The sequence below is a fragment of the Arachis hypogaea genome, chromosome 19, assembly GCF_003086295.3.
Source record: "Arachis hypogaea cultivar Tifrunner chromosome 19, arahy.Tifrunner.gnm2.J5K5, whole genome shotgun sequence".
Classification (NCBI taxonomy): Eukaryota; Viridiplantae; Streptophyta; class Magnoliopsida; order Fabales; family Fabaceae; genus Arachis; species Arachis hypogaea.
In genome coordinates, this window is record NC_092054.1 from 4,876,300 (window position 1) to 5,000,306 (window position 124,007).

The following is a 124,007-nucleotide window of genomic DNA, read 5'->3' on the forward strand; positions in this document are numbered from 1 at the left end:
CATGTGTTCATAACACGCAGAGGAAGAAAAGAAAGTAATCCTTAAAGACCTATTTTGTGCTTAAACTTTATTCCAATAATATACAATATATAGATAAGATCTAAATACCTGTGTACGCTAGTAAAAATCACTTTCTCCTTCGATGGTACGAAGGCGCTATGCGTATCCACACCAAGACCAACCTTTACTGTCAACTCCTTGACCAATGGACATCTGATCTAAATTGAGAAACCTCTTGCAATTCTTTGTACGCCATAAAATTTTTCTCCAATAATCAGGCTCACATACGTTTATGTGTGTAGAGGTAACGGAGTAAAACTCTTGTTATTCTCGTCTGTATTGCATTCCTCTACTCTTGGCATACATATATATAGTATGAGATTTGTTACTGATTTTAAATTTGATTCTCAATTCAAATTTAAATCATATATTGAAATTCCAAATCTGAATCTTTCAAATTTTATGAATCATATCATAACTCAATTTGAAACAGAATCAGTTAGGATCTCATCCAAATTTAGAATTCAAATTTAGAAATGGAATAACTAATTATTCTCAAATCTCATTTAATATTCTCAATTATCATACTATTATTATATTTTTTGTTCAAGAATATAATAATATTTCATTTGAATTAATATAATTATTTATTCGATCAAATAAAAAAAATAATTAAATAATTATATATCAAAGATTAGAACACTCGTCAGTGTGTGACCCCATAGGTTCAATATTAAGCAGGTAGTAAATTAGTCATACTAAATTTACTAATCAAGGTTGGCGTCTAGCAACACTCCTCAATGACCCGGTAGTATGAAGTAATATATTTTTACTAAGAACCTCAGAAGAACAAAGTATAATTCCTTCCATCTTTTCAGCTCTTGGTTAACCTTTAGAGTATGGTTTAATTGTCAAACTCTAACTTGTTACCATTATTATAATGAACTGTGAATGACCTAAGAAACTTATTTCTTCATTCATTCAATCCCCTTGGCCAAGGTTTTATTCATCTCAGTCATTATAATCATAGAGCTCAAACTCTTTACCGAGAGTTGACGGATTCCTTATTAACTAATTATTAATTCTACAAGTATTTAAATCATACCCAATATCCATTCAACTAGCACTCTAAGGTATTAGGTGTCCGGAATCAAAGTATAATAAATACATTGTTAATTACTATGACAGTCACAGGTCAAAGGAAACTCTATTACTATGTTCATCTTGAGAATATCCTATTGACAAATATACGGTAATTATAACCATTAGGAATTCCCAAAGTGAGTCAATTCAATGGTCATATCTCTATATGCACCATCTATATATATAATTTAATAAATGAGATATATTAATCTTCATCCAATGAAGATCATTATATATATATATATCTTTTCAGATTATTAATATCTTTTTTAATAATTCTATGACCAAGAACAATTTAAATTAAATTATAAAAAATTTATCTCTCAATATTATGATCACTATCACAATGATAAATCTCTAAATTTAATCAAGGACGTTATTATATTAACATTTTAATATAATAACAATAACAAATTATTTGACACGTGATTGATTGGATTGTGGTCATACTACTTATTTCCAACAATCTCTCACTTGCACGAGAGCCAATAATGATAGATTGGATCTTGGGCATACTATTATCACAATAATCTCCCACTTGCACTAGAGCCAATCAATCATGTGTATAATTTTTTAATGCACATTTGTATTTATCAAAACTCTTTTGACCTTAAACACTTTTACTCTTGAGCATGTTTGTTTAACCTTTTGTAAAATACACCTAGTACATAATAAATATGACGTTTTCTCAAAATATGAAATCTTCCACTACAATAGTGCATAATTTTATTCTAAGGACAATCCTTATTGAACATGATTATAAAGAATCTAAGTAACCATTAGATCTATCTTTATAGAATTGTATCATTTATACAAATAGGCTACTTTTTCAAAAAGTTAGTTTGACGATCAAACATTTTATCCTTTCAGGAGAAAGTATATCCTCTATTGAGTGGTATACAATTCTAATAAAAGTAATTGTACCCCCACTCTTTCTTTAAGATGGAATCCTTTTTCTAAAAAGGAGTTTAACATCTTATCACAGACACTTTGTCATAAGAAGAGTGATAAAAATAATCTCATTATTTTTTAGGGCAACCAATAAATCTCATTTATTGGACTTAATATCAATTCTATTATTGTGCAATCTCTTAACACATATAAGACATCTCCAAACTCTAATGTTCTTGAGTTTCAGCTTATGCCTTATCCATATCTCATATGGGTAAAAAATTGATTTAGTGAGAAATTTGTTAATTTAGCAATATTTCTAAAACGTAGCCCAAATATTTAACAAACAGTGATTTTTAACTAAATCAAATTCCATGTTTCTTTAAACATGATGGAGTACATAAAGTACTAGTATTTGTGCGTTGAGAGAATCTCATTCTCTATTCATCCGCATATTAACAGTTTTTTTTTTCTAATAGTAATGTTTTAATTTTTTGTTTTTCTTTTTTTTTTCACGTATCTTTCTTTTTTTTTTTTTAAATAGTGATATTTTAATATTTTTTTTCTTTTTTTAAATATATTTTTCTTAATAATTACGTTACTAATCTGAAATATAAAATGAGAAAAAAAGGTGATACATATATCCAAGAAAGAAAATAAACATAAAAATAAGAAAAAAAATTTATATTAAAAAATGTAACAATAGTATATTAAAAAAGAATAGTCGTAATATATAAATTGAGTCAACAATTTAAACTTATCTAAAACTAATTTAATCAAATACCAATATTAGAAATGAATTACTTAAATAATATTTAATCTATTCTAGTCCTTAGACACGTATAGATTAGAGTCATTCTCGTAACGACAACGAACTGAAACAACATCGTAAGTTCGAACATTTAGAATTTGTGCAAGTTCAGATCATTCCTTTGTTCTTTGAAAACCTTCCGTGATAGAGTTGAATCGAAATTTCTTTTATGGAAAAAGAGTTATGGAGATGACTTTGATGTGTTGGAGACTAAAATCCGGAATTCACTATTTATATTTGAGTGTGACATTCATTAAATCCAAAAGACCAAATAAAATAGTATCTTTGATTTTATTCTCATTTAATTCTAAATCAAAAGTAATAATAACTTATTTAATTCAGCATTTATAATAATAAATGAGATGAAATAGCTTAATTTACTATTATAATTAATATATGTATTGTCCATAAATAGATTAGAAAATAATAATTTTGTAACAAAATAATCATTCAATTTGAATTACAATTAATTAATTGATAGAAGTTATAATTAATTTATTATAATAAAATGAATTTAATGAGTTAAAAGAAATAAATCGAAAAATACCATCATAAACATGTTACGACAGTTTTATCATTAAGTGCAAAAATTTAATTTTTACATAATAGAATAGATATTTATAGATTATTATATTAAACACAGACTAAAAAAATACACTAAATAAAATAAAAGTATCAATAGTAAAATATAACCTAAAAAATCACTTAAATTAAAAAAGAATCTGTGATGAATTATAATAAATCTATATATGAGAAGTAAAAGTAAAATAAACAATTAAAATTAACTAAAAAGAGCAATTAAAAAAGTAAAAGAAGATAGAAAAGATAATGTGTGGCCGTGTGGGGTAGATAAAAAATGTATTGCAATAGAAGATTAATATAATTAATTAATACAAAGGATGAAAGAGAAAAATCAAAATACGATCTTATTAAAAAAATTTCAAAAAAATATTTTAAAAAAGAACCTATTAATCAACTTTTATATAAATATTATAAAAAATTTAAATTATCTTTAAATAAAATAATAATACCCTTAAGAATTATTAATCAAAATAAATAAAAAAATTAATATAAAACAAAATCATAAAAAAATATTAACAAAATTAAGATAAAAAACAAAAATAAAAAATTACAAATATTTTACCTGAAGTAGAAAATAGAGAGAGAAAAAGGATATATAAAATAATAAGATAATAATTTGAATTAATTGAGTTCATTTATTTCATTGCTTTATATATTATTTATTAAATAATTTAATATTTATCTCGATCATATTAAATAATAAATTAGTTATAATTAATTTGGTTTAATGAATCAAACAAAATTTAAAATAATTTGATATTTACTCTAATTAAATTAAATATTTGAAGTTATGATTAATGTAATTTAATGAATCAAATAAAATATTAAATGATGAAATATTTATCCTAATCAAATAAAATTACATAATTGATTAGTTATAATTAATGCAATTGAATAAATCAAACACATTAAATTGAAAAATAATTTAGTTAATTTGTGTCTTAAGGACACATTTTAAAAATATTTATTTTTTAATAACTTTTATAAAAGATTTTTTATAATATTTTTAACCTATGGTCTAAAGGCACAGTTATAATAACCCATTAAAAAGTACTTAATTAGTTAATATAAATAATTAATATAATTGATTTAGTTCAATAAATTAAAAGAAATAAATGTGAAAAGAAGAAATAAAGAGAAAGTAAAATTATAAAAATGTATATCCATTAAAAGGTAATAAAAAAAAGTCCCGTTTAGTTTTTATTTATTAATTATTAATTTATTATAATTAATTTCACAATATTTATTACACATTATTCATTTTATAAATTAATACAATCAATTTATTGATATTAATTATCGATAATTAATTATAATTGATATAACTCATTTTGCTATACTTTCTAAATAAATAATTAAAAATGCACGTCTCAATTTTTTGTTAATGTAAAATAAAATAAAATATATAAATTGAGTAGATATAAATCTAAAAATTATAAATTTTATTAATAACTCAAATAAATTAGTACCATAAAATTAAATTTGATGTCTATTTTAAAAATAATTATTGACTTTTTATTCTTTTAATTATTAATAATTTAAATAAAATAATATCCTATAACTTATTTTGTTATTTATTTTAAGTAATTACTAATATAGTTGTTAGTAATACCCAAGTGTATATTATCAACATAATTTTATCACGGGTATTTCAATCTTATCGTCATTGCAATTTTGTACCGTCTTACTTTTTTTAATTGTTATTATGTTATTAGAATTGTTAAATAATATTAAACAAATTCTTTAAAAATAGAAATAGCGATGGAACCTTGCATAATTAATTCAATAAAATTAAATTTAAACAAATAAGATGATTTAATTAATTATATAAATAATATCATATTTATAAATATTAATATTGAAAATAGTCTCACTAATGTAAATGATCAATACAATAATTATATGAAAAAATAATTAATTACATAATTGCATAATTTTCAAGATCATATATAGTTGAATCTAACGGACAAATAAAAAAATATCTATATGATAATGTCCTAATATTTTAGCATACTATAAATCATATTATAAATTCATATATCATATTATAATTTTAAGTCAACTCCTTAAACACATTATAACATAAACCATCTAAAAAGATACACCAAATTAACGAATATAACATGAGTCACAACATACACTGTAAATTGTCACGATATTTGAAATAAAAAGAGCATCAATACAGAGAAATCAATGAATATATATAACTAAAATAAAGAGCAACAAAGAGACACAAAAAAAATAAAATAAAAAGAATCAATAAAAACATTAACATATAAACCACATACTCGAACAATGTATATATTAATTGTGAATCACAAAAAAAAAAAGACAATATATATATATATATATGAATTGAAGTACACATGACAAAATAGAATATTACAAAACAAAATTATAATAAGATTATTTAAAAACAACATAAAAATGACAAATTTAAGAAGTTAAAAGAAAAAAAAAGTGTGCGCCTAATAATAAGCAATTAAAATAAACAAAAATTTAAAAAAATATATAAAAAAATAAAATATATAAATAAAGATAAAAGAAACAAAAATTCAATAAATTACAAAAATTGTACCTAAACACGAGAGAGAGAGAAAAAGGGAGAGAGAGGGAGGGAGAGAGAGAAAAGAAAACAAATGAGTAAAAAATATTTGATCCAGTATAAATAGATGGTATTGAAAAAAATAAACTAATTAAATTAATTCATATATTTCGTTATCATATTTATTATTTATTAAATAATTCGATATTTACTCCAATCAAATCAAATAATTAATATAATTAACTAAATTAATTAATTGATATAATTAATTATAATTAATCAATTCATATAAATTATAATAAATAGTGAGATTTAAATGTCTAATCAAATTAATTAATTGATATAAAATTATAATTGATTTGGTTTAACGAATTAAATGAAATAAATTAGGAAACACCTTAAGAGCATGCCACATCAGTTCTATTATTAAGTGTAAAAGTCTGATTTTTATATAATAGAATAGATAGATAGATAATAAAGATATTTTGTTAAATTAGTATAATTGTGCATTATTCATTAAATATTAATTGTAATATTGTAATATAATTATAATAAATATATTTTTCTAAAATAAATTTATTTAGAGAAATATAAATTGGTTATTAATAACCGGTGCTATTATCATATAATTATCATATATTATTATTATTATTATTATTATTATTATTATTATTATTATTATTATTAAAAATATTTTCGATTGATAATTGATAACTAGTTTAATAATGCATTAAATATTGATTTTATATAACTATAATAAAGATATTTTTTTAAATTAGTATAATTATGTATTATTACTTAAATGCTAATTATAGTATAAGTATAATAAAGATATTTTTATAAAATAAACTTAGAAGCGAAATAGTGCATTCATTTTGGCGGAAAAATAGATTCATGTGAAATCGACACCTCACTTCCATTAGTTGGGGGAAAAACCCAATTTTAATATATTAAGTAGATAAGTAGATTATTGGTTAAATATATTTTTGTATATTACACACTAAAAAAAATTTACATATTAGTAATTCAATATGTATAAATTATAATATATATTATAATATATTAGTAGCAATTAATAAATAAGTTCAAAAAATAATAAAAACGTATAAATATATAAATAATTGAAAAGTTATTAAAAATTATAGGTTTTGATTAATTTAAAAAATAATAATTATAAAAAAAATTCTTGTTTTGACTCTTTTTATAATAACAATAACAATTGAATAGATTTTTTAAATAATAAAAATTATTAAAATAATATGAAAGACGAATTTTTAGTATATTACTAGTGTATGAATCTGTGCTGAGTACGAAAAAATTTATAAAAATAAAAAAATTATATGATTAGATATTTTAAAAAAATACAATAATTATTATTTTAAAAAATTTATAAAATTATGATCAAAATTAAAGTTTAACTTAAAAATAATGAGTAATAATCATTTTACACTTTTTTTTAAGTAAAATAATTATATATTGATACAGAATTTAAAATAAAATTAAAATATTTACATTAGAATTCTATTTTTTCAAAGACTTCTCTATAAACAACATTAATGGTTGAATTTGCAGACATTCCTACGTGATTCATAAGTAAAACTTTTAAACTTCTCTTACTCTTAACTCTTGAAAGTGTCACATATAGTTGGTCATGTGTAAAAACTTATTTGGACAAGTACAATCCAACATGAGATAAAGTTTGTCCCTGAAATTTATTAATTGTCATGGCAAACGATACGATTATGGAAATTGTCTTCGTTGGAATCTAACTGGGACGGTTTCATTTGTTGGTACTATATTCATTCTTGGAATCAAAGCAATATGACCAACATTGTTACCCATGAAGACTTCACATTCTATGACATGATTTCCAAACTTCCTAACTTGTAGCCTTGTACCATTACAAAGACCACTGGATTGGTCAATATTCCTCAGTAATATCACCGGAACACCAACTTTGAATATTAATTTATGTGGAGGCAAACCAGAGCAATTTATGCTATTCAGTAATTCAGGACCATAGAGATCTAGTTGACTCTCCATATTCCCTTCATCCATACAAATCGAATCTGAACTGAGATATAATTTTTTTCCTCCAGGAATGATAGCCATAAGATGGTTGTTGACCTCTTCAACAATGTTCCAGCATGGGAGTCAGTATAGTTCTTGCTTTGAAAAAATCATTTGAGGACATGTTATCCAAAATATTTGGATAAAAAAATGAACCAACTCATCAAATGCCTGGTCCGAAGAAAGAATAACAATATCTCCTGGAAGACATATCTTAGATTCACCATCCATATTGTTACCTATTAGACCATCACCAACTTTCAATAACCACTCACCAAATTGCTCTGTCTCCTCTTGATCTGAAGCAGTCGTCCCTACAGAGAGTCTCATGTTTTTTGTTAGTTTGAGCACCTGACAAAACTTTTAAAGGCAAGACGAATTCACGGTTAAATGAACGATATCTTGTCTCGATCCTCGTAGAATAACAGGAAGAAATTGTCTAAAGTCTCCACCTAGTACAACCACTTTTTCTCCAAATGGCAAATCTTTGTTATATGTTAGAGAAAATCTCATGATATCACCCAAGCATTTATCAAGCGCTTCATAGCAATACCTACTAACCATTGGAGCCTCATCCCAAATTATAAGTTTGGCTTTCAATAGCAGCATTGTTTGAGGGGAACCAGGTTTGATGTTACATACAGAATACTCAGTTATATTCAGCGGTATTTTGAACCTTGAGTGTGCCGTTCTTCCATTGGAAAGAAGTAAAGATGCAATACCACTTGAAGCAATGTTTAACACAATATCACCCCTTGAGACAGACATAAGGTTCTAGAGAAATATTTTTTCAGTACTTCCATGACCAAATACAAAGAAAAAATCCCTTAATCACAATACATAGTTGTAACAATTTTATCGAATGCATATTTCTGCTCAGGTGTTGCGATGGCTAACATATCTAAGGCATTTTTCTTTAAATCATCCCTGTTAAAGTTTAGCTCTTCCCTAATAACCCTTTCGGTTAACAAAGAACTATCAACTTCAGTTGCTAAAGGCATAGGAGGATAGTCTTTCAAGATTTTATCATAGGAATGTAAGATCTTGTCTATATCTATTAAGCACAACTGCTTAATCTCATCATCTGACATGGTTAACTCTGCATATTATACGATACTATAAAAATTCAATCAAACTAAAAATGATCAATAATGAAGAACTTTTATAATTGCAATTAATAAAAACTCACCCCTCATGTTCATCACGGTTCTCTGTCGATACAAAATATCATCTGAGAGTTCATACTAACATCTATTCCAAACATGTTCTGGTCTTGAGATATTGTTGAATGTTAATAGAACGACAAATAACCTCCTAACATATGATCCTGAGGCCCATGAGCTTGCTTCCTTAATTGCATCCATGAATTCTCTGTCATCTTGCAAAGAGTCCAAGGGTAAAGCATGCATCTCTATACGTAGCATAAATTGTTCCTCCTACTGTTCTTATATCTCGAAGATTCATACATCCTCTTTGAGTATTCAAGAGAAGTCGTTGGTAATATTCTTCATTTTTGCTGCAAAAAACTTGGTTAAAACCCCATTTTTAAGTTGCTAAATAGATTAGGCTACGCGATTTCAATTATTATGATGGCAATCATGCATGAGAATTAAGTGTTATTTAGAAAAGGGTTAAGATTAACAACAAACATGCATATGTGTTAGTCATGCTCTTATTATGTTTCTCTCTTTTTTCCCCTCTATATGCATCTTTATTTAATGTGATTGATTTAGTCTAAAATTTTGAATGTTAAATCAGTGGAGGCTATACTGCTTGGCTCCCAACAGTCAACACTACCTGGGGATGCTTGGCACAAACTTTTCTAATACAAACTTCTCTTGTTAGTTGTCACCCATACGCGAGGAGGAAATTTAAGTCTTCAAGATGAGAATAATAAACAAAGAAGTAAGAAATAATCTTATTCATATGCAAAATCTTTTATATTTTTCATGATATATTACTACTTATTTCTCTTAATTCCTGCTTTTGTTTAGAAATGAGGAAAAAATAAGGTGCACACTGTGGTTTCAATTGGGGTCTAACTGCTACCTGTTACAACCAAGCCCACAAACAACCCTAAACCCAAATAAGTAAACAAACCTAACGACCACTCAACGACATAAAGAACAAAACCGTCGCGCCGTCACGTGCTCGCCAGTCGCCATCGCCACCAACCCGTCGCGCCGTCACATGCTCACCATTAGAGTAGATTAGTAAAAACGATTAATAACTATATTAGAGTTGATACAGTTAATGTTGGGAATAATACACCATTCCCCCTTGAGAAAACACCTTTGACAGAGAAATAAAATAGACACAATCACAACACAAGAATTTAACATGGAAACTCCAATTACCGGAGAAAAAACCACGGTCGTTGTCAAATGACAACCAGAGAATATCACTATGTGAAAATTGTTACAACACATAGACTTCTTTCTCTCACCGGCACCCCAATACACCCACACTCTCTCAAAGCAAATATCTAACTACACCTCACAACACTCTCTAATAAAGAGTACAGAGGAAAAGAAAAATCAGATACAAGCTTAAAGTGTTTCTGACTGGTGCAAAAACAAATGGAGAACTTAGCCTCATATTTATAGCCTAGGCCACCCACTCCATTTGCTATCCTGAGCAATGTGGGACTAATTCAACCAAATCCTAACAGTTAACACCGGTGTAAGAAAAAACGAACAACACATGACATGCTACTTTTTTAATTAATCAAATGATTATAATTCAAAATAAATTTTAACAAAACAACTTAAAATTATAATTTCAATTTTATCACGTGTATGGCATGGGTTATTATACTTGTATATTTGTAAAAAAAGAGTGCTAGGAGGCAGCAGAATTTGTGATGTTTAGCCATCAATTAGTCATCATCAATATTTTTAATGGTGTGAGATGACATCTAATGGTGTAGGATTAATCATTTTCCTTTTGATGATTAAGGTTTGGTTTGGTAAAGTTTTTTGAAAAGGTGCTTATACTTTTTAAAAGCTCAAGTTCCTCATTTTGTGTTTGGTAAATCAAAATGATCATGTGCTTGTTCTTGTAGCTTTTAAAAGATCGGGTACTTTTGAAAGCACCTAAGATAGAGTTTTCCAAAGTTGGCTTGTACTTTTCAAAATTTAAAAGTCTAATATAACCTCATATGGTTAACTAATTTTCAAATTTAATGCTTACATTTATGTCTATTATAGTATTTTTAAATTTTCAAAAGTTATTTTACTAAACGCAATTAATGTTGCTTGTTTTTATTAAAAACTATTTTTTATTTGATTTACCAAACATAAATGCTACAACTTTTAAAAAGTCATCTTTTAAAAGTTAACTTTTATAAGCTACCTTTAAAAAGTAAAAGTTTTATCAAACTAAGTCTAAGTACTGACCAGATTTCAACAAAAGTGCTGGCGTTAGACTTTCTCTTTGTAAAGACATATATTTAAGTTGATAATTATAATCTAATAACTATGCACCTCACTTCTGGCACCGGATTCGATGGTCCCAAAATGTTTGGACCATTAAATGGTTCCATAACAAAACATGTTTTTTAAGTTTTTTTAATAACTGCTAAATAATCATTTTTTAATTTTAATTACAAATTAACTCCATATATTTTATTTAATTATAAAAATTATTTTTTATTTTATAAATTATTATTTTATCATTCATCTATTATGTTTATTAACAATAAAAAATAAAAATTATAACTAATTAGATCTTCTATTAATCATAATAATTTTTTGGCAATCCCAATCGATTAAAAGTTTATCTTTGATCTGTTACATTCGTTGAGGGTTGTGAAATCGTGTTTCTTAGAAAATCAATCGATTGGATTAACAAAACAATCGATTGAATTTCAGGTTTCCCAAAACTCAATCGATTGGACTTCAGGTTATCACAAAACAATCGATTAAAACAGCGTCTGAAGCTGAGCTTGTGAATGGGAAGAACAGGATGATAGATCGGAGGATTCAAGATGCTTATATTCAAGCTATTCGGCGAGCAAAGAATTTTATCTATATTGAGAGTCAATATTTCATAGGAAGTGAATTTGATTGGAGTCGTGTTGTGAATGGCATGGAATAAAAGGACACTATTTATGAGGCATTGAATCTGATCCCAATTAAGGTTTCACTTAAAATTGTTAGCAAGATTAAAAAGGGGGACAAATTTGTTGTGTATGTTGTGATTCCGATGTGGTCGGAGGGTCAAGAAGAGGAACCGTTCAGCACATATTATATTATCAGGCGAGGACCATAGAGATGATGTACAGACGCATTGTTCAAGCACTTATGGAAAAGGGGAATGCAGCGGATAATAAGAAAATTAAAGAAGAAGCCTGGAAATATTTGTCATTCTTTTGCCTCGGCAATTGATTGATTTTTGGGCAAACCATACTGCCTTGCAACTTTTAATCGATTATTTTTTGTGATAACCTAAAGTCCAATTGATTGAGTTATGGAAACCTGAAATTTAATCGATTGTTTTGTTAATCCAATCGATTGATTTTTTAAGAAACACGATTTCACAACCCTCAATGGATGTAACGGATCAAAGATAAACTTTTAATCGATTGAAATTGCCAAAAAATTATTACGATTAATAGAAGATCTAATTCGTTATTGTTTTTGTTTTTAATTATTAATAAACATAATAAATGAATAATAAAATAATAATTTATAAAATAAAAAATAATTTTTATAATTAAATAAAATATATGAGATTAATTTATAATTAAAATTAAAAAAAAAAACTATTTAACAATTATTAAAAAATTTTAAAAATATATTTTTATTATGGAACCATTCAACGTTTGGACCATCGAATCTGGTGCCCTAACTTTCAACCCGAACAAGCTCTAAATTGTTGTGTCAGCATTTTAATGCTGATGAAAAATTGAAGCGCGGAAGTAATCCAGCGCGGAAGCAGGAAGGGGTGAGCGGCGATGGGGAAAGAAGGTATCACGGCACCATTGGACTCACCTTCTTCAACTGGCAACCCTACCCTTACCCGTCCTTCTCTCAAATCTCACTCCCAATTCAACTGGAAGCTCAAGGTTCCTTCCTTCTTCTTGTTTTTTTTTTTTCCCCTCTTCCACCTCATCAATCATCATCTCTCTACTATTGTAATTGTTAATCAACCCTGAAAGAAATTCTCAAGTATTCATTTCTTAAACTCTTTGAAGTATGTATGTATCCTCTTTGGACGCGATTGATTGAATTCCCATCCTAAAAGATAAAACTGAAGCAGAAATCCTAGTATCAGTGTGAATTTGAATATGAATATGAATGACATGTACAATTGCCAATTTCAGCTTCGGGAGAACTGCTACAATAGAGTGAGAGAGGACAGAAGTCGGTTACTGTGGAGACTGAGAACAAGCACGCTCAAAACCTCTCATTCTCAACAATGCAGTCCACAGCAGCAAGAGGTTGATATCGTGAGATCCGCATTCGAGGATATTGTCTCCGATGAATTCCAGAAAATGAAAGGCAACTCCACCGACACTCGTCTTTTTGATTCTGAGATGGATGATATATGGGAGTACGATGGTGTTCATTCCTCTTGCCAGGGTCAATGTGAAGACATTCTCTTAGAAATGCAAAGGATATTTTATGAAGATCTCGATTCCTACCCACCCATGCAGCAAGGTAACGAACAATGATGCCATAGTAGCTCTCGCTTTCTCTCATGTATTCGGTTATTCACCTTCGTTGTATATTTGTAATTCAAATCTAGGCTATTTGTTTTATATTGATGGTATATACCACCCTCCTTGTTTCGTTATGTGAATGTTGCTGCATTGCTTGTGTTTATGTTTGATTCCATTAACTGTCAGTTGTTTATGTCCTTTTTTCCTGCAGGTTTGGAAAATGAACTTGATACTTGGGAAGATGAAGTGGATGAGTATTTGGCAAGTGCAGTTTTTGAGCATATGCAGCTAAATGAAGATAAGGTTTGAATGCCACATGACAATTTCATCCATAATTATCAGCATTGGTAACTGACATTAATGGATAAATGCACACCCCAACACAGTGGTACTATACTTTCATGTCTGGATGCTATTTCTGTGCTATGTTGGAAATAACAAAATAGTAACATCATTGATCTATTTTATGAAGATGTGGCAGTCTTAGTTGTCAACTACCTAAATATTTCCAGCAAAGCACAACAAATGGAGTGTTTGTGTATCAATGATGTGTATTTATTTGCATTGTCATCATACTAGATTTAACGTAACAAATGCGAAGAACCTAAAAGTTAGTCTCCTTTTTCGTATAGTTTGAGTAAAGTCCCTGATTTGGTTGATATTAGGCCCACAAAGAGGAGATTTGGTGTCCTATTTGTAAGCGAGGAGAACTTAAAGAGGATCACAAACTTATATACTGTACTCACTGTGAACTTCGACTAAACAAAGCCAGTGAGGTACTTATATGGTTATATTTCCCTTCTTTGTTGTGACCTTTATTTTTGCTCCTCTCTCAAATGATTTCTTTTATTTCACTTTTAGACAAGATACTCCCAGACTTAACATTGGATGCCAGACTTAGCATTGCAAATTTATTTATCTTATCTCTGGAGATTTCTATTTGTTTCATTGCTGAATGCCAGACTTAACATTATGCTTCAGGATCCAAATGTGGGAGAGAAATTTCCTGGGAGAGATAGGGAATTGACCATCTTTTGCTTAGAAATTACATTTGGGATTTGTTTGTTTGGAGTGAAATAGGAGGGAAATAGATGGTGGGAGGGAAGAGAATTAGAAAATTTTCTTCTTAATTTTACTTCAAAATTTGAAATTCCTCTTCCCCCTTCTCTATTTCCCTCCTACTTCACTCCAAGCAAACAAAGCCTTAGAGTATATGATAGAGTTGCGGCCAGTAACAGGTTTGGGCTATTTTTACAAGAGAAGAGATAAGTAGCACTACTCTATTAGCTGATAGTTAGCAATTCTAGCTTGGTTTAGCTGGCTGTTGGTTAGTTGGCTCTACTTCTAAGTTCTAACTACCTATGAATAGCTGTATTGTAGTTAGTTTTGGTTTTATGCTTTTCTGTTTTGTCCATTCAGTTAGAGCTGGAGAGAATCTCTCTCTCTCTCTTTCCAAGTTGGTAGTTCCAACTGTCTAAGAACACCTTCTAGGGACTGCAATTTGCAATCCCTGTTCAGCAATAAAGTCCTAAACGTTCTGCTAGCTCCTGCTTCTATGAACTGGTATCAGTAGCTTGAGGATCCTGGTGCTGAATAGTTGTATTGTTGTTAGTTTGGGTTTCATGCTTTCTGTTTGTCAATTCTGTTAGAACTGGAGAGAAACTCTCTCTCTGTGTTGAGTTGGTAGTTCCATCTGTGTAAGAATTCCTAGGGAGTGCGATTTGCAGTCCCTGTTCATCAATAAAGCCCCAACGTTTCTGCTAGTTCCTGAAGCTATATATAAAAAATATCCGGTAAATAGGCCACAGTTTTTAAACCAAACGAGCCCATCTTTTTGCGGACAGCAGAGGGATCCCTGTAGAAAAATCTATGGGGATTGATTTGTACTTCGAAGGGAGGGTTCAGACTTTGGGATTCCATCAGCTATATTGATAATTCGATTGCCTCAAATAGTTCATTGGATTGCTGTGCATTGTTATGTATTTTTGGATCCATTTTTCTTTCGAATTTTCTATTGCTTTTACAAATGTAAATAGGAGACGGACCAGCCAGATGAACTACTGCTTGATGCTATTATTTTAAAGGTTTCTGACTGCCAGTGGTCAACTCTGTGATTTCAGCTTACTTTGGGATTCTTACGAGAGCGGCTAGCTGAAGCCCACACAGAGCATCTGGACAGGGGCTGTAGGTTGAAGCCCAAATTTTGTGTAAAAACACAGTTTAGTTTAACTGCATTATACATTTCATGTGAAGGTTGTGAAACATTTGAGGTTGTAATTTGACAGTTTCGTTATTTATGGTTTGGACTGTTGTATCAGAGGTTCAACACGCATCAAGATTTTTCTGCCTTTTTTTGGTTTTTCCTTTTTCTTTTTTCATTGCTTTTGGTGGGAAGGACAATGATTGTGCAGTAGACTAGAGTAGAAGCTAAGAACCAATATGGGCAGAGCAAAAAAGGACGGAATAGGGTAGGCGAACTAATTCACATCTGAATATTCAAACTGATCCCAAAGACCTTTACCGTTTACGGTTTACCCACTCTCTTTTTACTTGAAAGAATTAACTCGTTACTAATAAACTAAGTTTAAAATATATAATATTTAAACATGCTATATGCACACAAAAAATCGAGTACAAAATATATATTGAAATTTAAAATATATTAGTAATAAATTAAATAATATATATTTATACACAAATACATAGTAACTTATTTAGTAGCTGATTTTTAGTGTGTTCAGTATTCTTTATTAACATTATTGTTCCAAAAAATTGCGTGAAACAATGTGATTTGGGTCTAAACGTGAGGTTCAGACTACTTTGGATGAGGGTTTCGACGTCTTTCCCAATGTGGTAGTGTCGTTCAAGGTCTTTGAATGAGGATGGTGGGTAATACTTACAAAGAATTCTAATACTTAAGTTAGCAAGTATTTTAGACAGGTTTAAGTGAATTGAGATTAATAAATATCTACATTTGATGGGATATTTATATAGTTGGCCGATGACTTGACCATCAGTCTGGAACTCTTCCACTTATAGTGGTGCGTAGTTACTTTCCAATGTTTATAGACTTATGCCACGTTTCAAGTAGTGGACGAGCTTATAGACATGCATCTCTTAGTGTAGTTGAGAGGCCTTTCTTACTGTTCAAGTCAGGGCGGGCTTGGACCAAAAGATCCGCACTCCAGGTGAATTAGGTAGTTTTGTAGAATGGATCTTCTGGTCTCTTGTTGGATTTTGTAGAAGTGAGCTTATTCACTTTGGTCTTGGATCTGATCGTAGGTTAGGATATGAACAGTGCACCTGTTCGAAGTCGAGTTTATGCAAGTCGGGCCTCGAGCAAGCAGGTAATTAAGTCGTGTATTTAAAACTTAAATCTCAAAAAAGTGGCACTTATTATGTCTTATGCTATTTTTACAACTTGTTTTTCTCAATATGATTAGGTTGAAGAAGTCAGCTGACTCGACGTAATTTAATTGACATGACATTTCGTTTTTTTGTAACTGTTCGCGTACCTTTTCAGTTCCTTTGATAACTGTGTAGTATTTAGATCATGATAAAATTATTTTTTTCCTCCTCTTAGGTAGCGTTTGTTTTTGGGGGCAGGACACGGAGACATGGACAACACTTATTTAAAAAGTGTTTGGAAGGAGAGACATGGACAGTGGATATATTGTCTCCGAGACAGTTTTTTATACTTTTGTGTCTACTCTTTCACGAAGGACAATGATGGACACGAGATTTGGAAAAGTGGACACAGACAATTTTATAAATTTTGTTTTCTTTTTTTTTTCACTATTACCCCTTCTTATTTTTCATATTGTCTTGTTCAGAGATACTTTTTTCTTATTGTTCTTCCTCTATCTCTTTCTTTTCCAGGTACTCTCTCCTTTCTGTAGAATTTTTTATTGGGGGTAGATAATTCTTTTCTTTTTATCGTTTTACTTCAATAACATTTTAACCTTATATTATATTATTTGATTTGTAATAAAAATAATAACAAAAATAATTAATCTTAAAACTTTTGAAAGATAAATATTAGAAAAAGTAAAATTAATCTTTTAAAATGCTAAAAAGTAATTTATAAATTGTAATTGATTTTATATAATTTAAAGAAAAATAAATTTTTTATAAAGAAAAATCAGTTTTTAGATAAAAAATTAGTTTTTTTAAAATAAAAATAGATTTTTATATGCAAAAACTAATTGTTTTTTCATGTAAAAATGGATTTTTTTAAAATTAATTTTTTATTTAAAATTAATTTGGCTTATTAACTTAAACAAAAATTTTTATTAATCAAACTCAAATTTATTTTTTTTGTTAATCTTAACCATATGTATTTTTACATATTAATAATAAATTTTAAAATAAAATAATTATATTTATAAATTTTATTTTAATATAAATACTAATATATTTTTTTATTAAATTTTTTGCCTCTTCAAATATTTTTTTCAAATTCCGTTTGTACTCCTACGTACTTTCATTTTTTATTAAATTAATTTGTATTGATGTAGAAAATTTAGAATCACAGGGCTATTTTAATTATTTCATATAATATTTTAGTCTTGTTCATGTGTATCCAAACATAATACTAGACATTACATTAGTGTCTTGTCCATCGTATCCAAACACAATACACAAAAGATAATTTTTAGTGTCTTCGTCCTATTGTCTCCGTTTCAGTGTCATGTTCTGTCCTGTCTCTACAAACAAACGCAGCCTTATAGCTATATAAATTTGGTTCCTTTTCCTATTTTTCTTTTTCCTTCATCTTCTTTGCACAAACTTTTCTTCTTCTCTAACACACGGAAAACTCTTCTTTTTCACTAAAGCTATTCTTCTCTTCCCAACTTTCTTTCTTTCATGCAAACTTTGGTGTTGCCAAATTTCAGGATCACACTTATAGTATTTCTCTGATTCTTCTTCACTTCAAGGTTAGTGCTTTTCCCTCCTTTATGTATACATTCGCATAATCATAGAAAAATTAATTTTAGCGAGATAACAATATGGTATTTAGTTACCACATGAGTATTTTTATATATAAAATTATTAATCAATTATGTATAGTTTCTGATGAAAATAATATATTCAACATGAATATTATTTATTAGGTAAAAGATAACAAATTGACAAAGAAAATTAATTACAATGAGTATATTTATTTTAAAAAATATTTTTTTATATAATACTATAAAAAATATCATGGTCATCCTGAATTACTACATATTCAACTTCCATCAACAGTGATAGAATGCCTAAATTGAGACATTTTTATACTATAATATTTGTCAAACAAACAATTAATGAAACACTCATCCATACATTCTTATTTTGAGTATATTTATACATAAAAAAATGTTGAAATAGCAAAAGTGATAAAAATGATGTTTTTTATAATTTTGTGTGGCTATCTATATATAGAAGACCATAAGACTATGATTATCTAACAAAATTAATTTTATTTATTGCATTCAATTAAGTAAAAAACTATCTTATTTTATTTTAGTCCTTAATTCACATGATTTAAATTTAGCTCAATATATATGATTTGATTTGATTTAATTATTAGTGAAAAATATATTGAGAATCTATTTTATGCATAGATTTGTTATTTTAATGATTAATTAATTAATCTAATTAATTAATTAATATATATAATTAGTATAATTAATTTGATTTAATAAATTAAAAAAATAAATTAAAAAATACTAACAAAACATTAAAAGAAATAAATTAAAAATACTACCAAATCAATTTGATATAAATTATAATAAATTATGTGATATTTAAATATCTAATCAAATCAATTAGTTGATATAGTTGATTTATCATAATAAATTGTATTTAATGAGTTAAAAAAACAAATCGTTAAACACTCTCGTAAGCATGCATGTCACGTCAACTCCATCATTAAGTGCAGAAACCTGATTTTTATATAATAGAATAGATAATAAATAGAATATATGAAAATATGATACGAGCCATATTTTAATTATGAAATATTGAAATTGATATTATATAATAGATTTTTTCTAAATTCTTATTGTTTGTTTGTTGCTAATTTTTACGTAATTACTTAATAATTTCCACCTATGAAACTATCAACTACCTAATATTATGATTTAATTAATAAAAATGATGACATTAATATTTTTTCATAAATCTTGTTATTATTTATAATTAGGAAATAGCCATAAATAAATTTATTTTCTTAATGAGTGTTAAATTTGTTATCAAATTCTATATTACCTTTAGAATTTTAGCGTAATTGAGTATAATTTTTATATTTTGAAATGAATTTACTCAAAAAAATTAATATGTAAATCACATTATTATTACAAATTACTTTTTTAACATAATTAGTGGTGTTTATTTGAACCATTAAATTTAGCTTCTAATGATATTAAAGTCAACCTATTTTATTATCTTGTGCCTTCAAATAATTTACACGACTAACATAAAAATATAACAATTGAAAAAAAAATCATTACAATAATGGGTATATTCATTTTAACAAATATTCTTCTATCTAATATATACTATAAAAAAATACATTGGCCACTTTGAATTGCTACAGGTCAACTTCCATCCACATTAGTAGAATGCTTAAATTGAAATATATTCATAACACTCATTCGTACTTTCTCATTTTAGGTACATTTATATATAAAAGAAATTATACATAAAGAAAAAAAAAGAAGAAAAAAAGAAGAGTTGAAATAGCAAGAGTAATAAAAATTATGATTCTTATAATTTTGTGTGGCCATCTATATATAGTAAATCAGATAACTATGATTATCTAACAAAATTAATTTGTATTTATTGCACTCAACTTGAATAATTAAGAAATAATCTTATTTTAATTTAGTTTTTAATTCACATGATTTGAATTTAGCTTAATATATATTATTTAATTTGATTTGATTTAATTATTAGTTGAAAATATCTCAGTTGTCTGTTTTATTCATAAATTTATTATTTAATGACTAATAAATTAATCAAATTAATTAATTAGTACACACAATAAATTTGGTTTAATAAATTAAAAGAATTAAATTAAAAAATACTAACAGAATATTAAAATAAATGAATTAAAAAATATTACCAAATCAAATTGGTATAAATTATAATAAATTATATGATATTTAAATATTTAATCAAATCAAATAGTTGATATAATTAGTTTATCGTAATAACTTGTATTTAATGAGATAAAAGAAATAAACCGGAAAACACTTTCAGAAGCAAGTCACATAAGCTCCATCGTTAAGTGCAGAAATTCGATTTTTATATAATAGAATAGATAGATTTTTATATTTCAAATAAGGTTTAATTATTCTATTGGTCCCTATACTTTCATCAAATTTTTAATTAGGTCCCTATACTTTTTTTTTCCTTTCAATTGGGTCCCTACACTGCTTTAGTTTTGTAATTAAGTCCTTCCTAGTGTAAAAAATATTAGAGTTAACTGAACATTTCTTCACAAATTAAAGGTATTTATAATTAAAAACTTAATTAAATATTTGACCGCATGTATTTTGGTAAAAATATTATGTTAATTTTAATATTTTTAATATGAAAAGGATGTAATTACAAAATTAAAAGCAGTGTAGGAACCCAATTGAAAGGAAAAAAAGTATAGGGACCTAATTAAAAATTTGGTGAAATTATAGGGACCAACAGAATAATTAAACCTTCAAATAATATCTATATAAATTCTAACTTAAAAATTTTAAAATTAAAAAAATCTAAATTGTTTATTGATTTTTCAAAATTAAATAAATCAACTCAAAATAAATGATAATAATTTAAATTTAATAAAATTAAAAGATAAATTCAAATCATATATCATATAATACCATTTATAATAATCTTAGTCAAATCTATATAATCAAAATCAATGAAACAAACACCCTTGATTTTTCTTTAAAACCTAAACCCTGGAGTTGAGTCTAACCCTCTCCGGAGACAAACTTGAGAAAGCGAAACCATCAACCATGAAGATGGATAGGATAAGTTTCTTACCGGACTCTATCCTTTGCGACATTCTCTCATACCTCCCAACAAAAGAAGCTGTATCCACCGGTATCCTCTCTCGCAGGTGGCGCCATGTTTGGAAGGATCTCCAAGTCCTTGACATAGAGGATAGAGCCCCTTGGTGGACTCCGGAATGGGAAGATCGATTTTATTCGTATGTGAAAGCTATTTTAGCTCAGCGCAATACAGATTACTCAATTCAAAAGTTCCGCCTCACTTGCAATATAGTTTCAGAGAGTCTCATATTAACATTGCTTGATGCCATCATTGGGCCCCATCTTCAAGAACTGTATCTCAGCATTGATCCGGTGTTTGGAATCAACTTGCCTAAAGCCATACTCACTTGTCCATCGCTCAAGTCCCTTGTTTTGAAGCATGATAGTTATTTGGATTATTATCCAGAGTTTCCAAATGTTTATCTGCCATCCCTCAAGAACCTACACTTGGATACCATCTATGCCGACCCCAGCAAGCTTTTATCCGGCTGCCCTGTTCTTGAAAATCTTAAACTCATTGTATCGAGCATATCCCCAGATAATAGTAAAGTTTATATACCTACAATCCAGATGCCTTGCAAATTGAAAAGTTTAATCTTTGAAGATAACATGTTTTTTTATGGGATTGGCCATCGTGTGATAGACACGCCATCTCTTGAATACCTCCACATGAAAATAACGACCCTCATGAACTCTGAGCTAAAGTTTTCTTTTAGCAATTTCACTAACATGGTGGAGGCACATCTTGATATTCTTCATGTCTCTATTAAGCATGTCGGTTGGGTGCCCCGCCTTTTCAATGCACTCCGCGAAACAAAATTCTTGGCATTGAAAGGTTACACAGCACTGGTAACATGCTTGATGTAACTCCATTATTTGAATTTGTAAATTCTAACTATAATTATGAATTATGACTTATAATTGTTATGTACTTATCTTCTATGCAGTGCTTATTTAGTGCCCCAGCTTTCAAATTTCACCGTTTGCTCAATCTAGAGCTTGATGTTACATGTTTCAACACAAACTTCCTGCTAAACTTTCTTCATAATTCTCATGTACTTGAAACTCTTGTGATTCATGATATTTCCAGGGTATGAATACATTTCAATTTAAAACTAGTGTCTCTGTTTCTTTTTTGTTGTTTGCCTGAGTCTATTGAAAAGTTTTATTTTTTGTTATCAGGACAAATATTTTCATCCGGTGGAGTATGATGGGCCAGCACCACCAACCTTGGTTCCCAATTGTGTGACGTCACATCTCAAGAGTTTTGAATTTAGAGGATATGAAGACTCTGCAGGTGAGCGTGAATTTATTGCATATCTTTTACAAAGAGGACTTGCTTTGAAGACAGTCACAATTCATCTTAAATATGTTTTCAACCAAGAGACAAAGTACGATATTGTCAGGGAATTATCTGCTATACCAAAGGGCTCTGCAACATGTCAGCTAAATTTCATTGACCAAAATGCTGTTGAACATGGTATGAATTCTCACTAACTCTATTCTATAGTTGTTCATTGATCAAAGGTGTTATCATGTTACAGCCTTAAAAAGTTCTAAAAATTATTCAAGTTGAATAACTGTTGGGACAATTTTAGGCCAGTGTGCTACCTAAATTATTAAAATATTTGTTGATGCTTATGAATAAATTTGTTTGATGCCCTGAAAACATGCACTTGAACATAGTAGGAAATTTATATATGCCGTTTAATGCTTTGAGTTGCATACATCAATTTGTGATGCAGGTTGATGGCAAGTTGGCAACTCTACACTTTGGTCAACTGCAAAACGATTTTTGATGCATCATGACTAGGATATGAACCATGTTTTTATTTTTTCTTTTCTGTGAATCTTTTATTTGCTTAATATATTTTTTCCAATAACATGTTTTTTTGATGCACTTTTTTGCAAAAAGAGGCAGAGGTAATTTTTCATTTAGTTGGTATTTTTGGTATTCATTCGTTTACTTGTGGGTCATCTTTAAAAGAAACTTTTTATTATTTTAAATCAAATTATGTTTGGAAACAGAAAATTATCCCTTACTTCTTTTTGTTTTAAATATATATCAGAAAATGTCCAAACACATATGGCGAAGATTTTTATCGTTGTTATATTTGGAGGATTGTAATCATGCTGATTATTTGTGTGACTTTAGAGTTGTTTAAGTTGCTTAACACTGAATCAATGTTAGGCCAGTCTCCCACATTAATTCTTAATTTTTTCTGTTGATGTCTATGAATACTTCTTACAAAAAAATATGTAATTTGGTTTGATGCCCTGTTTTTTTTTTTTCTTTTTTTCTTTTTTTCTGCATGACTTGTAACTAATTGTGCACATATAGACTGAATAGTGAGTTAGTTAATTGAGTTAGATTTAGACTAGTTGTATTTATCTCTAGCTAGCAGGTCCACTTAGATAGAGTATATACATAAAACGTGTAATGTGTAAGATTGCTGACCAATCTTTTGTTCATATCCTCTGTAATTTTTCTCTCTAACACTAATGAGGATCAGAATACAGAACTTCCTCTCTTCCATATTCCACTCTTGAGTAACACACGGTTAAAGTACTCGAGCTAATCAAGGTCACCTGGTCTTAATGTTTCTGATTGTTCCTTAGTATGCTTGTCCTAGCTTGAACAACTAGCTGAAGTAGGATTTTTTATTGGAGAGATACATTCTTGTTCTATTTAATTTTTTGGTGGATTTTGAGGAATAGAAATGATATCTACAATTCTGATGATGGATGAGGTGCTAACAAAGTAGTAAGTATGATCCGGAGTTCAGCTTGAGAAATACTTGTCATCTTTAATATGCACATTTTTTATCTCTTTTTTTGCTCTGAGTTAGAACTGGAAGACTTGCATCACCTTGATTCAAAGGACATCTAATCACTTAACTGATCTTATAGATAAAAATGCTGCTTCAAATTTGGAAGAATATGTGGAATGAATTTAGCCTTGAAATGAGCTCCATCATTTCATTCGCTTAGATAGGCACTAAGGCAATTAATTTGGCTTAATTTTCTCATTTTTTCTGTTTTCTTTTTCCTTTTTTGGCGGAAAATTGATGGATATGGTTGTCCTATAGAACCCTCTTTTTGAAAAGTCTTCAGTTTTAGCCAACACTGCAATGAAGATGAATTTCATGCATGAAAGAACAATAAACAAAAACAAGCATATAGAAGATGGAACCTCTAAAGTGCGGTCCCTTTGGTGAGTGAAGTTTGGTTATAACTTATATAAGAAAAGGCCTTTTAAAAAAAAGTCATGTCCATTGTAGTTCAATGCAGGTATAACATGATTTGATGATGACATAGAAGCTCTTTTGGAATCAATTGGGCTTGACATAGGTATTGTCCTCTCTAAATTTGGCAACTTGACATCTTATCATTTGCTCCACATGGGGTTGAACAAACATGTGGCTGCTTTCCAAAATATGTATGATGAACTTGCAGGAAGTGAAGCATTCATATTGATGATATATTGGGCCATAGGTGTGTCACTGTTTAAGTCAAATGGTCAATAATGTTAATTTTTCAGCAGAAAACAGAACATAGACATGAAAGAAAATCAATTTAAAGACAATAACAAAAGCACAAAATCTCCAAAGGTATATGTTCCTCCACAAAATGAAGCTTCATTTCTCCTTTACCATAAACTTGCTCTGTTTTCAATCTAAGATATCTACTTCTTTAGCAATAGAAAACAATAACAATAATAAAGCATTTTATCTAGCATGACATTCTCCATGGCTTGTAGAGAGCAAGAGGCAAAATCATAGTTCCAATCTCAAAATAAAATCCCAATTCATTGTATGTATCAATGGAACAATTTGCATTAGCATGGGAAATTTCAGTACAAGTACAATAAAAACTGATTCATGTGGTATTTTCCGATCATGCACTAACACAATAAGCAGATGGCAATTAATACAAGTAGTAATTTCAAAATGTTTATTTTATCTCTACAATATAAAAGGATATTTTACATCTCACAATATTATATTATTATTATTCTTGGGCACAACATTTCTCCTTTCTAAAGCCACACAACCTATAATATTACTACTCAAATGAAACATAAATTGCATTTCCATTTGTCCTAATCAACTTCTTCAATCTTAGGACCAGCACCATTGTTGCCACCAGATGAAGCATTTCCATAAGATGCACCATCTGCACCACCTCCCATAGGCACATCACCAGCACCACCACCACCTTGGTACATCTTGGAAATTATTGGATTACACAAACCTTCCAACTTCTTCAACCTATCTTCAAATTCATCCACCTCAGCCATTAATAAGGAGAGAGATCACACTTTACTAAATAATTGAAGAAAAAAATTGAGAAAATCTATTCTCTATATATAAATCTCTAAAATTTTGTTGTGATGAATTCATAAATTCTTTTAGAAAATAAAATATTAAACAAGTTTAAGAAAAAATTGGGAAGGACAAGGACTAAATAAGTAAAAAAAAAAAGTATCAAATAAGTTGTGGAGGAATTAAAAATGCTAGAATTATTCATAAAGATTTGTAGCTTATGATATTATCATTCATCTTTTACCATTGCAATTCTTGAAAGACTTATTTAACATATTTTTTTAAGTTTATTTTAAAATTTTTAAGGATTTTATTTTAAATAAATAAATTAAATTCTATATCTATTGTTCATACCCTGGCCCAATAAATAGGGCCCAGGATCCAAGCAAAGAAGCCCAACCCAAAGGGGTTGGCCCTCCCCCAGTACCAGCCTTCATCCCCAGAAGTCGGTACTGAACACGACCTGCTCCAAAGAAGTCGGATACGAGGGTTAGCTGGCAGATAACACTCATTCGAATGAGTAACTGCCCCTAGAAACTCTCTAACCACCTTATAGAGCCATATCTTAACCTCCCTAAGATATGGGAACGGTTATCCACCTAAAAAGGTGGCACTACTTCAGCGGTGGTTATTGGTTCACCACTATAAATACCCTGACATCCCTCAGGTATCACTAAGTCCAATACATTCTCAACTTGCTCACACTCTTGCTAACTTAGGCATTGGAGTGTCTTTGCAGGTACCACCCCCCATTCTTCCACACGCACAAGTCGGACGGAGGAACACCGAGTTTCAGGTTCACTCGATAGTCACCTCCCTCACGCGTTTGGGCCAACCAACGTCATCCGGCCCACTAATCTCTGGTTACCCACCGTAACATTGGCGCCGTTGCCAGGGACCCGAGAGATTAACCAGCGATGGCGGAAAGATCCCCTGAAGAAGGTCATGTGGAGACAGATTCTGATAAAGAGAATTTGAACACTGGAAACAATGAAGCAGATCAGAACCTCCACCAGGAAGCCAATGATCAAAATAAGGAAGGCACCTCCGGGATCAAAAATCCGAAGGTGAACTCCTCGGAGGGGCGCGAGTCAGAAAAAGAAGGACCCCCTCTCGCTAGCGAGCTTATGGGACTAATCCATAGCCGCCTCGAGCAGCTAGAACAGGAGCGGGAACGACAAAGGGAAGCTGAAAGGAACCTAAAAGAGGAGATGGAGCGACGAAAAGAGTTAGAAAGAAAACTCTTAAAGTTAGAATCATCCCTCAAAGGTCGGAATTCCCACGACGATAGAGAAGATTCTCCCTTAGGAGAGAAAGATCCGTTTAGCGAGGACATAATGAGGGCAAAAGTTCCGAGAAACTTTAGAAGCCCCGATATGGACCTCTACGATGGAACCACCGATCCAAAGCATCATCTGAGCAACTTTAAAAGTCGGATGTATCTGACCGACGCTTCTGACGCTACGCGATGCAAAGCTTTCCCGACAACCTTGTCAAAAGCAGCGATGAAGTGGTTCGACAGTCTCCCTCCGAGGTCAATTACTAGTTTTGAAGACCTCTCAAGAAAATTCTTGATGAGGTTCTCCATCCAGAAGGACAAAGTAAAACATGCACCAAGCCTCCTGGGAATAAAACAGGAGGTCGGGGAATCCTTACGGGCCTATATGGAAAGATTCAACAAAGCATGTTTGGAGATTCAGGACCTGCCCACCGAGGCAGTCATCATGGGGCTAGTCAATGGTCTTCGAGAAGGACCCTTCTCACAGTCCATATAAAAAAGACACCCCGCCTCTTTAAATGATGTACAGGAAAGAGCTGAAAAGTACATCAATATGGAAGAAAACGCCAGACTAAGAGACCTGAGTTTGCGACTCGGACACCCTCCCTCAACGAAAGAGAGGGAGAGAGAAGCTAAGAAGAAGGAAGAACTCGGCCTCGATAGGCCAAGAAAATATCACTCTTATACTCCACTGAAAATTCCTGTAGTGGATGTATACAGAGAAATTTGCAATACCGAAAGGCTGCCTCCCCCCAGACCCATTAAAAATAAAAAAGGGGGAGCCGCGGTGATTACTGTGAGTACCATAAGATATATGGGCACTCCACAAACGACTGTTACGACCTTAAAAATGTGATAGAAAAGTTGGCCAGAGAAGGTCGGCTTGACAGATATCTCATAGAAAGGTCGGACGGTCATGGAAAAAGAAAGCGAGAAGATACGGATAGAAGAGACCCACCACCACAAACTCCGGAGAGACATATCCATATGATCTCAGGAGGATTTGCGGGAGGAGGACTCACAAAATCCTCTCGTAAAAGACATCTCAAGAGAGTCTACCAGGTCGAAGAGGGGTCCTCCGATCTTCCGACCATTTCATTCACAAAAGAAGACGGGCGAGGAGTAATCCCTGGGCACGACGACCCAGTGGTAATTACCATGATCCTAGCAAATGTCCATCTACACAGAACACTAGTAGACCAAGGAAGCTCAGCAGACATCCTCTTTAAGCCCGCTTTCGACAAACTAGGTTTAGATGAGAAAGAGTTAAGAGCCTACCCCGACACCTTGTACGGATTAGGTGACACGCCAATAAAGCCACTAGGATTTTTACCCCTCCACACCACCTTTGGAAAGGGGGAAAAATCAAAGACTCTGAGTATAGACTTCATAGTCATCGACGTGGGGTCGGCCTATAATGCTTTAATCGGCAGAGCTACCCTTAATCGACTCGGAGCGGTGGTATCGACGCCCCACCTCTGCATGAAGTTCCCGACCTTGTCGGGGATAGCAACGGTGAGGGGAGATCAGAAGCTGGCAAGGAAGTGCTACAATGAAAGCGTAAACCTGAGAGGAAAAGGCAAAGAAGTCCACACAATAGAACTCGGGGGAGCAAGGGTTAAAGAAGAGCTGCGACCACAGCCCGGGGGAAAAACTGAGGAGATTCAGGTCGGCGAAGAGGAAGGGAAAAACACTCACATAGGAGCCAACCTAGGGGAAACCCTAAGACAAGGGTTGACTAAGCTCCTAAGAGATAACTCCGATCTCTTCGCCTGGAAGGCCTCCGACATGCCTGGGATAGATCCCGAGCTCATGTCTCACAAGCTCTCGGTCTACTCAGGGTCCCGACCTGTACAACAAAGAAGACGCAAGCTCGGCCCAGAGCGAGCCCTAGTAGTAGAAGAGCAAGTGCAGGCGCTCCTAGAAGCCGGTTTCATCAGAGAAGTCAAATATCCAACATGGCTAGCCAATGTAGTGCTAGTCAAAAAACAAAACGGTAAATGGAGAATGTGCGTCGACTACACCGACTTAAATAAGGCATGTCCCAAGGACCCTTATCCACTACCAAGTATTGACGCCCTAGTGGACTCTAGCTCGGGGTATCAATACCTGTCATTCATGGACGCTTACTCAGGATATAACCAAATCCCGATGTATGAACCAGACCAGGAAAAAACATCATTCATCACGCCCAGAGCCAACTATTGCTACGTGGTCATGCCATTTGGATTGAAAAATGCAGGAGCCACATATCAGAGGCTGATGAATAAGGTGTTTGCCCCACACTTAGGGAGCTTAATGGAAGCATATGTCGACGATATGTTGGTAAAAACCAAGGAGGAAGTTGACCTCCTATCGGACCTCTCACAAGTCTTTGACACCCTAAGGTCGCACGGGATGAGACTAAATCCTGCAAAGTGCGCCTTCGCAGTAGAGGCAGGAAAATTTCTAGGATTCATGCTAACACAAAGAGGGATCGAAGCCAATCCCGACAAGTGTAGAGCTATCCTAGAGATGAAAAGCCCGACTTGTTTGAGAGAGGTCCAACAGCTGAATGGCCGACTAGCAGCTCTCTCCAGATTTTTGGCAGGATCAGCATTAAGATCCCTTCCACTGTTCTCCCTACTGAAAAAGGGGCACCAGTTTGAGTGGACTCCCGAATGCGAGGAGGCGTTCCAGGAGTTCAAAAAGTTTTTGAGCCAACCTCCTATCTTGACCCGACCTATAGCCGGAAAAGACCTCGTCCTATACCTATCCGTGGCAGACAAGGCTGTCTCAGCAGCCTTGATAAGAGAAGACGAGGTCAGTCAACACCCAATCTATTTCATCAGTAAAGTACTACAGGGCCCTGAGCTAAGGTATCACAAATTAGAAAAGTTTGCCTACTCCTTAGTAATAGCCTCTCGAAGGCTACGGCCTTACTTTCAGGCTCACACAATAAGAGTCCGCACGAACCAACCCATGAAGCAAATCCTCCAAAAGACGGATATTGCGGGAAGAATGGTCCAATGGGCAATAGAGCTCTCCGAGTTCGACTTGAAATACGAAACTCGGACGGCGATTAAAGCCCAGTGCCTCGCCGACTTCATTGCAGAATACGCAGGGGATCAAGAGGACAAACCAACTACCTGGGAACTCTACGTGGATGGATCCTCCAATAAAACAGGAAGCGGCGCAGGCATAATACTGGTAGATGAAAGGGGAACCCAGATAGAGGTTTCCCTCAAGTTTGAATTCCCAGCTTCAAATAATCAGGCAGAATACGAAGCCTTGATCGCAGGATTGAAGCTGGCAGAAGAAGTCGGTGCTACGAAGGTGAAGGTATACAACGACTCCCAAGTGGTGACCTCCCAAATAAGTGGGGAATATCAGGCAAAAGACCCAACTATGAAAAGGTACTTGGAGAAAGCCTCGGAGCTCCTGGGGCGCTTTGCAGAAACCGAGGTAAAACACATAACTCGGGATCTAAACAGCAGAGCAGACGCTCTATCCAAGCTAGCAAGTACCAAGCCAGGAGGAAATAACAGAAGCTTGATCCAAGAGACTCTCCAGGAACCTTCAGTGGTAAAAACGGAAGACACACTAGAAGTCTTTGAAGTGGTCGGATTAAACCTCGGATGGATGAACCCCTTAGTCGAATACCTAAAATTCGACATCCTCCCTAAGGAGGAAAAAGAAGCCCAGAAAATCCGAAGGGAAGCACAACACTATACCTTGGTGAAAAATGTTCTCTACAGAAGGGGGATATCAACACCATTGTTAAAGTGTGTACCAACCTCAAAAACCACCGAGGTGTTGGAGGAGGTACATAGCGGAATCTGCGGGAACCATCTCGGAGCCAGGTCATTGGCCAGGAAAGTGATCCGAGCTGGATTCTACTGGCCAACCCTACAGAAAGATGCCACAGAATTTGTGAAAAAGTGCCAGCCGTGTCAGATGCATGCAAATTTCCACGTGGCTCCCCCAGAAGAGCTCATTAGTATCACTTCTCCATGGCCCTTTGCAAAATGGGGAATGGACTTGTTAGGCCCTTTTCCCCAAGCGCCAGGACAAGTTAAATACCTAATAGTGGGAATAGATTATTTCACAAAGTGGATAGAAGCAGAACCACTGGCCACCATCACTGCACAAAGAAGTTGGAGGTTCCTCTACAAAAATATAATCACAAGGTATGGGATACCTTATTCCATTACCACAGATAACGGAACCCAGTTCACCGACTCCACCTTTAGAAGCCTGGTAGCCAGTATGAAAATTAAACACCAGTTCACCTCGGTGGAACACCCACAAGCCAATGGGCAAGCCGAAGCAGCCAACAAAGTCATTCTGGCAGGGCTGAAGAAAAGGTTACAAGAGGCGAAAGGAGCTTGGGCTGAAGAGCTCCAACAAGTACTATGGGCTTACAGAACAACCCCCCAATCCGCCACTGGAGAAACACCCTTCCGACTAGTCTATGGCGTAGAAGCCATGATCCCAATAGAGGTCAATGAGCAAAGCCCAAGAGTGATCTTCCACGACGAGATCAGGAATATACAGGGGCACAAAGAAGAGCTCGACTTGCTCCCTGAAGTCCGAGAAGAAGCTCAGATAAGAGAAGCAGCGTTGAAACAAAGGATGACTACAAGGTACAACAAAAAAGTCATTCGAAGGAGTTTCACCCCTGACGACTTAGTCTTAATCAGAAACGACATTGGAATCAACAAATCGGGGGAGGGAAAACTCGCTGCTAATTGGAAAGGACCATACAAAGTCAAGGAGGTCTTAGGAAAAGGCTATTATAAGGTGACCGACTTAGGCGGCACCGAGTTACCAAGGTCATGGCATGCTTGTAATATGAAAAGGTACTACAGTTAAAAGCGAACTCTACTCCCTGATGTACTCTTTTCCCAGCTTCATGATTTTTTCCCAGAATCAAAGGGTTTTTTCTGAAGAAGGGTTTTTAACGAGGCATCATAGTAGGGACTAAGGGAAATAAATTATCAAAAGCCCTTAGTAGCAACAAGGTACCTCCTCGATTAATAAAGATCTTTTTTTCATCTTAAATATCTCTTTTAAATTCCCTTTTTTATTTTCTTTCTACGAAACGCGCCGATTTAAGCTCGACAAAACGTGAAAATCCCATGAACCGACCTAGATGGTCGTCAGGATAAAACGACGAGGTACAAGTCGGCGTAAAGAGGCTATAGAAGTCGATCATGATAAACTCGGGAGCAGTCCGACTCATAAGTCAGAATGCGAAACCGAGTAAAATTAAAATGAATCGCAAAAGTAGCCTAAGTCACGAAAAGCTCGATAAAACGAAATTGAGTACTAGGAATAACAAAAAGAGATAGGAGAAACTAAGAAAAATTGTAAGGCTGCCTTGAAGATCAAGGAGATTCAGAAAGGCAGGCAAGCCCCAAAGAAAGGTTTTTCTAGAAAAGATCAAAGAGTCAAAGGAACCACGAAAAGCATGCGCGCATAAGGTAACTCAAAACCCTTATCCAAAAGGGCATTTATTTAACGCTAAATTAAACCCTTATTAAAAAAGGGCATTACTGTTTTGTTTACGGCCTTAAAAGGCCAACAAATCGTTCAAAACACCAACAAATAAATATAAAGAGTTTAAAAAGAGGGGCCCACAGGCCGGGCCCCAATAGCCAAAATCACTTTTTTAGAAGATCACCACCAGCAGAGTCAGGGGGAACGCCAGGAGCAGGAGTTGAAGAGGAAGTCGGGAGGATGGTAGAAGAACTCGGAGCGTCCTTAGAGCGAGGAGGGGACTCTACGATCCTCTGCCCCCGAGTCTTTAAATCAGACTCAGACTCCACTATGGGGACAGGAGGATCCACGATGGCACCATCAATAACAATCTTATCAGGGTCCAATGGAGAAAGGTCCAAGTCAGGAGCAATAACTCCGACCTGTTCCTTGAAAATCCTCCAGGCCTCGTCAGCACCATCCGCAATAGAGTCCTCCAACTCGGTATAGGCCTTCCGAGCGTTCAGCAAGTCATTCTTTACAGACACAAGATCAGCAAACAAACTGTTGTAGCTGGCTTGCGCTGCTTTCCTCAAATCCATCTCCATATTGCATTGGGCTTGCAACTTCTTCCCCTTCTCTCTGAGGCTGTCCCTTTCCTCCGTCAGTTTGGCGACTTTCCCCTCCAACTCCTTCTCATGCTCCTGATATATACGAAGCCTACCCTCCAGCTCCTCGACCCTCGAGGTCGTCCCTAAAGAGCTGATGGGAGTCTTCTCAAATATATCCAAGAGTTTGCCACAAACCCCCGCCGTCTTGAGACTCTCCTCAACCACAGTAGTGAGGTAGTGCCGAACAGAAACATCATCCATACTCATACGAGCATGAGAATAGATGTTCTTTCGGACGAACGCAAGAGCGTCCGCCTCACCAGAAGCGCCAGACTCTAAGGTCTTGCGCTTCTTTGGCTCTGGTTCGGGAGTAGGTCGGACGGGAGGAGGTGGCAGAGAGGAAGCAGAGGAAGAAATTACAATAGGTTGAGAGGGAGTCCCAACGTTCCGAGGAGGAGGAGGGGGAGAGACAACCGTCCTAACACCTCCAAACCTGGCTCGAGACTTTGCCTTGGCTTCCTGAACCCTCTGGTAAGACTCTTGAGCGTTTTTCTTTGCCATCTCTGCAAAAACAAATTGGTAGCTAAAATCAGACAAAGTCGGTAAAAGAAATTGCAAGTCGGAAATAAGCGAGAAACGCAAAAAGCTACCTAATTGTGACTGGACAAAGGTCGGCGACCCCTGGAGAAATTTTTTAGTATCCAAGTATGGGGCCCTCCCCCACGCTTCTCGGAGGAACCCCACAATGGCTGCTTCTACCTCATTTAAGTCATCTAGACCATATTTCTCGCAAGGGGAGGCCTCCAGCCAATATAAAGGAAATCGGGGAGAAGAATGATCATCCAGGAAAAAGGGGTGGTGACCCTCTACAGCTTGCACTTTGAAAAAGTAGTTCTTGAAGTCATGAAAGGACTCGTCAAAAAGGGTAAAAAGTCTCCGACCTTGTATGGCTCGGAACGACACCCACTGTTGTTTATTGTTTAGCCCACTGAAGGGTTTTGTCATATGAAAAAGATGGAAAAAAATCTTTAAAGAAGTCGGGAACTCTAAAGCCTGGCTGATAAATTGATAAATTTTCAAAAAACCCCAAGAGTTGGGGTGAAGCTGGGTGGGAGCGACTCGACAGTGACGCAAAACAGATATCTCAAAATTTGAAAAAGGAAGAAAAACACCCAAACGGGTGATCATGCATTCATACATAAAGAAAAAATGAGGGGCCGCCTCATCGACTCTTCCAAAACAAACCCGGTCTTCAGGACCCGGGACTACCAATTCGTATTTTGGTTCGTCATCCTCAGAAGTACAAATTCTGTGATGAGTGCGAAGGTTGGTAATGAACTCAGAATCGACTGAGGGCTCCTCCCCTAAGACCGTGACATCAACCCAGTGAGAGAGAGCATCTACAGAAGCCATTTCTTTTTATAAAAAAGGGGGTAACAAAATCTACAAGGGGAAAAGAAAAATCACCAACACGGTCTCTAAAGGGAGGAGGATGCGAAACTAAAGTCTACAAATCAAATTTATCTACAAAGGCATATTAAAGAACTAACCTTTATCCGGAAATAAGGGTTGGAAGCAAAAGCCTTCGAAAACGCAAGAACGCAGCACGAACGAATGCAAGGAAAATTTGAAAGATCGCAGAAACGAAACAACGAAAGAGAGGGAAAATATTTATAAGAACGTTAGGGGCATAATGGTAAAATCGGGGCAATCATTAATGAAGATGCACCGTTACCAAGGCTATTAAATCCCTACGCACACCCCTAACAGACACGACGCTTGATTGGACGTAACTGTCAGAACCAAAAGGTCACGAAAAATCACGTCGGTTTTCAAACCATCACGTCGGTCCTCTTACAAATTGGCTATGACCCCGAGTTGAATACTCGAACCCAACTCTTAAAAATAAATTGGGCTCGAGTAGGGGCACTGTTCATACCCTGGCCCAATAAATAGGGCCCAGGATCCAAGCAAAGAAGCCCAACCCAAAGGGGTTGGCCCTCCCCCAGTACCAGCCTTCATCCCCAGAAGTCGGTACTGAACACGACCTGCTCCAAAGAAGTCGGATACGAGGGTTAGCTGGCAGATAACACTCATTCGAATGAGTAACTGCCCCTAGAAACTCTCTAACCACCTCATAGAGCCATATCTTAACCTCCCTAAGATATGTGAACGGTTATCCACCTAAAAAGGTGGCACTACTTCAGCGGTGGTTATTGGTTCACCACTATAAATACCCTGACATCCCTCAGGTATCACTAAGTCCAATACATTCTCAACTTGCTCACACTCTTGCTAACTTAGGCATTGGAGTGTCTTTGCAGGTACCACCCCCCATTCTTCCACACGCACAAGTCGGACGGAGGAACACCGAGTTTCAGGTTCACTCGATAGTCACCTCCCTCACGCGTTTGGGCCAACCAACGTCATCCGGCCCACTAATCTCTGGTTACCCACCGTAACATCTATAATTATATTTATATTTTAAAATTATTTATACGTATAATTTAATTTTTAATTTTCTAAAGGTAAACAATTTTATTCAATTTAACATGAAAAGGAATAAGATGTTCTAAATGTGACAATAGTAATTCAGGAGAGAAAGAGGAATGCCAAGACTCAAACAGTGAAAAACAAAACATTATACCAACTATGTAAGAAAGAAATCCCTAATTCATTGGGGAGATGGTGAAGACGAGCTGAGAAAAGAGACCGTAAGAGTCTTCTCGGATCTCCCAGGCAGTCGCCGGTGAAGAAGATCCATCACCGAAAGGCATTCATGCAAGGCTCGCCAAAGGAAGATGCCAATTTTGGGGGGAGCTTCATTTTCCACAAGTTCACCCAAATGTTTCTTCTCTGTTGGAGGTTGGGATGAGTTCCAGAGGGGGATGACTGAACTGATAAGCTACTCGGTATCCGGAAGAGACTTCATAATTACCAGATTTATGGAACATCCATGTAAGTTTATCATTACCTTCAACAATTTTTGTTAGTAGAATCTGATTGCTGATTTGGACTGGAAACATGCATTGAATGATCTGTTGATTCCATTGTTTGCTGAGAGTTAACATGTCACTGATTCTATTTGTATCTCATTTACTGTTACAAGATCATGCTATTTGACAATTAAAATGGATATAATTTATTTTCAGTTCAATCTAATTCAAATTATTATGATTTGATTGGATTATTTTATATCCTTTCAAATTTTATAATTTTTTATTATTAAGTTTTCTAGAATTGAATTACATCCAATCCAAATTTTAACTTTTAAAAATTTTAAATCCTTGATTGGTTTTTCAAATCTAAATAAATCGAGTCAAAATAAAAGATAATAATTTAAATTAAATCAAATAAAAAAATAAATTCAAATCATATGATACCTTTTATAATAATCTTAATCAAATCTATATAATCAAAAAATCAAACAAACAAACAACCTTGGTTCTCCTTTAAATCCTAAACCCTAGAGTTGAGTCTAACCCTCTCCGGAGACAAACTTGAGAAAGTGAAACCATCAACCATGAACATGGATAGGATCAGTTTATTACCAAACTCTATCCTTTGCGACATTCTCTCATACCTCCCAACAAAAGAAGCTGTATCCACCAGCATTCTCTCTCGCAGGTGGCGCCATGTTTGGAAGGAACTCCAAGTCCTTGACATAGATGATACAACCTCTCGGCCCGGTCCGGGATGGGAAGCTCGATTTGTTTCATACGTGAATGCTATTCTAGCTCGGCGCAATGCAGATTTCCCCATCCAAAAGTTTCGCCTCAGTTGTTATGAATATTCAGAAAGTAGTCTAACCATCTTAACATGGCTTGATGCCGTTATTGGGCCCTATCTCCAAGAACTGTATCTCTGCCTTGATCTAGTGTGTGAAATCGACTTGCCTGAAGCCATGCTCACTTCTCCATCACTCAAGTCCCTTGCTTTGAAACATGGTGATTATATCGATTGTTATCGAAGGTTTCCAAATGTTTATCTGCCATCTCTCAAGAACTTAGAGTTAGATACCCTCTGTGTGGACCCCAGCAAACTTTTATCTGGCTGCCCTGTTCTTGAAAATCTTATGCTCATTGTACTGAACGATCCCTGTGGTAGTTATGTTTATATACCTACAATCCAGATGCCTCGCACATTGAAAAGTTTAATCTTTGAAGATAACAGTACCGTGGATAATGGCATTAGCCATCGTGTGATAGATACGCCATCTCTTGAATACCTCTATATGAAAATAATCGCGAAATCTAAGCTACAGGTTTCGTTTAGCGATTTCCCTAACATGGTAGAGGCACATCTTCATATTCATCATGGTCGTGTTGAGCATGTCCTTTGGGTGCCCGAGCTTCTCCTGGCACTCCGCGAAACAAAATTGTTGGCATTGAAACATTGCGCAACAGAGGTAACATGCTTATGATACGATTTATTCGGGTGAATTTTTAGAAAAAATCTTATTTTTATGTAAGTTTTTTTAAAAAGTGAAGTAATTTTATTTTTCGATATCTTAGGTAGTTTTTGAAAAATGAGATATATTTTGAATTCATCCCTAAAAAAAAAATAATCATATTTGTCGTTTAATGACTCTATTCATTGATAACATAATACGTTATATGTTTAATTGGACATTGATTGAATATATATATATATATATATTCATAAAAATTTATTTAGTATCTTTTTTTCAATTAAATAAATTGATAGATTTTCATGAACATATTTAGTTAATGTCCAATTGAATATATTAGTTGTCATGTGCTTCATCAATTGTTGATAAAAATTGTTATTATTATGACTGACGAACAAATACAGTTTAATTTATAATCTTTGAAATACTAATTTGATTTATAAAATCTTTTAAGGACGAATTTAAAAAATACATCATTTTTTAAGGACTAATTTGACTATTAATCATTTTTTTATTTTATAATTATAGTTATACAATAATATATAATATTTTTTTAACAACTTAATAGCACTCAAACTCATAATTCATTATTTCTCAAGCTAATTTGAATTAATAACTGTAAGTATGAATTGTGAAATATAATTAATGTGTACTTATCTATTATACAGTGCTTATTTAATGGTGTAACTTCCGAGTTTCCGGAATTTCCCCGTTTGCTCAATCTAGAGCTTGATGTTCCATGTTTCAACACAGACTTCCTGCTAAACTTCCTTCATAATTGTCATGTACTTGAAGGTCTCGTGGTTCATGTTTTGAAGGTATGAATACATTTCAGTTTAAAACTAATGTCTCTATTTCTGTTTTTGTTGTTTTCTTGAGTTTATTGAGACGTGTTATTATTATTTTTTGGGGGTCAGAGTGTTGTGCATTGTGAATATTTTCATCGGATAGAGTTTTTTGTGCCAGCACCACCAACCATGGTTTCGAATTGTGTGACATCACATCTCAAGAGTTTTGAGTTTAGAGAATATGAGAACTCCGCAGATGAGCGTGAATTTATTGAATATCTTTTACAAAGAGGACTTGTTTTGAAGAGAGTCACAATTCATCTTAATTCTTATTTAGACCAAGAGACAAAGTACGATATTGTCAAAGAATTATCTGCTATACCAAGGGGCTCTACAACATGTCAGCTAAATTTCATTGACCAAAATCCTGTTGAACATGGTATGAACTCTCACTCCCTCTATTTTCTCTATTGTTCATTGCTTAAAGGTGTTGACAAAAAAATGATCATATTAGAGCCTTAATGTTGAGTCAATTTTAGACCAGTTTTCCACCTGAATTATGAAAAATTATGCACTTGAACATAGTTTCGGTGGTTTGAATTCGCAAACTTTGATATTGGCAAGTATTTTCATTTATCGAATTCATCCTTAAAAACTCCGTTTTTTGTATAAACTGTTTAATGCTTTGAGTTGCATATATCGATTTGTGATGCAGGTTGATGGCAAGTTAAAAGCTCTACGATATGCATGTGTGTGTTTGGATTAGAGTTTGCAAACGAGATTTTGTATAAAATTGATTTTACAAATTTGATTTTGATAAAAAGTGAGTTGGTGTTAACGTGATTTATGCTTGGTAATTTTGTATCAAAATGGATTATAATAAAATGAATGTTCTTTAGATTACATTATTCAAAATTACGTTTAGACAAAAATTACTAAAAAGTACATGAATTTATATCATTCAAATTTATATTATTTTAATATTTTTTTACTATAATTACTTTTGAAAAGAATTTAAATTTATGTATTGAAAATTAGTACTCTTTTATTATAATTTGTTAATACTCTTCTTTTGTACTCTTTTTGTATTTAATTATATCTTTTTAATAAAATTTATATTATAAAAATTAATAATAAATAAAACATATACTAATTTAAGAATGTACAGTTAAAAAAATATACAAAGTCAAATAAAAAAATAAAATTTTATAAAAAAAAAATACGTATTAATAAAAATAATTAAAAAAAATATATGAATAATGAATATTAAAAATTCTATTAAAAAAATACAATGATATACATAAGTGAAACATAAAAAAATTCTAAACAAAAATATTCATATTATTAATAAAAAAAATAAATAATTGATAAAAATTAAAACTTAACAAAAAGTATTAATAATAATATTAAAAAAATATTTGTTTATGAAGCATAACTATGAAAAAAATTCAAGAATTCTAATGATTATTTTTGGTATTTTTTATTGTAGATGAGATCGGATGGCAAATTTGGTGGAATGCCAATTAATTTTTTAATTTATGAAGTGAACGTAGAAACTAAACGCAAAAGCTACAATTTGTTTGTTTCTGGTGAACGGAAGAATCATGTTCGCGTTCAGAAGAAAAAAATTAGCCAAACAAAAATTACAGCATTAAAAAAGATTGAATGCGTTCTTGTGCTTCCAACGTTTTTACCAAACACACCCCATGGTCAACTGCAAAACCATTTTGGATGCATGACTCGGATATGAATCATGTTTTTATTTTTTACTTTTCTATGAGTCTCTTTTTTTGCTTAATTTATTGAGAAATTCATAATTGTTTTTATCTTTTCATTTGTTCTTATACTATGTTTTTGAGAATTGAAGATCATTTATTTTCTCCAACGAAATGCTTTTTCGATGCACTTATTTTGCAAGATGATGTAGAGGTAATTTTTCAATTTTTTTTTAAATTTAGTTTGTTGCTTTGGTATTGGTTTACTTGTTGGTCATATTAATTAAAAGAAACTTTTTATTTTCTACTATAACTGGTTTTTAGAAGCACAATTAAAACAATTCAAAGAATAAAAGTTTTTTTTTTCAACTAATCACCTAAATTCAAAGGACAGCTAATCAAATCAATTGGTTTACTTGTTATCTATAAGTATAATAACCCGTATCATGCACATGATAAGATTGAAATTATAATATTAAGTTGTTTTATTAAAATTAATTTGAATTATAATAATTTGACTAATAAAAAAGTATCATGTTATGCATTGTTCGTTTTTTCTTAATTTAGTGTTAAGTATATCAACTCTAAAATAATTATTAATCAATTTTAGTAATTTATTTTTTTTAATAAATTAGACATATATACTTAATGTGACCATAAATAACCTAGTAATACTTTTTACCAACAAATTTTTATATGTTGTTTTACCGTAAGGTAAGAACATATCAAAATCAGCTTAAAATGAACAACAAATTATTAGAGAATGCACAACGTTCTCTAATAAATAATAAATAATTTAAAATTACTAATATTTATTTAATACACCATATGCTAATACTAAGAGTATTTTTTAAAAAGATATATTCGTAAAAATAGATATAATATGATTACAAATATAAAATAAACAAATATGTTAAATAAAAAGTTAAACCAATATGCCTACCAATATCTTTATTAAATTTTGCAAATTAGAGAATAAGTATGTATTCGGTTGTTTGGTGATCACATAGATAATTGAATAATTGAGTTGTAAATTGATTTCACAGTGTGCACTTTTTTTTTTTTATTTCTAAATAAAAGCAAGAATTAAGTGAAATAAGTAGTAATATATAATGAAAAAGATAAAATATTTTGCATATGTATAGATAATTGTTACAAAACAAAACCTTATTGTGAAATATTAAAATTTCACATACTCCAAATCATGAAGATCAACCACAATGTAATGGTCACTTCTTCTTATTTTTTATCATGATATAAGCTCTTCTTTTTCGGTCAATAGTCCAATAACATCTAATTAAAAAAAAATAAAAATATTAAATTAAGGACAAATAAATGAATAACATAATAAATCACTTATAAATTAAAGAAATTTTACCAATTTATTTTATATTAAACGATAAAACTAACAATATATTAATAAAAAGATATACCTTTAAAAAGTTGCAATACAATTTTAAACATTTGCATAAATAAACTATTAAAATTTATGTTATTGATAAAATGATGCTATTATATAATTTCTTTTCAAAAATTAAAAAAAAAAAGTTTTGTGTAGATTAATACAAATTAATTACGTACCAAATAAGTTGGATTGTTCATTTGTTTGTTTCAATATATCAGCATAAGCAAGAAAATTGGCATCAACCGTATCTATTATACGTGACTCCTTCTTAAAAGTTATTCTACATACGTGTGTAGTCGGAATATAAATTTCACTTGATTCCTCAATTACAAAATCTGAGAAGATATAGACCTTTTCCTCAATCAGTTCATTCTCAAACATCTTTGCCAAATAATTCTTGATTGAAGAATGAATTTTATCACAATGTAAAACAAATTAAATATAAAAACTATTAGTAATTACAAAGTTATTAAATGGCATTGTCTTTGATTGCAATGGTTTACTTATTAAATAAATTTAAAATACGAACAAAAAATATTTATAAATTGGACCTAACATCAGTTGAAAGAATCATGAAAAATAATCAACTAACTTTAACATCCATTAGAACCATTTCTATGTAAGTCGTCTTGCTCTTATCAAATTTGGATGAGACTTTCCATAACCTTATAATTATTGTTTTTATTTTCTAAACTTTTTCATCACATAATCTACCATAAATAATACTATTGATAGAATCGTAGCTAGCCGCTATTAGGTATGAAAAATAAAATTTAGAAAAAGAACAATGTCTAAATTATGAATTCTCTAAATGATAAATAATTGTAAAAATTTACTATTACTATAATATATATATATATATATATATATATATATATATATATATATATATATATATATATATTAAGCTTTATGATTAATTCAATGGAAATACTTACTCAATATATATTTATCTACATTAATTATATGCCAATATTTTTAAGAAAGAACTAAATGAGGAGATATATAAATATATATATATATTAATATTAAGCTTTATGATTAATTCAATAGAAATACTTACTCAATATATATTTATCTACATTAATTATATGCCAATATTTTTAGGAAAGAGCTAAATGAGGAGATATATAAATATATATAATATTATTGCTATATAGGAAGCAGATATAAATTGCTACGTTTTTTTTTATTATATTATACAACTTAAAATTATAGTATCATGTTATTATTAATTATAGATACTTGCTATAATTATATCAAATTTAATTATGACTCTAAATAAATAAAATATATAACAATCAATATTATTTTTTTTACATTCAATATTTACTGTAAATATAAAAAATAAAATAATTAATGAATAAAAATAGGAGTAAAAAATAAAACATATTAATTAAAATTTAATTTGTTAAATAATTGATTTTGTGTTCATGCAATATAATTTCACAAAAATGTTATGAATCACAACTTTTTTATACCACAAAAAAATATTATATGTAGTTTTTAGTAGATAAAAATAATTATAAAAATTAATTATTAATATTGATATCAATCACAATTTATTATTGACACTTTAATCCTTTTTAAAATATGTTTTACTTTTTAAAATATAATGCATGTACAGTCTATAATACCTTTTCTATTATTATTATTATTATTATTATTATTATTATTATTATTATTATTATTATTATTATTATTATCTAATTGATATAAAAATAAATGAGTCATTATTAATGTGTGCACCAACTATTTACTAATAAAATTATTGCACATAAATGAGAATTAGAACTATATCAATTAATACAATTAGAATGATTAAAAATATTGATGATTGATAATTAGTTTAATAATGCATTGATACCTCACTTTCATTAGTTGATAATGTATTAAATATTGATTTTATATAATTATAATAAAATATTTTCCTAAATTAGTATAATCATGCATTATTCATTAAATATTAATTATAATATAATTATAATAAAGATATTTTTATAAAATAAATTTAGAAGAGAGAATAATATTTTCATTTTGGAGGAAAAATAAATTCATGAGGAATTGACACTTCACTTTTATTGGTTGGAAAAAAAACTCAATTTTAATATATTAAGTAGATTTTTTTTATGTATTAATTTTATATTTAATATTAAAACATGACAATTTACTATGTTATTTTTCTATTACTGTATGTAGTATTACATTATAAAATATAAAAATTGAAGTGATTATTATATAACTTAGATGGATTGGACTAAATATAAAAATATAAAACAGAATTGTATTATTAAATTTTAATAATTTTAATTAGTTAGTGATTTAAAATAAGATAGAAGTGACTATTCATAATTGAATAGTTTTGGCTTATTAGACTAAAAAAATTGAAAAACGCTCTAAATAAAAAGCCAAATTAACTTTAATCCTTGCCTTTTTTTTCAAACATTTTCATTACATAATCTACTATAAGTAATACTATTGATAGAATCATAGCTTGTAGCCATTAGGTATAGAAAATAGTAAAGAAAAAAAGAAATATGAATGAGATACGAATTTTATAGATGATAAATAATTAAAACAATTGACTAATACGACTTATATATATACTAATTGCAAAGGATATGGATTTTTAATGGGATACTTGCTACTATTGAAAAAAAATTATATAAATAGAGACACCTGCTAAATATATACAGTATATTATATTGCCCACATTAATTATATGACAAAATTTTGAGAAAAGAGATAAAACAGGAGATATATAAATATGTATAATATTATTGCTATATATGAAGCAGGTTTATATTGTTATAATTATAGAGACTTACTATAATTATATCAATTTTAATTATAACTGTAAATAAATAAAATAGCAAACAATCAAAACTATTTTTTTTTTCTTTTTATAGTCAAAATTTACTGTAAATGTAAAAAATAAAATCACTAATAATTCAAAAATTTGATTGAGAAATAAAACTTTATAATCTAAATTTAATTGGTTAACTAATTAATCTTATGTCCATATAATAATATTATTATTATTATATGTTGATTAGAACTATATCAATTATATCAATTATATAAAGTCAAAACTATTATTATTATTATTATTATTATTATTATTATTATTATTATTATTATTATTGCATAATAGGTAATTAATCATGTGAATTATTATTATGAAGTCACGTTTATTATGCTTGAAATTGATATAATTGTCATATACTCTCAATCATATTGATTATATCAATTTAATTATATTAATTATATTCAAATTATTAGTCAATTATTTTAATGAAAATTCTTGCTATAATTAAGTTATTCCTATGTTATTATCTTGTATCAGTTCTTATAATTAATTCAATAAAGATATTTATTCAATATATATGTTATCTATATTAATTATATGTCAATATTTATAAGAATGAGTTAAAAAAAAGTAATATATAAATATATATAATATTATTTTTATATAAAAATAAAAATAAATGGATATAAACTGTATTATAAAAAAAATAAAGCCTATTTATAGAAATAACGAAAAACTCAAGTAATTATTTATTGGTTTTTATGGTTTCTATTACATTTAATAAAAATTGAGTAATCTAAAAAATAATTATGGAGGTGACATGTACATATATATTAATACAGAAAGAATATATATTCAAAACACAAATTTATCCTTTATCTTCATTAAATATTTAAATTAATTCAATTAAATGAGTGTTTTAATAAAAGGATATACTATTATTATTATTATTATTATTATTATTATTAAAATAAAAATATCATTAATTGATAATTAGTTTAATAATATATTAAATATTAATTTAATATAATTATAATAAAAATATTTTTCCAAAATAATATAATCATACATTATTCATGAGTTAATTATAATGCAATTAAAGATATTATTATGACATAATATTTACTTTATTTCTATTACACTTTGTATATATCATCAAAAGATACACGTTTTATTATTTTTTTTAGATAAAATTTGTTTTTATCGGTAAAAAAATTGTGTTTAGGTCAACGATTTACTATATGTTTAGGTAGAGATTTTTTCGAATATAATGAAATTACAATTAAAGAAATAAAGGATAAAAATAAACTTAAATATATCGGACAGTACTTTATTTTATTAAAGTATTTAAAAATAGCACATCCACAAAAAATACTCATAATATATAAATTGAGACAATAATTTAAAATTCTCTAATACTAATTTAATCAAATACTAATATTAAAACCAAATTACTTAAACAATATTGATTCCATTCTAGTCCTTAGTCACGTATAGAATAGAGTCATTCTCGTAACGACAACCAACTGAAACAATATCGTAAGTTTGAACATTTAAAATTCGTACAAATTCAGACCATCCTCATGTTAAATAAGCTTCATCATCCGCTATCCACGCATTGTGGCAAGGTATATAATTGCCACACCGAGAAACCAAACTAATCCTTATTCCCCGCAATGGCTTTGCATGCATGCAAAAGAAAGCCGATAATTTCTGAAAAAAATCACAATATGTTATAAAATTATTCTAATAACGAAAAGTTTAAAATAAGAAAATTTAAATATATTACCAACGTTGAAATTGTATATCCGAGTTTGTCACGAATTTAGCAAAATTGAACTTAAACTGAGGGAATTCAATCTCATTATGTGCTCCACTTTAAAGATTTTCGGGCAGACGTAAAAAGCATGGAGGGGATGGAACTTGAACTTGCCCTATAAAGTTCCGTGGAAACAATTACTCAATCAAAAATCGAGTTCCTCCCAATAAAGCTAATTTTAACCACATTCCATTAGGTTGGTCATAATAGGTGAGTAGATCAAACCATCCTTCGGAAAAGTAGAGATTATTGCCCTTCTTTGGACGCTTACATCCATATAGTTGGAACCCGAATCAGCGAAAATAACTCGATGAGGTATTTCATGGATGTGATGCATTGTAAACGATTGTGGCAAAATACAATCGAACTGGAATATTAGACGATAAGAATAACTTAGAGTAATAACAATTAATAAATTATCAAAAGAATAATATAATAGAATGAGTATATGAAAAACATTATAAAAAATTATGAATTGTACCTTAAAAGGATCAATTTCAATAAAAAACGAAGAATACATTCTTATTATATGAAGTAGTTAAAAAATATATATATAATTATGAGTTGACTCTCAAATTTAGAGTCATGTACCACAGAAAAACACTATATATAGACTTTAGTAAAACAAAAATAAATATGTAAATTATTTATTATTAAGGTAATTTTTTATTATATACAGTAATTATGCATCATATATTAATTTTGTTAAAACTATATATTTTTATCATATCATAATTAGAATCATTATCTTCTATCATGATCAGAGAAATCTTGGACAACAAATAAGAATATTATACCCAAAAGAATAGATGGTTGAAAATTTGATTTTAATATAGTACAATAATAGATAGATATATTTTAAAACTCCTAAGTCCTAATAACAAAACCAAACAAAAATGTCAACAAAAACATCAATTGATAAATTGTAGGATTAGAAGTTAGAATCTTATTTGACCATATTTTTTTATAAAATTATTTTTGTAAAGATTTGATTTTCTTAAAAATTAAAAGCAAGGTTATTAACATTTTCATAAATTCCCATTATTATGAAGAATATTTGTTTTAGTGAAGAGCGAAGTTAAATGGCTAATTTCATTTAATAACGTTCGTGTATATGTGTTTTTTTTTTTTAAGGTGATAATTATATTTGTTTATTTCTGAAATTTGGCAAAAAATTTTAAAATATTTATAAATTTTATTTTAAAAAATTTTAATTTGTATTAAATATATTTTTGATAATTAAATTTTTAAAAAATTTAGAATCAATTCAGCATTAATATTTGACAGTGATAAAATTTTATATTTTGACTTATTTATATTTTAAATTTTTTTATAAAATTATTACTGAATTAATTTTAATTCTTTAAAAAATATAGCTATTAAATTTATATTTGATGGAAACAAAATTTTTTTAAAATAAAATAAAAATAAACCAAATTTAAGATATTTTAAAACTTTTGATAAAGAGACAAACAAAGATATTCTTTAACTTAAAAAAAAATAAAATAAAATCTTTACTTCTTACCCGACTTCACTCGTCAGTCGTCGCTTATCATAGCAAATCGCAAGCCAGTTGCGCGGTTCCTGTCTCTAGTTTTCGCCCTCTTTTATTTATACTTCTCATTTTAAATTTTAAATACAGCTGCTACTGCTGCCGTCAAAACTCAGCACCACGGCCCCACCGCTCTCCACTCGCCGGCAGCTTCCTCTGTTGGTACACCTCTTGTTTCTCGTAGTTGATTTTGTTCATATTTGATTCATATGTAAGTTTATCTGATCATTGTTAGAATCTTAGTCCTTTAAGCGTAACCAACCAAGAGTTAAATTGATTCAAAAGATTGATTCCTTCATTTCTCCTAAATTGTAACCCTAACCCTAGCTCAAACTCTAACCCTCTCTCCAGATACAAAATTGACAGAAGGCAAAAGAATCAACATGGATAGGATCAGTTGCTTACCGAACTATATCCTTTGCGAAATTCTCTCATACCTCCCAACAAAACAAGCTGGATCCACCAGCGTCCTCTCTCGCAGATGGCGCCACGTTTGGAAGGATCTCCAAGTCATTGACATAGATGATAGACACTTTCGGGATGAAGATCCATTTGATTCTTACGTCAATGCTATTCTAACTCAGCGCAATGCAGATTACTCCATCGAAAAGTTCCGCCTTAATTGCGAAACGAATTCAACGGATCTCATCTTAACATGGCTTGATGCCGTCATTTGGCCCCCATCTCCAGGAACTATATCTCAACCTTCATGTAAATGGAAGGTTTGGACTCAAGTTGCCTGAAGCCATATTCACTTGTCCATTACTCAAGTCCCTTGTTTTGAAACGTGAAATTTCTTTGAATTGTGGTCGAGAGTTTCCAAATGTTTATCTTCCATCCCTCAAGAACCTAAAGCTAAAGTTGTTTATCCCCTATGTGCACCCCAACAAGCTTTTATCTGGCTGCCCTGTTCTTGAAAATCTTACGCTCTTTCTCGCGAACAATACCCCAGATGCTCGTAATGTTTATGTACCTACAATCCAGATGCCTCGGACATTGAAAAGTTTAACCTTTGAAGATGACACTATCGTGCTTGATGAGATTTACCATCGTGTGATAGACACGCCTTCTCTTGAATACCTCAATATCAAAATAACCATCCCAAAGAACTCAGAGCTACAGGTTTCGTTTAGCAGTTTCCCTAACATGGTGGAGGCACATCTTGATATTGATAATGCACGTGTTGAGCATGGCGCTTGGGTGCCCGACCTTCTCCGGGCACTCCGCGAAACAAAATTGTTGGCATTGAGATATTACACAACACGGGTAACATGCTTATCATAGTCCTATGATTCCTCAAGCTAAATGTTTGATGTAAATCGATAATTTGAATTTATAACTATAATTGCGAATTAGGAATTATATTTGATATCTAGTTATCTTTTATACAGTGCTTATTTAGTGCTCCAGCTTTCGAGTTTCCAGAATTTCACCGCTTGGTCAATCTAGAGGTTGATGTTCCATGTTTCAACACAAACTTCATGCTAAACTTCCTTCATAATTGTCATGTACTTGAAGGTCTTGTAGTTGGTATTTGGCCGGTATGAGTACATTTCAATTTAAAACTTAAAACTAGTGTCTCTATTTCTTTTTGTTGTTTGCCTGCATATATTGATAAGTGTTGTTTCCTGTGATCAGGGATTTGATTCTTACACGATGGAGTATCATGGGCCAACACCACCAACCATGGTTCCCAATTGTGTGACATCACATCTCAAGAGTGTTGAGTTTAGAGCATATGAGGACACTGCAGATGAGCGTGAATTTATTGTATATCTTTTACAAAAAGGACTTGTTTTGAAGACAGTGACAATTTCTATTGAACCTGATTTCGATCAAGAGACAAAGTACGAATTTGTCAGGGAATTATATGCTGAATTATATGCTATACCAAGGGGCTCTACAACATGTCAGCTAAATATTTGGCCATAATTCCATTTAACATGGTATGAACTCCCACTATCTCTATTCTCTGTTATTCGTTGATCAAAGCTGTTGACAAAATATCATGTTAGATAGAGGCTTAAAAGTTTCAAAATTATTTAAGTTGTGTATTTGTTGAGTCAATTTTAGGGTTTAGGCCAGTGTTCCACCTAAATTATTAAAATATTTGTTGATGCTTATGAATAAATTTGTTTGATGCCCTGTTCCTTCAGAAATAATGAACATAGTATCTGTGGTTTGGATTTGCTAACTTTGATATTGGAAAGTATTTTCATTTCTCGAATTCATCCTTAAAAAGTCTTTTTTTTTAGTCTCTTCTTATCCTTGGAAATTTATATATGCTCTTTAATGCTTTGAGAGTTGCATATATGGATTTGTGATGCAGGTTATGGCAAGTTAAAAACTCTACACTCTGATCAACTGCAGAACGATTTTGGATGCATGGATCATGTTTTTATTTTTCACTTTTTTGTAGTCTTTTTTTTTTTGCTTAATTTATTGGGCAATTCATAATTATTTTTATCTTTTTATTTGTTCTTATACTATGTTTTCGAGAATTGGTGAGATCATTTATTTTCTCCAACGAAATTGTTGTGATAAGAATGGGACGTGGATGCCCATTCCCATGTGAAGCTCACATTCTCAAGAGAGAATATATTTAATAAGGTTGAAAAAGTTACCTTCCTGTATGCATATAAATAGAAATAGGACTCAGCCTCAGGCAAATACACACATCAATAAAAGCACACACATCAATAAAAGTATTTTTCCTCTCTCTCTACGAAGCTTTTCTTTCTCTTCATATTACAAATATAGTATTAATATATAAATCATAGTTATTACGGTAGGATGATATTAATATTAGTGAATATTAATACTAGCGTCTTTCATTTATATTTCTTTATTTTATCTTTCTTATTTAGTTATTTTATAACACGTTATCAGCACGAAACTCTAACAAAATTTTAAGAAGATTCCAGGTAACAAATTTTTATTATATCGAAACTCTTTCATCTTGAATATAATGCTTTTGATATATCTGGATACTATATGCTAAAATCCATCTTGATTCAATGGATCTTGAAGATACCATTAAGGCTAAAAATAATACATCCCAAAAGGATAAAGTCAAATCCATGATTTTTCTTCGTCATCATCTTGAAGTATGATTGAAAAATGAATATCCCACATTAAAAGATCCTGCAGATCTGTGGAAAGACCTTGAAGAAAGGTACAATCATGTGATACTTCCTCAAGCCCGATATGTTAGAGAAAATTTTTTTGACCTTCCATGCCTCGAATGTGTTCCTGCAGCAGCAGTATCAAGAAAAAGAATTTAAAATTTTTTTTGAGCTCTTGCTTTCTTGTTGCTGAACACAACAATGAGATGCTCTTAAGAAATCATGAAGTGCGCCCAGCTGGCGCCGCCCCATTTCCTGAAGCAAATGCGGCAAATTATAACCCCAGAAGAGGTAAATGGCAAGATTTTGATAACAAGAAAAATTATGGAAAGAAAAGAAATTATGTTCACAAGAAAGATCTCACGTGAAGTGGGATAAAGAAAGAAATAATGGGCAAAGTATATCAATTGAGGATAAATGCTTCCGTTGTGGTGGAAAGGGCCATTGGTCACGTACCTGTCGTACCCCAAGGCACCTAGTTGATCTTTATCAAGCATCCTTGAAAAGAGATGACAAAAAAAGGAAACAAATTTTGTTTCAAATGATGAAAATTCCACCACTCCTTATGATGTATCTAATTTCTTTAAGGATTCTAAAGGAAATATTAGCTATTTGATCAATGATGGAATAGTTTGATATATGTATGTGTTTGTTAAGTATTCATGTGAATAATTTTACTGTGCATGTACTTTTACTCATTTTTTTATTTGTCTTTGAAGAAAAATGGTAAGGACATATTCTGAAGATATTTGCCTTGTGGATAGTGCAAGTTCGCACACTATTCTTAAAAGTAATATATATTTTACCCATCTTGTGCCAAAAGATGAATATGTTAATACTATTATTGGCTCGGGCAATGTGATAGAAGGCTCCGGAAGAGCTATAATTTTATTTCCTGAATGAACAAAATTTGTAATAAATAATGCACTATTATCTACCAAGTCCCTGAGGAACTTGTTGAGTTTAAAAGATATTCGCCGAAATGGATATCATGTTGAGACTATGAATGAGGGAAATCATGAGTACTTATGTATCACAACTCATGATTCAAATGAGAAAGTTATATTAGAAAAGTTGCCCTCACTTTCATCTGGGTTATATTATACAAAGATTAGTGCAATTGACTCACATGCCATTGTAAACCAGAAGTTTACTAGCCCAAATGAATTCATAACTTGGCATGATAGATTGGGTCTCGGGAACAACCATGATGAGGAGAATTATTGAAAACTCTCATGGACATTCACTAAAGAACTAGAAGATTCTTAAATCTAGTGAATTTTGTTGTGCTGCATGTTCTCAAGGGAAGTTAATTTTAAGGTCATCACCAGTAAAGATTGGATTTGAGTCCCATGAATTCCTAGAAAGGATTCAAGGTGATATATGTGGACCTATTCATCCACCATGTGGATCTTTTAGATATTTTATGGTCCTGATAGACGCATCTTTGAGATGGTCTCATGTGTGCTTATTATCTTCTTGCAACCTGGTGTTTGCGATATTACTGGCTCAAATTATTCTATTAAAAGTACAATTTCCAGAAAATTCAATTAAAGCAATTCGTCTTGATAATGCTGGTGAATTTACTTCCCAAGCTTTTGATGCTTATTGAATGGCTAATGGAATAAGTGTTGAACATCCAGTAGCTTATGTTCACACACAAAATGGGTTAGCAAAATCACTTATTAAGCGCCTCCAATTAATTGCTAGACCCTTGCTTATGAGAACAAATCTCCCAACCTCGGTTTGGGGCATGCTATTTTACATGCCGCAGCACTTATTCATTTGAGGCCAACGAGTTACCATCAGTTCTCTCCTATGCAATTAGCTTTTGGCCAGCAGCCAAATGTCTCCCATTTAAGAATATTTGGGTGTGCGATATATGTTCCCATTGCACCACCTAATCGCACCAAAATGGAACCCCAAAGAAAATTGGGGATATATGTTGGATATGATTCTCCCTCTATAGTGAGGTGTCTTGAGATACAAACGGGAGATGTATTTAAAGCCCAGTTTGCGGATTGTCATTTTGATGAATCAAAATTTCCAACATTAGGGGGAGAGAATAAGCTTCCTGAAAAGGAACTTAATTGGAATGCATCATCGTTGATACATTTAGATCCTCGATCAGGGCAATATGAACTAGAAGTTCAAAAGATTATACATTTGCAAAGAATAGCAAATGAATTGCCTGATGCATTTTCCGATACAAATAGGATAAACAAGTCGTATATACTAGCGAAAAATGTCCCAATTCGAATTGATGTCCCAGTTGGACAAATTACCACCGAAGCAAATACACGCCAGAAGCGTGGCAGGCCTGTCGGTTCCAAAGATAAAAATCCTCGAAAGAGAAAAGAGGTAAATACTATTCCTGTTGAAAAAGACATTGTAAAGACACCTGCAGTTGTCCAAAATTCTGATATAACGCTAGAAGACGTTCAGGTACCTGAAAATTATGAAAATGATGAGATCTCGATAAATTATGTCTTTACAGGAGAGAAATGGGACCGAAATAAGACAACTGTCAATGAAATATTTGCATATAATGTGGCATTAAATATCATGCATGAAAGTAAGGATCTTGAGCCAAGATCAGTCGAAGAATGTCGACAAAGGAATGATTGGCCAAAATGGAAAGAAGCCATGAAGGCTGAATTAGACTCACTTGCAAAATGTGAAGTCTTCGGACCTGTAGTCCGTACACCTGAAGATGTAAAACCTGTTGAATATCGATGGGTATTTGTGAGAAAACAAAATGAGAAAAATGAAGTTGTGCGCTACAAAGCCCGACTTGTGGCACAAGGTTTTTCACAAAGGCCCGATATAGATTATGAAGAAACATATTCCCCAGTAGTGGATGCGATAATATTGCGTTATTTGGCCAGTTTATCTGCATATCATAAACTGCATATGCATTTAATGGATGTGGTAACAGCCTATTTATACGGCTCATTAGATCGGGATATCTATATGAAAGTTCTTGAAGGACTAAAGATATCTAAACGATCCAGTGAATATTCGTAAGGGTTATACTCAGTTAAATTGTAAAGATATTTATATGGTCTAAAGCAATCTGGACGAATGTGGTATAATCGTCTTACTGAGTATCTGGCCAAAAATGAATTCAAGAATGATGATATCTATCCATGTGTTTTCATAAAGAAAACCGCATCTAGATTCATTATAATTGCTGTGTATGTTGATAATTTAAATATCATTGGGACTCCTGAAGAGATTCCAACAATTATAAAAACTCTAAAAGAAGAGTTTGAGATGAAAGATCTTGGAAAGACTAAGTTTTGTCTTGGCCTGCAGATCGAGCATATAAAAGGTGGGATCTTTATTCATCAAACAACATACACAGAAAAGATCTTGAAGAGATTTTATATAGATAAGTCACATCCATTAAGTACCCCAATGATCGTAAGATCTTTGGATGTGGAAAATGATCAATTCTGTCCTAAAGAAGAGAATGAAGATATCCTTGGTCCTGAAGTACCATATCTTAGTGCCATTGGAGCGCTAATGTACCTTGCTAATAATACGCGACCTGACATATCATTCGCAGTGAATTTACTAGCAAGATATAGTTCTTCTCCAACCAGAAGACATTGGAGTGGAATCAAACAAAATTTTCGATATCTTCTTGTAACGGTTGATATGGGATTGTTTTATCCCTATGGATCCTAGACACAACTAATTGGCTATGCAGATGCCGGATACTTGTCCGATCCACATAAAGGGAGATCTCAAACAGGATACCTGTTCACATATGGTGGTACAGCTATATCATGGAGGTCCACGAAACAGACGATAGCAGCAACCTCCTCTGATCATGCTGAAATACTGGCGATTCATGAAGCTAGTCGCGAGTGTTTTTGGCTGAAGAGTCTGATTCAATCTATTCTGTCATCATGTGGACTGATTGATCATAAGATAGCTCCAACTGTCCTGTTTGAAGATAATACAGCATGCATTGCTCAACTTAAAGGCGGATACATCAAAGGTGATAGAACAAAGCATATTTCTCTCAAATTCTTCTTCGCTCATTATCTTCAAAATCAAGGGACAATTGATATCCAACAGATCCGCTCAAGTGATAATCTGGCAGATTTATTTACAAAGTCACTCTCAAAATCCTCCTTTGAAAGATTGGTACATGAGATTGGGATGCGCCGATTTCGAGACATTAAATGATGTCGGCATGAGGGGGAGACTGTACTCTTTTTCCCTTGGTCAGGTTTTTTCCCATTGGGTTTTTCTTGACAAGGTTTTTAATGAGGCAGTCCCCGTCACAAAGGATATTATTGTACTCTTTTTCCTTCACTAAGGTTTTTTTTTTTCCCACTGGGTTTTTCTTTAGTAAAGTTTTAACGAGGCAATTATCCTAAATGAGCATCTAAGGGGGAGTGTTGTGATAAGAATGGGACGTGGATGCCCATTCCCATGTGAAGCTCACATTCTCAAGAGAGAATATATTTAATAAGGTTGAAAAAGTTACCTTCCTGTATGCATATAAATAGGACTCTAAGCCTCAGGCAAATACACACATCAATAAAAGCATTTTTCCTCTCTCTCTACGAAGCTTTTCTTTCTCTTCATATTACAAATATAGTATTAATATATAAATCATAGTTATTACGGTAGGATGATATTAATATTAGTGAATATTAATACTAGCGTCTTTCATTTATATTTCTTTATTTTATCTTTCTTATTTAGTTATTTTATAACAGAAATGTTTTTTTGATGCACTTGTTTTGAAAAAAGAGTTAGAGGTCATTTTTCATTTTTTTATTTAGTTTGTTTGCTTGTTGCTCATATTAATTAAAAGAAACCTTTTATTTTCTATTCTGCTCTAACTGGTTTTTAGAAGCACAACTAAACAATTCAAAGATTAACAGAAGTTTTCTTTTCCCAGAACATATTTTATAAATATTATAAATTAGATACTAAGTTAGTTGTTACAAATTACATATATTTATATATGTTTTATAACTGTTACATATTCACAAAAAATTAGCTATGTTAAAAATGAGTTAATAAACTATATATATATATATATGTATAGTGATTAATTTTTTATATGTACATAATATTTTTGATATTGTATATATTTTGTATGCTTTTAAAATAGAAAAATTATTCGTCGGTTGCAATACATAAAGTTTAAGATTAAATTGAAATATTTATATTAAGATTTTATCTCATCAAATATTTATATTTGAACAATATTGATAGGTGAATTTGTAGATATTTATTTGTTTTTCGAGAGTAAAATTTTTAAGTTCATTTATACTATGTTTGATTTAAGGAAAAATAAGAGGAAAGAAAAATGATGGAAGGAAAATGAGTGAAAAATTTTATTTTCCTTTGTTTGGTTGATAAAGAAAATAGAAAGGAAGGAAATTTTTGGTGTGGGTCTCATCAAAAAAATTTTTCATCCATTACAAGCAAGAAAACAAGGAAAATGTTATTTTTTTTGTATATTTACAATATTACTAATAGTTCTATTATTATTAATAATTATCAATATCAATTTAATTTTAGGACAATTTACATAAATAAATTGTTTGTCCTTCAAATTTACGCAATTGTATTCTTTCAAACATGAAGACGCAATTTCATATATTTATAGAAACTGCTAATGGCAGTAGCGGTTTACAGAAAACACATAATCCGCTATAGCCAACCGCGGATTACATGTAAATGGGAAAACACAGAAACTGCTAGAGGCTGTTGCGGTTTCTGTTTATTGATGCTTGGTCATAAACCGCTACTGGCAGTAGCGGTTTATGTGTATTGGGACACGTGCGTAAACCGCTAGAAACAACAACAGTTTATGTGTAGAGTGCATGCCTATATAAACCGTGGAAGGCAGCCGCAGATTACTCATCATTTCGAGTCATTTTGAGGTTGTTTAGAGAGGAAATTCTAGAGGTCAGAGCAACTTGAGAGCGGGTCCGAGGTATCCGAGTGCCGACCTCCAGTTGGATATCACGACAAACGAATAGATCTTATACCGACTGAACGGTGTTGCCCATATTATCGGTGCCATTGGTGACGAGGTCAGTTATATTTTTTCTTTAGCATTAGCATTTGTTAATTGGAAAAATGGTATGTAAGGTAGAGGAACTAGAATTTATAGTTTAATCCTTATAGTTTGAAATTAGGCTTTGCATGTTAGGATGTAGAATGTAGTAGAGTTGTACATACGAATCGATTTGGGTAGCGATTTTTGTTTCCTTAATTTTCAAATATGATTAATTAACTGAATTTATTTCTCTTTTTATCAATCTTATTCTTTGTGTTATTGATTTTTTTTTTTTTGGAATTCTTATTGTTTATGCTCATATGAGTCCCTTTTTTATTATTTATCCTTTTTTATTTTTTACAATTATTTTCTTTTTAATTTTTTTGTTTTAACTTGACAAAATTTTATAATTGTGCTTATTATTTATTTTATTTACTATTATTATATTTTTATGATATGAAGTATTATATTCACTAGTATTATATTTTTATAATTGTGGTTGTTATTTATTATATTTATTATTATATTATATTTTTTATAATATGAAGTTTTAATTTGATTTGACGATTGACTAATAGGTTAATAATTTAATTGTTTTATTGTTTTCTTGTTCGTCGATGGTTTAAGCGATTTGTTATTATTAGATAGGGAGATTCGTTGTGGATAGTATAATTTAATTGTTTCGTGTATATCTTTCATGTTGTGTGCAGCCAACTAGGTATATCTACAGTGTGAGATGGCAACAAAATATGCCCATGCATGAATGGATCATCCCGTATTTAGAGAGGGCTGGATTGTACCACTTGGCCAGGTTAAACAGCCACTGGTTCTGGTTGGACGAGCCCTTGGTCAGTGCGTTCGTTGAGAGGTAGTGTCCTGAGACGCACACCTTTCATATGCCTTTCGGAGAGTGCACAATGACATTGCAAGATGTGGCGTTTCAGTTAGGGTTGCCTATCGATGGAGAGGCCGTGAGTGATTGCCTTGGTGAGTTTGAGAAATTCATGGAGGGTGGCCGACTAGCTTGGGAGTAGTTTCAGGATCTATTCGTTGAGCTGCCACCACCGAATAAGGTCAAGCAGATGACAGTCCACTTTACATGGTTCCACAAGAGGTTTAGGGTGTTACCAGCAGATGCGACCGAGGACACTGTTGGCATTTACACACGTGCCTACATCATGATGTTGTTATCCACTCAGTTATTTGGAGCCAAGAGTGTGAACCGGGTACATATACGGTGGTTGCCATTTGTGGTGAATCTTGATGACATGGGGAGGTATAGCTGGGGGTCGGCCGCTTTGGCGTGGTTGTATCGATGCATGTGTCGAGTTGCGAACAAAAATGTGACCAACCTGGCGGATGCCGGATATGCAGTTGGATACCCCAGCTTACCACCCACATATGACAGAGATGCAGGCCCAGACACCGGAGTTCCAGCCACCGGACTACCAGAGATAGTATGTGGTGGACCTTAATGAGCCTGCAGGTAGCCCGTTGGATACTTGGTTCACCATGGAAGGGACGCCCCAGTCTGCATTTGGATTAGATCGTCCAGTTGATGACACTGCACAGGAGGCGGCCCGACCGACTAGAGTGAGGCATCCTCCTCGATGTGGGACGGGATCTCATCTGCTTGGTCCTTTTGATGCCTCCGCCCAGGATGATGGTGATGATTAGTCTGTTGTGTTGTATTTTTATTTTGCATATGTGATTTAGCTACTTGTTAGTGATTTTATGTTTACATATTATGGATGACTGTATGATGGGATCTTCATTTACTTCTATATGGCTAATGTTATATTTATATTGATGACTATATGAAAATTTGTATAATGGAAGTCGATTTTCTTTGATTCGTCGAATTGATTTAGACCCGAGTACATTAATACAAAATAGCAAAGTGATAATGAACTACTTGAATTAAAGGTAACTATTACATGATAATAAGGACCAACACTAAACTGATAACAATTAAACTGGCACATAACCTAATACAAAGTCACTAAACCATCTAAACCTATATCTCGCTGGTTGAACCTCGCTGAGGGCAACCCCTTCGGGTGTGACGGGCTGCCTGCACAGGCCACACTGCTTCGGTCGACTAGTGTCAGCTTCGTCCATGTTGTTGCGGATGCGGGTGGACCGTGGTCGTCCTTCTCTTGCCCGTCTCATGTTGGGGTCGGGGATGACAGTTGGACCGTCATATGGGGGCCAAAGCCCCTCTGGAATACAAGGTGCAAAGGACATCTGGTAGACCTTGAATACCTCAGACATGCTGTAGACTTCATCGACGTAAGTGGTCCAATCTAGTCGTGACTGCGCACAGCATGCGATGGCATGGCAACAGGGGTAGTGCAGTGCCTGGAAGTATTCACAGTCGCATGTGCGATCCCTTAGGGAAAGTCGGTAGCTACCCAACGAGAATTTGCCTGTGGGGGTAGTCTCTGCCACGGTATACTCAGCTTGATGCCTGTCGAACAGGGTCACCGTGAAGCACCTCGAATCCCTCAAGTTCCGCTCAATGGCCTTAACAAGTGCCTGGAAAAACTGGTGCCCATACCCTAACTGTGCCTCTGCCGTCTGCCCCCAGATAACAAACAACTCAGCTAGCCGTAGATAGGTTGACTTCACCAAGGACGTCATCGGTAGATTTCTTGTGCCCGTCAAAACAGAGTTCACGCACTCATATATGTTGGTCGTCATGTGACCATATCGTCTCCCCCATCCTTGTTCTGTGTCCACCTCTCATACTCCATCCTGTTTGCCCAATCACACATGGCCAGGTTCTCTGTCCTCATTATATCAAACCAATAGTCAAATTCTGCTTCCATCTTCGCATAAGCGGCATTTACCAGCCACCACCTTGCATCTTGCCCCTTGAAGGTAAGGGCGAAATTTGCAGCAACATGCCGAATACAGAATGCCCGATAAGCACGGGGAGGTCGCCAACGACTATTTAGTGCCTCCAGTGCAGCCTTGATGCCGTTATGTCTATCAGAAATCACGAGAATACCTTCCTGTGGAGTAACATGTCTTCTAAGGTTGGATAGAAAGTATGCCCAAGACTCTGCATTTTCCCCCTCCACAAGTGCAAACGCAACAGACAATATATTCGAGTTTCTATCTTGAGCAATCGCCAACAACAACGTCCCTCCATACTTGCCATACAGGTGTGTTCTGTCGATACTGACAAGCGGCTTACATTGTTGGAATGCCTCAATACATGGAGGGAATGTCCAGAACATGTGATGAAAGTAGACTCTAGATTCATCAACCCGATCACCCACTCTAACCGGGGAGGTCTTCAGCAGAGCAACGGAACCGTCCATGGTAGATGTGACCCCAAGGATCTAGCGGGCAGATCACCACAGGACTCCTCCCAGTCGCCATAGATCTGTGCTACAGCCTTCTGCTTCGCCAACCACACCTTCCTATAACTAGGCCTGAAACCACATGTTGCCTCTTGCAGCACCTTAATCGTAACCGACGCATCAACTCTAACCAATGGAAAGATCCTCACACATATGACATGATAATCAAACTGTTTGTGGTCGCTCGATATTGATGTGGCCATACACGTGTGTGGTCCATTGCACCTCCTAACCTCCCATGTGCTCTTCCGTTTTTGCAGTGTGATACGAATCAACCACGCGCACCCGTTACCAAACTCCTTGCATATTCCTTGGTATTTCAGATGGTATGATTGCATAACTTTGTACTCAACTCCACGCCGAACGCTGTAATCTTTTACACTCAGCACAACTTCCTCCTTACTCTGGAACGATTGACCAATCTGAAATTCCATTAAAGGATTCGCATCATGCATACCCTGGACCACAAAGGTTGCCTCTACATTCTGGTGTTGGCCGATAGCTTCCAAGTTCAACGATGACAGGTGCGGAGGATACTGTTGTGTGCCATAACCGGAACCTCCATGAGGTGTAGGTGTACCGCTCGGAATATCATCATCACTGTCCCCACCAATTGCGACCGGCTTGTCATCCGAATCATCGTCCCGCATCGCATTCTCAACTCGATCCGGTCCGGCCTCAAATTCAAAATCAGGCACAACAGGAGGCACACCAGCATGAACAGCCGCAACACGTTGAGGATCAGGATTCAGAACTACCGCTGCTACCACATGCATCGATGTCGAGGCACCACCCACCGTCGTTGACTGAGGATTCGGTGTCGATGCCCCGGGGCTGTCGACACCATATTCCAACTTCGCAAGCAGCTCCGGTATTCTCATCACCTCCGAAAAACTATGCCTGCAGTGAAACAAGACCTGTAGGTCTTCATCGGGCCCTATCACAAAGGTCTCATATCTCACACCAGCTGACACAACGGCAATGAGAATCTTGTAAAACAACTTTTTTACCCACTTCGTCCCACAAGCACCGAGCTTCTGTAATATGCTGAGCTTAATCTCTGCCAACGTACTCGAAGACCGGATAAAAATACTAAACGATTCTCTATCCGTAAATTTTACACCATGCCTTTTGCTCTTTTGAATTTTTCCTGAGCAGTGGACTAGAGCCACAAAACTTTCCTCACCATCCATTTGTGAGAAATAACACTCTTCCTCCACCTTTAGCCTTTGAGGAGTTTATATAGGCAGCCACGCTCACACATACTCAACGTAAACCACTGCTGCCTCCAGCGGTTTACGCACATGTCCCAATACACATAAACCGCTACTGCCAGTAGCGGTTTATGCACAACCCAATTTGAACAGAAACCGCGGCAGCCTCTAGCGGTTTTTGTGTTCCCCCATTTACATGTAATCCGCGACTAGCTATAGCGGATTATGTGTTTCCCGTAAACTGCTACTGCTAGTAGCAGTTTCTATAGATATATGAAACAATGTATTTGCGTCTTCTTATTTGAAAGAATGCAATTGCGTAAATTTAAAGGGCAAAAAATTTATTTATGTAAATTGCCCTTAATTTTAATAGTTTTAATACATTATTATAATAGAAATTCATATTTAAATATTATATATGTATTAGATAAATAATTTAAATTAAATATATAAAATTTATAATATTTATAAAATACAATAAAATATAAATAAATAAAAATATTTATATTTTATTTTATTATAAGCGTATGAATGTAATTTTATACCATTAGATTTTCTTTCTTCTCACTTTTCTTTTCATCCAAACAAAAGAAAAATTTCTCTCTATTTTCTTTCCATCAATTTTCTCTTCATCTAAACAACACACAAATAACTCTACTTTTCCTTCTATTTTCTCTCCTCTCATTTTCTTTCCTCTTATTTTCTTTCCTTTCATTTTCTCTCCTATATCCAAAGTTTTGTATTAAAAGTGAATTGGACCAAAGCAATTTAACATGAGAGAAACTTTGTTGTTGGGTGATAATGATATAAGTAAGAAAAAAAAAACATTATAATTAAGGTTTTTGCTGTACAATTTGGATTATAGAGTCAAAAATACGTAAGATACGAATATTAATTTTGCTTTTGGTACATTTTGGATTAAAATATTGGATTATTTTTGTTTTGCATTTTGATCAAATTTGATCTATTTCAAGTGGTTTGAATTGGATTAAATTTGTAGTTTTATAAATTAAAAAATGATAAATATACATAATAATTAATCTCAATATCAAATCTTAAATAACTAATAATGTCATAACAAATTTTAAAAATATCTTAAAATAAAATGTTACAAAATTATTAGATTGTTATTTTTGGTCATTATTTTTAGTCATCAACTTAATTTTTTTTAGTTTAGTAATTTAACAATATATTTTAACATACACTTTTAAATATTGATAGTTGATTGATGGTAAAAAATAATAAACCTAGTTAATTTTTTTTAGCATTCTTTTTTTTTTTTTATCAAAGATAAGAGACTCGAACACACAACCTCTTAATTAAGTATGGGAAAACTATGCCATTTGAGCTATTACTCATTGGCAGCATTCTTCTATCTTGAAAAATCAATAATAGAATAATAATAAAAATAAAATTATAATTTGATTAAAATAAATAAATAAGTAAATCTTTTTAAAATTCATAAAATAGTAGTAATATATAAACAAGAAAAATGCATAACAAATTGAACATATTATAATTAAAATTTTAAATATAATAATAAAATAATAATGTTATATTATATTTTGCAATTTGAATTAGTTTTAAGAAGTAAATTCAAAAGTTAATCTAATTTATGTATTTGTCAAAAATAAATTCAATCAAATCTAAATTATACAATTTTACTCGATTTTTTTATTTAAATTAGATTAGATGGACGAATTAATTTTAAATCGGCTGAATCTGAGGGATTGAACACCTAATTATATGAGGGATTGAACCCTAAAATTAACTAACACATACTTAAATATTATTAAGTTTATTCAAAAATATTCGCTAGAGATGAGGTTCAAAGTCATTTTGTTCATTAAAAAATCCAGAACAAAGTCTAATAAAAGGAAATAAAATGGATAAAAAATTAGTGATTCATATATAATAGTATTTGAGAGACAATTATTAAAAAAAAAAAATTTACTCCGTTCAAAATTTAATTCAAAAGATAAGAAAGGATTACCAACGAACGGAAAAAAAAAAGACGATGCTATAAAGAAATTTTTTTTATTTTTGATATTAGATTATTAATGATATTTTTTTGAATTGTAGATTGTTGTGGTGTTTTTTTTTTTTAAATTCGGACTTTTTGAATTTTGTATTTGAAACCTCGGATTTGTGTTAACAAATTTTTTTATTTATGTATCTTTTACGGCTTTAAAAAATACCAAAATTTATAATGTTAAGGTATATCATTTATCTCATTTTCATGTAAAAAAAAATAGTCATAAATTAGTTTCGCTAATATATAAATTATTAAATTAAATAAAATTATTAAAACGAGTTTTTTAAGTTATTATAATTTAAATTTATAGTCATAGATTTTTAAAATGTTGAATGTATGAAATTGATAATAATTTATATTATTAATTATTTAGTATTATTATTTATTAATTGAAAATATATCAATAATTTATTTTTTATGTGTATATTATTTTAATATCTAATAAATTAAACAAATTAATTAGTTGATATAAATAATTAATATAATTGATTTAGTTTAATAAATTAAAAATATATTCAAAAATATACTATATAAGTTTTATCATCAAATGCAAAAAATTTATTTTAATATAATATAATAGAATAATACACAGATAGATTTTAAAACTCCTGATCACTAAAACTAAACAAAAACGACAACAACAAAATATTAATTGATAAATGATAGGATTAGAACATTATTTGACCATACTTTCAAATTTTTTTAAAGATTTCTTAAAAATTAAAAGCTGTATATTGTCCATGATATTTTTATTTTTTATTTAAAAAAAAAATGTTCACTTGTTCTGACCCAACTTCCCATCATTATACAACAGTCAAATAATCGCAAATCGCAAGCAGTTGCCCGGTTCCTCTCTTTAGTTTTTTCCTTTCCCTCTCTTTTATCGTTCCTATTTTAAATTTAAATACAGCTGCCGCCGCTGCCGTCAAAACTCACAACCACGGCGCCACCGCTCTCCACTCGCCGGCAGATCACGGCACCGCTGGTACACCTCTTCTTTCTCGAAATTAATTTTGTTCATATTTGATTCATATCTTCTTTCAGTTTCCTTTTTTTTTATTTATCTGATCGTTGTTAGAATCTTAGTCCTTAAGCGGAACCAACCAAGAGTTAAATTGATTCCTTCGTTTTTTCTAAATTGAAACCCTAATCCTAACTCTAACTCTAACCTTTCTCCAGATACAAATTGACAAAAGGCGAATCCATCAACATGGATAGGATCAGTTACTTACCGAACACTATCCTTTGCGACATTCTCTCGTACCTCCCAACAAAACAAGCTGTATCCACCAGCATCCTCTGTCGCAGGTGGCGCCATGTTTGGAAGGATCTCCAAGTCCTTAACATAGATGATATGCACTTTTGGTCCTCTGGGAGAGCCAGCTTTGATTCTTTTGTCAATGCTATTCTAGCTCAGCGCAATGCAGATTCGTACCCCATCGAAAAGTTTCACCTCACTTGCGAAAAATTTGAAGAGGATCCCATCCCAACATGGCTTAATGCCGTCATTGGCCCCCATCTTCAGGAACTGTATCTCAGTCTTAATGTAATGGTTGGAACCAACATGCCTAAAGCCATATTCACTTGTACATCACTTAAATCCCTTATTTTGAAACGTGATATTTCATTGTATTATGGTCCGGAGTTTCCAGATGTATATCTGCCATCCCTCAAGAACCTAGAGTTGGATATCGCCAATGTGGACAACAAGCTTTTATCTGGATGCCCTGTTCTTGAAAATCTGAAGCTCATTCTACTTGACATGACCCCAGAAGGTTGTGTTTATATACCTGCAATTCAGATGCCTCGGACATTGAAGAGTTTAACCTTTGAAGATTACACTATCATGTGGGAAGAGATTAATCGTGTGATAGACACACCATCTCTTGAATACCTCTATTTGAAAATAGTGACCTCGGGGATTTGTGAGCTACAGGTTTCGGCTAGCTATTTTCCCAACATGGTGGAGGCACATCTTGATATTCAGGAAGAAGAGTCACATCTTGATATTCACGGTGAACCTGTTGAACATGTCTGTTTGGTCCCCATGCTTCTCCAGGCACTTCGTGAAACAAAGTTGTTGGCATTGAAACCTTACACAACACGGGTAATATGCTTATTATAATCCCATGATTCCTCAAGCTTAATGTTTGATATAACTCGATAATTTGAATATATAACTATAATTTTGAATTAGGAATTATATTTAATATCTAGTTATCTTCTACACAGTGCTTATTTAGTGCTCCAGCTTTCAAGTTTCCAGAATTTCACCGATTGCTCAATCTAGAGCTTGATGTTCCATTTTTCAACACAAACTTCCTGCTAAACTTCCTTCACAGCTGTTATGTACTTGAAGCTCTCGTAATTCGTATTTGTAAGGTATGAATGCATTTCAAGTTAAATCTAGTGTCTATTTACTTTTTGTTGTTTGCCTGAGTCTAATGAGAAGTGTTGTTTTTTTGTTATCAGGAAGTCTATGTCCGCACCATGGACTATAATGGACCAACACCACCAACCATGGTTCCCAGTTGTATGACATCACATCTCAAGAGTTTTGAGTTTAGAGAATATCAAGATGCTGCAGATGAGCGTGAATTTATTACATATCTTTTAAAAGGAGGATTTGTTTTGAAGACAGTGACAATTCATCTTAAATCTGATTTCGACATAGTGACAAAGTACAATATTGTCAAGGGTTTATCTGTTATACCTAGGAGCTCTACAATATGTCAGTTAAATTTCGTTGATTAAAATCCCTTTTAACATGGTATGAACTCACACTATTTTACGGTCGTAGAGTTTTATATTATTAAAGTTGCACAAAATTGAGTCAATTTTAGGGCCAGTGTTCCACCTAAATTCTTGAAATATTTGTTGATGCTTGTGAATACTTTTTACCGAATATCATCCTTATGAATAAATTTGTCTGGGACCTGTTCCTTGAGAAATAATGAAATATGCACTTGAACATTATCGGTGGTTTGGATTTGCTAACTTTGATATTGACAATGACAAGTATTTTCAATTCTTTGTTTCATGCAAAAATTTTTTTTTGGTCCCTCAAAATCTTGGAAATTTATATATGCCGTTTAATGCTATGATTTGCATAATGCTATGATGGCATCTCTACTCTCTGGGAAAACTGCCAAACGTTTGCCTGTTTTATGGTTATGTTCACAAAACATGTGGGCTATTATTTAACCGTGTTGCTAGATTAAACCACTCTATAGTATATTTTGTGTATGAATTTCTGTTTTTGAAGGAAGTTGGTAAGTTAAGACCAAGTTATCCACTGCATATTGTTTTACACTTTTGACATTATCTATGGTTCTATATTTCTCTATTTTTAAGTTGGATTATTTTTTGTGATGGGCAAAAGTATGCATGGTTAATTAGGACTAGATGCCATGATTTGGCAGAAAGTGATCTTTAGAATTAAAATAACATGTCCATTTTTGAATTTGTTAATATTTTTCAATAATATCTTTGGAATCTTATTAACTATTAGTTTGCGTGAAACAAAGCTAAGAGTATGTTATACAATAATTATAGATCAAAGAAATCAAATTGATTTTCTATATTTCTTTTACAATAAAATTTTGTATCCAAATCATTTAACCAATCAAGTTTTTTTTTTTTTGGTTTCCCACGGTATCCCCCAACCCGGCAGGTCAAGGACTAATCCGTCGCGGTACTGAGCTCCATTTAACCAATCAAGTTTAATTAAGTTGTTATAACCTAATTCAGTTTTATGGGCTATTACCTCTAACAACCTTTTGACTTAACGCAACTCTCTTTTATAAGCAGATTTCCTATTTTTTTCAAATTTTTTCGGCGTTTTCTGTATTCTCTTTCTTCTCTATACTCTTCCTTCTCTTTGTTAAATAAAAAAATCATGAAAGTTAAAAATAAAAAAATCTTCTGACTCTTAATTGATTGCCTCCTTAGGCCTGACTGGGATATGAGTCATGTTTTTATTTATCACTTTTCTGTGAGTCTTTTATTGATTAATTTATTGGGCAATTCATGATTATTTTTGTCTTTTATTTGTTTTTAATTTTTTATACTTTGTTTTTTAGAATTGTTGAGATCATTTATTTTCTCCAGGCGAAGTGCTTTTTCGATGCACTTGTTTTGAGGTAGAGGTAACTTTTCATTTTTTTTTGTTAAATTTAGTTTGTTGTTTTTGGTGTTGGTTCACTTGTTGTGGGTCATATTAATTAAAAAACTTTTTATTTTCTACTCTAACAAGTTTTTAGAATAAGTGTTATTATTTGAGAAAATATTTTATAAATATTAAAAATGTTTATTAAATTAGTAATTACATATTTACATATATTTTATTAACTATACTGTATATAAAAAATTAATTATTAAATTAGTTATTATTATAAAATATATATTATTAAATTAGTTATTACAAACAAACACTCTGCTAATGAGTTATAACTCAAATGACATAGTCTCTTCATAATCAATTAAAATCGAGATTTTACGTGAAATCGAACAAGTAAATAAAAAACGTAAAACGTAAAATCTTAACAAGATTTAAATCGTAAAATCGTCAGACTTAGTACAAATTTCGTAAAATCGAAAAACTCATTTAAAATCGTAATATCGGAAGATTTTAACAGTTAAATCGAGATTCTAGCTACTATAATTAAGAGGTTGCAAGTTCGAGTCTCTTATATTTGGTAAAAAAAAAAAAAAAAAAACCCTTGGTTATCCTTCAAATCCTAAACCAGGACACCTGAGACAAACTTGAGAAAGCGAAACCATCAATCATGAACATGGATAGGATCAGTTTGTTACCGAACTCTATCCTTTGTGACATTCTTTCATACATCCCAACAAAAGAAGCTATCTCCACCGGCATCCTCTCTCGCAGGTGGCGCCATGTTTGGAAGGATCTCCAAGCCCTTGACATAGAGGATATACCCTTTTGGTCCCCTCTGGGATATCTGTTTGATTCATATGTGACTGCTATTCTATCTCAGCGCAGTTCGGATTACCCTATTAAAAAGTTTCGCCTCACTCCCTCTAGAAGTTCAGAGGATCTCATCTTAACATGGCTTGATGTCGTCATTGGACCCCATCTCCAGGAACTCTATCTCTGCATTAGTTTAATGAGGAGAATCAACTTGCCTGATTCTATATTCACTTGTGTATCACTCAAGTCCCTTGTTTTGAAACGTTTTAATCATTTGAATTATGAGTTTCCAAATGTTTATCTGCCATCCCTCAAGAACCTAGAGTTGGAAACCGTCTCTGTGGACCCCAGCAAGCTTTTATCCGGCTGCCCTATTCTTGAAAATCTTATGCTCATTCTACATCACATGACCCCAGAAGATTTTCATATACCTACAATTCAGATGCCTCGCACATTGAAAATTTTAACCTTTAAAGATTACACTGGCTGGACGGAAGAGATTGACGTTCGGGAAATATACACTCCATTTCTTGAATACCTGCATATGAGAACAGAGACCTCGGCGAACTCTAAGCTACAGGTATCAGTTATCAATTTTCCCAACATGGTGGAGGCACATCTTGATATTTGTCTTAGACGTGGTCAGCATGTAGGTTGGGTACCCGTGCTTCTCCAGGCACTCCGTGAAACAAAATTGTTGGCATTGACATATCCCACAACAGAGGTAATATGCTTTTCATAATCCCATGATTCCTCAAGCTAAATGTTTGTTGTAACTCGATAATTTGAATTTATAACTAAAATTGTGAATTAGGAATTATATTTGATATCTAGTTATTTCTACACAGTGCTTATTTCGTGCTCCAGCTTTCGAGTTTCCAGAATTTCACCGTTTGCTCAACCTAGAGCTTGGTGCTCCATGTTTCAACACAAACTTCCTGCTAAACTTTCTTCATAATTGTCATGTACTTGAAGCTCTTGTAATTTGTATTTGGAAGGTATGAATACATTTCAATTTAAAACTAGTGTCTGTATTTCTTTTTCGATGTTTGTTGTTTCCCTGAGTCTATCGAGAAGTGTTGTTCTGTTATCAGCGAGCATATGCTCAACCGGTGGAATATAATGGGCCAAGACCACCAAGCATGGTTCCCAATTGTTTGACATCACATCTCAGGAGTTTTGAATTTAGAGCATATGAAGACTCTACAGATGAGCGTGAATTTATTGCATGTCTTTTACAAAGAGGACTTGTTTTGAAGACAGTGACAATTCATCTTAATTCTTGTTTCGACCTAAAGACAAAGTACAATATTGTCAAGGGATTAGCTGCTATACCGAGGGGCTCTCCAATATGTCAGCTTAATTTCTTTTGACCACAATCATGGTATGAACTGATCTCACTATCTCTATACTCCGTTTTTCGTATGTTGGAGCTTTAGAAGTTTAAAATTATTAAAGTTTCATAACATAGGGTCAATTTTAGGCTAGTGTTCCAACTGAATTCTTAAAATATTTGTTATGCTTCTGAATAAATTTGTTTGATGCCCTGTTGATAAATAATGAAATATACACTTGAACATATATAGTATCGGTGGTTTGGATTGGCTAACTTTGATATTGACAAGAATTTTCATTTCTCTGGTTCATCCTTAACAGTTTGTTTTTTGGGTCTCTCATCCTTGGAAATTTATATATGCCATTTGATCCTCTGAATTGCATGTATGGCTTTGTGATGCAGGTTGATGGCAACTCTGCTCTCTGGGCAACTGATTTTGTTTGATTGTTTTACGGTTTATGTACACAAACATGTTGGCTGCTATTTGACAATGTCTTTAGATTAAAGCACTATATAGTATGTATTGACTATTGTGTATGAATTTCTGGTTTTGAAAGAAGTTGGGAAGTTAAGACCAAGTTATCCACTGCATATTATTGTGCTCTTCTCACATTATCTACGGTTCAATGTTTCTATATTTGTAGTCATAAACCTTTTAAGCAGTTTTTGTATGATTAAAATTCTAAAGTCAATTTAATTTTCTCTGCTTTATAATCCAAATATAGAATTATTCTTAAATGAATTCAATTATCATTTTATATGATTTTTTTCAAAAAAAAAATTAATTCTTAAAAATAATTATATTAATAGAGGGTTAATCAATCTCATAAAAAAATAAAAGTAAGAACATAAGTTAAAAAGATATTTTTTTAATTGAAAACGTCATTGTCTTGTGAAATAATTGTTAGGAGCTATTTAAAATTTTTTTTCTTAAATTTTATATTTATAATTATATGACTTCTAAAGTTAATTATATTTTTATAATTTTATTATTTATCTCGTTTGCACTAACAATAAAATAAATATACATATAACTTAATTACAGTATAAATAAAATATAAATGATGTCAATTTTATTTTAATTTTTTAATATAATCGAAGTTGATTCAAATAGTTATAATTTGGATAACTACATTATAACCATTTGAATTTAATTTTTGTTCAATCCAATTCAAATATTGTGATTCGATAATTTTGAAAGTATACACTTTAAATTTTGATTTTGTATAAATATCATTTAAATTATACCATTTTTAAAAATTAAATTTGGATCTGATGTAATTTTTTGTTGTTATTCTTTTGTAGAATTGAATTACATCAGATCCAAATTTAATTTTTAAAAATTTTATAATTTAAATGATATCTATACGAAATCAAAATTTAAAGTTTATAATTTAAAAATTATAAATCATTGATTGATTTTCAAATCCGAATAAATAGAGTGAAAATAGATTATAATAATATAAATTTAGTTAAATTAAAAAAAATCAAATCATATAAATACCTTTAAATCCTAAACCCTAGAGTTGAGTCTAACCCTCTCCAGATACAAATTTGAGAAAGCCAAACCATCAACCATGAAGATGAATCGGATCAGTTTATTACCGAACTCGATCCTTTGCGACATTCTCTCTTACCTCCCAATAAAAGAAGCTGTATCCACCAGTATTCTCTCTCGCAGGTGGCGCCATGTTTGGAAGGATCTCCAAATCCTTGACATAGATGATAGACTCTTTTGGTCCCGTCGGAGATATCGGTTTGATTCATATGTGAATGCTATTCTAACTCAGCGCAATGCAGATTACCCCATCCAAAACTTTCGCCTCACTTCCCATGAAAGTTCAGAGGATCTCATCTTAACATGGCTTGATGCCGTCATTGGTCCCCATCTTCAGGAACTCTATCTCCGCATTGGTTTAATGAGAGCAATTAAGTTGCCTGAATCCATATTCACTTGTGTATTACTCAAGTCCCTTGTTTTGAGACATGGTATATATTTGGATAATTATCCAGAGTTTCCAAATGTTTATCTGCCATCCCTCAAGAACCTACACTTGGATCCCGTCGACGTGGACCCCAGCAAGCTTTTATCCGGCTGCCCTGTTCTTGAAAATCTTAAGCTCATTCTACAGAATACGACCCGTGAAGGTTCTTATGTTTATGCACCTACAATCCAGATGCCTCGCACATTGAAAAGTTTAACCTTTGAAGATTACACTAGCTTGATGGAAGAGATTGGGGTTCGGAAACTATACACTCCATTTCTTGAATACCTGCGTATGACAACAGTAGCCTCGCCGAAGCTACAGGTATCAGTTATCAATTTTCCCAACATGGTGGAGGCACATCTTGAAATTTGTCATGAACGTGTTGAGCATGGGGTTTGGGTGCCCAAGCTACTCCAGGCACTCCGCGAAACAAAATTGTTGGCATTGAAATATGCAACAACACAGGTAGCATGCTTATCATAATCCCATGATTCCTCAAGCTAAATGTTTGATGTAACTCGATAATTTGAATTTATAACTATAATTGTGAATTAGGAATTTTATATTTGATATCTAGTTATCTTTTACACAGTGCTTATTTAGTGCTCCGGCTTTCGAGTTTCCAGAATTTCACCGTTTGCTCAAGCTAGAGGTTCATCTTCCATGTTTCAACACAAACTTCTTGCTAAACTTCCTTCATAATTGTCATGTACTTGAAGCTCTCGTAATTCATATTTTGAGGGTATGAATACATTTCAATTTGAAGCTTAAATCTAGTGTCTCTATTTCTATTTGTTGTTTGCCTGCATATATTGACAATTGTTGTTTCCTGTTATCAGGGACATTATTCTCACCCAGTGGAGGAGTATAATGGGCCAACACCACCAACCATGGTTCCGAATTGTGTAACATCATATCTCAAGAGTTTTGAGTTTGGAGAATATCAAGACACTGCAGATGAGCATGAGTTTATTGCATATCTTTTACAAAGAGGACTTGTTTTGAAGAACTTGACCATTCATCTTGAATCTAATTTGGACCAAGAAACAAAGTACAATATTGTCAAGGGATTATCTGCTATACCGAAGGGCTCTACAATATGTCAGCTAAATTTCATTGATCAAAATCCCATTTAACATGGTATGAACTCACACTATCTCTGTCCTCTGTTGTTCGTTGATCAAAACTGTTAAGACAAAATATCGTGTTGGAGTCTTAGAGTTTTATATTATTAAAGTTGCACACTAGTAAGTCAATTTTAGGGCCAGTGTTCCACCTAAATTCTTGAAATATTTGTTGATGCTTGTGAATACTTCTTACCGAATATGATGCTTATAAATAAATTTGTCTGGTGCCCTGTTCCTTGAGATTGACAATGACAAGTATTTTCAATTCTTTGTTTCTTTTTTTTGGTCCCTCAACTTTGGAAATTTATACATGCCGTTTAATGCTATGATGTGCATAAGCTGTTGAATATAGCGATTTATGATGCAGGATGATGGCATCTCTACTCTCTAGGAAACCTGCCAAACGTTTGTTTGTTTTATGGTTATGTTCACAAAACATGTGGGCTGCTATTTAACCGTGTTGCTAGATTAAACCACTCTATAGTATATTTTGTGTGTTAATTTCTGTTTTTTAAGGAAGTTGGTAAGTTAACACTAAGTTATCCACTGCATATTGTTTTACTCATTTGACGTTATCTATGGTTCTATATTTCTCTATTTTTAAGTTGGATTATTTTTTTGTGATGCGCAAAAGTATGCATGGTTAATTAGAACTAGATGCCATGATTTTGCAGAAAGTGATCTTTCCGGCAATGAATTGATGAATTATATGGCACAAACATAGCAACTTTTATTAGGCAATGCTTTGTTACGTAGTTCAAAGATAGTGTTATACCCTGACTAATTCCATGCATGTTCATCCTATCAAATCTGGCCACAATACAAGGATAGATTTAATTTAGCAACCTTCAAAAATAGTTTAGAACCTTTTAAGCAATAAATTACTCATAAACATTCAAGTTATACTGAAATTGTGTGTTTAATTTTGATGTGATGATAGATGAAAATATTTAATAGTCATATTTTTTACATCGGCCCGTTCTTTCTTATGATTATTGGATGTGATAGTAGTTCCTTTGTTGACAACTTGACATGACAACAAGTGATTGCATGAAATGATGAAAATTAATCTTAAAAATATATAATTGCAATAATTCTAAGTTTTATCAATTTTGAAGTTAAAATGTTTTAACAAACTTGTCGTTTAAATTAGGGTGTCTAATCTGCCAAGTGTAAAAATCTGTTTGGATAAATACAATGAGATAAAATTTGGCTTTAAACTTATTTAAAGCCATGAAAATAGATAATATTATGAGAAATTTTTTTTTTTTTAATATAAGTGAGATTTATTTGTGGATATCACAATTATTCTTAGAATCAAAATAACATGTCTATTTTTAAATTTGTTAATATTTTTCAATAATATCTTTGGAATTCTACTAACTATTAGTTTGCCTGAAACAAAGCCAAGGGTATGCTATACAATAATTATAGTTTATAGATCAAAGAAATTAAATTGATTCTCTATATTTCTTTTAAAATAAAGTTTTATATCTAAGTCATTTAACCAATCAAGTCTAACCAAGTTGCTATAACTTAATTCAGTTCCACGCACCACTATCTTTAACAACCCTTTAACTTAACGCATGATTTTTTTTTGGTGACTGAACATAAAGAAAAAACACCTAAGAGAAAGAGTAACACTCCTCTCTAATAATAATGTCTAAATTATTAGGGGGTTGTAACCACTCTAGGTACACCTGCTTGTTTAAAGCAGCAGTCTTAGCCATTAAATCAGCCGCTCTGTTTGCTGTACGTTGGATGAGCACTAAAGTAGCTGTCCAATTGCGCTGAAGCATCTCTTTGATTTTGCCAAGCAGATCAGAGTCATTCGTAATCATGCTGGTTGTGCCTCGCGAAACAAGAAGAAATGCATCAAGATTATCAGTTTCACATATGACCTCTTTACACTCGCAATCCCAAGCCATAACAAGCCCTCTCCAAATAGCATGAAGCTCACAAGAGAGAACACTAGAAAGAGGTATACTGGCCGAACAACCTTTCATCCAAATTCCCATGCTGTCTCTAATAATACATCCAAAGCCCGCTAATTGCCCTTTTTCAAAAACGCTTGCATCGCAGTTCACTTTACAGACATTCATTGGAGGTGGTTCCCAGTTATATTGCAAAGAGGAAGGAATAATATGTTTTTGGTTGGTAACAACCTTAGAGAAATCGCGAGCAGCATGTTGAACTAAGTGAACAATTTTCTCCTTACTCCATGGATCATCTTGATGGAAGATGTCATTGTTCCTATCCCTCCAAATCCACCAAAAGGCCGCTGCAAAGAGAAACTCATTTTTGTTGAGGTTAGAACGAATCCAAGACACAAAATCCAAACTAGAGTCCTCAGCGGTCATTCCCAAATTTAAGCTAATCCAAATCTGACGAGCTTTTTGGCAAGTCCTAAAGCAGTGGTTAATATCCTCTAGAGCAAGATAACATCGCTGACAAAAATCAGAAGTAGCAAGACCTCTTTGAAATCGGTAACTAGCTGTGGGAACTCCGTTGTTGAGACAAAGCCAGAGCAGACACTTTATCTTCTCCGGTATTCTCAAGCGCCAAAGCCAAAGCCAATTTTCATTATCGTTCCAGCCAAATTTCTTCTTCAATAGCCATTCATACCCGCTTTTAGTCGAGTAGGTGAGAGTATTTGAGTTTGTCCAAAACCAACCTGTTTTATCTCCTGCCTGCTTGATAGGATCAAAGAGCATCAAATCAAGTTTAACTTCTTCCGGAATCATTGTGCAAAGAATATCCCACCGCCAATGTCCATGGTACCAGACATCTTCTAGCTTCAAGTGAGAATCAGAGATGTGCACAAAAGGAACCAAAGGAGCTAGTGTTCCACATGGTCGCCAAGCATGATACCAAAAGGATTGAGACATCCTGCCTGTACACCAATCAAAACCATCACGAAGCTTTTCTATTGTCTTATAAATCGCTCGCCAAGTGCTTGAAACATTATTAGAAAAACTGGATGAAAAGCAAGACCTCCCAGATAAATATTTTGCCAACATAATTCTTACCCAAAGCTTATCATTATTATGCAGTAATTGCCAAACAAGCTTTCCTAATAAAGCAAAATTTACACACTGGGTATCTCTAATTCCCAAGCCTCCATACTTTCTTGGAGTGACAACTTTGCTCCACTTGACATAATTTAAGCATCGCTCCCCCACCTTTCCCTTCCACAAGAATTGTCTAAGCACAGAATCAATCTTTTGACAAATCGAAGTAGGAAAAAGAGTCACTTGCATCTGATAAATAGGAAGAGAAGAAGCAACAGATTTAATTAAGCAAAGCCTGCCTGCTCTGTTAAGGAGCCGACCTTTCCAACTAGCCAGCCTATTCTTGATCTTCTCTAAAGAGTCCGAAAAAATAGACCTAGCAGCTCGAGGATGGTTAAGGTTCACCCCCAAGTATTTGCCTAGGTCACTAGTAAAAGGAATATGAGAAACACCAGACAACATTTCCTTCCTTCTATTAGAGATATTTCTAGAACAAATAGCTTTAGATTTTTCAATGTTAACCTTCATACCTGAAGCTTTGCAAAACAACTCCAAGGTGTGCACAACATTCTGAACTTGATTTTTTTTCGCTTTACAAAAAAGGAGGAGGTCATCTGCAAACATCAAGTGAGAAACTCTAGGTCCTCCTCTAGAAACAGCCACACCATCCCAAATACCCTCGTCAACTTGTTTGGAAATGAAGCACGCCAATCTCTCCATGCACAAAACAAATAAATAAGGAGAAATTGGATCTCCTTGCCTGAGCCCTCTGCGAGGTTGGAAGCTGTCCAATCTATTCCCATTCCAAAGGATGGAAAGATTTGAAGCCTGAACACAATTCATTACAAGCCGAATAATTAGAGAAGGAAAGCCAAAAGATTCAAGAGTGTGCTCAAGAAAATTCCAATCAACTCTATCATAAGCTTTTTCTAAATCAATCTTAAAAGCCATAGCTCCTTTTCTAGACTTTGTCCGCTTAAGAAAGTGAAGAACTTCTTGGGCCACAATAATATTATCAGGCGCTCCTCTACCATGTATAAACCCTCCCTGAGTTGGGCTAACAATCTCATCCAAAAAAGGTCGTAATCTATTAACCAGCACTTTAGTCACTAGCTTATAAATTACATTACAAAGGCTTATTGGCCGAAAATCCTTCAATCTAGTTGGAGGGTCGCATTTAGGGATAAGAACAATCAAAGTTTCCAACAAAGAATGGCTTAAAGTCTCCCCTAAGAATGCTTTCTGAACAGTACGCCACACCTCATGACCCACCACATCCCAATATTCCTTGAAGAAAAAAACTTGAAAACCATCCGGCCCAGGAGCTTTGAACGAGCTCATATTATCTAGAGCTTCTTTAACCTCCAACATTGTTACTGGTTTAGACAAATTATCACAAGCATCCTGGCTAAGAGATGGCATAGGAATTTCTCCCATGCAATTAACCTCAACATGCTCAGTAGAGCAAAAAATATTTTTGAAAAAATGAACGACCTCTCTTTGCAAAACTTCCGGATCATCAGACCAGGACCCATCACTGACCAGCAACCCATGAACCTTGTTAGATTTTCTTCTAATGATGGTTTGCATATGGAAAAAGCTAGTATTTCTATCACCATACCGAACCCATTGATCTCTTGACTTCTGGTACCAAAGCAATTCTTCCTGGGCCAAAACTAGATTATACTCAGCTCTCAATTCTTCCTCTTTGTGCTTCAAAATCGGATCATCGTCAGCCTCCATTTTTCGTTGAATACAATTCAAATAAGCCTCCAATTCCCTCTTTTTAATAAAAATATTGCCGAAGACCGTAGAGTTGAATTCCAACGAAGCTTCTTGAACCCCCAACAACTTCCTATGGATGCCAAAGTCTGTACTATTCCAAGATTTCTGAACAATGGCCTTGTAATCAGGATGCGTTGCCCATGCCGCTTGGAATCTAAAAGGCCGGTTTCCTTTCTTGATAGGAACTCCTTGACATCGGATAAGTAGGGGACAATGATCAGAGTGGGAACGGCTGAGAACTTCAACAAAAGCTTCTGGAAAAAGAAGACGCCATTCTGCAGTACAGCAAGCTCTATCTAATCTCTTTGCAATTTCTCTGTTTCCTTGAATTTTACGGAACCAAGTAAACCGTCTTCCAGAGGTTGTCAGATCAAAAAGACCACAAGAATCTAGAGTACTTGCAAAGACACTACTGCGAGTCGAATAGTAATTACCCCCCTTCACCTCATGAACACTCAAAATATCATTAAAATCCCCAACCACCACCCATGGGTCCTGAATGCACAAACCAATATCAAGCAGATGACTCCATAATTCTACTCTATTAGTGGCTTGAGGGCTGCCATAAACCGCACTGCAAATCCATCTTCGCCCACCACCATCAATTTCCAAAGTTACACATTGATTCATAGCCCAAAGAATTTTACAAGAAAATTTTAAATTAGCAGAGAGGAACCAAATTCCTCCCTTATGTCCAACAGCATCTACAATCCCTACAGGATAATAGCCTAATCTCCCCCAAAATTCTTTCATAGTTTCAAACCCAATATGAGTTTCCACCAAAATAAAAAAAGTTGGTTGAAATTTTCGTACTAACTCCTTACAGTGCACCCGAGACATCTTATTTGACGCTCCCCTTACATTCCAACTAATAATATTTAAATGGTCACAATCCATAAAAATAAATTAAATAATTGGAATTTATAATCATTCTACCTCACGTTGATGGACCCCTGTCTCCAATTGTCTTCTGGTGGACTTGCGTCGCAGAACCATCATTCTTCTGTTGAGGTTGGTTCTCCAAGTTTGTTGTTGCACTAGCTTTATCAAGCTCTTTTTGTACTCGAGAATCCGTTGACAATGCTTCAATAGGTGAGTTTTGAAGCGAAATAGGACGCTGCCTTTTGTGCCCTGCTTTAAAAAAAGGAGTACTCTGATCCTTGAAAGCCACCTGAGTTGTTCCCAAAGAGCCAAGCGTGGATGGAGGATCTTTCTTTTCCTTAGGCTCCACCTTTGCATTTGATAAAGACGTCACCTTTGCATTTGATGAGGATCCAGCATGCATTTTATTAGACCCAAAAGAAAATTTTTTACTCACCAAATTGGAGCATATTGCTACATTGGCTTTTTTTGGCACTACATTGGGGCCTTTACCCACTTTTTCCTTGCCTTTTCTACTAACTGTAACCCATTCATCCTCTTTTGCTTGAGTATCCCTATCCATGCGTGATTCTTGTAAATTATCATGCACAAGACCCGCTGCTCCATGCTTCTCCATAATTGGAATTGATTTGGCATTAATTCCAAATTCAAAAGTTGAATTTTGATTTTTTACTGGGATTTGACTACCTTCTGCCGTTTTCTCATTGTTATCCACCGAAAACAGTGACGGCAAATTTTTCTCCTTCACCATGGTTTCCTTCTCAATGTTATTGTTGTTCTCTTTCGCACATTCTCTTGTTACATGCCCAAAGCAGCTACATTTTTCACAAATTAAATTCAAGTGCTCATATTCTATGTCATACATATGACCATCAACTTGAATCTTTTTTATGACTGGAAGTCCCAAGTTAATTTGCACACATGCTCTTGCATACTTTCCCCTTTCTGCAGACTTGGTGGCTAAATCGATGCAGATCGGTTTACCAACAGCTGACGCAATCATTTTCATGGCTTTCTCTTGATAATAGTTAATGTTTAAACCTGTGATTCTTATCCAAACCATGGTAGATCCAAAAGTGTTTTCACAAGGTCTGAATGAAGAACTCCAAGGTTTAACCGCAACATAACTACCAGTAATCATCCATGGTCCTCCAAGGAGAACTTTTTCTCTATCCTCCAAGAGATCAAATTTAACTAAGAAATAGCCAAAACCGACATCTAGTACCTCATATCCTCCTTTGGTTCTCCAGACTCCTTTAAGCCTGTGCGTGATCGCCGTATAGCTAAAGTTTTTTCCAAGAACTTTGATCACGATGGCATCTTTGTAGGGCTCTGCCAATATCTCCTTTGCTTCTTCAGTGAACGTCACAGTTGGTATCTCCGAATCGCCTTGCTTACCAACTACTGTAGCCATCTTATCCCCATCAAGAGAATCAGCAACCTCCAAAGCTCTCCTTGTTGAGGCACCCACAACTTTATCTCTAAACGATATTCGCTGACTTTGAATCTTGTTATTGTCTCTTTTAATTCCCTCCTTTTCACCTGATGCATGCCCACCTCCACTCTCCCCCTTATTGCTCTCGCCGGCATGGCCGGCTGCCTCGCTATGTGCCACCCTCGAAGACTCTCCCCCGCTCTCTCCACTCTCCATTTCAAAATTCAAAAAACGTTTAGTTTAACTTAACGCATGATTACATATAACTGTCTTTTCTATGCGAATTTCTTATTTTTTTTTTCAAATTTTCTCAGCCTTTTCTGCATTTTTTTCCTTTTTTGCGTTCTCTTCATTCTATTTATTTTCTGCGTTCTTTTCGTTCACGATCAGTGCTCTTTGATTTGAATTGAAAATTTAAGATAAATTTTTTTTGAAATCAAAATGTGAAATCAAGTTTGAATTTGAATGTAATGTAGAATTTTTTTATTTATTTTTTCGCTGAATCTGTTTTTGTTCCTAATTTGGGTGCATTTGGAAAGATATTTTGGTTTAATTAGGAACATTTTTTGGTGTTTGTTTCAATTTTTCTATGATAATGAGCAGTTTGTACGAAAATGTTGAGATGACTTTTAACACACTTAGAGCTTGTTTGGCCGTCATTTTAAAAAAAATATATTTTTTTAAATGATATTATTTTAAAAGATCTTTTACAAAAGTAAAAGTGATTTTATGTTTGGATATCTCATGTAAAAAGATTTTTTTTATCTATCAATTATATTTGGGTAAAACAAGATAAAAGTGTATTTTTGTTCATTTATTATATGAAAAACATCTTTTTTTTAAAGAAAAAAAGATCTTTTAAAAAAGTATGTAAATTGTAACTTCTCACAAAATATATATATTTTTTATTTTTCTAGTACTTTTACTTTTACAATTAAAAATTTGCCAATCACAAAAAAAATATATTTATTATCGATTTAATGGCACCCAAACAAACACTTAGCTACTGCTTTTTCTTCTCTTTTTCTTTTTTCCTCATTTTTCTCTTTCATTATTGTTATTGTCATGGTCGTTGTCTTTTTTTATATAACAGTACAAATTCACAATGCACCAAAATTTCTTAATGATGACAACATACAAATTAACTCAGTTTAAAACAAATTCAAACTAAAAGTACACCTTATTTAAATCCAAAATGCAGCACAATTACTTAATGATAAGTACATACAAACAAACTCAATTCAAAACAAGTTCAAACAAAAAATGCACTTTATTTAAATCTAGAATATACCGAAATTCAAATTCAGAATGCATCGAAAGTACTTAATGATAACGGCGCACAAACAAATTTAATTTAAAACAAGCACAGACCATAAATTCCTCTTCTTCCTTCTTCTTTTCTTGTTTATTTTTTGTTCTTGTTTTATTTTTTCATTTACTCTCTTAACAAGAATAAAAACAAGAAAAAATCAAACAAATAAATAAATAAGAAACGCATAATGATGTAAAATAACTGAAAAGAAGAGGAGAAAAAGAAACAATGCAGCAACAATAATAAAAAAACGATGATGAGAAGAAAATACGCGAAAAATAAGAAGGAACACGAAGAAGGAATCCGAAGAAAAAGGCGGAAGAGAAGAAGAAAGAGCAGAAATACGAAAAAGGAAAAGAAGAATAAAGAGGAGGAGAGGAATACGGAATTATTTCATGAAGTTAGATCGTGTATTCATGCTTTAATAATAAAACTGATTTTTGTTAAGTTTTAACCAACTTAGTTAAATTTGATTATCAAAAAGATTTAAATAAATAGTATAACTGCTTCTTTTATACGTATAAATTGAATTTGAAGTAAGATATGCTTATACTTTTTATATATCAAATATGAGATGATTGTTGATTTTTTTTAATAATGTCCAACATAAGAGGCCGCATAGTTCTTTTAAAAAAATCTCGATGACATGATGTTGAAAATATTTGATAAGATAAACATCTAGCTCATCAACTATCTAGTTTAAAGAAGGAATAATAATATTGTTTGAAAAACATTTCAAATTCATCATTTGCATAGTTCTCTATTAGATCATTACTAATTTTCAATAATTATTTACCTAATTACTTTGTCTCTTCTTGATTTGACAATTATACATATAAACAATATTATATTTTTAGTAGTTTGAGCACTTGATAAAACTGTTAAAAATAAAATAAATTCACAATTAAATATATAATATTTTATCTCGATGATGATAAAATGATAGAAAATATTTGTCTAAAACTTTCATCTAAGGTATCCTCTTTTTTAAAAAAAGAAAAATTTATAATTCTAAAAATCAAATTGAATCGATCAGAAGAAACACTTGAAATTGATCACCTAGTTAATTCGGTTGATCTCATAAACTGCTTGCAAAAACTAATAAAAAAATTAGTAGAATCGACAGTTAATCAGTGAACTGTTGGAAATAACTAGGGTTGAAAGTGAGTCAAGTTTAGCAGAGCTAAATTAAGTTCAAACTCGGTTCACAAAAATTAAACTTGACTTACGGCTCAACTCATTAACAATCGAGCCTATTTCGTAAGCTTAAATTCGGCTTAACAAAAGCTCATGAGCTAACTCGAGCTCACAAGTTGGCTCAAATAATAGGAACATAATCTATAATTCTATATCAATAAATTATAACTTATACATATTAAAAAATAAATTTAATATATTATTTATCTATTAATTATAAATTTTTTATTTATGTCCTACATCAAAATTCTATATAAAAAAGACAATAAAATTTTAGATAATTAAGAACATTAATATATATGTGAAATTATATATTACTATTATATATATATTAAATTATTAATACGTATATCCTATTTGCATTTAATCGGTACTTTTAATATTATATATATAATTGAGCCAACTTACGAGCTAATGAATTAAGCTTATCTAAGTTTAAATTCGTCTCATTTAATTTATGAGTTCAAATTTAAGCTCAAACTCGACTCACTAGCTCACAAGTTCAGGTTATCGAACTATTAATGAGTCAAGTTCGAAGTGGCTCATGAGCTGGCTTGACTCAATTACAGACCTAAAAACAATCGATTTATTTAAAGATCTTCGGTTCGGTATCAACCCCCTAAAACCGGCGCCGTTTAATCTTTTTTTTAAAAAAAAAGGCGCCCTAATCCCCCCAAATGCAACCCACCAGTCCCACTCCTCTTTTTCTCTGAAAATTGAAAATTCATTTGGAGAACCTAGTCCCCAAACGCAGCCCGCATCTCCGCAACCACCAACCCTCTCCGTAGTCATCGCCGAACTCTTCTCCTCCGAGAACAGGTGTCGCGTGTGGAAATCTGTCGCCGTCATAGCCGTCGCCATCCTAGGAAGCTCTGTTCTGTCGCCGTTGTGTGGAAGTTCTGTCGCCGTTGTCGTCTCCTCTGTTCGAGCTCTCTCTGTATCTTCGCCGGCAGTTCGCACTCTTCTGTCGTCGCCGTCACTCTCCTTCCTCTATCGCCGCCGGTAAGCATTGTTGCTTGGAATTATCTTTACTTAGTTTTCTAATTCGTACTGTTGTTAATAATTTTGAGTTGCTGATTTTCAGATTTTGATAATTTTTGTAGTTCTGTTAATAATACTGGGTTTAGTAGATTACTGAATGTTTGAGTTGTTGAATGATTCTGTCAAATATTTTTTGTTGAATTAATTTCGTTCATGGTTTTTTTTTTTCTGTATGTTAAAGATTGAACAATTATAAAGTGATCAACAGTTATAAGACAATGTTGTTCAAGAATTTCAAACTAGTTTGTGATGAGTTGCGTCTTCGATTAGTTAAAAAATTGTTTGTTAATATTTCTTTTGATAGTAGAACATTTTGTATTTGTGACTGTATATTTTAATTATTTTTAGTTATAAACTTTAATATTTAAAATTATTTGTGATCATCTAATATTAAAATTATGAATAATTCATTATATGAAATTGTAAAATTTTAAATTTTATTAAGTTAAAAATTATTTAATTTAAATATTTAAAATTATATATTAAATTTTTAATAATTTTATTTAATATTTAATTAAATCAGTTGAATTCAATTGAATGATTGATCCAATAACCCTTGGCTATCCTTCAAATCCTAAACCAGTAAACCCTACAGCTGAGAAAGCCAAACCATCAACCATGAACATGGATAGGATCAGTTTCTTACCCGACTCTATCCTTTGCGACATTCTCTCATACCTCCCAACAAAACAAGCTGTATCCACCAGCATCCTCTGTCGCAGGTGGCGCCATGTTTGGAAGGATCTCCAAGTCCTTGACATAGAGGATAGACCCTTTTGGTCCCGTCGGGGATATCGGTTTGATTCATATGTGAATGCTGTTCTATCTCAGCGCAGTGCAAATTACCCTATCAAAAAGTTTCGCCTCACTTCCTATAATAGTTCAGAGGATCTCATCTTAACATGGCTTGATGCCGTCATTGGTCCCCATCTCCAGGAACTCTATCTCTTCATTGGTTTAATGAGGAGAATCAAGTTGCCTGAATCCATATTCACTTGTGTATCACTCAAGTCCCTTGTTTTGAAACGTTATAGTCATTTGAATTATTATCCAGAGTTTCCAAATGTTTATCTGCCATCCCTCAAGAATCTAGAGTTGGAAATCGTCTCTGTGGACCCCAGCAAGCTTTTATCCGGCTGCCCTGTTCTTGAAGTTCTTAAGCTCATTCTACAAAACACGACCCAAGAAGGTTTTCATGTTTATGTACCTACAATCCAGATGCCTCGCACATTGAAAAGTTTAACCTTTGAAGATTACACTAGCTTGATGGAAGAGATTAACGTTCGGGAAATATACACTCCATTTCTTGAATACCTGCATATGAGAACGGTGGCCTCGGCGAACTCTGAGCTACAGGTATCAGTTATCAATTTTCCCAACATGGTGGAGGCACATCTTGATATTTGTCATGAACGTGTTGAGCATGGGGCTTGGGTGCCCAAGCTCTTCAAGGCACTCCGCGAAACAAAATTGTTGGCATTGAAATATGAAACAACACAGGTAACATGCTTATCATAATCCCATGATTCCTCAAGCTAAATGTTTGATGTAACTCGATAATTTGAATTTATAACTATATTTGATATCTAGTTATCTTCTACACAGTGCTTATTTAGTGCTCCAGCTTTCGAGTTTCCAGAATTTCACTGTTTGCTCAATCTAGAGCTTGATGTTCCATGTTTCAACGCAAACTTCCTGCTAAACTTCCTTCATAATTGTCATGTACTTGAAGCTCTTGTAATTTGTATTTGGAAGGTATGAATATATTTCAATTTAAAACTACTGGCTCTATTTCTTTTTTGTTGTTTGTTGTTTCCCTCAGTCGAGAAGTGTTGTTTTTTGTTATCAGCGAGCATATGCTCACCCGGTGGAATATAATGGGCCAAGACCACCAAGCATGGTTCCCAATTGTTTGACATCACATCTCAGGAGTTTTGAGTTTAGAGGATATCAAGACTCTACAGATGAGCGTGAATTTATTGCATATCTTTTACAAAGAGGACTTGTTTTGAAGACAGTGACAATTCATCTTAAATCTGATTTCGACCTAGAGACAAAGTACATTATTCTCAAGGGATTATCTGCTATACCGAGGGGCTCTCCAATATGTCAGCTTAATTTCATTGACCACAATCATGGTATGAACTGATCTCATTATCTCTATTCTCTATTGTTCGTTGATCATTGTTGACAAGATATCATGTTGGAGCCTTAAAAGTTTAAAATTATTAAAGTTTCATAACATAGGGTCAATTTTAGGCTAGTCTTCCAACTAAATTCTTAAAATATTTGTTATGCTTCTGAATAAATTTGTTTGATGCCCTGTTGATAAATAATGAAATATACACTTGAACATAGCATCGGTGGTTTGGACTGGCTAACTTTGATATTGACAAGTATTTTCATTTCTCTGGTTCATCCTTAAAAGTCTGTTTTTTTGGTCTCTCATCCTTGGAAATTTATATATGCCATTTGATCCTTTGAGTTGCATGTATGGCTTTGTGATGCAGGTTGATGGCAACTCTACTCTCTGGGCAACTGACAAACGTTTGATTGTTTTACGGTTTACGTACACAAACATGTTGGCTGCTATTTGACAATGTTGCTAGATTAAAGCACTGTATAGTATATATTGACTATTGTGTATGAATTTCTGTTTTTGAAAGAAGTTGGGAAGTTAGGACCAAGTTAACCACTGCATATTATTGTACTCTTCTGATGTTATCTACGGTTCAATGTTTCTATATTTTTAAGTTGGATCATTTTTTGTGATGCATAAAAATATGCATGGTTAATTAGGACTAAATGCCATGGTTTTGCAGAGAAGTCATTTTTCTGACAATGAATTGATGATTTGTATAGCACAAACAGCAATTTTGATTACGCACTGCCACCAATTCAGATTTACATATAAATAGCATTTGATTCTTTATGGTAAATTGAATCAACTTGACTCAATTTATATATAAATAATATTTTATTCGATTTATATAGAAGTATTCAGGACATAGGGTATAACTAATTTTAGCTTAGGACATCTGTATAATTTAAAACTGAAATCATTTTATTTGGAGGTCACACTTCTCCTTCCGATGCTCCAAAATTGTATAGGTAATGTCATAACTCAAACAATTTATTTTCACTTTCTCAGGTCTTCTAACAATATAGGTTTCTATCTGTGCAGGTTATGTATAGTCTTCCTTACCTTCAGCTGCATCGGATATGCCATGCCCTTTATACTGTGTGCAACAATTTGTTGCTGCCTACCTTGCATATCGGCATTCCTGAGGAATTTTCACCAAACAGAGGAGCCTCAATAGAATCCATTAACACTCTGCTAGGTTTGACTTGGTTGGTTGTAAATTAATATCTTTTATTTTTCATGACTTAATTGCAGGCTTGCTGCACTTGCTTGGCAAAATATGTAGACAACGACGAACTTAGGGAGCTACCATGCTTTCATATCTTTCATGTAGGGTGTATTGATAAATGGTTAAAGATAAATGTATCCTGTCCTCTTTGTAAATATGAAGTTGGTACAAACAATGAAGGGTCACATTCGACCATGGGTTCCAATGAGCATTAGATGAGAAAACAAAAAGGGAGACAATTCTGTTGTTCGGTGGTATTCAATGTGTTAGTAATTGCTTACATGAAGTCACGTTACCAAAGAAGAAGCATTTTCCCTGATATTGGTCATATTTGGGTTCTTGCCTTGAAGTGTTTTTGTTTTTTTGTTGCTAGAGAGATGAAGATAGATGCAACATTAGCACCTTTCCCCAATTTTCCATATCAAGTGTTGTTCTAGAATATAGGCTACACTAATCTTGTATTGTATGTACGTACATTGTGACCAATATAATCAAAATGTTGATTTTGATTTACCTTGAGTTTAAAGTTGTTCAGAAATAATTATACAAACCCGGCGGATTCAGTTACACACAGACTTGCAAATTTGCAATATCCAGACACACGGAGTCAATATTCACTGAAATCTAAACATATTCAAGGAAACAATTTCCATTTCCTTTACCCTCTATCCCTTAATTATAGCAGGATTTAGCTTGCTTCAGAGAATTGGTTGATCTCCAATACTTACACAGGAAAATGAACTCATAATCACATTATTCTTGGCACTTTTATGGCAAATATCAGATACTAAAATTTTCATTAGCAATGGTCCTCACATCTAACCAACAGAAAAATAAAACACGCAACACAGCTGTCCAGTTTTACTTACTCAGTGCAGCATCCTGATCATGTAGTATTGTCCCAAGAAGTTTGTGAACTCAATGTGTAACGGGACGGGTGAACAGATCAAATCCCTATATAAATGCAAACATTCATGATATGATCGAAGGGAAGCACCACTTGAGCTATAGCTCATTGCATTGGTTGCTATTTTTTGGGTTGTACCCACTACTATTGGTTGGTCGTCGTTCCTTTCTTTGTGGGGCATAATACATGGCTTCAGATGTTGTAACTCATTACCTATTTATCTTGGCACAAAATTGTTTGTTGACTCTTCAACCAGATATTTCTCATGCAGCTGGCTGCAGAAAGGGAATAAATGAAGAATTGAATTGTCATCATGAAATGAATACAGAAATGAATACACCAGCTTCCAGAATTACTATAGTAAAATCAATCACATCAAGAACCTAATGGTTGAGCGCTCAGCTTCTAAGACACTCCAAATCAGTTTCTCGCCATCAGTCACATGTGCATTCATGCCCCCCCCCCCCCCCTTTCTTAAAATCCAGAATTACCTGTAGTGCAAGCAAAATCTTATTTCGTCTTGTATAACATTCAAAAGCAAGCGTGTTTCCAATGAATCAGATGGATTCTTCTGCAGCAACTTCAAGTACTTGGTGGCTTCTGACAGTGGACTTCCACCTAAGTCAGGAAAATACATGAGATGCAAGACATTGTCCCCTTCACAATTAAAACAAGCACAGTATATAAATGACAGATGAATGTTTAAAATGAGATTTTTACATAACATTGATTCACCTGACACTAAGTATCATATTGAGTTGGCGCTAAGCAGCTCTAGAGAGATTTAATTTATCAATTTAATGTGTTTGTACTCAAAAGGAAAGAGAATAATTTAAAATTAATCAAACTAAAAAATAAATTCAAATCATATAATACCGTTTATAATAATCTTAGTCAAATTTATATAATCAAAATCAAACAAACAAACACCCTTGTTTATCCTTTAAATCCTAAACCCTACACCTGAGTCTAACCTTTCCAGAGACAAACTTGAGAAAGCAAAACCATTAACCATGGACATGGATAGGATCAGTTTGTTACCGAACTCTATCCTTTGCGACATTCTCTCATACCTTCCCACAAAACAAGCTGTATCCACCAGCATCCTCTCTCACAGGTGGCGCCATGTTTGGAAGGATCTTCAAGTCCTTGGCATAGAGGATATACCCTTTTGGTCTCATCGAGAATGGGAAGAAGATCGAATTGATTCATGTGTGAATGCTATTCTATCTCAGCGCAATGCAGATTACCCCATCCAAAAGTTTCGCCTCACTTCCTATAAAAATTCAGAGGATATCATCTTATCATGGCTTGATGAGGATCTCATCTTACCATGGCTCGATGCCGTCATTGGTCCCCATCTCCACGAACTCTATCTCTGCATTGATTTAAGGAGGAAAATCAAGTTGCCTGAATCCATATTCACTTGTGTATCACTCAAGTCCCTTGTTTTGAACCGTAATATTTATTTGAATTGTTATCCAGAGTTTCCAAATGTTTATCTGCCATCCCTCAAGAACCTAGAGTTGGATTTCCTCTCTGTGAACCCCAGCAAGCTTTTATCCGGCTGCCCTGTTCTTGAAATTCTTAAGCTCGCTCTACATAACACGACCCGAGAAGGTTTTCATGTTCATGAACCTACAATCCAGATGCCTCGCACATTGAAAAGTTTAACCTTTAAAGATTACAGTAGCTTGATGGAAAAGATCGACGTTCGGGAAATATACACTCCATTTCTTGAATACCTGCATATGAGAACAGAGGCCTCGGCGTACTCTGGGCTACAGGTATCAGTTATCAATTTTCCCAACATGGTGGAGGCACATCTTGATATTTGTCATGAACGTGTTGAGGATGGGGCTTGGGTGCCCGAGCTTCTCCAGGCACTCCGCCAAACAAAATTGTTGGCATTGAAATATGAAACAACACAGGTAACATGATTCCTCAAGCAAAATGATTGATGTAACTCGATAATCTCAACTTATAACTATAATTATGAATTATATTTAATATCTAGAGTTATCTTCTACACAGTGCTTATTTAGTGCTCTTGCGTTCGAGTTTCCAGAATTTCTCCGTTTGCTCAAGCTAGAGGTTGATCTTCCATGTTTCAACACAAACTTCTTGCTAAACTTCCTTCATAATTGTCATGTACTTAAAGCTCTCGTAATTCATATTTTGGGGGTATGAATACATTCAATTTGAAACTTAAAACTAGTGTCTCTATTTCTATTTGTTGTTTGCCTGCATATGTTGACAAGTGTTGTTTCCTGTTATCAGGGATATTATTTTCACCCGATGAAGTATAATGGGCCAACACCACCAACCACGGTTCCCAATTGTGTGACATCATGTCTCAAGAGTTTTGAGTTTAGAAAATATCAAGACACTGCAGATGAGCATGAGTTTGTTGCATATCTTTTACAAAGAGGACTTGCTTTGAAGACAGTGACAATTCATCTTAAATCTAATTTGAACCAAGAGACAAAGTGGATTATCTGCTGGCTAAGGATTCGATGGTCACAGAACGTTTGGACCATTAAATGGTCCCATAACAAAACATATTTTTTAAGTTTTTAATAATTGTTAAATAGTCATTTTCTAATTTTAATTATAAATTAACCCATGTATTTTATTTAATTATAAAAATTATTTTTTATTTTATAAATTATTAATTGATCATTCATCTATTATGTTTATTAACAATTAAAAAAATAATAACAAATTAGATCTTCCATTGATCGTAATAAACTTTTTGGCAAACCCAATTGATTAAACGTTTATCTTTGATCCCGTGATATTCGTTCAACAATCGATTGAATTTCAAGTTTCCACTATTTCAATGGATTTTTTATATTACTCAATCGATTGAATGTTTCAAAGCAACTTGAGGTATCACAATTCATTCGTGTTCTCTTCCTTTTCAAGATTCAAGATTCTGACACTGTAAATAATAAACAACCATGCAACCAATTTTCTTTTCCGCACTATTGGTTCTTTTTCCATGTAATGACAGTGATTCTCATCAACATGCACTCTCCTTCTCTTAGGGTTAAGTTCTTGAAATATGGTTTCCTTCGTAAAAAGCTTGTCTTTAGTTTTTTTTCGTTAGTTGAACTTGAATGCACAATATTTGAGACATTCGTCGATTGATTGGCCTATATAAATGTTCCATAGTATACAAGATTGAGAATAACAGCTGAAACATGTGCATTCTTGTAATTTGAACTAATAATTGATATATGGTGCAAAATTCAGTTCCATTCTATGGATGTAAAGTATAAAGAAAGAGTTCAGATATGAGGTGAATTTTTTAAGGTTTTTTCAAATTGAAAATTTAGAAAATTCGACATAACTCAATCGATGATCAGAATCATATCTACCTCTCTTAGTATGCATATGCAGTTTTTTACTGGCTTCCTATCTTGAGGTAGAAATTTGCTGAGAATTTCTATTTGAATGTGTTGTTCCTTCCTTACCCTTGTACTCTAACTTAGTATATTTTTCACAAATCATTGAAATGGAGCTTGTATCTATTACATCTAATGTGATTTATTATGTACTCCTGTACTCCTATATATATATATATACCAATACGAATACACAATTCTTTCACTTGCATCCCAGTAGTATTTTCTAAGGAAGGGAATAGTTGCATCCTATGGTAGCCCTTTAACCCCTTTCTCCCTTTTTTTTTTTTTTTTTTTTGTTATCCATCAGTTAGGTTCATCGAATTAGCTGTAACTTTCAGTATAAACTTAAATGACATGGTTTACTTTATATTTTATCTTTTATCTTCAAGTATAATTTCTATTTGTCTTTTTTCTTTTATCTTAATTTCATTTTGCATCAACATGTGTTGAACATTGCAGTGATTTTGTTTTTGATCCTGCTAAATGGCCACGGACACAAATGGAGGAAGATTTCCTAAAGCTATCACAAACATTCAACACAATGCGATCTGTTGTGACGGTGATCCTAAATATAAGATAGCCGTTCTTGATGATGCTGCAGCAGCAATAAATTACTACTACTACCAGCTTCAAAAGTTGATATATATTGCTTACAAATTTGTAACATATATACTACATATGTCTTATTAATATATGAACAGATTATTACTTTTTTCGATATATATATTGCATAGTCCCTTTTTTAAGTCAAGATTCAAATAGAGAGGTCAAATCTTGAACATATGAAAACAACAAAATAAAATGCAAACAAATAAAAAGATCAGGAATTTTTTTAAATAAATTAATTATATAAAATAAAATATAATTCACAATATATTTGTATGGTATTGTTGCTGAAATAACAAATAGAATGCAGAAAAAAACACATTTACATTACTTCTCATTCGATTGCATTCTCGTACCAATCGATTGAATTGGAAGTTACGTACAAACTTCAATCGATTAGGTAACACAACCAATCGATTGAATTGTGAGACCTCAAGTTGTTATAAAGCTTTCAATCGATTGAATTGGACAAATTCATATTGCTTTGATGACTTCAATCGATTGGGTAACACAACCAATTGATTGAATTGTGAGACCTCAAGTTGCTTTGAAGCCTTCAATCGATTGAGTAATATAAACAATCGATTGAATTATAAGTCATCGTTCAATCGATTGGGTAATATGACCAATTGATTAATTTTTGCGAAAACCGTACTGCCTTGCAATTTTCAATCGATTGTTTTGTGATAACCTGTAGACCAATCGATTGAATTGTGGAAAACCTGAAATTCAATCGATTGTTTTGTTATTCCAATCGATTGATTTCTAAGAAACACGATTTCACAGTCCTAGACGAATGTCACGGATCAAAGATAAACGTTTAATCAATTGGGTTTGCCAAAAAATTTATTAGATCAATGGAAGATCTAATTCGTTATTGTTTTTTTATTGTTAATAAACATAATAGATGAATGATCAATTAATAATTTGTAAAATAAAAAATAGTTTTTATAATTAAATAAATATATAGAGTTAATTTGTAATTAAAATTAGAATATGACTATTTAGTAGTTATTAAAAAAATTTTAAAAATATATTTTGTTATGGGACTATTTAATGGTCCAAACGTTCTAAGACCATCGAATCCAGTGCCTTATCTGCTATACCGAAGGGCTCTACAATATGTCAGCTAACTTTCATTAACGAAAATCCTATTTAACATGGTATGAACTCTCATAATCCCTATTCTCCAATGCTCATTGATCATTGTTGACAAAATATCATGTTGGAGCCTTAAAAGTTTAAAATTATTTAAATTTCATTACATTGGGTCAATTTAGGCTAGTGTTCCCCCTAAATTCTTAAAACAGTTATTGATGCTTCTCAATAAATTTGGTTGATCCCATGTTCCTTGAGAAATAATGAAATATACACTTGAACATAGTATCGATGTTTGGATTTGCTAACTTTGATATTGACAAGTACTTTCATTTCTCTTGTTCATCCTTAAAAGTTTGGGTTTTTTTTTTTTTTTTTGGGTAAATACCCTTTTCGGTCCTTGAGCATTTTAAATTGGGACATGTCACACCTTTATCATCTAGAAACCTCAACCAGGTCCTCAACCATCAACATTAGTGGATGTATCGACCCCTGTGACCGGTTGCCAACAGGTTGCCTGGATGACGTGTCAGGTGGAGGCTGAGTTGTCAAATGCAGGTGCCACGTGTCACTAGAAGTTATTTCAGGGACTAAAAACCCCCTCCCTGCCCAAACTATTCTCATCCCCACCGGCAACACCCTCCACTCACCACCCCTCCCCAGCACTCCTCCACAATTACACTGCCCTCATCTTTGCCACTAACCCCAACCATGCCCTTCGCCTTTTCTCCGAAATGCGCTCCCTCCTCCTCCCCCTTGACCCCGTCTCCGTACTCTGCGTCCTCACTAAGTGCTCCCATCTCGGCTGTGTCAAAATGGTCTTGCAGCTTCATGCACTTGTGGTGAAGCTTGGGGTTTCTGGGTGTGTTAGAGTCTGCAATGCTTTGATGGATGTTTATGTGAAGTGTGGGCTTGTGGGTGGGGTTAGAAGAGTTTTTGAGGATATGGGGTTGAAGACTGTGGTGTCTTGGACTGTGGTCTTGGAAGGTGTGGTGAAAGGGGAGGATTTGGAGAATGGGCGGAAGGTGTTCGATGAAATGCCAGAGAGGAATGAGGTTGCTTGGACTGTGATGATTGTGGGGTATGTTGAGAATAGGATGACTAGGGAGGCTTTTGAGCTTTTGAGGGAAATGATTTTTGGGTGTGGGTTTGTGTTGAATGATGTGAGCCTTTGTTCGATTCTTTCGGCTTGTTCGCGGTCTGGGGATGTGAGCTTGGGGAGGTGGGTTCATGGGTATGCTGTGAAGGAAATTGGGTGGGATGTGGGTGTCATGGTGGGGACTGGGTTGGTTGACATGTATGCAAAGTGTGGGAGGATTGGCGCTGCCTTGGTTGTGTTCAGGAACATGCCAAGGAGAAATGTAGTGGCGTGGAATGCCATGATTGGTGGGTTGGCCATGCATGGGAAGGGAAAGGATGTGGTGGATATGTTTGATTCCATGATCGGAGAAGGAGTGAGCCCTGATGCAAATAGTTTGGGAAGGGAAAGGATGTGGTGGAGGAGTGCTGGGGAGGGGTGGTGAGTGGAGGGTGTTGCTGGTGGGGCTGAGAATAGTTTGGGCAGGGAGGGGGTTTTTAGTCCCTGCAACAACTTCTAGTGACACGTGGCACCTACATTTGACAACTCAGTCTCCACCTGATACGTCATCCAGACAACCTGTTGGCAACCGGTCACAGGGGTCGATACGTCCACTAATGTTGATGGTTGAGGACCTGGTTGAGGTTTCTGGATGATAAAGGTGCGACATGTCCCAATTTAAAATGCTAAGGGGCCGAAAGGGTATTTACCCTTTTTTTTTTTTGAGTGGGGGGGGGGGGGTCTCTCATCCCTGGAAATTTATATATGCCATTTGATCCTTTGAGTTGCAGGTTGATGGCAACTCTACTCTCTAGGGAACTGCCAAACGTTTGCTTGTTTTACGGTTTATGTTCATTAAACATGTTGGCTGCTTTTTGACAATGTCGCTAGATTAAAGCAGTATTTTGTGCATCAATTTCTGTTTTTGAAAGTAGCTGGCATATTATTATACTTTGTACTCTATGGACGCTATCTACGGTTCAATGCTTCTATATTTCTAAGTTGGATAACTTTTTGTGATGCGTAAAAATATCCATGGTTAATTAAGACTAAATGCCATGATTTTGCAGAAATGTGATTTTTCTGACATTGAATTGATATGATGAATTGTATAGTACAAACAGCAATTTTGATTACGCACCACCACCAATTCAGATTAGTTTGGTCTTAACTCTTAATTGTTGGTGATGAACGTGACAGGATTATGCAATGCTTTGTTACCAATCAAAGATAGTGTTAGACTCTGACTAATTTCATGTATGTTCATCCAATCAAATCTGGCCATAATACAATAACGATAGATTTAGTTATGAAGCCTTAAAAAATACTATAGAACGTTTTAAGCTGTTTGTGTATGATTAAAATTCTCAAATCAATTTAATTTTCACTGATTTATAATCCAAATATAATATTAGTTCTTAAATTAATTCAATCACCATTTTATATGATTTATAGTATAAGATAAGAGTTACTTGCTTATACCAAAAAAAGGGCCTGCTTGTACTAGCAATAAGCAGATGGCATAGGAAAAAATTTTAAAATAAAAATGAGCCAACTTAATCAAATTAGGTTGGTCTAATAGTTAGTTTACTAGTCCGCTTAAGCAAGTGTTGAGGTTCGAAATTTGTTTTGTGCATGCAGCAACCCATTGACTAGTAATAAACCATTAAATTGAGCTCAGTATAGCGATGAATTAATTCTTAGTTTGACGGATTGAAAGACACCATGAGAAATAAAAAAAAAGAAAGAAGCCAAGCTGTAGGACCAATTTTATAAGTCCCAAGAATAGATATTAACCAGTAATATGGGAAAAGCAGAGTTAATGAAATATATTAACATTTTAAATTTGCAAACGCGAAAATGGACACAAGTTATTTAGACAATAATAAAAAGAATATAACTAAGTCATAAAAATATAATTTTTTTAAAAGAGTAAAGTATTGTTTTTATTTTTAAGTAAGTTTTATTTGTGTTCCTAACGTTTAAATTGTCATATTTGTATCTCTAATGGTTATAAAAGTGATTTAATGTTATCCTGCTATCAATTATACTAACAAATCAGAGTGTATTTTTCAATTATTCTCACTTAGATGTATTCATTTTCAATTAAGTCTCACTTGAATGTGTTCGATTTTAATATTGTACCCACTATTTGTGTTTAGGTTCAATTATGTCTCAAGAAAAGTGAATTATGTAAATATTACAGGGATTAGTTTCAACTTTTGATGAATTATTTTTCGGAGTGAATTATGTCCTAGACATTTGTATTTTAGAAGAGATTTTCAAAACTAAAACTAAAGCTTATGATGTGTAATTGACGGCAGGATAATATTGAATCAATTTTACAAACGTTAGGAATACAAATAAGATGATTTAAACGTTAGAGACACCAAATATGACTTATTCCAAATATTGAGGACAAAACCGTACTTTACTCTTTTTTTTTTTTTTGAAAAACAAAGAGTTCAACACAATAAAGTGGAGCAATAGACTACACATGCACATGATTCAACTCCTTGAGATAACTCCACAACACAAGTAATTCCCATGTCATCTCCAACATAACCATCAACAACTAAAAGGGTCAACACCTGTCCACTCGTTGGAGCTCAACACGGTCATGTCGATAATTTCTTCAACACCCTTGTCTTTATTATGAAAAATCCTTCGATTCCTTTCCAACCAAATGTTCCAAACAATCGCACAGAAGTATCTCAATCGTTGCTCTCGATCCCCCTTCCTCCTCGGTTCCTCTCTCCACCATAGATAGTGCTCTTTCAATGAGCATGGAGCGCACCATTGTTGGACCAGATACCGAAATCCAAGCATTTCATACCTGCCAAGCAAACTCACAGTCTAGAAACAAGTGGTTTACAGCTTCCACATCTTTGTTACATAAAATACAGACGTTATCTTCCTAGCTGATAACACCAAACCTGCTGAGTCTTTCTTTTCTATTTACCCTATCTATCAGGACAAACTACAACTCTACTCTTGGAGGAACTAGACCTTTCCAGATGGTCTTAGTGAAGCTGTAACTAGTAATCTCCTGGGTCAGTATTTCCTCTTGCAAAACTTGCACAAAAGAGTTAGTTGAATAAACACCTTGTGTATCATATTTCCACACCACACTATCCTCTCTGTTATTCACTAGTTTGACAGGTCTTAGCTCCTCATGTAAATGACCCAGGAGTTCCAACTCCCATTGAAAGAGTTCTCTCTTCCATTGGAAGTTCCAAATCCACTCGACCCCGTCCCAGAACCCACAATCCCCTATAATAGATCCACATTGGTTTGAAACCGAAGAAAACTTCGGGAATCGATCCTTCAAAGATCCACAAAGCAACCATACATCCTCCCAAAATCGAGTGCGCCTCCAATCACCAATCTCCATGGATAAGTCTGTAATCATGTACTTTACTCTTTTTTATAATATATGAAAAATATTTAATATTCTTTTGTATATTATAAAAATCAAACTCATTTAAAAAAAATTACATATATAAAAAACTTTATTATTATTATTTTTTAATTTACATTTATTAATTCTATGCAAAAACTAATATTAATGAGTTAGAAGTCTAAACCCTAAACCTTATCATGGCATCATGTTAAGAAACACGTTCCAAAATTCCAATAATAAAGCTTTGCTAACGAACATGGCACTATGGCAGCCCGTCTACATGCAGTCATGCACCATGTAGCAGATTGACAACAAAAAAGGTTCAAATTTGTAATTGAACCGCTAATTCAATTTCGAGATATTGGCGCTAAATTCAATTAACGTAAATTTTCCTTTTTTCAAATTTTAGAAAACATTTTTTTTATTTATAAAATAGTTCAGCTAAGAAATCTAACTGTTTTTCAAATTCTGCGTTCAAAATCAAATTTAAAATATTTTCGTGTTTTTTCTTCTTTTCTTGAAAGTAGTGAAAATTACAAGTTATCCGCTGCATATTATTGTACTCTTCTGACGTTATCTACGTACGGTTCAATGTTTCTACATTTTTAAGTTGGATCATTTTTTGTTAGGAAATTATATGGTACAGATCTAAATCTGTACAGATTTAAAGATTTGCTTCCTTAAACCACACTTTCTAAAGCCACACTTTTCACTTAAAACCGTAGCTCTTCACAAAGAAAAAACGTCACCTAATGGAAAAAAGTAAATTAGAAGATTTAAGAGAAGAAATAATTAAGTTATCGAAATTAATAGATCAAAAATTAATGATTTTAACTAATGTTAACTGTAATGACACCGAATTCTTAAAATCAATACAAAATGATTTTTCTCAAAATCTTTATTTTACTATAAGTTTTATTGAAGGACTTCAAAAACCTGAAAAAACTTATTTTTCACACGGAATTTCTAAGAAATGTTACCATGGAAATGATTCCCCACATCTTTATCATACTTTTAACCCACAATTAAATTCTATAGTAGATATGCTTGAAGAAATATTAGTATCTATAAAATTTCAAAGAAATAAGGAAAAAGAAAATCCCAAAGAAGAAAAATTTCAAAATATAATCAACATAACAGATTTAAAAGTAAAACCACCACTAAAATTATGAATATTGAAGAAAAATTAGAAGAAGTTACAATGCTTTTTAAACAATTAAAAATGGCTCAAGAAAATAATATTATGGAACAGGGATTTCAGATAGAAGAAGAATTAGTAAATTCTGAAAATATAGAAAATGAAGAACACATCCTAGATTATTCAAGTGACGAAGAACCAGCAATTCCAATACAAGTAAAAAATGAAGCTGGAACATCTAGGGATAATAATCAATCTCAATTTAAATGGGAAACAGGTTTTGATAATTATGCTTTTAAAAAAGGATTTATAAATAAAGATTCAAAATATACAAAAACACCATCAAAATACGTTCCTAAAATTCAAGAAATGGAAGGAGAAAGAATGCTCGATTTAGACTGTAAAAAGAATGAAAAAGAAATTTTCGAAAACTGGTTGAATTCCTTCTTATTAGAAGCCTTTACTAATCCAAAACTTAACGAAATATCTGGAAGAGATATTTGGAATTACATAGGGTTTCATACTAAATGAGCTATAAGAGATTATATGACATCAATAAAAAACCAAATAATAGAAGAATTAGCAACAAAAACAACAGCTTATGATAAGATATTATATATAATGATGATTCTATATAAAGAATTTTTTGGAAAAAATATTATAGATCATAAACAAGAAGTCTATAATAAAGAATATCAAGAAGCAAAAAATCATTTAGCTAACATTCAGATATATGATCTATGTAATGTGGAGTCTTATATATGTGAATATAGAATACATTATTACAAATTAAAAGAAGAAGATAAAAATCATTATCTTAGTATGTATATAACAAAACTTCCATATCCTGCTAATGAATTTATTATGGGAAGATTTATAAGAGAAATAAATAGAGGAACAATTGAAAATAATTTTGGCGGAGCAACCTCTGCAATAAGAGAGGAAATAAAAGAACGTTGTATGCAAGAAGCAACTCAAAAAAGAATATTATAAACTAAAACAAGATTGAAAACTAAAAAAATGAAATTACAATATACAAGGACTAGTAAAAAGGATGTGGACAAATCAGGTGAAGAAAAAATTCCAGAAAATAAAACAATTGCTGAAATTATCAAAAAATCCACCCAAGATAAAAAATATTATGTAATTTATAATGGCCCCATGAAAGGAGTTTATGATGCCTGGGAAAAAGCAGCACCATTTACACATCAATCAAGGATAATTCATAAAGGAGGGTTTTTAACACTGGAAGAAGCAAAGGAATCTTTCAGGGAATATGAAGCTCTTCATCCAGAGCAAACCCTAAAAAGAGCAGATAAAGCTCCAATTCAAACCCAGAGAACAGGGATAATAAGAAACATTCCTACAAGGGCTGAAATCAAAGAAAAGAAAAGGGTCTGTAGATCAAATCTCAGGGAAACCCTTAATATAGTCCTAAACTGGACTGAAGAAAAAAGAGCAATTTTGGGATATTATCCTATTGCCAAAGAACAGCTAACAAAGCTGGTTATATTTCCAGATGCATCCCCATCGGACACCTATCAGTTTTTCCAGTATGGATTAATTGATACAATTTTAATTTTTAATGATCTAAAAATTATTAGTGAGTTTCCTGCAGGATTCGTTGATGCAGTGAAGAGATTTAAAAATATGATTGACAACGTAAATCCAAGGGATATATCCCTAAAATTTACGAACAGTCAACCTATTTTTAATGAAGAAGAAGAATGCTTGGTTCCAGCACACCAAGTAATATTCATGTCCGTCTTCCCAGGAAATTTTCAACCAATTGATCAAGTTCAAGATTTAACAATCTACAGTCATGAAGGAAGGCTAGCCAGCACACTAGCAAGGGTCTTCGAAAGAACTCAAAAGATAACAAGGGAATCTCACACAAGAATTAATTATAAAAGCAGAAATACTTTGCTTGTGTCTAGTAAAAGGAATGAAATTGAAGAAAGAGAGATGAGACTCTTAGTGGAATTTGAATCAGCATTCTACAACTTATCTGGACTCTTAGAAAAGCTCCCTGAAGGGATAAAAAGGAATCTCTGCTATTTGATAAAAGACAGAGAAGACCACAAGTGCCAGCTATGCGTCTCAGAGTTATCTGAAGAAAGCAACAATAAAACGGAATCAACCCACATGATAAAGGAAGAAGACAACGCATCTGAAGGTCACATAATGAAAGAGGAAGACAGCACATCTGAAGCATCTCTCAACATTATTGCATAATGACGTAAGCGCTTAGGTCATAGAGCACCAACAATGTAGCTGGTGCAAGATAATAAACAATGACGTAAGCAATGACGTCATAAGAAGGGTAAGGATGGGAATTGTCCATCAGACCCAACCATTATAAATAGGTTGCTTAGGCAATTGTAGAAGGCATCAGAAAATAGAAAGCAGGAGGCAAAGAGTACTCAAATGCTAGGAGAGCAAGGAGGAAGCTGCCGAGGCGATTCTATGATCTGAAGAAGAATTCCCATTAGGGAAAAATAGTTCTAAACTCCCCTCTGGAGTTAGTATTTACAATCTCCCCTCTGGAGATAAAAACACCTTATGTAAAATATATTAAATAAAGGAAGTTTTTCTCCAGAAAGGTATGTATTCATTCTAGTCTTTCAATTATGAATTATTTAGAAAGTTTAGAATTAACAGAAGAATCTGATTATTATAGATTAACTGCTTTATTAGATAATGAAAAACAGGCTGTTTTAAAAACAGAATTAAATCTCAAATCAAACGAAAATTTTAATAAACAAAACCTTTTAAAAGAAGTTTTTAATAGAAAAAATATAATATACTATGGAAAAATTCAACTTGAAGCCCCTATAAAGATAAAATCCGCCAATGGAGAACTTGAAATAGCCTTGATAAATGATGAAGAATTAAGTAAACAGATTGAGAAAATTAAGGATCAACAAAAAAGATCTAAAATTGGATGGATTCATATTAGTACTATACAAGTCTTAATCAAATCTACATATATGAAAGGAATTAATTCACCAATAAGCTTAGCAATCTGTGACAAAAGAATTACTGATGACCCTATAGATCAAATAATCGGAATTGTTCATGGAAACTTGGCAAACGTAAATGTTAAATTTAATGCCCATCTGGGATATGCTATACCTTTATCAACTGAAAATCTTGGAAGATCTATAAGTCTGGCTTATAAATTTCACAGAAAGAATCTAATGGAACAAGATGATGAACCATTTTCGATTACATATGCAATAAATTATGCTTTAACAAATAGCCATCATAGTATAATATTTAAAAACAGAGAAAGAATTTATGTCGATGAATTATTTCAGAAAATTGTAAAAACAGAAATACCAAAATATAAAGCTATTGAAAACCCAGTTCTATTATTAAAAGAACCGTCAGAAAAATTAGTTTCATCGAATTTTCAAATTAGAGAATCTAAAATTAATAGCCCTTTAAGTCTATCTAAGTTGAAGATTAAAGAAGAAAATTCTGAAATAAAAGAATTAACAAAAAAGGTCGAAAAATTAAATGAAACCCTAAACACTAAATTATGACAATAAATAAAGAAGAAATATATGTAACTTATCAAGACAAGAAACAAGAGCTCTTTGAAAGAGAAAATCGTTTGAATTATTTACAGTTTTCTGAAATAAATCAAAGAGCATTTGAAGCTCTAAAAATAATCTATGACAAGTTAAAAAGAGAAGTTGAAGAGCTAGAAAAATTAATAGAATCTCTAGAAAATAGTGATGAATCAATAATAGAGTTTGCAGAAATTTTAAAATAAATAATGAAGCATAAAAAGATTGAAAAACCAGAAAATAAAATAAAAAGAAAAAGGGCAGAAAAATTAAAAAGTAAAATAAAAGAGTATAAAAGGGGATTAAATAACATTCAGATCGAAATTGATGACCTTATAATAAAAAGGATAGAAATAAGAATAAATATAAACAAGTTGGAATTAAACTTAAAAAATTTATAAATGCCTGGAAAACCATATTATGACTTAAAAGAATTAAAACTGTTGAAAGAAAAAATGGAAAATGAAGTTGAAAAATTAAGAAGGTATTTAGAAACAACAGAAAGTGTAGAAATAAAAGAAGTTTTTGAGGATTTAAGAAATTATATTAAAGAAAAAGACAAACAGATAAAAGATTTTATATACAATAATCCATGCAAAAAAGAATATTATAAACTAAAACAAGATTGAAAACTAAAAAAATGAAATTACAATATACAAGGACTAGTAAAAAGGATTGCAAAATTGGCAAAATTGGTATCAGAGCCTGGCAAAATTGGTATCAGAGCCTAGTTAACGATTAAGGGTAACACTTTCTCTTTAAGCAACACTTTTAGTGATACACTTTTAAACCAAATAAAAACAAAAATCTGTAAATCTGTACCAAAGTGCATCTGTACACTAGATGGACCCTTTTTTGTTAGGACTAAATGCCATGGTTTTGCAGAAAAAGTCATTTTTCTGACAATGAATTGATGATTTGTATAGCACAAACAGCAATTTTGATTACACACTACCACCAATTCAGATTTTTTTTTTTGTCTTAACTCTTAACTATTGGTGATGAATGTAACAGGTTTATGCAATGCTTTGATACCAATCAAAGATAGTGTTAGACTCTCAGTCTCTGACTAATTTCATGGATATTCATCCAATCAAACCTGATCATAAGATAATAGAGATAGATTTAGTCTTGCCACTTTCAAAAATAATTTAGAACCTTTTAAGTTATAAATTAGTCATAAACCTTTGAAGCAGTTTTTGTATGATTAAAATTCGAGTAATTCTCCACGTACAATTGATTTTTCATATAAGTTATACAAGTTATTTATATTAACGTCGTTTCACGTTTTTTTTGTGTCTCTTTTTCTTTTTCTTCTTTCTCCGTGCTTCCTCTTCCTCTTCCTCGTGTCTCTTTTTCTTCTCTTCCTCCCTCTTTTTTTATTGAAATTTCTTTTCCTCTTTTCGTTTTCTCTTTCTCCTTCATCAAAATCACCAGAAAAAACGAAGAAATATTATTCAAGATACTGTTTTACTGTTCTTCTAGATTTTTTTTTTCTAGATTGTCTCTTGTCATGTGCCTCATCCTTAACCAGCAAAACATTAAAAGATTTCAAGAAGAAATATACTATCTCTTCCTATATTGGGTGTATTTCTTAAATCATTTGGGTGTATTTCTGTAATCGTTTGGTTTATTTCTGTAACTGTTTGGGTGTATTTTTGTAATCATTCGGATGTATTTATGAAGTTCCATCATCTTCAAAACAATTTCAAAGCTTGATTTCAGAAACCATGAAAATAAAAAAAAAAAAAAACAGAAGGAGATCGAAGGCAAAGAGAGAACGCTTTTCCATACAAATCATACAAGTCATTTATATTCACGCCGTTTTTACGTTTCTTCTTCTTCTTCGTAAAAAAAAGAAACGAAGATGAAACACGCGAAGATGGTTCAGTAACGCATGTGTTAGGACCAACTTGTAAGACTTGTAAACAAAAATGACTTGTATGTGTAGCACTCCTCTTAAAATTCTAAAGTCAATTTAATTTTCACTGATTTATAATCCAAATATAGAATTAATTCTTAAATGAATTTAATTATCATTTTATATGATTTATTCCAAAAAAAAAATTAATTCACAAATCAGTTTATTCCAATTAAGATCAATTCAAATTTAAAAATATTTTCAGTAGTATTGTAGTATAAAATAAAAGAAGAAAATATCAATCATAATAATATGTACAAGTAGTAAATCAAACTATATTTATCCGCACAAGTGGCTACTTGATTCAATTTACTAATTGTCCAACACATTTATGGTAAATTGAATCAATTTGATTCGATTTACATATAAATAATATTTGATTTTTCAAATCCAAATAAATCGATTCAAAATAAAAGAGAATAATTTAAATTTAATCAAACTAAAAAATAAATTCAAATCATATAATACCGTTTATAATAATCTTAGTCAAATTTATATAATCAAAATCAAACAAACAAACACCCTTGTTTATCCTTTAAATCCTAAACCCTACACCTGAGTCTAACCTTTCCAGAGACAAACTTGAGAAAGCAAAACCATTAACCATGGACATGGATAGGATCAGTTTGTTACCGAACTCTATCCTTTGCGACATTCTCTCATACCTTCCCACAAAACAAGCTGTATCCACCAGCATCCTCTCTCACAGGTGGCGCCATGTTTGGAAGGATCTTCAAGTCCTTGACATAGAGGATATACCCTTTTGGTCTCATCGAAAATGGGAAGAAGATCGAATTGATTCATGTGTGAATGCTATTCTATCTCAGCGCAATGCAGATTACCCCATCCAAAAGTTTCGCCTCACTTCCTATAAAAATTCAGAGGATCTCATCTTACCAAGGCTTGATGCGCATATCATGTTAGCATGGCTTGATGAGGATCTCATCTTACCATGGCTCGATGCCGTCATTGGTCCCCATCTCCACGAATTCTATCTCTGCATTGATTTAAGGAGGAATATCAAGTTGCCTGAATCCATATTCACTTGTGTATCACTCAAGTCCCTTGTTTTGAAACGTGATATTTATTTGAATTATTATCCAGAGTTTCCAAATGTTTATCTGCCATCTCTCAAGAACCTAGAGTTGGATTTCCTCTCTGTGAACCCCAGCAAGCTTTTATCCGGCTGCCCTGTTCTTGAAATTCTTAAGCTCACTCTACGGAACACGACCCGAGAAGGTTTTCATGTTCATGAACCTACAATCCAGATGCCTCGCACATTGAAAAGTTTAACCTTTGAAGATTACACTAGCTTCATGGAAAAGATCGACGTTCGGGAAATATACACTCCATTTCTTGAATACCTGCATATCAGAACGGAGGCCTGGGCGAACCCTGGGCTACAGGTATCAGTTATCAATTTTCCCAACATGGTGGAGGCACATCTTGATATTTTTCATGAACGTGTTGAGCATGGGGCTTGGGTGCTCGAGCTTTTCCAGGCACTCCGCGAAACAAAATTGTTGGCATTGAAATATGAAACAACACAGGTAACGTGCTTATCATAATCCCATGATTCCTCAAGCTAAATGTTTGATGTAACTCATTTGAATTTATAACTATAATTGTGAATTATATTTAATATCTAGAGTTATCTTCTACACAGTGCTTATTCAGTGCTCCTGCGTTCGAGTTTCCAGAATTTCTCCGTTTGCTCAAGCTAGAGGTTGATCTTCCATGTTTCAACACAAACTTCTTCCTAAACTTCCTTCATAATTGTCATGTACTTGAAGCTCTCGTAATTCATATTTTGGTATGAATACATTTCAATTTGAAACTTAAAACTAGTGTCTCTATTTCTATTTGTTGTTTGCCTGCATATATTGACGAGTGTTGTTTCCTGTTATCAGGGATATTATTCTCACCCTTATAATGGGCCAACACCACCAACCACGGTTCCCAATTGTGTGACATCATGTCTCAAGAGTTTTGAGTTTAGAGAATATCAAGATTCTGCAAATGAGCATGAGTTTATTGCATATCTTTTACAAAGAGGACTTGTTTTGAATACAGTGACAATTCATCTTAAATCTAATTTGGACCAAGAGACAAAGTGCAATATTGTGAGGGGATTATCTGCTATACCGAGGGGTTCTACAATATGTCAGCTAACTTTCATTGACGAAAATCCTATTTAACATGGTATGAACTCTCACAATCTCTATTCTCCGATGTTCCTTGATCATTGTTGACAAAATACCATGTTGGAGCCTTAAAAGTTTAAAATTTTTTAAATTTCAATACATTGGGTCAATTTAGGCTAGTTTTCCCCCCTAAATTCTTAAAATAGTTGTTGATGCTTCTGAATAAATTTGTTTGATGCCATGTTCCTTGAGAAATAATGAAATATACACTTGAACATTGTATTGGTGTTTGGATTTGTTATCTTTGATATCATGTTTTTTTTTTTTTTTCGGGGTCTCTCATCCCTGGAAATTTATATATGCCATTTGATTCTTGGAGTTGCAGGTTGATGGCAACTCCTACTCTCTGGGCAACTGCCAAACATTTACTTGTTTTACGGTTTATGTTCACAAAACATGTTGGCTGCTTTTTGACAATGTCGCTAGATTAAAGCACTATTTGTGCATCAATTTCTGTTTTTGAAGGTAGCTGGGAAGTGAAAGTTAAGACTAAGTTATCCCCTGCATATTATTATACTTTGTACTCCATGGATGCTATCTACGGTTCAATGTTTCTATATTTCTAAGTTGGATAACTTTTTGTGATGCGTAATAATATCCATGGTTAATTAGGACTAAATGCCATGATTTTGCAGAAATGTGATTTTTCTGACATTGAATTGATGAATTGTATAGCACAAACAGCAATTTTGATTACGTACCACCACCAATTCAGATTAGTTTGGTCTTAACTGTTGGTGATGAACGTGACAGGATTATGCAATGCTTTGATACCAATCAAAGATAGTGTTAGACTCTGACTAATTTCATGTATGCTCATCCAATCAAATCTGGCCACAATACAATAACGATAGATTTAGTTATGAATCCTTAAAAAATACTATAGAACCTTTTAAGCTGTTTGTGTATGATTATAATTCTAAAGTCAATTTAATTTTCACTTATTTATAATCCAAATATAATATTAGTTCTTAAATTAATTCAATTATCATTTTATATGATCTATAGTATGAGATAAGAGTTACTTGCTTATACCAAAAGAAAGGGCCTGCTTTTGCTAGCAATAAGCAGATGGCATAGGAAAAAAATTTAAAATAAAAATGAGCCAATTTAACCAATGGGTTGGTCTAGTGGTTAGTCCACTAGTTCGTTTAAGCAAGTGTCGGAGATTCAGTAATCCATTAACCAACAGCAAACTCTTAAATAGAGCTCAATATTACGATGAATTAATCCTTGACTTAACATATTGGAAAATACAATTAGAAATTAAAAAAAAAATAACAACTCGTAGGACCAATTTTATAAGTCCCAAGGATAGATATTAACGAGTAATATGGGATAAGTACCAGAGTTAATGAAATGGAGGATGCTACCATGCTGAAGGGATTTTGTTTCAGCAGGTGAGGAATAGACGTGGAACGTTTTGGTATTGGACGCGTGTATGGAGGTGTGGGTACGCGCCAAAACCATTGCAGGTTGACTGAGACAGGGACGCAGTAGAAGCAGAATCTGTCAGTAGAAAGTAGAATGATTTAAGGTGTGTTTGGCAAACACGTTGTGGAAGAGAGAAGCACGTTTGAGCTTCTTGAAAGCTTCACTCTTATGTTTGGCCATTTTTATTTTCCTAAACGCAGAATTGATTCTGCTTCTAAACGCACGTTCAGGAGAAGCTAAAATTTGTAGCTTCTGCGTTTCACGTTCATGGTTGTTTATTGTCTTTGGAAAATTAGTTGAAAATTTTATTTCTTTTTTACCAACCCTACCCTTCATTTTCTTCTATAAAAAGGATACCACTAACTATTACCTTCATAATAATTCTTTATAGTTTTTCCTACTTCTTCATAGTTTTTAGTTACAATTTTATTCATTAAAATAGTTCAAATTTGTTTTAATCATTAATAAATTGAATATTTTAATTCTTTTATTATTTTTAATACTCATTTTCACATTTAAATTTTTATGTTTTTATTGTATTTTTTAGTTATATTTTTTATTTATATGAAAAATATTTTTATATTATTTGTGTAGTGTTCTGATTTCTCATGTTATGTTTTTATAAGTTTTTTTTATTATTTACTATACTATTTTTTATAAAAATTTTTTTATTTTTGTTTGGCTTTGTTCATATAATTATTTATTTATTTTATTGTATTTCTTTTATTCATATGACAAATGTTATTGACCTTTTTTTTAGGATATTTTTATTATTTTTTCATATGAATTCTTTTTTTTATCCTTTCTTGCATTATATTTATGTTGTGTATGAAATTTTTTTATTTTTTATTTGATTTTATTCATAAAAATTTTATTTACTTTTTATTGTATTTTTTTGTTCATATGTTGTTAATTTTATGAAATTTTTATTATTTCTTATCTGTATGATTTTTTTTCTATTTTTTGATGTACTCTATTTTTGTTTTGTATTAAATTTTTTTATTTTTTATTATGACTTTATAAAATTTGTAATTGTAATTATTATATACTACGTTTATTATCAAAATTTTGTATAATATAAATTATGATCATATAAAAAACTAAAAAAGGACAAAATAAATAAAAAAATTAATTATAAGTAACAATAAAGCCATAAATAATGAAAATTTATAGTCCAAAATAATACTAAATTAAAGAGTACTAATAGTACTAGAAAAATTATAGAATATTTTCTTTTTGTTTGATATTATAAAATTTATAGTACTCTCTTTCATATTTTTTTATTGTATTTATTTTATTTATATGATAAATATTTTTTATATTATTTTTGTTAGTGTTCTGACTTTGCATACATATAAAAAAAATTATTTAAATTGATGTCTCTTTTGGTAATTTTTCATCTAAAAGTGATTTTGAGTAGTATAATCCAAACATCATTTGTTTTACTATAATCAATTTTGATATAAAAATTACCAAACATAAATCATGTTAACCCAAACTTACTTTTCATCAAAATCAATTTTACAAAATCAATTTTATACAAACTCCCGTTTGCAAACTGTAATCCAAACACACACTTAGTGGGGTTAACGTGGGTATAATTATTATCATTAAGATATTGGACTTTTTTGTGTGTACATGGACCTGCTTTTCGTTTTGGTTTGCAAAATTATGAATGATGAGCATGTGTGCTAGAGCGTTATTACTTATTAGGATCATTTTTTAGATGAGTTAAAAAAATAAAATTAAAATAAATAGAATTAAGATAATATTCTATTTGTGAGAATTTAGACAACTGTAAAATTAATTAATAAAGATTTTTATTTCTAAACTAAAAAAAGAAGTTATTATTATTATTATTATTATTATTATTATTATTATTATTATTATTATTATTATTATTATTATTATTATTATTGTATGATTTATAATTTTTGGTTTAAATTTCAAGGGTTAAGAATTTATGAGCAAGTTAAAAGGTTTAGGGTATAGTGTTTTTTACTTTTTTATTTAGTATTAAGTGTTTAGGTTTTGTAGTTTAGGATTTATAATTTAGGTTATGATTGAGGTATTTTGGATTTGTGGTTAGAATTTATGATATATTATTGAGGGTTTAGGGTTGAGAAGTCATGTGTTAGGGTTTAGGATTTGTAATTTAGGGTTTAGAGTTTATGTTTAAGGGTTTAAGATTTAGGGTTTAGTGATGTGTATTTAGTTTTTTAAAAAATTAGTTTATAAATTTTAAATTAATAAATATTAATTTAAAATAGACAAAAATTTAGTATAAATTAAATAATTTAAAAATAAATACTCTAAAAAAATTGATATTATAATTTAAAAATACAATAAATTAGATTGTGTTTAGTTAATTGAAAATCTTATAATTTTTATTCAATTGATGTTTGTTTAGAATTTTTTAAAGTTGATCTTAGTTTGTAATTTTTTAAACTAAAATATAAACCTAATAGTATTATTAGTGTAAAATTAGAAAATTTAAAATAAACAAAGGTAATAAAATGAATTTAAAATTTGAAATTATTAAAAATTTGAAAAATAAAAAATTTAAAATCTGTAATTTTTGAATTTAAAAGTATTGATAATTATCATTGTAGAATAATTGGTAATTCCGTGATTAATTTGCTGGGCTTTTTTCTGCAATCCCATAAAATTTTTGGTATATAGAGTTTGGGCTAACCTTTTTGGTTTGGTTTAAACATTATGTGATCCATACGATATGATAATAAAGTTATGAACTATATATAGAGCAGGACAAAATATGACATGGACCTAAATAATAATAATAATAATAATAATAATGCCAACGAATTATAATTTAAAAGGCATAGGTTTGGTAAAGTTTTTTGAAGAGGTGCTTATACTTTTTAAAAGTTCAAGCTCTGCATTTTGTGTTTGGTAAATCAAAAAGATTATGTGCTTGTGCTTGTAGCTTTTAAAAGATCGGTGTACTTTTGAAAGCACTTAAGATAGAGCTTTTTAAAGTTGGCTTGTGCTTTTCAAAATTTAAAAGTCTAATATAACCTCATATATTAACTAATTTTCAAATTTAATACTTACATTTATGTCTATTGTAGTATTTTTAAATTTTAAAGCTATTTTACCAAACACAATTGATGTTGCTTGTGTTTATTAAAAGCTATTTTTGATTTGATTTACCAAACATAAATGCTACAACTTTTAAAAATCCATCTTTTAAAAGTTAACTTTTATAAGCTACTTTTAAAAAGTAAAAGTTTTACCAAACTAAGTCATAGTCTCTTCATACTCACTTAAGAGGTTGTGGGTTCAAGTTAAGGGTGTACATGGGCCGGACCACACCGGGTTTGGCTTAACCCAGACTCGACCCGAAATATAGACCGAGCCTAATTTTTAGACCATAACCCGATCCTAGATCCGATGAAACCTACGCACCTTCGGGCCAGGTAAAAACCGGGTCTTTAGCATGTAAAAATCACCTAATCTCCAACCATTATTTCACAATTCACATAGTAAAATTCACTTAAAAAAATATAACAAGAACCAAACCTTCTCTAAAATTAAAGCATAACCATAATCAATACTAATATTGTCTAATAATATTAAATATTTAAATCGATACAAATAACACAATATTATGCATTAGTCTAAAGTCTTATGCATTTTAAATATAAAACATTAACTTATAATCTTATAATGACTAATAATACAAAATATTAAGGTTTACAATATTTAAATTTCACATAAGAATAGCCATCATCCATCACTAATAACACAAAATATTAATTATGTATGATGACTGGGCCACCGAGCCGAGTTCGGGTGACCCGAGCTATGGCCCGGACCCGACCCAAAATAATGACCGGGTCTATTTTTGAGACCCTTACCCGGCCCTAAACCCAATGAAATCACACTAAATTAGCCCCTAAAGTGTTTGGGGCCGGGCCGAACCATATACACCCCTAGTTCGAGTCTACTTATTTTCGATAAAATAATAATAATAATAATAATAACTTTTTTTTTTAAGTTTCGAAATGAAAATCTTTATTAATTAATTTTACAGTTGCCTAAATTCTCACAAATAGAATATTATCTTAATTCTATTTATTTTAATTTTATTTTTTTAACTCATCTAAAAAATGATCCTAATAACGCTCTAGCCACCCATGCTCATCATCTTCATAATTTTGCAAACCAAAACAAAAAACAGGTTCATGTACACACAAAAAAGTCTAATACCTTAATGATAATAATTATACCCACATTAATCCCACTAAATTATTCTAGTTTCTGCCGACAGATTGTCAGATTATGCTTCTACTGCGTTCCAATCTCAGTCAACCTGCAAAGGTTTTGGCGCGTAGCCACACCTCCATACACACGTCTAATGCCGAAACGTTCCACGTCTATTCCTCACTTGCTGAAACAAAATCCCTCTAGCATGGTTCAATATTATCCTACCGTTAATTATACTAACAAATCAGATTGTATTTCAATTATTCTCACTTAGAAGTATTCATTCTCAATTGAGTCTCACTTGAATGTGTTCGATTTTAATATTATATCCACTATTTGTGTTTAAGTTCAATTATGTTCCTAAAAAAGTGAATGATGTAAATATTGCATGGATTAGTTTCAATTTTTGATGAGTTATTTTTTGGAATGGATTATCGATTATATCATATATATTTGTATTCTAACTTCCAAAAGAGATTTTTAAAACTCAAACTTGATGTGTAATTGACTGCACGATAATATTGAATCACTTTTACAAACTTTAGGAATAAGGACGATTTATTAAACGTTAGAGACACAAATATGACTTATCCCAAAGTTGAGCACAAAAATAATCTTTTACTCTTTTTTTAAAATATATAAAAAACATTTAATATTCTATTGTATATTATAAAAATTAGACTCATTTCAAAAAATTACATATATAAAAAACTTTATTATTATTATTTTTTAATTTACATTCATTAATTCTATGCAAAACTAAGATTAATGAGTTAGAACTTAGAAGTCTAAACCCTAAACCTTATCATGACATCATGCTAAGAAACACTTTCCAATAATAAAGCTTTGCTAAGGAACATGGCAGCTTCTAGCCTTTACTACGTCTACATGCACCATGTAGCAGATTGATAACAAAAAAGTTCAAATTTGTAATTGAACCGCTAATTCAATTTCGAGATGTTGGCGCTAAATTATTATTATTTTTTATTTAGATTTATAAAATAGTTCAGCTAAGAAATCTAACTGTTTTTCAAATTCTGCGTTCAAAATCAAATTTAAAATATTTTCGTGTTTTTTCTTCTTTTCTCGTTCTCTCACCCGCCACACAGACACTCTCCTATTTCAAGCCCTAACCAGGAACCAGCTCCGCCTCTACCCCAGCGATCTCCACCACGGCGCCGCCTCCTGCAGCCACTGCTCACGACCCATAACAGCACCATTGGTAATCGTCTTCTCCATATTAATACTATTACATGATTATTATTTCTTCTTCTATACAAGATTTTGATTTTGAAAATTTCAGTTCACATAGATTGTTGATTCACATATTCCAAAGATGATAATGTAGACAATGATTTATCTGAGCTAATATGTCGTTCTTAATCAAACAGCTTGAGATTCAAAATTGACAATGGTAAGGCCTAAGAAACTGAAATCAGAAGCAAAACCAGAAGAAAACACCATCAAAGAGGACCTGATCAGCAACCTACCAGACCCGGTACTTTGCCACATCCTCTCATTCCTCCCAACAAGAAGTGCCGTGGCCACCGGAATCCTCTCTCGCCGGTGGCGCCACGTTTGGAAAGATCTTCAAGTCCTTGACATATACGGGAGACCCTTTATGGCGCCTGCGCAGGAAGCCAAGTTTATTGCTTCTGTTGATGCTATTTTCGCCCAGCGCAATCCACTCCCCATCAAAAGCTTCAGATTGTGTTGTGGGTTAACTGATGATGAATCCCTCGATATGTGGGTTCAAGCCTGCGTTGGACCCCATCTCCGCACCCTGTATCTCGATGTCACTCTCTCATGTTTGGAGTTATTTTTGCCTAGAGATGTATTCACATGCAAATCACTAGTGTCCCTTGTTTTGAAATGTGAGTTTATTTTGGATAATTTACCTTATAAAGTTTGTCTCCCATCCCTTAAGAACATGGAGTTGGATTTAACAGATGTAGATTGTGATAATCTTTTATCTGGCTGCCCTGTTCTTAGAACACTTAATGTCAGATTAACTGAACCCTTCCAAAATAAATGGGTTGAGTTGCATAGAATTCGCATGCCTCGCACCCTGAGGCGTTTAATCTTTCAGGAGTCGAGGCCTAGCCATAATGATATTGGGCATCTTGAGATAAATACCCCATATCTTGAATACTTGCACCTCAAGATACAAAGCCCTTGCTTACGGTTTGTGGTTGGAAAATTTCCCAAGATAATGGAAGCGCATCTTGATATTTTTCAGTGTGTTGAACTTGAGCATGATGTTGATTGGGTGGCTAAGCTTCTTAAGGCACTATGCAAAACAAAATTTTTGGCATTGAAATATTGCACAACACAGGTAATATGCTTATCCTAAATCCATGATTCATTGAGCAAAATTTTTGATGTAATTTGATATTCTAATTTCTGATGAATTTGTAACTGGTGGTGATGTGTTTATATTTAATATCTTGTTATCTTGTACACAGTGCTTATTTCAAGCTGCAGCTTTAGAGCTTCCGAAATTTCACAGTTTGCTCCATCTAGAGCTTGATTTTCTATCTTTCAACTTCAACTTTGTGATGAATATGCTTCATAACTGTCACATGCTTCAAGTTTTTGCACTTCATAACCGAAAGGTACTTATACTTTTCAAGTTTAACACTGCCTGTGTGTCTGTTTCTTGTTTGCTTGCATCTTTAAGAAGTTTTGTTTCTTGTTGTTAGCGTTATTATTCACATCCATTGGAATATGCTGGACCAGAGCCCCCAACCGGAGTTCCTAATTGTGTGACATCACATCTCAAGACTTTTAAGTTTAGAGGATATGAAGACACTACAGATGAACATGAATTGACTGCATATCTTCTAGAAAGAGGACTTGTATTGGAGACAGCAACAATTCATCCTACGTCTGATTTTGAACTACTGACAAAGTATTATATTCTCAAGGGATTATCTGCCTTACCTAGGGGCTCTAATATATGCCAGATTAAATTTGACACACTTGACTGACTAAACTGATTTTGCATAGGTATGAACACTCACTGTCTATATTTGTAATGCCGATTGTATTGAAGCTGTTGGCTAAAAATTTTCATTGCTGTGCCTAGAAAACGGTGTAAATTGTTGAATATTGAATCAATTTTAGGCCAGCATTTCACTTAAATTCCGTTGATGTTTATGAATACTTGTTAAAAATACCATGATGTTGTATTTGGTAACTTCGAACTTTTGAAAGTTTAATACCAAAAATTTTCACCAATTTAATATTTACAATGTGCATAAGTTCTTGAAACAATTTATTATGATGTTGATGACTTGATGGGAACTCTACTCTTTGGCAATAGCAAATCTTTCATTTCGCCTTTCACTGTTTTGTCATCAAACACATAGGCTGCAATTTGACACTCTCTTGTTTGATTAAAACTGCATATTATTATTCTTATTATTATTATTTTCTATGATTGCAGGTTTTGAAGATAGCCGTGAAGTATTTTATCATCCACTGCAATATATTTACCGATTTGATATCTGCTACAGTTAATCCTTCTATTTACTTTAGAAGTTAGATAGATTTCAATGATGTGTAAAAGATATTCAAAGTCAACTATGTTTAAATTATTTTTTTTTTCAATCATGACTGGATTTTATGTAATTTTTATTGGACGAATTATTTATCACAGTATAGCAGCCTAGTTTCCGCATTAGCCAACTCTGGCTCTTTGGTGTGCACTGTGCACTATTAACGGTTGTGAACGGGACAAGATTTATCCACTGCTTTTATATCCACTACTTTGCATCACTGCTTTGAAATTGTAGAATAAACTCAAGGTCCAATATGCATTTGAGATAAGGTTACAGTGGGTTTCATCTTCCTAAAATAGTAAAGGAGAATATTCTTTAGCAACATACAACATTATGTTACCAACGTCCATTTTGAACAAGTACTTATAAATTTTGAGGTGGCAGTCATCAGTAGTCAAATCATCAACTGATGAGTTGAAGACATGGTTACTAAAGAGTTGGTACAAGGACAGCTACACGGTTTATAATTTGCTATTTTTTGTGATTAGATCATAAAAAATCTGTAGAGAGAATTTGGTATGCAGATACCGATAAATTGGCTAGCCATAGTTAAGGAGTTTAAAGGCTTTAAGCTTGTGGTCTAAACTGTATATTTATCTTGGAAAATGATTAACTACAAATTTAGATTGAGCTCATTCCAAGAGAAGATATTCATCAAGTTACATTTCAAACATTCTCCGACGATTGGCGATCAGAAGGCTTAACATTATCATGTTCAATATTTGTCTCTGATCTGCGTCTTTTTGAAGGATATAGCAGGTAATGTTGGCATATGAAGAGGATGTCAAAGAATACAGACACCTGCAACAGTTTATTCCATCAATTAGCACGAAGAATTGATAAATTTTGAGTTATTGATATGGCTCTTTATGCACTGAGTTTATATTTGTTCCTTTAAAGAGAAACCAAATCAAGAGAATTATTCATACCAGGGATAATAGTAGTTTCCCTATGTTTCCATAAAAGTTGACCCAAGAGCCTGAAAATCAAAGGCAGAATTTGAAAACTGTTTGTTGAAACTACAAACCTAAACAAGTGAATCACTTGGTAAAGAAAATTGCATACCTTGATCAACAGATTGCATAACCATTTGTAAATAGTTTGCTATGCCTCCAGACAAGTCTAGTAGAATGTTACCAATGCTCCAACCCTCTGTACTTTTTCTTCTAAAGTTCATCACTGCCTGTATTGATCAGTATAAATATCTCCTCTTTAGGTTATGTATTTGCATTTGCACAACTTAAATTTATGTCTCTGAAATTAATATCATTGGAATAGATTCTAACCTGAGGAATATATTTTATAATAGTCATGCATACTTGGATTCCACTGCAGGAAAATCAATTTCAACAAAAATTAGAAACAATTTCTAAAAGACATTTCTTTTAAAACCAATGAAAAATCATTGATCCTTCACGTGCAAATAGTTTAAAAATCAACAATGGCAAGTTAAATAATGCAATTATGACCAAATAAAAATAATGAAAACAGGTAACATACCTGAAAATAGAGAGTAGCCAAAGCCAATGATGATTGTGCAAAGATACAAAGAAACACACTGCTGCAATTGACCAAGCAACAAGAAGGATTCCAAGGGCGATTTTAGAGATTCTTTGTCCTCCGCGCTACATGAAAATGTCGAACACTTTTAGCATAATTATGAACTCAAATCAAAATTAAAAAAAAAAAAAAAGAAATCAACAAAGAAAAGAGTATAGAAGTATAACACTAACTTCATAGATTGCAATCTGAAACAAGGAAATTGCAGTCAGCAGAACAGCATGAGCTGAAAAAGCAACATCATTTGCCGCCACTGGTATCATCTAAAATAAATTAAGCCACAAATTCACAAACATTAATAAGATTCCATATATAATTAGAGGAGTTAACTGTAAACATGTACGGAAACAGAAACAAACCTCTTTTTGACCATATTTGTCTTTGTACTGTTTCTGAATAGCAGAACTAAAGTACAGAGAAGCATTGTATATAAGATAGGCTGTGTGCTTTGTCAGATTCAGCACTACAAAATCAAAGTTCAACCCCACCACACTAAATCACAAAACAAAAGTTAAAAGGGTCATCAAATATGTTGATACTTAGGAACTCTTTATTTCAAGTTATGCATATATATATAATATACCTCTTCCTTCTGAAATTCAGAATGACTTGTGGATAGAAGCTGATTGACCAACAAGCAAAAGCAAACCAGCCAAGAACTTCATAGGAAACGTGGAGAGGAACTGAATTCCAAGAAGCCATAGAATTTTAGTGTCTCTGTGTGAAATGGAAGACCCCACCAACTCCAAAGATGCTTTAACGCAATAATGGTATTTGTATTTTGTAGTGTTCCTTTACAGTTTATACCCCGTGAGGCCGTGACCACTAGATAAAAAGGTGGATCTTAAGTCTTCCATTTTATATGGGATGGATATGAATGTATTGAACCAAAATTGTGACTTAAAGGAGCATTCAGGCATTCACAACAGTATTACCATAAATAGAATGTTGCTGTTCTTTGATTGAGTTGTAGCTTGTACGTATTTCGGTATTTGTTGACCACTTAGTCTGAATTGCGTCAAGATGCATTCGGAGGAGAACATTATCTATGTATAGGAAATTAAAAAACAAAATAATTGGTTAAAGAAGCCCATTTAACTACTAAAAGAGTTTGGTATTTATTATTTTTATTTTTAGTGATCATCTAGATACATTAATAATATATTGAAAGAGTAAAATTATTTATTATAACTTTTATATAGGACAATTTTTTAATTTAATCCTTCATTTAAAGTCTTAAGCACAAATTAATTTGTTTCCTAAAACTTATAATATATATTGAGTGATAATTAACCAAATTAACATTTATTCAATTGATAATTATGTTAGTAGGAGAGTTCGTTAATTTGATTTTTAATGGATACTTTTAGCTTTATCTTTAAGCCCTTCTTATAAGTAAAAAATGATTGTATTTTTTATTAATTAAATAAATTTTAATTTTTGTATATATTATATTTTTTATCAATAGTTTAAATTTAAAAGAATAACCTGCTAATTAAGCTAACTATTTTTTTGAAATATTATAAACAAAATAAAACTCAAACTCTAATAACTTATTTGTTATTCTTAATAGGTTTAATTACTCTGGATTTCCTATAGTTTTACCAAATTTTCAATTAAGTCTCTATACCATATAATTTTTTTCAATTTAGTCCATACCGTGACAAAAACGTTTAAAATAACAAAATATTCTATTAAAAAACGAATATTCTCACATTTAAAAAAAACTAATCAAAGATACCATCATATTTTGAAGAGTAAAGAACAAATCCATCCCTAACCTTTTTTTTCGCGGACATTTTCGTCCCCGAGAATTGGAAAATACTTTAATGTCCTTGACCCCTCGAAAAAGTGGAGATATTTACCCCTCCGTTAGAGTCGCTCCGTTTGCCTTGACGGAAAACGGTGACGTGGCTCCCGTGGCGCTGACCTGGCCGTTACGGGCTGCCACGTGGGATGGACTTTTTAAAAGAGGACATATTAATCCCCAGGAACCAAAACGTCGCCATTTCTCCCCCACCCACAATCTATGAAATCTTTGAGTCCTAATCCTTCGAATGCAGTGTGAAGGTGAAGCGGGTGAAGGAAGAAAGGGAGCATTCCGACCCATGGCATCCGACGGAGCTCGGCCACAAGTCCGACGGCCAGACCATCGAGTGGCTCCTCCGCCAGGCCGTGCCCTCAATCATCGCTGCCACCGGAATCGGAACCACTCCCGCCAGCTTCTCCTCCATTTCCGTCTCCGTACGCGGCGGTGCTGGCTCTCCCTCTTCTCCTTCCTCAACCTCCGCAGCGTCTTCGCTCGACCACAAGTCCTTGCTCGCTCCCACTCCCTTCATACTCGGCAAGCGCATACACACCGATGACGATGCTTCCGCCAAGGACGACGGCGTCTCCATGGGGCCCGCCGTTGGGTCCTTAGTGGGCCCCAGAGCTCCCGCGGGGCTCTGGGCCTTCCCGGTTAAGCCCGATTTTGGTCAAATTTGGAGTTTCACAGTGGCTGCTCCTCCGCCGGAGATGGTTGTGCAGTCGGCGGCGGTGTCGGTGTCTCAGCAGCAGCAAGCTTCTTTGTTCGTTCACTATCAGCATCAGCATCAGCAGCAGCAACAAGCCATGGGAGAAACTTTGGCGACGAGGCTGGGAAATTACCTTCTTGGACATCTGAATTTGCTGGCTTCTAAGTCAGGAGGGCCCGGAAAATCTTAGGTTTAGGGCTCTTTTGTTTTTAGTTTTTTTAGTAGAGAAGTCCATGAATTTAATTAGGATTTGTTTTAAGTTATTTATTATGATGATGATGAATTGCTGCAGATTGAGGCTGAAAGCGGTTTTCAGGACCTTGATCATCAGTGTTTGCTGTGTGCAAGTGCAAATGCAGCTTGGAAATTCATAATATTGGTTGTGATTAAAAGAAAGCAAGGTTTTCTGAGTTGGAGAGACTAATAAGCTTTGTAATGATAATAGGATTGCATTATTGGTTGCTTGGTTTTTTGAGTTTTTCACTTACTCTCCTCCATCATGTCCTATATCCTAATGGAGTGTACAAGTTTGGTTGTTGTTGCAGCCAGCTCAAGTGCAATTACTAGTAGATTTAGTGTTGATGGTAGTCAAGCTCAACTCAACTTTGCTCCGAATTTGTTGGAGTACACAACTCAACATAACACACCACACTACATTCTAATTCCTGTGAAAGAATTCATGTGTTGTTCTTGTTAATGATATGGGTTTTGGCACAGCTTGATGGATGGTGAGTGGTGTGGTGAGTAGTCAATGCTATCCTCTCTTTCAATCTCTCTATCTCTTTCACTTTCACAGCTAGCTCCTTTGCTGGTTTTAAGTTGTTCATCATAATGTTATTTTCTGAGGTCACTATAGTGTGGGTGAAAGACCAGTGTTTTTTGAGTGTTTTCTGAGGTCACAGAATTTCATAGATTGAGAGTGGGGGAGAAACGGTGACGTTTTGGTTCCTGGGACTAATACGTCATCTTTTCAAAAGCCCATCCCACGTGGCAGCCCGTAACGGCCAGGTCAGCGTCACGGGAGCCACGTCACCATTTTCCGTCAAGGCAAACGGAGTGACTCTAACAGAAGGGTAAATATGTCCACTTTTTTGGGGGTCAGGGATATTAAAGTATTTTCCAATCTTCGAGGACGAAAATGTTCGCGAAAAAAAAGGTTAGGGACGGATTTTTCCTTTACTCTATTTTGAAAATTTCCAAAAAATTCCTTATTATTTTGTCCCACACTCACCCCGTCTTAACCCAGTAGCCCTAACTTCTTGAGCTCCCGTTGGATCCACCGTAAGGTCCCCTCTTGCGGCATCTCCTCTGCTCGGTGTCCCTCCCATACTCGTCGCTACTAGAAGAAGGTCATTCATCCACTACCAGCAACAGTCGACAGAATAAAGATGAATCAAGGTTGGAAGTGTTAGCGACAAATCTTGGAGCTTCAATGCCGTAACAAAAATCACTTGAGCTGTGGTTCTTTCTCCTTCAAATATCTCAGCATTCCGAACTCTCCACAAGACCCACACAGCGTTGCAATCAACGTCAGCTTTCTCTCTCCTTCTTGCCCTAAACTCGTCGATGCGCACACCGCCAGCCACAGATCGGCAAAATTTTCAAATTGCTTCTGCTAGTTAATGGACTCGAAGCCTGATTCAGCAGGGCCACAATTAAGCAAACAGTTTTCGAAGAAGTTCTGCATCTTGAACTTAGGTAGGGGCGAAATAACCTTATTTTTCCTTACTCAGAATCTATATACATTTTTTATTTTGGAAAATTTTCTTTAGATTTGTTATCAATAATACTAAGTTGTTTTTTGATATTGCTGCACCATTGACCTATAATTTGGAGGTCTTAGCATGTACTCCCAAAAAAAAAACTTCATATTTGTTGATGAAAACATGCATTGGACGGATACTTTTATTTTATCGTTTTTTTTTTTAAATTTTAATTCTAAGTTTTCATTTTGGGATTCGGCCTGTGAATGCAAGCCTGAGAAATTAAAATTCGAACTAATTAATAGTTTGAAAAAATGATAACATTTTGAGAATGAGGTCAGTCGGGATAAAGTTAAGAAAATTTCACCTTGTTAGACCTAATAAACTCTCTCACTGCTTGCAATTTCACCATTGCAAGGGGAGATGTAGTAGTAGTAGCAGTAGTGACCATTTGGATGTAACCAGATTTTAGAATTTCCTGCAATTTGAGAATTTACATGTAAAATATGTATGGTTACAAGTTTTATTTAGATGTAAATTCTAATTGAATATAAGGTGCAAAAAATAAAAGGATAATGCTTCAATATTGTTCATGCGAGATGAAGCTTAATATGTTTAGCAGTAAATTGTACACAGCAACCTGAAGGTAGCTGTACAAAATTATATATATATATATAGTTCTTACTGTCAGTTTTTGTAAACAATTTTAGTTATTACTCTATTAATGGTTCTTGTTATCATATGCCATATGCAAATTCTTTCATTATGTTGATATGATCGTATATGGTTGCATATATTTGTTTTTATATGCAATAAATTATTCTTGCAATTGTATGATGATTAATCTTTTTTCATTTTTTCAATTCAGACATTGTGGTAGTGATTGTTTTTAACAATGGAGGTATATATAGATGAATGGACCTCACAAAGATGATCCTGCTCTGACTTTCTTTATTTCAAAAGCAGGCTACTATGCTTTGATTAAAGCTTTTGGTAGAAATGGCTATCTTGTTGGGAGAACTCAAGTATGTTCTTTTAGAATTTTTCTTGACTCGAAAACCGGCCGTTATCAATGTTATTGTCAGTGAGCTTAGTTCAGACAAGGGGGGCTATGACCCCCCCAAACTTTTTACAAAAAATTTAGTAGTACTTTTTTAAAAAATAAAAAATAGTTCAATTGACTTAAATACTTTACTATGACTTAAAGTATCTTATAAGTTCAATAAACAATATTCTCTTTATCTTTAAGTTCAAATATAAAAAATTAGATATTTTTATTTATTTAATTTAATATTATTTTATATTTTACTATTTATTTAATTTAATTTTTTATATGATAAAAAATAATAGAATATTCAATAAGTATTAATATTAATATATTTGTATAAATTGATAAAAAAATTCAATAAATATTATAAATTTTAATATTTGTCCTTCTAACTTCTTCTTTACATATTTTACAAGATATATATATATTCAAATTTTTATATAAAATAATAATGAAAAATCAAAGAATTGATACATTTTTTTAAGAGGAAGACTAATATTTAAGATGGAGAACATATAACTTTTACAATATCAACACCTGTAGATAGTTCTTCTACTTTAATGAATCACGAAAAAAAGTGAGATATAACCTTCAAAAGTTCAAAAAGTTACATCTGATGGCTTTAACCTTAAATTTTTTGGAACGAGATCTTGAAAAAATGGTTTTAAATTTGGCAATATCACCCAAACCAGAGAGATGAGATTAGACGAACTTATCTTAAATGGGTCCATATCAAAAACATTTTGATAATTATTTTCTATCTGACCCCCAAAATTTTGTTTCAAGTTCCGCCCCTGGTTATTGTTGATCCTTATGTTTTCTACGGATTATTTATTTATATTACACTAAAACTATGTTTTCTACAGATTTCGTTTTTAAATTTTAAATTTCAATAACACAAATTACATAATCTTATGATTTTTTATGGTGTACCATGATATGATGAAGATATAAACTATATTCCATGAATCCACACAAATGTAAAATATTATACGATCGTAATAAATACTTGAATGATAGAAACTGAATTTTATATATACGTATTACTATTATTTCTGTTTTATTTTATCCATTTTTTTTGTCTATATGTCCTTAAGATAAAGTATTTTTGAAAATAAAAAAAAAGAAAAAGATATTTTTGGTACAATTTGTATATAAATAAGCAAAAGAATCATAATGACAAAATAAAAAGGATTATAGGAATATCTTTCGTGTTTAGAATCATTGAATAAGGATTATAAGAATATCTTTCATTGAATATTTATAGTTTGAGTAAAGTATCGTTTTTGTCCCCAACATTTGGGGTAAGTCCTATTTGTGTCCCTAACGTTTAAGTCGTCCTATTTGTATCCTTAACGTTTATAAAAGTGATTCAATGTTATCCTACTATCAATTATACTAACAAATAAGATTATATTTTTCAATTATTCTCACTTGAATGTATTCATTCTCAATTAGATCTCACGTGGATGTGTTCGATTTTAATATTATAC

At 32.6% G+C, this 124,007-nt stretch overlaps 15 protein-coding genes across 28 annotated transcripts; 11 read left to right on the forward strand and 4 right to left on the reverse strand.

Annotated features, from left to right (window-relative positions):
* Nucleotides 1-7,712: 7,712 nt before the first annotated feature.
* On the reverse strand, nucleotides 7,713-8,372 carry LOC140182084 (uncharacterized). Its single transcript, XM_072228187.1, has 2 exons — nucleotides 8,199-8,372; nucleotides 7,713-8,099 (listed from the first exon to the last, which is right to left on the reverse strand). The coding sequence occupies exons 1-2, from the start codon at nucleotides 8,370-8,372 to the stop codon at nucleotides 7,713-7,715; spliced, it is 561 nt and encodes a 186-aa protein (XP_072084288.1).
* Nucleotides 8,373-8,405: 33 nt separating this feature from the next.
* LOC140182085 (uncharacterized) lies at nucleotides 8,406-9,133 on the reverse strand. Its single transcript, XM_072228188.1, has 2 exons — nucleotides 8,883-9,133; nucleotides 8,406-8,796 (listed from the first exon to the last, which is right to left on the reverse strand). The coding sequence occupies exons 1-2, from the start codon at nucleotides 9,131-9,133 to the stop codon at nucleotides 8,406-8,408; spliced, it is 642 nt and encodes a 213-aa protein (XP_072084289.1).
* A 3,706-nt stretch (nucleotides 9,134-12,839) lies between these two features.
* On the forward strand, nucleotides 12,840-16,055 carry LOC112776844 (uncharacterized). Of its 3 annotated transcripts, none has more exons than XR_011877055.1 (5): nucleotides 12,844-13,110; nucleotides 13,369-13,705; nucleotides 13,919-14,010; nucleotides 14,340-14,483; nucleotides 15,828-16,055. XR_011877055.1 is itself a non-coding variant. In XM_025821110.3 (5 exons), the coding sequence occupies exons 1-5, from the start codon at nucleotides 13,000-13,002 to the stop codon at nucleotides 15,987-15,989; spliced, it is 813 nt and encodes a 270-aa protein (XP_025676895.1). In that variant the 5' UTR covers nucleotides 12,844-12,999; the 3' UTR covers nucleotides 15,990-16,055. The 3 variants fall into 3 exon arrangements, 2 of the variants coding, with proteins under 2 accessions (XP_025676896.1, XP_025676895.1); XM_025821110.3 differs by having other exon boundaries at nucleotides 14,373-14,483; XM_025821111.3 differs by lacking the exon at nucleotides 14,340-14,483 and having other exon boundaries at nucleotides 12,840-13,110.
* Nucleotides 16,056-21,627: 5,572 nt separating this feature from the next.
* On the forward strand, nucleotides 21,628-24,265 carry LOC112776843 (putative FBD-associated F-box protein At5g56820). Of its 3 annotated transcripts, XM_072228032.1 has the most exons (5): nucleotides 21,634-22,592; nucleotides 22,691-22,834; nucleotides 22,926-23,040; nucleotides 23,150-23,223; nucleotides 23,489-24,014. In XM_072228032.1, exons 1-4 carry the CDS (start codon nucleotides 21,708-21,710, stop codon nucleotides 23,191-23,193), a joined length of 1,188 nt encoding a protein of 395 aa, XP_072084133.1. In that variant the 5' UTR covers nucleotides 21,634-21,707; the 3' UTR covers nucleotides 23,194-23,223; nucleotides 23,489-24,014. The 3 variants fall into 3 exon arrangements, with proteins under 3 accessions (XP_025676894.1, XP_072084133.1, XP_072084132.1); XM_025821109.2 differs by having other exon boundaries at nucleotides 21,628-22,592; nucleotides 22,926-23,223; nucleotides 23,489-24,265; XM_072228031.1 differs by lacking the exon at nucleotides 23,489-24,014 and having other exon boundaries at nucleotides 22,926-23,375.
* Nucleotides 24,266-36,947: 12,682 nt separating this feature from the next.
* LOC112777720 (F-box/LRR-repeat protein At3g59200-like) lies at nucleotides 36,948-48,105 on the forward strand. Its single transcript, XM_025822112.1, has 4 exons — nucleotides 36,948-37,826; nucleotides 38,498-38,647; nucleotides 38,747-39,056; nucleotides 48,008-48,105. The coding sequence occupies exons 1-4, from the start codon at nucleotides 36,948-36,950 to the stop codon at nucleotides 48,103-48,105; spliced, it is 1,437 nt and encodes a 478-aa protein (XP_025677897.1).
* On the forward strand, nucleotides 47,860-50,636 carry LOC112779707 (FBD-associated F-box protein At5g56370). Of its 3 annotated transcripts, none has more exons than XM_025824041.3 (5): nucleotides 47,860-48,079; nucleotides 48,269-49,183; nucleotides 49,309-49,458; nucleotides 49,556-49,863; nucleotides 50,247-50,636. In XM_025824041.3, exons 2-4 carry the CDS (start codon nucleotides 48,581-48,583, stop codon nucleotides 49,847-49,849), a joined length of 1,047 nt encoding a protein of 348 aa, XP_025679826.1. In that variant the 5' UTR covers nucleotides 47,860-48,079; nucleotides 48,269-48,580; the 3' UTR covers nucleotides 49,850-49,863; nucleotides 50,247-50,636. The 3 variants fall into 3 exon arrangements, with proteins under 3 accessions (XP_025679826.1, XP_072084147.1, XP_025679827.1); XM_072228046.1 differs by having other exon boundaries at nucleotides 47,899-48,079; nucleotides 49,309-49,368; XM_025824042.3 differs by having other exon boundaries at nucleotides 47,938-48,128.
* Nucleotides 50,637-64,541: 13,905 nt separating this feature from the next.
* LOC112780146 (FBD-associated F-box protein At4g10400) lies at nucleotides 64,542-66,675 on the forward strand. Its single transcript, XM_025824491.2, has 4 exons — nucleotides 64,542-64,684; nucleotides 64,879-65,806; nucleotides 65,932-66,081; nucleotides 66,172-66,675. The coding sequence occupies exons 2-4, from the start codon at nucleotides 64,910-64,912 to the stop codon at nucleotides 66,451-66,453; spliced, it is 1,329 nt and encodes a 442-aa protein (XP_025680276.1). The 5' UTR covers nucleotides 64,542-64,684; nucleotides 64,879-64,909; the 3' UTR covers nucleotides 66,454-66,675.
* A 1,785-nt stretch (nucleotides 66,676-68,460) lies between these two features.
* Nucleotides 68,461-70,559, forward strand: LOC112776311 (F-box/FBD/LRR-repeat protein At4g26340-like). The gene is made up of 4 exons (XM_025820419.3): nucleotides 68,461-69,356; nucleotides 69,481-69,630; nucleotides 69,727-70,016; nucleotides 70,371-70,559. Exons 1-3 carry the CDS (start codon nucleotides 68,487-68,489, stop codon nucleotides 70,003-70,005), a joined length of 1,299 nt encoding a protein of 432 aa, XP_025676204.1. The 5' UTR covers nucleotides 68,461-68,486; the 3' UTR covers nucleotides 70,006-70,016; nucleotides 70,371-70,559.
* A 943-nt stretch (nucleotides 70,560-71,502) lies between these two features.
* On the forward strand, nucleotides 71,503-73,760 carry LOC112776312 (putative FBD-associated F-box protein At5g56440). 4 transcript variants are annotated; one of them, XM_072227392.1, is made up of 4 exons: nucleotides 71,503-72,421; nucleotides 72,549-72,698; nucleotides 72,796-73,096; nucleotides 73,451-73,760. In XM_072227392.1, exons 1-3 carry the CDS (start codon nucleotides 71,546-71,548, stop codon nucleotides 73,090-73,092), a joined length of 1,323 nt encoding a protein of 440 aa, XP_072083493.1. In that variant the 5' UTR covers nucleotides 71,503-71,545; the 3' UTR covers nucleotides 73,093-73,096; nucleotides 73,451-73,760. The 4 variants fall into 4 exon arrangements, with proteins under 4 accessions (XP_072083493.1, XP_025676205.1, XP_025676207.1 ...); XM_025820421.3 differs by having other exon boundaries at nucleotides 71,504-72,421; nucleotides 72,534-72,698; XM_025820420.3 differs by lacking the exon at nucleotides 73,451-73,760 and having other exon boundaries at nucleotides 72,534-72,698; nucleotides 72,796-73,332.
* Nucleotides 73,761-83,380: 9,620 nt separating this feature from the next.
* Nucleotides 83,381-87,636, forward strand: LOC112776313 (putative FBD-associated F-box protein At5g56440). Of its 3 annotated transcripts, none has more exons than XM_072227395.1 (5): nucleotides 83,381-83,707; nucleotides 84,330-85,246; nucleotides 85,352-85,501; nucleotides 85,596-85,884; nucleotides 86,257-87,636. In XM_072227395.1, exons 2-5 carry the CDS (start codon nucleotides 84,365-84,367, stop codon nucleotides 86,259-86,261), a joined length of 1,326 nt encoding a protein of 441 aa, XP_072083496.1. In that variant the 5' UTR covers nucleotides 83,381-83,707; nucleotides 84,330-84,364; the 3' UTR covers nucleotides 86,262-87,636. The 3 variants fall into 3 exon arrangements, with proteins under 3 accessions (XP_072083496.1, XP_072083495.1, XP_072083494.1); XM_072227394.1 differs by having other exon boundaries at nucleotides 83,387-83,707; nucleotides 84,342-85,246; XM_072227393.1 differs by lacking the exon at nucleotides 83,381-83,707 and having other exon boundaries at nucleotides 83,910-85,246.
* On the reverse strand, nucleotides 87,597-90,467 carry LOC140181853 (uncharacterized). 2 transcript variants are annotated; one of them, XR_011877416.1, is made up of 3 exons: nucleotides 88,999-90,467; nucleotides 88,516-88,642; nucleotides 87,597-88,299 (listed from the first exon to the last, which is right to left on the reverse strand). XR_011877416.1 is itself a non-coding variant. In XM_072227396.1 (3 exons), exons 1-3 carry the CDS (start codon nucleotides 89,234-89,236, stop codon nucleotides 88,242-88,244), a joined length of 324 nt encoding a protein of 107 aa, XP_072083497.1. In that variant the 5' UTR covers nucleotides 89,237-90,246; the 3' UTR covers nucleotides 87,597-88,241. The 2 variants fall into 2 exon arrangements, 1 of the variants encoding a protein (XP_072083497.1); XM_072227396.1 differs by having other exon boundaries at nucleotides 89,098-90,246.
* A 3,489-nt stretch (nucleotides 90,468-93,956) lies between these two features.
* LOC114925918 (pentatricopeptide repeat-containing protein At5g15340, mitochondrial-like) lies at nucleotides 93,957-94,664 on the forward strand. Its single transcript, XM_029295668.1, has one exon. The coding sequence runs from the start codon at nucleotides 93,957-93,959 to the stop codon at nucleotides 94,662-94,664; it is 708 nt and encodes a 235-aa protein (XP_029151501.1).
* Nucleotides 94,665-104,784: 10,120 nt separating this feature from the next.
* LOC112777724 (putative FBD-associated F-box protein At5g56820) lies at nucleotides 104,785-107,098 on the forward strand. Of its 2 annotated transcripts, XM_072227397.1 has the most exons (4): nucleotides 104,785-105,806; nucleotides 105,923-106,069; nucleotides 106,167-106,458; nucleotides 106,786-107,098. In XM_072227397.1, the coding sequence occupies exons 1-3, from the start codon at nucleotides 104,862-104,864 to the stop codon at nucleotides 106,452-106,454; spliced, it is 1,380 nt and encodes a 459-aa protein (XP_072083498.1). In that variant the 5' UTR covers nucleotides 104,785-104,861; the 3' UTR covers nucleotides 106,455-106,458; nucleotides 106,786-107,098. The 2 variants fall into 2 exon arrangements, with proteins under 2 accessions (XP_072083498.1, XP_072083499.1); XM_072227398.1 differs by lacking the exon at nucleotides 106,786-107,098 and having other exon boundaries at nucleotides 106,167-106,676.
* A 9,048-nt stretch (nucleotides 107,099-116,146) lies between these two features.
* On the reverse strand, nucleotides 116,147-118,293 carry LOC112779445 (cystinosin homolog). Its single transcript, XM_025823711.2, has 8 exons — nucleotides 117,831-118,293; nucleotides 117,607-117,739; nucleotides 117,421-117,510; nucleotides 117,188-117,312; nucleotides 116,974-117,016; nucleotides 116,753-116,870; nucleotides 116,617-116,666; nucleotides 116,147-116,488 (listed from the first exon to the last, which is right to left on the reverse strand). Exons 1-8 carry the CDS (start codon nucleotides 117,947-117,949, stop codon nucleotides 116,354-116,356), a joined length of 813 nt encoding a protein of 270 aa, XP_025679496.1. The 5' UTR covers nucleotides 117,950-118,293; the 3' UTR covers nucleotides 116,147-116,353.
* Nucleotides 118,294-119,076: 783 nt separating this feature from the next.
* Nucleotides 119,077-119,953, forward strand: LOC112777726 (transcription factor TCP7-like). The gene is made up of 2 exons (XM_025822117.1): nucleotides 119,077-119,198; nucleotides 119,311-119,953. The coding sequence occupies exons 1-2, from the start codon at nucleotides 119,077-119,079 to the stop codon at nucleotides 119,951-119,953; spliced, it is 765 nt and encodes a 254-aa protein (XP_025677902.1).
* Nucleotides 119,954-124,007: the final 4,054 nt, after the last annotated feature.

Coding starts and splice junctions, on each gene's coding strand:
- LOC112776311 (XM_025820419.3), top strand. CDS start 68,487: ATGAACATGGATAGGATCAGTTTGTTACCGAACTCTATCCTTTGTGAC. Junction 69,357..69,480: donor TGACATATCCCACAACAGAG/GTAATATGCTTT, acceptor ATTTCTACACAG/TGCTTATTTCGTGCTCCAGC. Junction 69,631..69,726: donor TTGTAATTTGTATTTGGAAG/GTATGAATACAT, acceptor TTCTGTTATCAG/CGAGCATATGCTCAACCGGT.
- LOC112779707 (XM_025824041.3), top strand. CDS start 48,581: ATGCCGTCATTTGGCCCCCATCTCCAGGAACTATATCTCAACCTTCAT. Junction 49,184..49,308: donor TGAGATATTACACAACACGG/GTAACATGCTTA, acceptor TCTTTTATACAG/TGCTTATTTAGTGCTCCAGC. Junction 49,459..49,555: donor TTGTAGTTGGTATTTGGCCG/GTATGAGTACAT, acceptor TCCTGTGATCAG/GGATTTGATTCTTACACGAT.
- LOC112776844 (XM_025821110.3), top strand. CDS start 13,000: ATGGGGAAAGAAGGTATCACGGCACCATTGGACTCACCTTCTTCAACT. Junction 14,011..14,372: donor TGCAGCTAAATGAAGATAAG/GTTTGAATGCCA, acceptor GGTTGATATTAG/GCCCACAAAGAGGAGATTTG. Junction 14,484..15,827: donor GACTAAACAAAGCCAGTGAG/GTACTTATATGG, acceptor CTGTGATTTCAG/CTTACTTTGGGATTCTTACG.
- LOC112780146 (XM_025824491.2), top strand. CDS start 64,910: ATGGATAGGATCAGTTACTTACCGAACACTATCCTTTGCGACATTCTC. Junction 65,807..65,931: donor TGAAACCTTACACAACACGG/GTAATATGCTTA, acceptor TCTTCTACACAG/TGCTTATTTAGTGCTCCAGC. Junction 66,082..66,171: donor TCGTAATTCGTATTTGTAAG/GTATGAATGCAT, acceptor TTTTGTTATCAG/GAAGTCTATGTCCGCACCAT.
- LOC112777726 (XM_025822117.1), top strand. CDS start 119,077: ATGTCCTTGACCCCTCGAAAAAGTGGAGATATTTACCCCTCCGTTAGA. Junction 119,199..119,310: donor TGGCCGTTACGGGCTGCCAC/GTGGGATGGACT, acceptor CTTCGAATGCAG/TGTGAAGGTGAAGCGGGTGA.
- LOC112777720 (XM_025822112.1), top strand. CDS start 36,948: ATGGATAGGATCAGTTTATTACCAAACTCTATCCTTTGCGACATTCTC. Junction 37,827..38,497: donor TGAAACATTGCGCAACAGAG/GTAACATGCTTA, acceptor TCTATTATACAG/TGCTTATTTAATGGTGTAAC. Junction 39,057..48,007: donor CCAAAATCCTGTTGAACATG/GTATGAACTCTC, acceptor TTTTAAATACAG/CTGCTACTGCTGCCGTCAAA.
- LOC112779445 (XM_025823711.2), bottom strand. CDS start 117,949: ATGGCTTCTTGGAATTCAGTTCCTCTCCACGTTTCCTATGAAGTTCTT. Junction 117,740..117,830: donor CTGAATTTCAGAAGGAAGAG/GTATATTATATA, acceptor TTTGTGATTTAG/TGTGGTGGGGTTGAACTTTG. Junction 116,871..116,973: donor TTATAAAATATATTCCTCAG/GTTAGAATCTAT, acceptor TGATCAATACAG/GCAGTGATGAACTTTAGAAG.
- LOC112776313 (XM_072227393.1), top strand. CDS start 84,284: ATGATTGATCCAATAACCCTTGGCTATCCTTCAAATCCTAAACCAGTA. Junction 85,247..85,351: donor TGAAATATGAAACAACACAG/GTAACATGCTTA, acceptor TCTTCTACACAG/TGCTTATTTAGTGCTCCAGC. Junction 85,502..85,595: donor TTGTAATTTGTATTTGGAAG/GTATGAATATAT, acceptor TTTTGTTATCAG/CGAGCATATGCTCACCCGGT.
- LOC140181853 (XM_072227396.1), bottom strand. CDS start 89,236: ATGAATCAATTCGATCTTCTTCCCATTCTCGATGAGACCAAAAGGGTA. Junction 88,643..89,097: donor ACAGCTTGTTTTGTGGGAAG/GTATGAGAGAAT, acceptor TTCCTGACTTAG/GTGGAAGTCCACTGTCAGAA. Junction 88,300..88,515: donor AGATTTTGCTTGCACTACAG/GTAATTCTGGAT, acceptor CCCTTTCTGCAG/CCAGCTGCATGAGAAATATC.
- LOC112777724 (XM_072227397.1), top strand. CDS start 104,862: ATGGACATGGATAGGATCAGTTTGTTACCGAACTCTATCCTTTGCGAC. Junction 105,807..105,922: donor TGAAATATGAAACAACACAG/GTAACGTGCTTA, acceptor TCTTCTACACAG/TGCTTATTCAGTGCTCCTGC. Junction 106,070..106,166: donor CTCTCGTAATTCATATTTTG/GTATGAATACAT, acceptor TCCTGTTATCAG/GGATATTATTCTCACCCTTA.
- LOC140182085 (XM_072228188.1), bottom strand. CDS start 9,133: ATGTCAGATGATGAGATTAAGCAGTTGTGCTTAATAGATATAGACAAG. Junction 8,797..8,882: donor GATAAAATTGTTACAACTAT/GTATTGTGATTA, acceptor GTCTGTCTCAAG/GGGTGATATTGTGTTAAACA.
- LOC112776843 (XM_072228031.1), top strand. CDS start 21,708: ATGAAGATGGATAGGATAAGTTTCTTACCGGACTCTATCCTTTGCGAC. Junction 22,593..22,690: donor TGAAAGGTTACACAGCACTG/GTAACATGCTTG, acceptor TCTTCTATGCAG/TGCTTATTTAGTGCCCCAGC. Junction 22,835..22,925: donor TGATTCATGATATTTCCAGG/GTATGAATACAT, acceptor TTTTGTTATCAG/GACAAATATTTTCATCCGGT.
- LOC112776312 (XM_025820420.3), top strand. CDS start 71,546: ATGAAGATGAATCGGATCAGTTTATTACCGAACTCGATCCTTTGCGAC. Junction 72,422..72,533: donor TGAAATATGCAACAACACAG/GTAGCATGCTTA, acceptor TTTGATATCTAG/TTATCTTTTACACAGTGCTT. Junction 72,699..72,795: donor TCGTAATTCATATTTTGAGG/GTATGAATACAT, acceptor TCCTGTTATCAG/GGACATTATTCTCACCCAGT.
- LOC114925918 (XM_029295668.1), top strand. CDS start 93,957: ATGGTCTTGCAGCTTCATGCACTTGTGGTGAAGCTTGGGGTTTCTGGG.
- LOC140182084 (XM_072228187.1), bottom strand. CDS start 8,372: ATGAGACTCTCTGTAGGGACGACTGCTTCAGATCAAGAGGAGACAGAG. Junction 8,100..8,198: donor ACCAGGCATTTGATGAGTTG/GTTCATTTTTTT, acceptor ATTGTTGAAGAG/GTCAACAACCATCTTATGGC.